The 115,449-nt window shown below is 35.7% G+C and overlaps 3 protein-coding genes across 5 annotated transcripts in view; 2 read left to right on the forward strand and 1 right to left on the reverse strand.

Annotated features, from left to right (window-relative positions):
• The window catches only part of LOC113236836 (UPF0691 protein C9orf116), a 7,002-nt gene extending 5,642 nt beyond the window's left edge, over positions 1–1,360 (forward strand). The window contains exon 4 of one of the 2 annotated variants that reach the window (XR_003310982.1): positions 1–159. This exon is cut by the window's left edge and continues 102 nt beyond it. Coding sequence is in view for 1 of the 2 variants with exons in the window: in XM_026473034.1 (XP_026328819.1) it covers positions 1,164–1,300 (137 nt within the window). In the remaining variant the exon portion in view is untranslated. Of the gene's footprint in view, positions 160–1,163 lie in introns of those variants that run through there. The other variant, XM_026473034.1, reaches the window with a different exon arrangement.
• Positions 1,361–8,059: 6,699 nt separating this feature from the next.
• On the reverse strand, positions 8,060–111,412 carry LOC113236768 (synapsin). The gene is made up of 13 exons (XM_026472936.1): positions 111,279–111,412; positions 109,371–109,486; positions 108,425–108,628; positions 105,176–105,336; positions 94,896–94,981; positions 94,349–94,475; positions 94,026–94,130; positions 13,098–13,190; positions 12,570–12,682; positions 12,037–12,133; positions 10,690–10,857; positions 10,069–10,297; positions 8,060–8,783 (listed from the first exon to the last, which is right to left on the reverse strand). The coding sequence occupies exons 1-13, from the start codon at positions 111,410–111,412 to the stop codon at positions 8,578–8,580; spliced, it is 1,839 nt and encodes a 612-aa protein (XP_026328721.1). The 3' UTR covers positions 8,060–8,577.
• Positions 22,945–92,436, forward strand: LOC113236444 (tissue inhibitor of metalloproteinase). Of its 2 annotated transcripts, none has more exons than XM_026472510.1 (7): positions 22,945–23,175; positions 84,602–84,727; positions 84,904–84,986; positions 85,181–85,289; positions 86,147–86,268; positions 88,548–88,666; positions 92,216–92,436. In XM_026472510.1, exons 2-7 carry the CDS (start codon positions 84,616–84,618, stop codon positions 92,280–92,282), a joined length of 612 nt encoding a protein of 203 aa, XP_026328295.1. In that variant the 5' UTR covers positions 22,945–23,175; positions 84,602–84,615; the 3' UTR covers positions 92,283–92,436. The 2 variants fall into 2 exon arrangements, with proteins under 2 accessions (XP_026328295.1, XP_026328296.1); XM_026472511.1 differs by lacking the exon at positions 22,945–23,175 and adding an exon at positions 83,444–83,460.
• Positions 111,413–115,449: the final 4,037 nt, after the last annotated feature.

Below are 115,449 nucleotides of genomic sequence, written 5' to 3' on the forward strand. Positions count from 1 at the left end.
TCATGATAAGTTATAGTGTTATTTGTTGGTTTTTTAAATTTTTGTATCTATTTGGTTACTGCAATTAAGAGTTTATGTGTTTTATTAGGTTGCCAAGTCATCTGGCGTTAACGACCGTTTGATGGTAATTTGTTATTTCTTTTGAATAAAGACGAGCTTATTGTTGCTAACTGTTTTCTTTTATTATGTACGTAGGTATATATTATGTACGTAGAAATAAAACGTTTCGTAGCATCGATCGGTTAGGAAATTATTTGCAGTTGAACTAACAGGATGAATTTCGTCCAATAATTTCAACTTTTTGAAAAGTTGTACCTAGTTGAACTAATTGGAATATTTGTGTCCGATTATTTCAACTGACTGAACTTATAGTTGAAGTTAGTGGAATAGACGAATATAATGACCTTCTATAAATTTATTCTTATATAAATTGGCCCTTTTACGTAGAGGACCACACGTTTAGAATCTATGCATACGGCGTATTTTATACGCGCCGACGACACACGCGCGTTACCTATGCCTATACGAGCCGCAGACGCGCTGTAGTCGCGCGTATGTATTGCGCATTTTGATAAGAGGTAGTTTTAATTTTAGTTTTGTTTGTTAATTTCGATTTGTTTTTGAAGTGAAGCAACTACTTGTAATTGTAAGTGTAAACTCGAGTGGAGTAAATAAGCTTCTTGGTTGCAACGCAGTGTTTGCGAGCGTTTGAATCGATTCGCTAAAAATTCGTTTATCATATGATCATATGTGTGGCTGTCTACTCACACACATAAAACCTGTTTAATAGTTGTATGACCAAAAGTCTGCTATTTTGTACACAACGATATTTTAAAAAATCATTAGGGAAAAAAATCCCATTGGCCAGACCAGTCTGACCATCAATCTGGCCAACGGGAAACACTGGCTTTATAAACGAATATACTACAGTTTTACTTTTTCACGGCAAATTGTTTTCGTACCAATTAGTACTAAAAATTATCTAGGCGTATGGCAAAACTCTCCTAAAGTTAAAAAAACCACACTGTACCTTTTGATACAATTTTCTCCTAATAAAATTGGCCAAAATTACAGTGAGAAGGAAAAGCTATGCTAAGTGCACCCTTTACCCACGCGTGTATTCGTGAGTAACATGTAGTAATAATGCTTGAATATCCTTGCAGGTATCCACTCTGTGTGTTCTGTGTTCTACCCCGCGGGTCAGAGGTTCACCAATGCCTTGGCAGCAGCTGGCATGTATCGTAACTACAGCCTGAACACCGGCATGGATCTCTCACTAGGACGTGCTCCGCATTGCTGAACGACTTTGTACTTTAAATAATTATGTTTTTGTTTATTATATTTATAAATAGTTTGTATACGGCAGGATATTTAAAATAACCAAGACCAGCATGCGAAGTTGGAGTGCTCATTTGTGGCCAGGTAAATTAATAGAAATATTTAAATCAACAATATTATAGTGTTATTTAATGTAACGGTGTTATATTGTCGTTGATTTTAGTAATCATATATTTAATAATAAAAGTTTAAATTCGATGACTGCCTTAGAAAATAAAACAAGCACAAAATGTTAGGTATTTACCAAAAGAGGTATTTATTATTTTATAATATATTATAGATTAACATGCATTCAAATTCCATTAAAATGTTACGGTCGATCAAAGACATGGTCGTCGTGTGGGAATTAGTAGATTAATAAGCATGTGATTTAAAAATCCAAAGCAACTGACCATTAAAGCTATAGTCCATTTCTCGTGTTCCGCTTTAAAAACATTTTTTTTGTATTGTTTAATTTAAAAACTAAATTTCCTCGCGTATGGATATATTAACAACATCAAAATTAAGGCTTCATTTTGGAAAATTCGTAGCTCTATAATAAGCAAATTTGCTTGCTTATAAGTAACGTATATTAACGTAAGGTCACATTCAACGAAACTTAAATTTATGAGTATATGACAGACCATGCCTCTTCATCTGTACAGATTGTCACTATATAAACTACTGGCTCTTGACACTGGCCAAGTCTTCCCTAGCACCACTCCCACAGGAGTGCAAAGGTTGCCTTTAGGGTGTCACCACACTTAGACACGGAATAATCATTAAAAATGACGTGTGTTTCGCATCGGCGCGGTGCTAGCGGAAGCGAAACGCCGCCTTCTTGCTCGTATTGCATATATAAAGTTTTTTCTTACGGCTCAAGCCGATTCCACGTTGATAAGTCTGGTGACTCCTATAAAAGTAGCTTTTATCGCAACATACTTTGGAAAAGTCTATCCATCATTTCCATATGAGTACATTGTATAACTTGTTAGCAACAACAACAACAGCGTTTATATTAATTATGTTATATTCTTATTCTAATAAGTAAACGCAGAACAATCTTCAAACATTTAAAAAATTCAATTAAAACCATTTCATTCTCTATAAAAACAGTATGTACCTAAGTAAATTCTTCATTGACTATCATAATTGTATAAAAAATTGAACTGAATAGAAAGTTATGGTATTAAATATTGTTAATACTTATCTAATTGCGCATTTTATAGACATATAGGTTGAAGACACGTACACGGTGTTCGAATTCTACAAGTTTTTGTGTCAAAACTAGCTACTGGTGCATTTGTATACAAAGTTAATCTACGATTACTTGATTTACAGTTCCTTCAGTAGTTAGCAAGTAGACACTTACATCCCGATTAAGTAAAAGAGAAAAGGTTCTACGATGAGTGGCAAAATGGGCACCAAGTCTGCTAATTTTAAATCATGGCAGGATTTTGTACTATTATTATTCTGCTAAAAGTTAAGAGAACTAGCTTTTTGTAATAATTTTTGGTATTCTGGTCTTCAATGGCGAGACGATGGTGTACCTATATAGTATACTAATATTATATGTATTTAATTTGAAGACTAAATTGCTGATAAAACAAGATAAAATATAATAGATTAAGATATGCATAGTAATTTTCGTGGTAGTTTTAGTAAGGCAACATCGATATCGTTAGTAATTGAACGAATGAAAGCCATCACTACCATTTCACTTACTCTATTGAGACGCAGCCGCCATTGCAACTAGATGTTAACAGAACTACAATTATCATAATTACAATATAATCAACAATACAGTGAAATTACAATGACAAGTGGTTTGAAGGTATTATAATAACTTTTTTTATAAAAAAAACGACCTCACATGTTTGTTTATTCGCTTTCGCTGTGTTCGTTGCATGCATTTACCAAGTTTTATTGACATCGGGTAATGGAAAATTTGTGAAATCCAATAAACCGGATTCATACCCTAATTTGCTTATCTTTAGAAGTGGAATATTGTCTTCAAATGGGACCACTATTGAGATACCACCATTCCATAAAAAAAATTATCGAAATCAATACACAAATAACAATGGAAGTAAATTAATTTGCTACTCCGCGACGCGTGTTGCTATTGTTGAAACCCACGTGGTTTCAACAATAGCAACACTGGGGTTAGCGGGGTGTAAATACACCAACCGTTCTGAACGAGCTCATTCTTCGGCCGAGCGTCGAGCATTCAGCAGCTCAAAAGGATGCCTCTTGGAGAGGCGAAACACGTGGCGGGTATATTTTTGGTGGTGCTTTGTGACTGTAGTTGCGCTTGTGTTATTAATTTTATGCGGAGGGAAGGTGGGATAATTAACTGCATGAAAAAATATTCAACACAAGTGCAGCTATTTTGCACCGAAGTATCCAGTTTGTATAGAAAACAAACATATTTAGGGAGCGTTCTCTTTTTGTCGTGACGACAGATGGTCGTGCAGTTTAAAGTATCGTGGCTGTGATTTAAATGAAGTTGTTCACATACATGTAGTACAACAAACTTAGCTGTCGTTTACGACTTTTGTGACGTTACGACGACAGACTGTCGTGTCAATGGGATGAGCTATACGACGATAAACAAAAGGTCACGACAAAAATGTGACTACGGATAATCGCAGCTTCAAGCGATTCTGCCGTGCAAACGACAAGGCGGCTGTCGTGAACCGATAAATTGTGGTCAAGATCTAGTGGAAACAGATAGACATGACAGTCGTTCAACGATAAAATAAAGGACCACGACACAGTCACAACAGATAGTCGCGTCTAACCTGTTTCCATCAACAGGCTAGACGCGACAGTCGTTGAACGATAAATAAAACGTTACGACATAATTTGATAAGTGTGATAATCGTATAACATACACATAAAAATACAGCTGAATTGAGAACCTCCTCCTTTTGCGAAGTCGGTTAAAAATTAACAGACTTGGTGCCTAGTCATTGCTCAGATAACATTGTTTACAGAGACAGTAACCAGGAGCGCGCTCAATCACCGCCGCTTATTATGGTCACGGGCTTACTGATATACACGTATAGCTATTTTCGTTGTAAAATCTACTATAACAAGTGTGTTACGATTACGTTACTTAAATACGAATGAATAACAAAATTACTTGATTAAATTTTCAACTACATAGGTATATATTTTTAAATACATATCTACTTTGTTTCGCACAGCTAAAGAATATGTCTTTATAGATTAGAAATTTATTTTGGAGAAAGCTAATGCGTTTGCGCAAAGGATAACATCGACCTTCTTGATATGACGTCTCATCAGACTTCATTCTTTCGCCCCTAACTCTTACGTAAACTAACTTTTTACTACATAAGATGTAAGTAATCGGTTTAAAATGCTGTTGATGTTTACAACTTGTATTCGGCCAAACTTTTTAAGGCATAATTATGTGAAAATATTATATATATAATTCACATAACATGAATTATAATTATATCTCGTAAATATAAGTCATAATTATATTACGTGATTTTTTTAAATACATTTAAGATGTCTTTTAACTAAATAGATATCACGTTGTAAAAAAGTTGAAAGCACAAATAACATAAATACATTTCAAGTACACAAGTAACAAGATATTCTTAAAACTATGAGATACAACTAGTAATAGGGTTATATAAAATGTGGATTAAAACTTGCTTTTAACAATATTGTCTTCAATAGCATTGCTCACATCCCAACCAACAATTAGGTCTAAAACTGTAGGACCACACACAGTGAAATGGAAAAAACTTACAGTGGAAATTAACATTCTGTTAACATAATACACTAATATATTCACCAATAAACGCATCTCACTCTTTCAGAGGACGTTAAAAATAATAGACACATTTATTCTTACAACATTTCGATACTAGTTATTGCCACACTTCCTTATTTGTCACCAATGATATCTACAATTTAGAAATTTTCGAGTGTTTAGACATTAATTGCAAGTCGTTGTCGCCAAGACTGCCATCCACTAACTAAAACGCGGCTATGTGACAAATGGTGAAATATCCGTTTTAAATAGCAAAAGATAGAGCACAACATTGTCGTTTAAAAATAGTTAAAATTAGTTGGCGTGTTCGACTTATCAGAACTAATCCTAACGATGCATAGCTGATATATCATTAAACAATTGCATATTCTAAAACTGGGTTATGCCTTTTTATGATATCTGAAAAAAATATTTTGTCACTTAACTGCGTTTTAAGACTGCAAAATAGCGGGCATTACACAGACACTCTATCGCGCTTGATACAGCAATCGTGCGCAATTGAAGCGCTGTAAAGACGTTGGAAGAAAAAAGGGAAAGACGCGTGATTGCGCTCTTAAGTCACGTGCGCAATCGCGCACTCCAACACGCGCCAGTTTCACGCGGTCTATCCTGCGCTATTGGCCTTTACACGGACGCTCTTTCCGTTGTAACAAAAACGAACACGAACAATTGCGTGCGAAAGAACGTTAGCTTAAAAAAATTGAAACAGGTAATCGCGCACGATTGCGCGTGCAGGCTTTCCCGCGCGCGATCCTATACGCTCCTGATCACGAGCGATAGAGTGACTGTGTAAAATAAAATAGCCCCCATTTTATATATTTTAGTGGTCTCTACGTAACTACATTATTTTTAACTTTTGGAAGTCTACATCGAGTTCTTAGGTTTTCGCGATTGTTACACATAGGAAATGAAACTATTTTTCCGGATTTAAATCGGGTATATTTGTTTTTCAAACTAACCAACGTTTCGGGCTCTTTACAGGCGGGACCTGTAAAAGTCACGGTGGAACCACGGTTCACAGTCAACCGTGACCAATGGAACTGTAAAGGGCCCGAAGGGTTTATTTGTTTAAAATCCGGAAAAATAGTTTAATTGCCTTTTGGAAGTTTATTTATATTGGAAATGAGAAATCACTTTTAACTAAAAACATTGTTTTCGAATCTAAATCGCATATAAATTGTTGTTACAAACAAACCAACTCGTTTCGTTGGAATAAACAGACATACGGGAAGTAGATCCGAAAAAAAAAATAGTTTTTTTATTACGTTTATTAGTTTTTTTTATTATACCGAGTGATGACGTGTCGAACAAGTCTGATAGTAAGCGACAAGCCTATCCATGACAAGTCCCATGTGAACTTTAATTTCAAACGTGGCAATTGCAAAAGCCTATAAACTCCATTTAATCGATATAAATCCGAAGAGAATTCCAATAGGATGGGCCTGGACCCATCTGGGCCGGGATGGGATACAGTCTCGTAACAAAGTTGAATTTGTCAGCCAAATTCTTAAACCTCCTAACCTCTGAACTTTTGAGTAGGCACAAAAACAGATTACTAGAAATAATTATTATATATAAAATCATAGACTGTGATTTTTTATTTTTTAAACTCACGCTGATAGCCCCGCACTAATCACGGGTGCTATTGACACACACATAGACAACCACAAATTACACCCAAACTCGTGAGAGAAATAAACGTAGGCCATACAAATATTTCTCCTAGCCCGGGAGTCGAACCCGGGACCTTAAGATTCCACTATTATTACATAACTAAAAAAGGGTCTATAAATTATATTTTAAGCTTTAATCACCCGATATAGCGTTTGAGGAGTTAAAATGGGATTTCGTCCAAAAACGTTACGAGGTTCCCAAATTCAGCCGACGAATTGTTTTTAAAGGATATTTCTAAGTATCTTACAGGGCTTTGTGTTCTTTAAAATGCGCATAACTTGAAGGTTATAGTTACTGAGACCACTAGTGGCGACTTGAAGAATAAGAAGGTGCAACGAGTGGAAAGGACTCCGAGACAGTGATAGAGATTCTACATGCACCGCAAGGGCGTACGGGTAGTCAATTCCAATTCCAATCAGTTCTATATTACCACCCAAATCATCATACCCGATTCTTCAACCGAGAGTTGTTGATTCAAGTTGTTCTTATGATCACCTAAGAAGAAGATTAAAACGGAATATCCCCGTACGGCGCGGTACCAAACGGACTCGATCACAATGCAGCTCAGTTGATTCGTATTTCATATTTATAATAAACTTATTGTAAAAAATCTATCGTTATTTTACATTAAAACTATGCTTAATATTCTGTTAACACGGATGCGCTTTACACTTGGTTCGAGGGGGTGGTCCCTTCAAAACAGGTGCAGCTGGGATCATAGTACTGAACTGAGTATTATAAACTTTAAAACAAGAACAGTTCTGTAGACTGATTCCATATAATACTTTCACAATATAAGTAAACTGACATGGTACGTGGATATATAACGAAATCAACAATATCAACATGGTGTTTGCACCAGTTGCTTCGAACAACAACCTTGTAGACAGGTAATTAATCTCGTTGCTATCAAAACCTCATTTATTATGTAAATTTTTTTTTGTGTAAGAATATCTAATTTTAGCTTGGCTTCCTGTTTTCTAAACTCCCAGTTTACTAATAATGGTTGTTTTTCTTGTGAAATCATAATACGATTCATATATTTTTAGCCCTGTCATTAGTAACGCAGACAGAATTAGCCCATAGTTTAAAGTAATCCGTGTTTATAGTTCAATTCAAACTCGTGCAATTGCAACACGATAAATCCTTGTCATAACTAACGCATTTCGTCACAAAATTCTTAAATCTCGCGTAACCTCTATTAATGTGAACTTTCGATTAAGCACAAAAAATGAAATTACTAATAGTTTATGAGTATGCCTCTATTTTATAACTAAAAAAGATCTAGAAATTATATTTTAAGCAATAATTGCCCGATTTTGCGCTTGAAGAGTACAAAAAGGGATTTCGTCCAAAAAACTTAGTTACGAGATTTTTAAATTTAGCTGACGATTTGCTTTTTGGTAACTTCCGAGATAATGGCATCCAAAGCCTTTTGAAACTGATATTAAATAAGATATAAAAAACCGCTTAAAGGGGTTTACAGATATCGTTTCGCTGATTTCAGATAGTTAATAACCCAATTTCGCTCAATACGTCGATTGCGTTAATTGTGATAAGGACCTTTGGTCCAATAAGTAAACTGTCTTTCATATGTAGCTATGAAAAAGGAATAAGTCTAGTAGGGCTAGCACGACCACATAATTACGGAAACCGTTGTAGACTTGTTCTTTTCATAAGTACGAAGAGCAGAAAATTTCACCGATCCTTGAGCTAATTCTGAGCGATGGTTGTATTTACAGGGCTGTTGTTCGAAGTACCACGTGCTGGTGACATTACATGTCGCCGAAGATGCCGGCGAAGGTCTTGCGGAGGTTCTTCATGGTGTCCTCGGCGTCCTCGGTGAGCGCGGCGCTGAGAGAGCCCTGGCGCGCGAAGCCCCCGCGCCCGCCGGCGGACGACGCCGGTGCCGCGCCGGGGGCAGCGCCGCTGGCGGCGCTCGGCGCTGCCGACGCCGACGACACCGTCGATGATTGAGATGCTGCACGATATAAGACATCGATGCCTTACTTTCTCAAACTCGTATCTTATATTCATGAGATGGGAAAACTTTCCATTTATTTTAAATTTCTTATCAAGGGTGTTAATTTGAACATTAAAAATACACTGCATCTCTATGCGAGCGCGGATTCGAAACCATGACCCTCTGCTTAAGAGTCAGTAGGTCGAACCATTAGGGTACCACGGCTTATATACATATACATATAAGATTTAATACATAATAATCTCAGTACAGAGTACTAAAAAAGCCGACCTCAAAATTCATTCCCCTAGTTTGCCACCCTTACAAGTGGAATTTTTTCTTCAAATTTAAATGGGACTACTACTAAGGTACCCTCTTTCCAACAAAAACCGAATCCTCAAAATCGGTGGACAGATCGGAGTTATCGCGTAACATATGTACATACAATTGAAAAACAAACATGTGCGATTTACACGAACCGAAAAATAGTTTCATTGCCTATGCGTAAAAATCGCGAAAACCTAAGAACTCTATAAACACAGTATTACAATATGTTTCCTAAAGCTGTGATTATTTTACATATTTTATAAATATGTTTATTTTATTATAAAATTCCTTTGGCCTAAGTGGACTCAACTTTGGTTTTACCAAAATCTATTCTCACCGTGGCTACCGCTCTTACCAACTGCGCTACGGATCAGATCTGTAAGATATATATTTAATGAGTGTTACCGGTCTTCTAAGTGAAGTTGCATTGACTCTCTCTACCCTTTGACCCTGGTGAAAATACCAATTTTTTGTAATAATGACGAGACGAATAAGTTGTGCGTCTGGTTGTAAGCGATTACGCCTATCCACAATAGTTAAAGCGCCACTTAGAGCTTTGAACCGCAAAGATCAGCGTCCTGATTTTAATTCAAATCGGAATTTAGTAGTCTCGAAATCAGATGTATTTCTGAGCGAGAATATGAACTTGATTCCTACTATATCTTTTTCGTTTGTGAGTTAAATCAACTATTGTTCGGATTAGCAATGTCAAAAGTTGTGAATCTCGGAATAGACGCAGTTTCCGATCGGGAGAGGCAATCAAAATCAAGCTGCTGAGTGGCACTGCCACTGCGTCTGTCACTAGACGTAAATTGATAAGTCGAAAGTGTCCGTAATTTCACCAGCACCCTTACCCTTCAATACCGGAATAGGCAAGGTGGCAGTACTTCCCAGGACGAACTCTTTTAATCCAGGTTTAATTGCTCGCAGTCTAGAACTCTTTATATTTAAATTTCACCGTAATGCAATGCCGTACCTTGAGAATCACGCCTAGCCAATGGCGGCGGTGGCGGCTGCGAAGGCTCTGCCGGGATGGGCGGCAGCGGGCGGTCGATGCTGGCGCCGGCGGTGAGGGGCGCGGGCGGGGGTGCGCTCGGGGGCCCCGACCCAGGCAGGGGTGGATTGCGTTCTTCGGGAGACGTTGCTGAGCTCCCAGACACCGAGCTCCGCGATGTGGTCTTAGTTATCCCTGGCCGGCACACCGCCTGGAAACAACAGTTCATTCAAATTATTACACATCGTACGTAGATGTAGGCATGCCATGTTTACCTTGTCATGATGTGAATAAGTAATCTAAAAATACATTTGTTCGGATTTACGCAGTAAATCGTTTGCATTGTATTAACGGGAATATACGCGCAGATTGATAAATAAAGTTACGTGGTCCACTCATGACGCATTATAACATGCGTAAACTAAAAATATCTCCCTATGGACTTACCCAGCAAATCTATTTATTGTAGGATTAACGGGAATTATGAGGAGAATGATAAGTAAAATAAAGTTATGTGGTTAGTAACAATTCAATTGATAATTTTTTTTTTAAACATTGAAATGGGTTTTAACGTCAATGACGTAGGAAAATTCTTTGAGATACCTGCATACGTTGCAGCACGAGCTCTGCAAGATGGCGGCGGTCTTCCTCCTGAGAATCACCCATAAAGGTGGTAGCAGAATCGTTCAGCTCAATAATGTGCTCGCGTCCATCTTTGCCAACCACCAACTCCAAAGCGCATACCTCCAAGCCTCCGAAGATCTCGCTTACCTGACAAACATAAGACATTTGGCAGCTTATTAGATGTACTATATTGTAATTTTTAAATTTTTGATTAAATTTCACGATGTTTGACCACCACGATATTTAATTATTTTTGTGAAATTACTCTACTAGTTTGTTAAAATTATTAATACAAAGGTCGAACACTTAGAAAAACTCCTTCGATCCGGTTGGATTCGAACCAACGTCTTCCAGCAAACCGTGGAAGACGCTATGCCAACTAAGCCACGTAACGAACTAGCGAACCTTACGAATTTTACTCTGTGCTTTGTTGCAGATCTCTGTTTTTGGGCTTAATGACTTTTTGCCATAGCGCCATCTGTGAGAAATCTATTTTCTTTACTCAGCCTGTACTATACATATTTTTTATTTTTAGGTTTTGTTTATAATACGTGTGGCGCACTATAAGTTTCCGGAATGAATAAGAAAAAAATACTATTCATGGTCAGAAATTAATTTATTGTTTCTCCAAATATTCTCCATTAGCGTTATTGCACTTTTTCATACGAATGAACCAATTTTGAAAACATTTATGCCACTCTTCCGTGACAATATCTGAAACATATTTTTCAGACTCTTCGACAGCCTCTACAGGTGATTAAAATCGTTGATCGCGTAACTGATTCTTAATTTTTGGAAATAAATAAAACTCATAAGGTAACAACATAAGGCGGGATGGCTCATAAGGTCAACGTTGTTCACCTCAAACGTGTCCAGTTTTATTTTTTAAAAAAAGAAGCAATCATCCGCTTAAAGGCACTTTGCACGTGCACCATTTTGGTTGGTTTCGGCTCATCTCGAAAGACCCATACGCTCCATTGTTTTGGGATTGTAACTATAAATCCATATTTCGTCACCTATTACTATGTCCCACACCAAATTTGACGCCCATTCGTTGAATCTGGTAAGTATGTCATTGCACCAAGTGACGCGATCCGTTTTTTGAGCCTCAGTCAAATTGTGTGGGATCCACCAAGAGCACAGCTTTTTCACATCCAAATGTTTGTGTAGTATTGATTGTATTTGACTCATGCCTATGCCTAAAGATGCCCGAATTTGGATGTCCCAACATGGTAAATTTACCCAAGAAAGCCTGGGGAATTCGAGCCCGCTCTTCTTGAACATAGCGAGATTGCATACAAAAGAAATTACTCAGAAAGCACCTACCTCATCGATCCACATTTTATATCTGTCGTTCATTCCGATCGCTTCGAGCATGGCCGATCCCTGATTAGTCTTCCAATTTCCCGATATGGATTTGCGCCTGAAAATAATTAATTTATGGTAAAGCAAAAAGCAATGGTGTTGAGAAATTTGTTATGTGGTTTTCAATTACGAAACGTTTGGGGAGTCGTCCTTTGTTTCATAAGCGCCTGCGGCCTTTTGTTTTGTAACAAGAGAATTAAGGTGAAGTTGTGTTTAATCATTGTGGTAGGCGTTCAACCCATGAACTTTCTTATAAAAGTTCCAATGAATTTGACGTTACGTTTGATTTTGGAAAATTTTGGATAGTTTGCATGCTGAGATACAGGTTTAATCCTAGTTCGGCTGCAGAGGCTTACATAATTTGAAATGTACAATTTTCTTAGCCTTATTTTATAATTTATAATTAATTATTTTGTATGTCTGTACATTATTGTTTAAAGTAAATAAACATTATTATTATTATTATAGTTGTATGATGTTGTACGGTTGCTTACATGAAAGCTTTGTAGTTGGTGCCGATCTTTTGTATGTGAATGTCGTATTTGGCGTCGATGTACGGTTCCACGGTGCAGTAGGTGCCCAACATTGCTACTACTCCAGCAATGTCCTAAAATGTACAGGAAAATTATTAAACCTATTGATTTACATATTATCAACGTTATATATGTTACTCCGTAAAAAGAAAGTGCTTATGTTCTAACGAACATAATAAGTAGTTATGACCTACATACATATCAGTAACTAATTCGGAATTTTGTTATTCGTGTGTTACTTACGTGGAATTTTATAAAAAATTGTTAACTTAGTTCGATTTATTACTTTCTTAAGTTTTAAGTGAAGTTTAACATTTTTAAGTTTAAAATAGTTTTTTTGCCTTCTACATTACCTAGACTTACCTATCAATAGTTCTGACATTTCATGCAACATCGTTACTTCGCATGCTGCTTTTAGTTCTGATGTAGGTAAAGCATTCCCCAAATAACTAACTTTTAGATAATAAAGTCATAAATGACGTCATTTACCTGGAAGTCGGCCAAGGTATCCACTTTCACCTTGGCGACACCACTGTGCGCGTGCCCTATCTTGATTACGACAGGGAATTTGGGCGCTGTGACCTGTAACAATAAATAGACAATGTCACCACATTGATACGTGCGATACGAGCACAACCTGTCGAAGAGCCTTTAGATTACTAGAAATAATTATTTCGTGGTAAATATGAACAGCCTGAAATTATATCACAGGTCTGATCTAAACCGAAGCATGAAAAATATTGGTACCTATCTCACCGCCTCGGTAGGCTCTTCTGGAGAGGGATCTTGTACAAAAGGGAAAGAATAAAAATTTGTAATCAATTGACATAAAAACCAACTGACACTGAATCGTAAATAGATTGGAACAAAACTCAATATAGAACAATACGATTGATTTATTACACTATATTATATTTATTACTCTATATTGTATTTTCTGCAGGTTATTAATGTCATTCAAGATGATATACCGTCATACTAAATAAATTAACCCCATTATTCTTTCAATTGTTCAATACAATTGTGTATTCATTAAATTTAGCATAATAACATTCTACTCCGTAGTAAAGCGTAATAGCAAGTGAATAATTAATTCACTTACGTCAAATTATAACATAATTCGAGTAGGTGCGCAAACAAGAATCTATTTCTAATAGACGACAGTGTGAATCACAAAATATACATATAAATTATTACATTTTTTTCTTTTTATAATATCAAGCGACCGGACGAACAAGTGCACCTGATGGTAAGCTATACGCCTGTCCATAATAGTTGCAGTGCCACCCAGAGCTTTAAATTGCAAAGATCTGAGGGGCACTCCCACTGCGACTGTCACCCTGAGACATAAGTTGACAAGTCTCATGTGCCTGTGATTTCACCAGCACGCCTAACCTTCTTTACCGGAACGAAGTAATGCTAACATTACTGCTTGGCGGTAGAAATAGTAAGTAAGGTGGCAGTATTTTCCTGGACGAACTTTTTCACAAGGAGCTCAACTGCTGCTAAAAATTTAATATTTTGAGGTGCTTCATCATCATCATCATCACCAAGCCATTTATACGTCTCACTGCTGGGCTCGGGTCTTCTTACCTGAGTGAGGGTTTAGAGCATATACGTAGGGCGCACTATAAGTTTCCGAAACTAGCCACTTACATAAATAATATTTAAAAAATAATTACAATATTTGAAAATGGAACTCTTTGGCTGTAGAATACAGTTTGTTTCATCTGACTGTCACTTGTTTTTACATTGTGGCTTCATTTTAGAAATTGGTTGCCTACATGACCATGGATTTAACTCGTGAAAATTTTCGTAGTCTGATTTTCTACGACTTTAAGTGTAATTTAACAGTTCAGCGGAGCTTCGCTCGGTTTCAAACTGCTTTTGGCGATGAAGCACCATGCAAGACGACTATTTATAGCTGGTTTGTAGAATTCAAACGCGGTCGTATGAATCTCATTGACGAATTTCGTAGTGGTCGCCCGTCCACTGCTGTAAACAACAAAAACATCGATGCTATGCGCCGTATGACCACTACAGACAGGCATGTAACATACCATGAGATTCAGGCATCTTTAGGCATAATCATAAGTCAAATTCAATCAATACTACACAAACATTTGGGTGTGAAAAAGCTGTGCTCTTGGTGGATCCCACACAATTTGACTGAGGCTCAAACAACGGATCGCGTCACTTGGTGCAATGCCATGCTTACCAGATTCAACGAATGGGCGTCAAATTTGGTGTGGGGCATGGCAACAGGTGACGAAACATGAATTTAAAGTTACGATCCCAAAACAAAGCAGCAATCGAGCGTATGGGTCTTTCGAGATGATCCGAAACCAACCAAAGTGGCGCGCGCGCAAAGTGCCTCTAGGATGATTGCTTCTTCGTTTCATAAAACTGGACACGGATTGGTACACGACCATTTGTTTGCCGGAAGTTTTTGACAAACTCCGTAAAAATAACTGTAAACACCGTATCATCTTGCAGCACGATAACGCCAGTTCTCACACGCCCAAACAGACAAATTATTTTTTGAAGGTGAACTACGTTGACCTTATGAGCCATCCCGCGTACAGTCCCAACCTGGCACCTTGTGACTTTTATTTATTTCCAAAAATTAAGAACCAGTTACGCGGTCAACGATTTTCATCACTTGAAGAGGCTGTCGAAGAGTATGAAAAATATGTTTCAGAGATTGTAACGGAGGAGTGGCATAAATGTTTTCAAAATTTGTTCATTCGTATGAAAAAGTGCATTAACGCTAATGGAGAATATTTTGAGAAACAATAAATTAATTTCTGACCATGAATAGTATTTTTTTCTTATTCATTCCGGAAACTTATAGTGCGCCCCATGTACTCCGCCACACTGACCCAATACGGGTTGGGGACTTCACACATTTTCCAAGGAGCTCCACAACATCGACGTGCAGGTTTCGAGGCACTTAGTTCACTTTAATAGAGAGAACCATATCTCAACATAAATACCTAAGGGCATTCTAGAAAGCGAGTAAGGACGACTACGTTCTAGAGATGAATTATTATTATTTACATGTGTTATCATCTGGTATGAGTGGCGAGTTTCCCAACAGCATTTAAATTCAATTCCAATGTAGCTTTTTAAATCTTTAGTAAATTCTAGCATATGGCTACTAGTGGTTAAAATATATTACAGGCTAAATTATTTAAATTAATTAGTTAAATGGTGCTGTAAATCAAGAACGTAAATTATAAGCTTGCACGCCGTTGTAAATCATTACGCATAATATTTAGAAGCATTTATTAAACTTTGATATCAATCTAAGTTTTCAAAGTATGTTTATATAAATAATTAATAAGCCGTCCCTATATATCGACGATTACGATGAGTGAATTGTAAGGTTTCGTTATTGAGTTTCTTTGAAAGTTTGCACAACCCTATTAAATCAATCGGGACGAAGTGGAGAATTCCCTCGAGGTACATGACAAGCAATATTAACTGCCTCTGAGGCCGAACGGTTACCATGCCGGACTGCCACGCAGAGGTCCCAGGTTCTATTCCCGGGCCCCGGCCGGGAGAAATATTTGTATGACCTACATTTCTTTCTCTCGTGAGTTTGGGTGTAAATTGTGGTTGTCTATATGTGTGTCCATGGCACCCGCGACACAGGGTTTCCCTAGTGCGCGGCTATGTTGAGTGTGTGTGTGTTATTATATTTATATTATATAATATGTAATAACTGTTGAAATTAGACGTTTTAGCTTTGCTGCTTTAAATCGCAAAGATCATATGGGCACAGCCACTGCGCCAATCACCCTGAGACATAAGTTGACAAGCCTCATGTGCCTGTAATTTGTTTGTTACTTTTCGTGTGAATAACTTACGCGATTGCACTGTTTCATTAACTCCTGTCTTTAATGACATGTCTAAGATTTGGCTTCAGATCTAATTAACTTTCATAATACTAACTATCATGAGACTAATGAGAGAAGTGTTTTCATTAACAGGTTAATTGTTTAAAGTAAAACAAATCTCAAAATTCATGGTTTTGTTTTTTACACATTTGAAGGTTAGTAACTATTTAACACAGAAGATCTAGGTACGCGATCTTATACAACATTATTTTTATTTGAACTTCTGAAAATTTGTTTTCAATTTTGTGTATACATTACAAATCCAGTTTTAGTTTAAGAATTTTGTTAGGTATGCTTATTATCAATGTCGAAATTTTGCTTATGTAAAGTTTTCTGTTTTCCACGAAACAATTTTCCAGGTGTTTACTTCTTCATATAGACGTACACATAGTTGTTGCCGGCTCTTCAAGGTGCGCAGTAAATCTGGATACGATTCATTCATAAGTTTAGCTATGACTAATCGGTTATAAAACTGCCATAATAATCACCCACAGTTTCTCGAGAACTGTATTTATATTCCCTCAGTCAGCAGGTCCAATGATATTGGCAATATGTCAATAAATATAGCTTGAAATAAAGGTAACCTTTTCATTAAATAAATTTATTTGTAAGTCAATGAATAAAGCAAATATTATGATAAAACAAAAGACAGAACGTGTTTTTTTTTTACCTGAGACAAGATGCTTAACATTTCTCATCTTGTTTTGAAAACAATGGATTGAAATCTATATTCAATATCACTTCGATCTTACTAATAAATAATATTGAAGAGGTATGATTATACAATTGACATAACTCCTGCGAAACGAATTTGGTGAATACCCCAATTACTTACATAAAGGTTGTCGTTGTTACCAGATTGAACCCAACCTTCAATTATTTAGGTAAGTTGCAGTTACACGAGCTGAACGTTGCAGCAAATCTCTTGTAATAAGTATCCATTGTTGCCCTGACAACAACCCTGACACCTGACAACAAAGTCAATGTTTATTACCTATTGCTAAGACCATGATGGGCGTTCAAACGATTTATTCGTGAACACGGGTTGTAAAATTTCATTGTTACAAAAACTGATCGATATAAGTGTCAATCAAATTATGACGTCACGGGGCGTTAGAGACGCTGGAATCCAAAGCATCGGCAGCGGAGGCGTCTTCGTGGGCGGCTCCACGTCAAGTGTTTGGTGCTACAAGGTACACTTCAACCGCTTGTGCAGATGACGCACACTGACCTCAGCAAACAAAATGGATTTTTGCTGCATATTCAAATGACTATTTAAGGTTTGACACCAACCATTGTACCAATACAATCCTGTTTTTATTATACCTAAATCCTTTCTTCTTTCCTGGTATCAATGTAGTAATTTCGAAATGATGTCAGGGTGCATCCTACAATGGTATGTACTAAGGGAGCATTTTCCTGTCATAGCCACCAATGTTGGCGCCACAGTATCGAATAACAGTCATTTAGACCACACAGATTTCACTTTAACCAGAACTTGTCTACTGATCAATCTACATGATAAAACCGTAACGATTGCGGGAGCATTCAATTCAAATATCGATATAGTTGCTGACAATAGCTTTTAATGACTATAAACAGGCGAGAAATAATATATCACCCGTCTCGATGGAGTATTTATTGTTCAGTGAGGACAAGACAATTGTCGTTTATCACTATAATGACCGCCTTTGATGTTATCTTTCCGCCTTGTACGAACGCACGATAATGGATCGGATTTACTTAAACACAAATACTTAAATATAGTCCCATGCAAATTTTATATCATAGTACAACACAGTAGGTTTATTTATATTCTTTACGTAAATTAAGAATTGTTACAACGTTTTCCGACTTTTTTTATGATATCAATTAACGGGACGAACAAGCCGCGCACCTGGTGTTAAGCGACACGCCTGTCCATAGCGGTTGCAATGCCCTTCAAAGCTTTAAATCGCAACGATCTGAACGGGCATTGCCACTGCGCCCGTCACTCTGAGACATAAGTTCGCAAGACCGACGTGCCTGTAATTTCATCCGCACCCTTACCCTTCAAAACCGAAACGCAGTAATGCTCTCGTTACTGCTTGGCATTAGAAATAGATAAGGTTTTATTACTTTATCCAATGGAACGATCGGTGTAATTCTAAATTTAGCACATTCTGAATACAGCTATGTAAAAAAATTAACTATTTAGTTTTGGATCATGTCCTATAATAATAATAAAGCTGCGAATTTTATAAAGATATATTCTAGTGACGGGATGAAGAACTCATGCGCCTGGTCGTGAGTCTATCATCAGAGTTGCCGTGCCACTCAGAGTTTTAAATCGCAAAGATCTGAAGGACACTGCCACTACGCCTCATCACCCTGAGACCAAGTTGACAAGTCCCAGTGCCTGTGATTTCATCCGCATCCTTACCCTTCAAAATCGAAACGCAGTAATTCTCACATTATTGCTTGTCGGCAGAAATTAAATCGACTTTATGAACTCTTTCACAAGGAGCTCTACGGCTACGAAAAGTATAGAGGTAGTAATAGCCACTTATAACATTTAAACTGAGTACTAACACATGCTAAGGATTGCTAGCATAATTAACGCTTTGAAAATAAAGCCAACGCAAAACGTTTGAGAAAGACGTAGTATTATAATAGAAACTGATTTGCATTTAAGCGGCCACTACTATAAGGATTCCCGGTATAAAGCGTACAATAATACATGTGAAGGAGGGAACATTGCAACAACTCGACCTACTTTGATAACAGATACAAACAAGCCATACATGTGTGCACTCAGATGTCTTTAATGCGCTTTATATCCAAGAAATTGGATTTATAATTACATTAACATACGAATTAATTACATTTATTGAAACTAAAATTAGGTCGGAATTTATATAGATACCTACGCGTGATTAAATTCTTGGAGTTTCTCGAACCTACGTTATAAACTATCCTAATTATATGTATAATTTCATATTAAATTAAACTATGACGTTTTTAAACGCGCCATTAACTCCATTGTCGAACACCGAAACTCAATTTCAAAAACCATAGTTCGTAAAGGTAATGAAATTGAATGACCGCCAGGAACTGATATAAATCTTTATTAGGGATGAGTAAGACGAGGCTGAGAAGCTACCTGTGTTACCTTGTAAGGCCATAGAGCCAGTTACGCTACAAGGATATTGTTCAACTCCAGTCAAATAAATCGCTGTTTGCGAAGCACATTCCTCTGAACGTGCTACATGAACATGACGGATGGTGAAATTTGAGTAAACTTACGCAACGTATTCACACTGAACTCTCCCTCGACTTTAGTCTCTGACTGCTTCAATTTCAAATGTCGTATGAAAAAACATTGCACTAGAAAGAATACCTCTAATGTCCACTTGCACTAAACTTAAGTATGTCTTAAACCAATGCTTAAATTGATAAGACACTCTTAACACAATGTATTAAGAGTGTCTTTTGCATTGCAATTATTGGTTTAAGACGTACCTAGGTTTAGTGCAAGTGGACATTAATCTAACAAAATAAAATCTTCTTAATCTAAAAAAAGGAGGAGGTTCTCAATTCGACTGTATGGTTTTTTTTGTATGTATGTTACGCGATAACTCCGATATATGTGAACCGATTTTGATGATTCCTTTTTTGTTGGAAAGATTTGAAGAGAAGAGGTTGGTACCTCAGATGTTGTTCCACTTAAATTTAAAGAAAATTTTCCTCTAAGGGTGGCAAGCTAGGGGATGAAAGACTTTTGACGTCGGTTTTTTACGTAAAAATGTATAAATTTTCGATGCCAAAGTTGATAAGTTAATGTTCTTTACGCCATGTAGCTAAAGTCCATCATGACACTGTTTAAGGATACTCACGCCTTTGGATTAAAATTGTGCTTTAAAAATATTTTTAGAAGATGCATGAAACTTTCACAAAGTTAATTAACAGCTAATCAAGCTCGCGGTATTTAGTTTGTCTAATATTTACTACAAAATGTTTTTGACCGTATCCATGTGTAAACTTTATTAAAAACAAAATTACGTTATAACGCAAAATTGTGAGGCTTACAATGTAGACAACTGCGCTTAGTTTAAATTTTTATAGCTTGCCATTTCACAACACTCGGAGTTGCGCCGTTTAATATATTTCTTGATCACATAAAACAATCTTGATTTCATTCGCTATCATAGGTTGCTGTCACTTTATAAGTCAAAATTAGAGTCAAGTCAAAAAGTGAAATCTAATCATGAAACAAAGGAGTCCGTGCATGAATACTAAGATATTGATCACCTGGATTGTGAGTACAAGGCATAAATCCTATAATTTGTAACTGTTAATACAATCAATGCCGAAGAAGGGTATTCGAGAAGATTCTGCCAACTATAGGCCGATCCATATATTGTTTCCACACTGTATATGTTACTACGTGTAACTGAATAGCAAACTACTGCTCTAATCAGATGAAAACATTCTTCTAGTGACTATCAATTTATTCGCCACACACACAAAAAAAAACATAAAACATACAAATGAAAACCTAACATTTAAATATTAACTAAAAACACAAAACCATATCTATTAATTGCCTCCGTGGCCGAACGGTTACCATGCCGGACTACCACGCAGAGGTCCCAGATTCGATCCCGAGCCAGGAGAAATATTTGTATGGCCTACATTTATTTCTCTTGTGAATTTGGGTGTAATTTGTGATTGTCTATGTGTGTATCCATGGCACCCGCGACCTAGGGTTTCCCTAGTGCGGGGCTATGTTGAGTGTTTGAGATATTATTATATCTATTTTACACTTTATTATTATTATTATGGTCACAGATGTGTGTCGAGGATTCTGAGCTCAGTATAGTGTAGGACGCCCTCTGGCCAGGCGGAGTGACGATCTACGAAGGGCTGCTTGCAGCGGATGGGTAGGTACGTCAAGCTGAGGACAGGGCGTAATAGACCACATTGGTAGAGGCCTATGTGCAGCAGTGGAATGTGATATGATGGGCGCAGAGGTAGTGCCGCGCAGATCTTTACGATTTAAAGCTCTTAATGGCACTGCAACTGTCATGAACAGCTTACCACCGGGCGCACTACTCGTGTGTCCCGTTGATTGATATAAAAAAAATTACATCATATAATATGATATAAAGTTCAAGTAAATAAAAAAATCTTTAATATGATTCTGTTTATTATTTACACTTAGATTGCCGTCCATACATGAATATGAGTCTTTATTCAGCAACTCGTCAGAATTTCCAGTACATAATCTCATTTAATATCACAACTATTTATTCCAATGTTATTGAATTGTTATATTTCTTCGGTTGAATACATAAAGGTAAAAATGTCTAAAGAATTAGAATCGAATACAATAATAGCAGTATTTATAATTATGAGAATAATTAACACTGCTAATTTTAGCATGAAAAAATTAGCAAGTATTTTCAATGAATCAAAAATGTACAGTAATATTATAATAATAATATAACTATTTATACTATTTTATGTTACTACATTTTTTATTTAAAATGAAATATGATCGAATTCTTAGGTTTTTGCTATTGAGATTAGGAAAAGTCATGAAAGTTAATTTGAAAAAATACGCGATTTTAAATCCGAAAAAATATTTTCATTTCGAATAAAACATGATGATTATTTATTTTTTGTTGTAAGAGACACATAATTTTGTTGAGCATACAGCATCATAACCGTTATAAATTAAAGAGTGGGCTAGCGGCGTCTGCTTTGATTTTAGTGAAATCTGGAAAAGACTTTTGATATATGCAACGTAAAATTTTACATAGAAGTATATTTTTATATATTTTGTGAGCTTTTCTTTTGTTTTCGAAATATATTGAAGTTTTAAATGCGTGGATTAATACAGCAGAATATTTTGCGATGATAGTGTATTACGTGTACTTTCGAGAAAAAGTCATTACATCAAATCAAATCAAATCAAATCATTTGAAATGCAACAGTCGACACTTCATAGATTATGTGGCGTACGAATGAGGTTGATTCAAATAAAAACCATACTCTTTGCCTTGTTTGACTTCTCTTGTATCTAAGTATGAGTAATGACCCATATGGGAATTTTTCCAACATTTCTTTGGAATACTTGCGACGATTAATGCAAAAAGAATTTCAATTAAAAATTACTAACCATACAACAAACGACAAGTTCCTGAATAAGTTACAGCTTATAGCACGTAACTGACAAGTGCAATGTTCTGTGAGGCATCTTGTTTGCCTACATTATCTTAACGGTGTGATGTTACATGTGAAATCTACATTATGATGAATCAAGAGTTTTTACTGGCTATGCACCGATAAGCGGCACCCTGCATATACTTGCAGACGGTATACGTAGAGTCACAGACCCACGTGGTAAAGTTATTGATGGCATCAGTGGGCGCATAATAACTGGTCCGGCCCGGCGAAACGTTCAGTTTCTGATTGTCGGCTACGGGGAGCGCGTGTCGTCGTCTACTTTAAGCCGGTATTGCGCGAGAGCACACTCGATAACATACACTTTAATTGACACTAAACACTTCGTGTCGTGATAGAGAAGTGGAGTAGTGCATCAATTGCAGATTGCAGTGAATGAGATTCCTGTGCTTCCTTGGATAATCAATTCTTCACTGTTTACAAGTCTTCGATATCAGGTGCATTTGTTTACTTTGTTAGATTAAGTTTATGATCGTTTCTTATAAGTACGTAAATGTTTTGCGTTTTTATGTAACTTCTAATTAAATCGTTTACATGTATGTTTATTATGAAATTCATACATTATTTAACAAGAAACTTCATATAAATATTTTTAATTCATATCTTAGTGAATTATTTTGTTCAATTCTGCACCTGAACAGGTATTATGATAATTATTTTATGTTAGATCTATATCAGACCTAATTAACGTATATAAAAATGATATTAACATGACGTTGTATAATCTTTAAAGCGATGACCTAGCCATCTAACTCATGTTTATATTTTATGTATGAGTACACCTCGCATAATTTTGAGCAAATGTTTATTTTTAGTAGTTTAATAAGCGTTTGGACAAATGTCCGTTTTTTTACTAAACGTGGTAGTAATTACTTCGGTTTAAATAATATAAATTTTTAGTTTCATATTCCTTTGAAAAACAAAACTAGTGTTCTTCAAAACAATTATCCTTCAGGATTTAAAAGTTCTCATTTTACAATTCCTTTTTAATAATTACACACAAAAAAATAGATACATACCTCTATATAAAAGGTATTTCATTGATGTCACTCTAAGAATAGATTGTATTGCACTGTTTTTCTATTTACCAGAAATTCGTTGCATACGATGAACATATTTGTTCAGTTGCGGCAGTAAACTATTGCCGGTGCAGCAAACGTGACACAATTTGTAAACATCGTTAGTGCTGTTAGCGGTCTAGTATAGGTTTAACACTGTAGTGTTACCTAGAAGCATTTCAGTTCACTTTTACTCATACATATCTTGAACTACCGTATTCACGTAGTTTAATTATTAATATTATCTTACGAATATTTTTGCTGTTTTCGCCACTTATTTGTAGTTTCACGACTATAGCAGGAATTAAGAAGTCACGTTGATCATGGTAATTGTTTAACTTAGCCATTTTGATTTTTGTTTTTTTTTCATATTTGCGTATTCAAATCCATCACTTGCTCCACATAAAGCCTAAACTAGTTCTTAGAAAACTTTAGACAGTGGACTTAGTTGTAACGTCATTCTAATTGAGGACGTTCGTATCTAATAAAGAAATCAAGTCACAGCAGATTTGTAAACAACAAATCCATCTACCCGGTCACATACAGAGGTCACATATGTTGATCCCTATTGATGGATCAAATTACACGTCAATCACATATTTGACGCCTTAGCGATTTCTGTCATGTGGTATAGAAAAACTTCGGGCTGTTATTGACAATCATTCTACCGCGTGGCTGCAATAAAAAATAAAGACATCCATATTGTGCCTCATGATTTCCAGTTACTATTAAGTTAACTGTTGACGATTTGAAAATTCGAACAAGTTAGAAAAGATACTATTTATATCCCTCGGCATTTGTTAGGGTGCAAAATCAAGGATGCTGTAGTGACAGCAGAGGAGGATGTTCATCGTTAGCACCAGGGCAGTACCCGCTCCTCTCTATTGATTAATCAAATAAATTTATGGCATAATAGACTTACAGTGAACTGGTTGACTATGTGGCAGTGCATTGTACTTCTCACCACGTCGTAACTTGTTTATTTAAAAGGCGTTAAAAGTCAAAAGAGATTACGTAGGCTGCTTCCATTAAAATCCTCGTGGCGTTAACCTTAATGCTACATCCAGTGTGGTAAGTGCCGTGAAAATGGAATGGGAAGATTAGAAAGAACATTTTTGGCACATCTAGAAATTAAATGAGTAATGCAAAAAAAAATCGTTAATAAAACATTTGTATAAATATTACAGTTATAATTGCAAAGTACAAATTATGTAGTGCGTAATTATATTTACAAATATTGTAATGCAAAGATATAATTTGAACGTTCATTACTAGTATATTCCCTCTATGCTTATTACCTTCAAATCATCGTAAAATCTTAATAATACAAAGCAATTTGAGAAAGCCATTCGTAAACCTAGGCGGGTGTCAACCCATGACCCCTTCCAGTTGACCCTGCTCACGGAAGGAGTTAATCACGGACCCTACTCAATACAACTATGCTCCCCGCCTATGAATTATGGCGACAGAAATAATATGTTTTATTGACGCTATAAAGTACCTGTATCTACTTTAAAACCCATTCGTTATTTAGATTCATAATATAATTTGTTATACAGATTTTACAACTAATAAAATCTGCTCAAACGTTTGAGTTGCCAAATGTTTTTTGTAAAATATGTCTCATAAGGTCATAAATTACTTCAGAGTAGCTAGTTAATTTATAGTCGCCCAATTTGCTTTGCATCTAAGTCGTTGTTCTGGTTATCTGCGATTGCTACTGATTGATTAATACATTGCAATTTCGCGGAGGTGTCGTCATGGTTATGAGTTCCGAAGTTAACAGACGCGGCAGTTGTAACATGATTATTGCGCTCTATTGTTAATTGCATCGTTGAGATAGGAATGTCGTCGCATAAATACAGACTTTTCGTACTCGTATCTCGCTGACCCAGACGTAGAGTCTGACCCAGGCCAAGTTCACACACAACAGGATTGAATATAAGCTTAGAATTTTGACTGTGCAATGTTGCAACCAAACGTGAACGCCGCTCCGCATTTGAGTACCTTTATAAGTGGAAATGATAAGGGAATCGAGCTAGACGAATTGAATTATAAGGTAATAAAACTGTTATCTTAATTCAAAGCTGCGGGCCGGAGCGTGGTCGATGGAGTGGCGAATCGATCATGTTCGAGTTCGTATGAACTTTGATTTATGTCAGAGAAAATACTTACCCAATTAAAACAGCATTTTTTTAACATAGTACCTATTAAGTTAAAATACCTAGATGTAACGTTCGTGTGGTAGGTTTGTAGAGGAAATACGGTCGGGGTACAAACTGTATTCTTACGTAGATCGAAGCCGCAAGTGTACCACAGAGCTCACGTTTCTGAAATGAAACTCTGCACTTGAGCGCAGGTGATGGAAGAAGGTAGAACTCTTATTTAATTTAGTAAGACATTTACATCTATCCTAATATACATGTTTAAGCAAATAGTAGACAGCTTTGGTTTAGAATTTAGTTTAATTCAAACATTAAGCAAATTGAACTTTATAAAATCAAAAATTTACTTGGAAAGGTGTTTGTTTTATACTATTAAGATAATATGACTTTCAGTAAGTTCAAATTTACTTTATGATAATATTCTGAAATATGAATTTTTGCAGATACATTCTATGTAAAATCTAAATAGAGATAATGTACTCCAAAGGAAACATAAAAGAGCACTTAACAGCCTGTACAGCCACGTAATGATCGATGAATGAAATAACAGCGACGAAGAGTGTCGGAATTACAATCAAGATAACAAAATACAAATGATCAATAAAAAACAGCCTAGGTAGCTCTGGCTGATATTTTTTTTCGAGCAACAGATGAAAAGAAGGTTCAGATAAATAGACAAGAGACATAGTATAGATTAGATATACGTACAAGACACTGTATAATTTTTTAAAACGGGCAGACATTTTCTTGAAAAATACAACCGACCTCAAAAGTCATTCATCCCCTAGTTTGCGACCCTTAGAGGTGGAATATTTTCTTCAAATTTAAATGGGACCACTGCAAAGGTACCCTCTTTCCAAAAAAAGATTCATCAAAATCAGAGTTATCGCGTAACACACATACAAAAAAACATACAGTCGAATTGAGTACCTTCTCCTTTTTTGAAGTCGGTTAAAAAAGTACGGGAGAATAAAATACTTTAAAAGAAAGCTAACTTCAAAGTCCTTGCCGTTAGATGAGATGAGAACACATTTTATCGTTGTATCGGAGCATCTTTCTCACGATAACACATCCCCGGAGGGCCCGGGTCATCCAGCGTTTATCAGAAGGAGCCGCCGATGTGTCCGCCCACATAAACCTGCGATTTATACCGGGACCCGACGCCGACGTGAGGCGCCGGCAAATACCTTTCAGTCTGCAATGCTAAGCCACTTTCATGGTGACTTATCCTTTTAAATATTCAGCATAATGCTGCACACGCTAGACGTGGAAGCGACAGTGACAGTTTATACCACCGGTAATTCTAGTAGATACGCTATGACTTGGCGTCTAGCCTATAAGCCTAAGCCACTATCTAAGATTTGTGACGACTACGTCTGTGGCGGATGCATCTCATAAGCGTAGATTAAAAAATCAACAAATTAAAAATGTCCTCTGTGTCAGCTAATAATTAACTTAAACTTATTAAGCCAAGGCTAATTGCTATTAATTTCAGTTAAATTTGTTAAGGTATTGAAAGGTTTTTTTCTCTACTATAACTTGCGTTATATTAGTCATTTAAGGGCGAAAATTGGAAATGACGGACTCAATCCTCGACGTTGTCGATTTATATTTCACGTATGAGAATGAATCTTGGAAATAAAAGAATAGTGATATCGATAACCTATCAAACAGTAATCGTAATATAAATACGTGTTCATGCAAAGTTGTAGGTTGGCGCCGCGTCGCCGCTAACGGTAAGACGAGATGCCTGACTTTAAGCTTTTTCCAGACCATAGCTGCTCCTACCCTTCTTATTGGGATCACTTCATGTTTACATTCGATATATTACGTAGGATAAATAATTAAATTTGCTAACCACGTCATCGATCGTTCAAGGCAACCGACGAAAGCACCGTGTAAATAATGTGATTTAAAATGTATACTTTAAAAGGAGCGTTGACAGGTTTTCAACGAAAGTGAGTAGCAGTTGATTCATGTAGGGAGCGCTCGGCATTTCGGCGCCCAGCCCGCATCGCCGCCGGCGCCGCATCGTGTAGTAACAATGCTCACTTTGTCTGTTCTACACCTACTTACCATTGTTTTAAACTTACCACACTCGCAAATAAAACTACTGGTTTTGTCTACTTTCAACGCGTGGCAATTACATTCCCATAAGAAATCGGAGAGCGTATAAAAGAAAATATGTAATACAAAGGCGCTAATGAAACCGTCACGGGAATCCGCGTTAATAATAAAGCGTCAGTCGGCTCCCGATGTCGTAACAACAACAAATTCGGGGCAATGAAACGCACGGCTCCAAAACAACAGTAGTTATAATAACAAACGTAAGCTTTTATTACCTCCGACATAATTCACTGTTCGAACGCTACGATATAACTATATACATACTACAGTTGCAATTTTGCAAATATAAACTGCATGTTTATTGCGTTGCTTACTTAAAAATTGCGCAATTTTTTTAAAATTAACCTATTGTAAAATGGAAAGTAATCCTTTTCGACGAGATTTTATTATACAATCTGATATCAAAGCCTTTCCTTGACATAATTCTGAAACCGGATTTCAATTAAAAGTGTTCATGTAAAACTACTTGCTTCATTAAAAATGAATTATAATATAATAATCTCAGTACAGAGTACTAAAAAAAACAAACCTCCAAAGTTCGTGGAATTACGTCTTTTTGCTAAGTTTTATTGAAATCGGTTAGCAGAAAGTGTGCGAAGCCGTATTCATCCCCTAGTTTGCCACCCTTAGAGGTGGAATATTTTCTTCAAATTTAAATGGCACCTATACTGAGGCACCCTATTTCCAACAAAAAAATATCGTCAAAATCGGTTCACAAATGTGCCGAGTTATCGTGTAACATACATACAAAATACAGTCGAAATGAGAACCTCTTCCTTTTTTTGAAGTAGGTTAAAAAAAGGAAACGATATACTATATTGATTTCACTAAAACCTACGTTTCTCACTTATAATGAAAGGTTGTGAAAAATCTCTGCGACGTGACCTCAGAAAAAACAGCACATAAAGGGGAAATTAAAATCGACGAATAAATGGATTGTCAACTAGAACCTGTTTCGATATTCCACATATTTCGTGAATACGAATTTTTCTTCTCTGTTTTTCGATACAATTTCAGTCATAATTGATGTTTTTCTGGGTTATAATGTCTGTATTACTCCATATGTTGTGATTATGTTATGATGTCATAATTCGTCGACAGTTCATTGTAACAGTATATTCTAGTCGGTCCCATGCGGTCCCGGTTCTATTCATTCGAGTCGAGAAGACGTGATGATGCATTACGTACTGAGCAAATACGGCAAATAATTAGGACAATGGACTTTTAGTGCTTCACTTGCTATTTTAGTAGAAGTGTTTGTTTTGCTGCGGAGTTTGGGTCAGTTCCTATTAAACGAAACTATTGAAATTACAGCATTGAACTAAAGTGTTTGTTTTGATGAGTTTAGTGAAGAATGCGATTTACTTACATCATCGAAAACCAAATCCATATCTCCCATATTTTATCCTAGCAGTCTGTTCGTACACCAAAAAATTGGACATGTTAAAGATTCATGAAGTGTCAAAAATGCTATTAAAGGGGGCAGAACAAAACCTCTACATTCAGCGTGCACACAAAATGCATGCAATGCAATATAGTCCCTAGCAACAATGTCGGAATCGGATGCGAAAATGTGAACAATCCATAGCGTGCATCGGTCACGGTGCCGGTGGGCAACTCGCGCCCGAAATAAACGTGACCGACGAGCATTTCGAGAAACCGTCTCACGCCCACCGGTAATGTGGATGCAACACAATAAACAGTACCCGGATTACACGGCCAATATTTTTCTTTTAACCCCAATTAAGCCATTTTTAAATTTGTTTGTCAAGGAACTGTTCAGAGACTCAAACCACCTACGCTCACGCCCAAATGTTGTTAACAGTTCGTAGCAATTAGAGGTGCTAATTTTTCATTTTGTAATAATAAACTTGTTAACGTGTAACTTGCTGTTTCAAACTATCTTATAGCTTTATACTTACTGTGATTGTTATGAGTCTTGTATTGATAAAGTACGGAATACATGAAGGGCGCTGAAGTAACACTAGATCTTGAAATAGTCTCAGATGGCAATGATATGAGCGTCTTTCATTGATGATGTAATCGCTATAACAAGATGATTACGAAGTTTTTACCTTATAAAGGTCATTGCTGTTATTGCCAAGGTCAATATGACCATAACTTTTGTTTACTTTAGTTTGCATGTTTTAAACTATGCCAATTTTTAAATTCCTATTTAAAAAGTAACACCTTTCATCTATCACTTTTCGCCCCATGTTTCATGACGAGATCATGTAAACATCCGTTAGTTAGTTTGCGAATAACAAGATCCAGGTTCGAGTCGGCCAAGGTCGTGCAGAGTTTACTGATGTGATGATACATTTGAATACATCTAAGAGAGATAGTTCTATACTCTATATAATTATCAAAAAGCTAATTACTTTAAAAGTAAACAGGTACAATTCCACTTGCTGTGTTTACATTGGCGTAGTTGAAAATGTTGACATTTCATTAACGTTTTCAAGAATGCTGCCTTGCCAAATATTATTATTTGTTTTATTCAAAACATTCTTGGAAACGCGTGAATTAACGCCGACTATTGTTTTACTTACACGAATAATTTAATATGAGAATTATTGTAATACTATTGTATTGTACGGGAATATGAATAGTATATTACGTATACCTCCTCATATACTGTAAAAATGATGAATCGCATCTCTATAGGTAGACATTGACTAAGTTTGTTGGCTAATTTTGGTTGGCCACAGCAATGCAAAATCAAGAATGCAATTCGCAGCAGTAATTTTTTTATGGCACCAAGTGACGGGACGAACAAATAGTGCGCTTGGTGGTAAACGACACGCCTCTCCATAACAGTTGCAGTGCCGCCTGTAATTTCACCAAGCACCCTTAACCCTTCAAAACCGAAATGCAATAATGTCCGCATTATTGCATGGCGGCGGAAATAGGCAAGGCAGTTCTTCCCTGGACGAACTCTTTCACGAGGAGCTCCATTGCTACTAAAGAAGATGTGGTTATCGCTTAAAATTTCTTGCTACTAGGAGCTCTACTGCTACTACGAATAACTTACGAATTAAGTGTTATGTCAATTTCTATATGTATATAATAGATACATAAATTTGACACTGAAATGTTTATTTAACCTCTCGATAGCAACTGTAGCATTCGTCATATCAAATTAAAGAAAATCACGTTTTCAAGATGCCAGTGGTATTGTAAAAAGGCAACGACAGAAAATTCAATTTAACCAACATTGTTGAGACAAAAGCGTCGTCTAAATCAGAAATGGGACAGGAAATTGTATGGAACAAATCCAATGTAAAATGAAGTTTGCATTCGTGCATTGAATGAATGAATGAAGGTGAACACAAAAAGACCTGTTATGGCCATTGGCATTTTGCATCACATAAGCTTAGAGAAATACTAATTTGTTTCGTCGCCGTCGACACAAAAGGCACGACAACAATGTACATTTTATTTTTAACTAAACTAGAACATTAACCATTCGAGTATCCATAACCTTGACCCCTTACTTGAACGAAAAATCTTTACAAGTACATATTATGATGAACTACAGCTGTTGGCATGCGCCCAATACTTTCTAAAAACAGGTTACCTGCTGTAAAGTTTCAATTAAACTGAAGTTCTGCTGTTCAGTTGTTCGATGAGGACTTGCAATAATTTAAAAAGCCCTTTTACTAGAGTTGCAACGAATATTCGGTTATTATTCGGTATTCGGCCTATTTTTTGCTATTCGGCCGAACACCGAATATGAAATCACTATTCGGCCGAATACCTAAAAACAGAAGGAAGAAATAAGAAAATATAGTAAATTATTTAAATAATAACTTCTATAAGATAAAAAAAAAGGTAATAAATCAAATGAACACCACCTACTTACTTTGTAATTTTGTCCATGAAATCATGGTTAAATAAATACTTATTATTTGCAAATAAAAATAAAATTAAGTTTTTGAAAGTTAATCAAACTGAAGTCAAATAAACAATTACTTTCTTCGGTAAGATGTTTTAAATTTAAATTATAAACTTGAAAACAAAATTTCCTTTTTTATTTCTTTTTACAAAATCATGCATCATTACTGGTTTAATTTAATTTAACTTAATTTAACTTAAATTAAGTTAAGCTATCTTTGCTATAATGCAGTTTGCGCGCCAGTTTTCGTAAGATAGTTAATCAGGCCGAATAGTTTGGTATTCGGCTATTCGGCCTCGCTACGGGCCGAATATGCGGTATTCGGCCTGAAGGCGAAATACTATTCGTTGCAACACTACTTTTTAGTATACTATTTCATAAACTATACTTTTGCATCTGTGTGTTACACTTGAAAATACTTATGGCCTCGTTCTTTCCGATTGTCATTAAGTGGCGGATCTGACAGTCCGTTAGTTTTAAGAAGGAGGAGATTCTCAATTCGACTCTAGTTTTTGTGTGTACATTATGTTACATGATTACTTCGACACTAGCGAACTGATTTCGATTATTCTTTTTTTGTTAGAAAGAGGGTACCGTAGTAGTAATCCCATTCAAATTTGAAGAAAATATTCCACCTCTAAGAGTGGCAAAATTAGATCCGGTTTTATTAAAATCCACCCATTTTCCGTTAACCGGTTTCAATAAAACTTGCCAAATAGATGTAATTCCACAAACTTTTTTCCACATTTTTATAAAAAATTATGATTATTCTCTTTTTATTTTTGTATTTACATGTTATAAATAGCTACTGGATTAACTTGTAATGGCACCCGCCTAATCACGATGATCGATGGTTTTGTTACGTATAAAAATTATTTCAAGAGCACAAATTATAAGGAGGTACTTATCAATGAAATTTGTAAACGTAAATTATGTATAATAATGTATTTATTAAATTCGATTTTATCTGCTTTTAATTGTCATGTTATGCACCGCCTGTTAGTTATTCTGAACCCGGCTCTCCGGTTGACCGGTAGAGAATGCATTAAGTCCGCCATTTGTACTGTTTTGTGTGCAATAGAGTTCAAATAGTCATAATTGTAACTTTTTCATTGAAAAGAAAAGCCGACCTCAAAAGTTTGCTTATCCGCTTTTTTCGATTTCTATGGGATCCTCTCATCAGATTCTGACTCCTTGGTGACAATGGACTGTTACGGACTCCTTTGTATATTTTGAACTTTTTTTCTGGTTGTCATGGTGACGGTGATTTGTTGGTTACATGTGTCAAGTCAAAACTCGACTTTTATGTGCGGAAAATATTTTTTAATTTGTGATTGCCAAAACGAATCCGAAACAGCATCGTGGGCATCAGAGACCACCTCGAGAGTTTCCACCCTTCACAAATAAAAAAGAATTTTCTAAATCGGTCCACAGTTCGGAGAAATCGATAAGTACACTGACATGCCTATAAAATTTTAGGGTTTTACTCGATGTTCATGGATCCCATCACCAGATTCTGATTATATATAGTAGGATATAAACTCGCTTATAACAATAGTTTAAAACGTTCCGTGTAACGCTAAAATAAATCAATACAAACATTGAAAGTGATTTTGTGCGTGGCATTACGTCAATGTAAACATACTATTCAAAGAAACGAGTTCCTTGACACAAGTAAACATCACAAGTAAGAATTATGCAATACTTTATTACGAATTGAAAATGCCCTCAACGCGCAGTAAAATTTTCTCGCGATACCCACGAGGGTACTGTGAGAGCCGAAGGAATTCTATAATATACATATCAAAACTGTCTAGGGATCAAGGTATTTTTTTTTTAATATTTCATTACCCTAGTAAAGTTAAATAAAAATATGTTTAGAAATGTATTAAATGGTTTATTTTGTTATTTATTTTTTCAATTATGAAATTGACCAAAAAACCATTGATGTTAAATAAAATTTAATAAAAACCTTACTTTTTAGGATTTTGGCAAAAACTTGCTCGATCTCTAGATACTTTTGATGTAGATATATTTAATGGCGATGAACTTTATCGAAGCATACTGTAACGTAAAAAATATTTAAACACGTGTAGTTGCAGTCAAATAATAGGTATCTAATTTATAATATTAAACTTACTTTATTAAATAATATTTTATAAAACAAGTTCAATAGACACCATTAACAACTTTAGTTACCATGGGGCTCTTGACTTATATAAATTATCACCTGATTCTTTACAATGCCGTCTGATTATCTTACTAAGTGTTTATCTAAATAAACTAAAATTTTATGTTAGGCAGAAGAACTTTCCAGAAATAGGTATGTTTGCCTTTAAACATAACCGAAGCTCGGTATTTCTAAGAGCCTCTTAAAGTCCTCTCCTAGACGATGTTGTCTAAGTACAGTAAAACTAAAGGATCATTAACTATCTAAAGCTGCGTTTTTACATCAAAGTGCAGTATTAAAGAGTTTATCTAGGTGGATAAGATAGAATAAATTATAATTATATTAGGTCTGGCTTCAGGTAACACTAGTTCTACCTCCTGCGCGCTATAATTAGAACGTGGCTCAAATTGCTTCTGCGCATCGGAGCGAATTCTTGGCCCATTTACAGCAATATTATGCACATTATCGAAATTTAGCAAACATGCTTAGATCTCGGTAGTGTATGTTAAATTTATAGTCAAACACAACGTGCAATACGATATGAAACATAAGACTAATCTGGTTTTGATTACTCTTAATGAAAATGACCTATATCCTCATTAAGATTCCACGCATTTTGATTAAGTATTCTTAGCTTTTTTAACTTAAAAATCAACAAATATTTAGTCAAGAAATGTTACATTATGATGCATTGATTTGTAACAGATAAAGAGACTGAAAGTTCCACAGGTAATAGAAACATTTCGAACTCGCATAGTCATTCAGTTGTGGAACACATAAACGTACGTACGTACGACGTACTTTCGATTTCGCTATTTATGGCTTTATGATAATCAGCTTGTGAAGTGCTTCTAACACCTTCAGTCCCAGGTATCGAAATGCGCATAAAAGATAAGAGACTTACTTGTATGTCTACTGTCCGTCGCGACACGAAGTCTTGGAAACGTCGCGACAAAGGGGCTTTATGACTTATTCTTGTGAGCAAATCTATGTACAAACTTACATAATGTCAAGATTTACAGCATTCCACGATTTATTGCCATAGCACATGTTGTAAGTATAAAAGAAGGTACTCCTTGGTCACATCTTGTACAGCAAAATTCTCATGTACTTAGTAATATATTTTTTAAGAAAATTGCGAATAATTTCTTCTTTTACAATTTATCTTTTTGTACAAAATTAAATCTGCCTATGTCTTATAGAATTGGATCGAAATTCCGAATTTATTTAGACTTCACGATTAAGGTGCCTTATCTATTTCTGCAGCCTACCAGTAATGTGATCATTGCTTTCTGACGTCTGGTTTTGCATGGATGATGAAAGGGTGCTGGTGAAATTACAGGTACATGGACTCGTCAACTTTTTTTGGTTGACTGGTGCAGTGGCAGTGCTCCTTAAATCTTTGCGATTTAAAGCTCTGAGCGGAACTGCAACTGTTACGGACAGGTGTGTGTCGCTTACCACCAGGCGCACGACTTGTTTGTCCCGTCACATGGTATCACAAAACATAGGCGGAAGTGACCACTTCAATCAAAGTTAATCATAGTGATTATGATGTAGGCCACCGAGATTGCCACGGGCATACTAATAACAATAATCATCTTCTTGGTGTGAAATTAGAAAGCTTTCCACCGGTTATACCAGTACTAGTAATGGAAATTGGAAACTGTTCGCTAAGAGAACTAATTCATTTGATAAACCCTTATCGGTTAAGGTCATATTCACACACGAGTTAGTTGAATTGTCAGTGTTATAGACAAAGTTACTACGTCTTTACATTTTTTTAAACAGGTTCACTAAATGTGGGTGAAATCCAATAAACTGAATTCATCCCCTAATCTGCTACCCTTACAGGTAGAATATTTTCTTAGAATTTTAATGGGAGTACTACTGGGGTACACCCTTTCTAACAAAAAAAAAATAAACACCCAAATCTAGAAGTGGGCGTTTAAACGAAAAGCACTTTAAAAAGTTTGCTTATTACAATAATCACATAAGCACGCTTTCCAATTTAAGCGTAAGCGTTAACAACGTGCTTATGTTTCAAGTCCATCTATGTTTCCTAAACAAATTAATTCATCAATGTGAATAATAATTTTATACATAAAAATAAAACTCGTGTTTTACAAACAAAGTAACTTATTTTAAAGCCTTTAGTGGTCTGCTCTTGCGTTTCGCTATCAACACAACGTTGCAAGCTTTTATTAACATAAGAGTCTATGCGCTTAAACGTTTTTCTATACGCTTTTGTGAGTTTCAAATTAAAAAGCGTTTAAAAAGCACGCTTTTAAAAAAAACACGTTTTCACGTTTAAAAAACAAAGCAGTTTTTCCCATCTCTATTCAAATCTGTTCACAGACGTCGGAGAAATCATGCAAAATACACACAAAAAAATTACCGTCGAATTGAGAAACTCCTCCTTTTTTCTGACGTCAGTTAAAAATGGGCGAGAATTTCTTGTACATCATGTTGTAATTGTTTATATTTGCTTATTACTCTGGAAGTAACTTTGTTTTTAAATAAATCGCTCATTTGGTGCTACATCGACGTAATTGGAATTTTGGCAAAAATGAATTAAGTATATTAACACTGTAACATAAAAAATGTTTACATATCGAGTTCTTAGGTTTTCGCGATTGTTACACATAGGATATAAAACTATTTTTCCGGATTTAAATCGCGTATATTTGTTTTTTCAAACAAACCGACGTGGTACTGTCTTCAACCTGTTAATATATAACTGTTATATAACATATATAGAAATAGTTATATATAGAAATATAAAGTATATGTATATTCAAATTCAAATTCAAATTCAAAATAATCTTTATTTCATAGGTAAGCATTATTACACTTGAAATCGTCACAATAGTTAAACTCTACCGCTCATTCGTAAGGCAGATTCCCCTGAGAAGAATGAGCAAGAAACTCTAGGGGTTGCTCTTTGTAAATAACATTTACAATATTTTTTTTATTTGAAACATCAGAGATCGAGACTACCTCCATGAGCTAAACGGCTTACTACCACGGATTTTTGTCATCCAAGTACGCAGAAGTTGTATAATAACCTTTAGCATAAAGTTTTTGTTTCACTATAGTTTTAAACCTCGTGAAAGGTAAATTTTGTATATCAACCGGAATCTTGTTATAGAAGCGTATATATTGCCCCTTAAATGATTTTTTGACTTTGTGAAAACGACTATCAAGAAAAGCTAGGTTATTTCTATTCCTCGTATTAATGTTATGTCTGTCACTATTTTTCATAAATAAATTACTATTCCTTTTAGCATAAATTACATTTTCATAAATGTGAGGCTAGTGTAAGAATATTAATTTCCTTAAACTTATCTCTCAAAGATACTTTGGGGCCCAGATTGTAAATTGTCCTAACTGCACGTTTCTGCAGGACAAAGATTCTATTGATATCGGCGGCATTACCCCAAAGCAAAATGCCGTATGTCATTAGACTGTGAAAGTTGCTGAAGTAAACCAAACTAGCGGTTTCGACGTCTGAAAGTTTCCTTATTTTTTTAATCGCGTACATTGCAGAGCCGAGCCGTTTTGATATCTTACTTATATGGGGACCCCATTGCAATTTAGCATCTAACGTTATACCTAGAAATACAACTGTATCCACAAGATTCAATTTTTCGTTTCTAATTACAATGTTTGTAACCGTCTCTCTAACATTGGGTAATGTAAATTTCACACAATTTGTTTTTTTCTCATTAAGAAGTAGGTTATTAACAGCAAACCAATCAACTACTTTAGATATAGCGTTGTTCACATCGTCGTAGGAACATTGGTGCCTTTTAACTTTAAATAATAAGGAAGTATCATCAGCAAACAATACTATCTCATGTTTTATACCCTCCAAAAATATAAACTAAACTAAACTAAACTAAAACTAACTAAATAACTGGTTGAAGACTGTACCACCTCAGTCAACCGTGACCATAGGACCTGTAAAGGGCCGGAAACGTCGGTTTGTTTGAAAAAACAAATATACGCGATTTAAATCCGGAAAAATAGTTTCATTTCCTAAATGTTTACGTTTTAAGAAAAATGGGCAGCAATCTTAAATTGATATACATTGTAATGCAATACAAAAAGTTTTTTTACTCGTCATGTACTTCAAATAAAATTCAAAATCAATTAAAATCCTGTAACGTTACAAGAAGTACAATTGCGTCAGTGTAGCATTGAATGAGCAAAATTACGCATTAAGAGAATTCTGAATTTACCTGCGATTGTTAATCCAAGTAGCAAAATACTTTTGGAATTGCATATTTTGTGATCAATTTCCTAAGGCTATGTAAAGTACGTGCACTTTTATTTCAACGTCCTACAGTGACCTTGTCGCAATCTCGAAGATAAGAGTGTCGCCGGTGCATAGATGCTAGAGATAACGTCGACGCCAGGTTGTGCTAAATCTCATTGTCGCTATTCTATAGGTACATCAACAAAACACCTCATTTCTACAAGCGCATTCCTTAAGATGTTTACGAAATGAATGCGAGTAAAATTATCGTACTTTGACTCGACCATTTGTCGGATGTTGGTTTTAAACTAGTCCAGAGGCCGTAGCATTGCAGTACATGTGTGATAAACCTCCCCGTGAAAATATTTATTTCAGTTAATAAAGCTGAGTTTGTTTATTTGGTAATGAAGTATTCGTGTTATTCTTACGCAATACATAGTTTAAAGTGTTAGGCAGGCTTTAGTAATATGCATATAAAAAGAAAGTGTGACTTTCTTATAGTATATTGCGTGTTTCAGCCTCCATGCGTAAATCGTGCACACTTATTATTATTATTATTATAAATACGATTTGAAGATTTTGTATAAAATTCTATAGAAAATCTCAGTAATTTATCTAAAATGGCGTAATTGCTGCAATTTGTAAAAACATGCTTCAGTCTTGGTGCATAAGGTAATTCAGATTAAAATCTAAAGTTCGTGCCACAGTTTTAATGGCTGTGTTTGTATAAGTATAATAACTTTTCAATTATAAGTCGGCGTATGAAAAAGCCCTTATCGGGATACGTCATCAATTAATCGGAGTACCTAGTTTGAATAACTTGCTCCTATAGCTGATACCTAGAACAGAGAGTTTATATGCAGATAAAGGATCTGGGCTAATGATTGGTCAGTCCTACTCCCAAGGCGCTCAATGAGGCAATAAATTGAAATCCATTATCTAATCGTTAATCGTGAAATAAATGGCATTATTGTACGACGTGATGATGTGATCTATGCGCAGCGGGTGGTGTTCATACTATATTGCTCGTAATGGAATTAACATACGACGTTATACGAGTACTTGATTTTTAGATGATACACATAAGCAGTGGGTAAGGAACATTTTGCAGCAGTAACGCAAATACAATACTTCTAAATAGAACACAAATCGCACCCTCTGTGTAATAAGGTCATATCTGCAAAATGACTACTTTACAGGAGAGAGAAAGTGTGTAGCAGTAGAGCTCGTACAGGAAAGTGTTGCCACCTTATCTATTTCTGCAGCCAAATATGTAAGTATTACTATGTTTCGGTTTCGAAGGGTAGGGGAGCTGATGAAATAATAGGCACTTGGGACTTGTCAAGTTATATCTCAGAGTGACAGGTGCAGTGGCAGTGTCCCTCAGATTTTTATGATTTAAAGCTCTGAATGGCACTGCAACTGCTATGGACAGGCGTCTCGCTTAACACAAGCAGACGCACGACTTGTTCGTCACGTCATAAAAAAGAGAGGTTTAAATGTTCTACGAATGAAATTAGTCGATAACTTATTTAGTTCAAATCTCGTGATACATGAACAGTCAATAGCACGTCAAGCTTGACATTTTATACTTCGAACCGTTCTTATTGTAAGCGGCATAAAGTTGGATTTAAAAATCTTAAGTGTCAAGCTTGACGTGTTCTTGACTCTGTACTTATAAACGACGACCTCCGCCGAAAGGATTAGTCGCCGATTTTCATGGTGTCACCATCTCTGAGTTCCAGGTTTCGATCCCCGGCCACTTCAATGTACAAAAACTAATTAATAGGTATCGTCGTAATTTCCGATTTCCATAACACATGTTCTTTAGTTAGTTACTTTGTGTTGAGAGCAACGTGATTATATTATGTTATATTTAAATTTCACATATACATAGTTTTGTTTATTATAGACATTGACTTTTGTAAGTCAATAATTATAGATCCTATTATTTTATTACTTTTATATGATAAAAGCACTTTTGTCGTATGATCACATGTGGCTTTAATGTTATTTTTTCCATTATATCCGTAAAGGAAAAGGCATAGGTTTGACACCGTACAGTCAAGTCTTGGTGAATGTATCTGTTTCTCTAAAGATAAAATAGACATACGCCAAGTCTTCAGTGTACTGAGGATATAAAATATACTGGGTCTGGTCCATAATTCGAGCCACCATGCATTTTGAGTATTAAATGCACTAAGCTTAAAAAATGTTTAATTGATCAAAAACTATTATGCAACTTTGAAACTGATAGACTAAACGTCATATCTATAAATGTATTTGTTGAAAATTTAAATTTGTAAAATCGAGTAAAATTTTGTTTGTAATTTAGTAGCACTGGAGCTCCTTGTGAAAGAGTTCGTGAAGGGAAGTACTGCCACCGTCCTATTTCTGCCGCCAAGCAGTAATGGGAGCATTACTGCGTTCCGGTTTGAAGGGTAATGGTGCTGGTAAAATTACTGGCACATGGGACTTATCAACTGCCTTGCCCCTCAGATCTTTGCGATTTAATGTTCAGAGTGCACTGCAACTGTTATGGACAGGCATGTAGCTTACCATCAAGCGCACGACTAGCCCGTGCCGTCACTTGATATTACAAAAAAAATTCAAGCATTTAAAAATAAAAATTCACGGTGGCTTGAATTGTGTGTCCGCGAGTGTATATTCGTTTCATTATCAAACAACGTGCTCGTGTAAAAAGACTAATGCGAATGAAGGAGTTAAATTAGGTATGTAACGAGCTTTACAGTTGGACGTTCATAGTGCCTGTCTAGCGCAGTGGGAGACAAGCGTAATGGTATTTATGAAAGTATCTACACAACTGCCACTCAACCTGAAGTACTTACTAGTAAATAATTTACTAGGGGACTATCCGGTCGCAGCCTTCTCGCTGCATGTGCCTAGTAGCAACATGCATTGTTGATGATGAATGTCGACTCATCTCTGTATGACCAGTTCATAAAACTACGCTACATTTTGTTTACGAAAAGGTCGCTAGTTACGCAATAGACAGCAGGTTTTGAATTATTAATACTACGTCCAAAGCACATATGCCATCTATTTGCAGATAAGTTGGCACACATTCTTCATTGACAGCAATTGACGTCGACTGGTCAAAGCTGTCGCAAATGTTTCTTGCTTTTTGTCGAACATGTGTAATGCTCGGTATATATTTACTTGAAGCGAATACTCAATCTTGGTTTTAAAACTCATACTTTTTGTCATTTTGCCGCACAAATTATCTGGTCTTGACTAGAGATTTAAAACGGTGTGTTAAGCTCTTATTTACTGTAAACCTGGCACTATTAGAACCAAAATAGTGAATATTATTAATTAAATATTAATTGAAGTGCTAAGATGTATTTTTTTACTTAATACCGCTTATCACGCAAATTTGATCCTTATGTCAGATAAAGATGTGGAACGATGATATGACTCTAGACTCCACACATATTTAATTCAAAGTGAATAGAATTTGAGTTTATTTAAAAAGAGCAACCACTAAAGTAAAGAAGAGAACGTTATTCAAAAACCTCTCACTAGATATCATGGCGACGTATGCCGAAAATCAGACAAAGATCTATAACAAAAACCCAATGGAGAATTTCAACGACCTGGTAACTTACATGGTTAGAGCAATGCTACGGTGCAGTATGGTCGTGGTTTCAAGTCCCACCGGGTCGACGAAATTTTTCTACGTGTTCTGCGTATTCGTAATTATAACAAAACTAGTGGAGTTAATGCACAAAAAATCTCAATAAATAAACCACTAATGTAGCTTAAAATATATGTTTTAAATTGTAAATTTATTTTACCCAGCAAATAAACGATTATTTGACTTTGACTTTGACTTTAATAAATAAATGAATAAAATAAACCGAGCACCAGAGCATTTAAAAAAAACACTGTGAAATATCTGAGTACGTATCTAAGTATATCTAAGTACGTCAATGTTATCTGAATCACGTTCAGGCTGTTTGGCAAACGCACCCTCGACAAATATAAATGAGGCAGGTAGGCACGACACGGTGGTGCCTATTTATGGTGTCCTTTACGTCAGCTTTTAACATCAGGTGGCGTAGAAAAATGAACTGGCTTGTTATAATTACAGACATAAAATAAGTACAACCAAATATACAGAAGAATTAATAATAGCCGCGAGTATTTCATCGATCATGAGGGATTTACGATCAGATGAAGCATGAATAAAATATTGTAAATTTTTCTCGCTCGCCAGCATCAATATTATCATATTATTGGATCACAAATTTATTATTTGCACAAACATATAGGTCTAAAGTCGATGTTGCTGATCGTGAATGAGCGGATTGCTTTTTAAAGATCAACCCAGAGATGGGCAGTGTGTTAAAACCCAATCAACCTACATGGGTTGTAACCGAGTTTTTACCAATAGCGCCGTGTTTTAACCCATTTCGGCCCAAAATCGTGGTCAGTATAATTCCATACTTATTACAAATTTCAATGTAAAAAACCCTGTGAATTATCACTATTAAGATTTTACACTACGATTTGATTGTTATGAAAATTGATTCAAGTTTATACGTTCCTACGATTTTTTGTACAGATTTATTTCAATACAATTTACAAACGAAATAGAAAGTCAAATCGAAGCGTCTAAATCAGAAAGCAATTTAAACTTTGCCAATAATATCATTAAATTGTTCAAAAATTGTTTGTTCAAAAAGAAAACTCGACTTCCAACACATTTAGATGTACATAGTTATTGCCCTCTGTTTTGGGCGGTAATGGGTTTTAACCCGATGTAATTTTTTTAATTTCTAGATGAGTAATTATAATCCTTTATCCTCGTACGAAATTTGACATTTGACTTTGCCTTTCTAAAACATGCCCAAGAAATAGTTCCGAGAAACAGTAAACATGTTTATTGTATTGTTAAGATGATAGGGTCTACTGTAGACCAAACTAACAGTAACTGAAGGTTACATGATTCATTACAAAGACATTTTGAAGAGTTCGTCGGTCTTTAATACCTGTTGTACGATATAAATCAAAACAGCAAGAGAAGGAGGTTTTTTTTTTAAATAGGATATTAATAACAAATGTGCCAGACAATCGCACCAATTACCTGATCTCAAAATATAAAGAATTCCCTGTACTTATTACCAGGCAACTGCATCAAAAAAATAACTCCAGAAGCAATACTCAGAATTGCAAGGTCAGACTTCCAGCAATCGAATCCTGGGCTTCATAGATCAAGCGTTTATGTCTATGCCACTAGTTGGTCATCAAAGTCGTCAAACTGTTCTAAAAAATATTAATCCCGTTCAATTTCCGCCCTCCGAGAAACAAGAAGAATAAAATAAAAATAAAATTAAAAATTAGACATAACTGGTTGAAGACTGTACCACCTCAGTCAACCGTAACCATGGGACCTGTAAAGGGCCCGAAACGTCGGTTTGTTTGAAAAAACAAATATACGCGATATAAATTCGGAAAAATAGTTTCATTTCCTATGTGTAACAATCGCGAAAACCTAAGAACTCGATAAGAAGAATAAAATCTCATGAATTACTAACAGTAGCAAAAGCGTTATGTAATTTATTGAGTATTTGATGTCATTTATTAGTGTTCTGCAACAATAACATGACTTTAATATATTAGAAATACAGGAAGGCTTAGAGTACAGAAAATTGCCCGTGAAAAATGCGACATTTCGCTATAAACATTCCTCTCTGATGCCATGAGAATCAAGAAAAGCCTCATGACCTGTCTTGTAATTACGGAAATGTTTACTGGGTACAATCAAAGACACTCATAGTCTACACTGCAATATCAATTCATTTCAATTGTTATTTTATTTTACAGAATTGTCAACGTTGTCGTCGTAATGTTTACATTAGGATTTCTTGTTGGTCTTATTTATTCGTGTGATCACAAAAATGTGTTATATCGGTATTATTAGAGTTGTGATTTGTATTCAGTTACTATTCGACATTCGGCCTTTTTTTTACTTTTTTTTTTCTATTCCGCCGAATACCGAAAACTTAAAAACAGGAGGAATAAAGAAGAAAAAACATACAGTGCTCTATCTTCTTTATTCCTCCTGTTTTTTATCTTATAATCCGCCTTTTTATTATAATATCATGTAACTTTTATGAATGCTGAACATATATTATAAGTTCGTAAAAGTTTTAATTTCTTTATGTATGAGATCAAACAAAATGAAACTTACTATATTTTTCTAAGAGATCACAACAGTTAACATAGCGAGTTCTTAGGTTTTCGCGGTTATCACACATTGGAAACTATTTTCTAATATTTTTGTGTTAAAAAGCACAAAAGCCTTTGGAAATTTTAATGGTATTTTGAAGTGATTTATTTTCTCGTCATATTATAGATATCAACAATGATACATCTAAAATGACTACTAAGCCATACAAATTAAAACTAAATAGCTAAATCTAAAATAACTAACTGAATTAGAAATTTGCATACTCGAAAACTTTATCACTTAACAGTAATTGATGGTAATGCTGAGGTGAATATATTCTCTAGAGATTTATCTCTGTTTACATAATATACATATAGCTTACTATACATAATATATTAATATCGAAGGTGAAATGTCGAAATGTAATTTTTTTACTTAATACCGCTTAACATGCAAATTTGATCCTTACAGCAGCGGTTACACGCACACACACTTTTAGCACCGATACAAACGCGCGTTTGCAATTTTGCAATTTGTAGACGGTTGCATCGATGCAGTCGCCTATGTTGAATCATCAAAAACATGCATCGCGTTTGCGTGGCGATTGTATCGCTGATTAAGTTGCCCGTGTGTGTGAAGGTAGACGATTAGTATATGCATCGCGACTGAATCGCTGCAGACGCGCTGCTAAAGGTCGCCGTGTGTGACCGCTCTTATACAGATTGATAAGAGTACCTCCTTGTATAAAAAAAACAGTTCAACATTATTTGTTCGCTAACCATCATACAGTGCTTGCAGACGTGTAGATAGTTCTTGTTGTCACTTCGTCATAATATGTAAATACGTTTTACGCAAGTTGTACTTGCTTTGCAATACTATGCGCTAAAGGTTTAAAGATAAAACTGTTTTGGAATAGTTCCGTAGCTATGTGAAAGTTATTTTAAGCGTTCACTAATTCCATATGTATTGTTTCAGATAAAAATTCACAGAAAAAGCACAGCAATGACATCTAATGTCTCTGAATCCATTAAAATTACATGAAAGCTATAATTTATATATCAATATTTCGGGATGAAAAAACGTAAAAGCATATCTTTTTATTAATAATTATAAGAATCTACTGGAGTAATTTCACAAAAAAATTATTGAATATCATTGCAGAAAAACATTATGATATTTTCGATAACATTTATAAAGAAATAACTTTTTTGGCGAAAAGGAATTCTTTGGCAATTTACCCCAACCATATCCATAGCTCATTTTTAGTTAAATTGGTTTTCACAATCTTTCTCCTCCAAAGTATCAATATGTGACATTTGCTAATTTATTATTAGGAATAGACACAGAACCATAAGCGCAGGTTGTAGTATTGTTTAAAGATAGTTCGATGATCACACATCTTTCTCTCATCACATTCACAAGTGCATGTGTCCCCATTGAGAGTGTAAAATATCAGTTGTACCCAATGGCTAAATTAGATGTCTCAAAACAGGTCGAGGCCGGCTCTATTAGCCGACCTAGGTATGACACCGAATAGAATATTGTATCCTAACAGATATTAATAATGGAAGGCATCCAAAAAAAATACTTCTAGGATGAAAAAATAAGTAACAGCGCGCTGCTTCGTATAATAATGTAAATATCTAACATAACTTTATCGACGAAGTTACGCGAAAGTTTGGAGTCGTTAAATATTTTATACTAGGTATTAGCTCAGATCCTAAGGACCGCAAATATATACGAGTACCTACAATGTAAATACAATTTTTGAGAAACTTTCACGCATTTAATATAAATCATATACAATGTGGAAGTTGTGAATTACTTTATTATGGTTTTGTATTAGAGCCCTCAGAGACAATGTAACCAGGAAAGAGACAAATAATACAAGTTGCCAATTATCTATATTAAACCTACACAATGACCTATACAATGATCGTCTTCATCTCTCACTTTACCTCATCATAACATATTTCTGTTATATTATTCAAAGATAAGTTCACAATCCTATCTAACTCGTAATGGGTTCTTTCAATGGAGAAATTTATCGGTGTCTAAAGGCTGAGTCACTTTTGTTACCGCGAAAAAGCAATTAAACAAGAATTGAGGATATTCCGTCTGTAAATCTTTGTAATGCAAAGCTTACAAATAGAGTCGTAGGCCCTCGCCGCGCTTTCGGCATTCCAATTCACCGGAAGCAAAACTAACTAGTGTATAACTCAATTTGGCGATTTTGTGTTTGAAGAGGAAGACAATGGAAATAATAGTATGAAGTGCCCAAATTTGTTGTTAGGTGTTAACTTAAGGTGAATAAAGCAAAGGTGCGTGCCATCTCTTTACGAAGAGCCTCAAGCTCCGTGTCAAAAGCCGGCACGTGTTTGTTTAGCATGCAACTGTGCACAGAAGTGTCGCGAATTTGTGAAACTATGCTAATCTTGTGAGCTGTTAGAGTAACGGAAAAGCGAATGGAAAGCTCGTAAACGTTGGAATCACAATGCCACGCGAGATTAGAGATACAATTTGGGCCTGGTCCCTCTATCAATATCTGTAGTAAAACAATACGAAACGTAAACTAGATTTATGGGGGTAATAAATCGTGCACATTATCTCACGTTTGTAGGTAGATCGAAAAAACAGAATTCAGATTGGCAGTACATTCGCAGACGTCACAGATGCTATAAAAGCGGTGGGTCATAGCTCACAAGCTGACGTGGGAACAAAGAACAATAATACATCTCGGAATTGGCTTTTTGAGAGCAGGTGAGGTCGCGTCGCGTCTGTGCAGTCCGCGGCCAGTCGCGTTCACTTTTCTTCCCAACCGCCATGCATAAATAAGTCGCGAAGGCCGAATGACTGTTTTTATTTCAAAGCCCACCTGGTTTTATGTGCAAACACATTTTAAAAAATTCTGCGTTCTTTCGTAACCTGAACTCTAGACAAAAACTGCTCAAGATCGTAAATCCCTGTTTATGTTAGCACATTTTGAGGCTCTTAATTTTAGAGACGAGACTATTCAGCGAATTAGTGCAAAGAGGAAAGTTAGTTGAAAATAAACCAAAATAAAAATTCATATCTGATAAAATGTATGAATAATTACTACTTATACATTACCGTGGTCCATGTCAAATAATGAAGGCAATTTCCATAAAAACAGCTACGAGAATGATAGTGAAATTTTATATTTTCTGGCTTGCTATTAAACACGACACATATCTATGTATATTCTTCATATTACCGAGTTAAAAGAACTACGATTTTATCACTTTTGAGACCCAGAAATCGTTTTTTGGCAACTTTGTTCATTTAACTACTGTATTCTTACGTTTTCTACACACTATTGGGTTATTACGCGAAACCATGATCAAACGCATCCAAGCGTAGCACCTCATCACCTCTAATTGAATTTGTGGCCGGGCGATAATTTGTCGATGATCTCTCTCGCCTGCTTTTTGTGCACATGTCGTTAACGGTCTCTCTACATAAATTATCACCATATTTGTCGATTACTCTATACACTTTAGATGTAAACAAAGATTTGGACGTGTAAAACAATTTATTTAATATTTATTTTATTGAATATCATGTTTTTATTTCTATGATATTCATATTTTCATAGGTTTCTCGCAGATGGCGCTACGGCAAAAAGCCGTTTAAATAAAAAATAAAGATCGGCCACAAGCACACACGCTCTGATCTAACCCCCACTTTTCTTTTATCTGTCTCTCTTACCGACAGCCTAGATCTCCTTGGCATAACATTGAGCGCAGCCCTCAACTTTGGCGCTTATATTGAATGTACAGAAGGCACAAATTGCAGCCAAAAAACTGGGTCCCTTTAATAAGGTTAAGCGATATTTCACGCCTGGCCAGCTCTTAACTTTATATAAAGCACAAATCCGATCTTGCATGAAGTACTGCAGTCACCTGTGGGATGGCTCAGCGAAGTATCAACTTGAGGCTCTGGATTCGATTGGACGCAGAGCCAGAACACTTATTGGCGATGATAAACTCGAATCTAAAGTTCATAGTTTAGCCCATCGGCGCAAAATTGCCCGTCTGTCTGTTTTTTACAAAATATATTTCGGTGAGTGTGCCCATGAGCTCCATCAGCTCATCCCGCCCGCCGCCTTTTACCGTCGGACATCCAGACGTACGGCGGGATATCATCCTTACTTGGTCGATATTTCCTTCAGGCGTACTAAGAGCTTTCCATCATCTTTTATTATGCGCACAGCCCAGGAATGGGATTCCCTGCCTGCGTCTGCATTTCCGAATTCATACAACCCAGGTATCTTTAAGGTGCGACTGAATAGGCATCTTCTGGGCGAGCTCGTTCCATCGTAGATCCTATCTTTGCTCCAGAGCGAGGTAGTGGGCAAGAGCAAGTCCATTTAATTAAAAAAAAACGCACACACAAGAAGTTCTTGAGGTCTGCCCCTGTTAGCCCCGGTCTGACAAACAGATGCTGATTCGAATCCAGCCTAATTAAAGGATTTTTTCTTTGTGTTTGTTCAATCTTTGTATCAATCATTTATTCAATTTTCTTGAAGAGAAACGTTGTACTTGGCGTTGTAATACTGCCGTAGTGGTCTATAAGCCTAAATAGAATTTTAAATATAGTTGTTTTTTTACTGTGCGTAGAACCCTAGGTGAATGAGCTTTGTACATTTTATTAGAGGAGTATTTGAAATGAGCTGTCCTATCTGGACATTCTCTTTTATAATTTGATGAATTTGATTTTATAAATTGCTATGGTTAATTTTAAACCGTAATGCATAAAAACGTTTGTGCAAATGTTATTCTTACTCCTAAAGGGAAACATCGGAATCGTAAAATGCGAGTGAGTATGAAACGCTCATTCATATAAGACATCTAACCTCATTTTCATGGGCAGGAAAATGTGAAGTTTCGTCAACATTAGCATTTCACTCTATATTTCCTTTTGAATTTTCTATCAATTGCTAATTTATAACGCTTAATAATACACATTTTATTTGAAAGTTTTTCGTATACAATTAATAATATAATATCTTTTAGGGCATGGGAGAGGCGAAAGTGTGGTATAGATATCCATTATAATAATGGAAGAAGATGAAGTAGGCTGTTATTACACAACCACCACATAGATACACACCATACTGCACCATACTTGAGCTCGGTCCGTAAGCGTGGTTAAAACCAGTCAACAAGGTAAGAAAAAGAAAGCATAATAATAACGCACACACTCACAGCCCGCACTAGGGAGACCCTGTATTGCGGATGATATGGACACACACTACACAACTACACACTACACTTAAACTTACGAGATAAATAAATATGGAAATTGAACCCGGGACCTCCGCGTAACAGACCAGCGTAGTAACGATTCAGCCACAGAGGTAGTTATTTAAATTTTTATAGTTAATTGACTGAATGGTTGTAAATTGTGCTGCTATTTGTCATTATAAAGATCTCATAGTTATACTAAGTGGCAATAAGGAAGAGATAAGATAAAACAGTCACACTAAGGGTCGTATTCCAGAACTCTACTCAATGCTCAGGTCGGGAGTTGAGCAGACTTGAGTATGATCTCAAGCACTGGAAATACGACCCTAATGGCAAGGACTTGAGTATGATTTCTAGTGCTTTGAATCATACTCAAGTCCTGACTTGAGCATTGAGTAGAGTTCTAGAATACGACCCTTTGACATTTACTATATTTACTGGTGCACATAATTGTTCGCTAGTGGTAATCCCGTACTCAACTGAACATAAGCGGTTAAAATTACATAACGCGTTTTCCCTCAAACGTATTTGAACGTTCTTAACACGGAGAGCCAATAATGGTTTATTGGCCTGACACTGCCAGTTTGTTAAATGTTTGATTTACGATCCAATGCAAACAGAAGTTCAAATTTTACGACTCTCGCGATGATACGACACAAGGCGACATACCTAAATCTTACATCGTATTATTTATAGATGAAGAAATACGACACGTCACTTTTCGTTTTAGAAGGGTGAATTATATTACAGGGAATTATATTATAATATAGAGTATGATTGTCAGTTTTCAATGCTTTAGCTTTGAAAACGCTAAAGCTAATTCAAGCTTGGTAATCTAGAACTAGGATTTTTCTGTGATACGAATTACAATCAGCAGGTCTAGAACAAACCCCTTTTTTCATAGAAAAAAACAGAGTTTTTTTATTGACACCAAGTGACGGTACGAACAAGTCGTGCGCCTGGTGGTAAGCGACAGTTGCATTGGCTCTCAGTGCTTTAAACCACAAAGATCTGAGGAGCACTACCACTGCGCCCGTTACCCTGAGACTTAAGTTGATAAGTCCTACGTGTCTGTAATTTCATCAGCACCCTTACCCTTCCAAACCGAAACGCAGTAATGCTCACATTAGTGCCTAGGCGGCAGAAATGGGTAAGGTGGCAGTACTTCTCTGGACGAAGTCTTTCACAATGAGCTCTACGGCTATTAAAAAGTTATGTTTGATTCGTGTCATGGTGAGTGTCTGAATCCATACATACACACATCAAAAAAAGTTTGCGATCACTTCGAAAAACTGAAATCTTTTTTGTTACTGTAGATTATGTTATGATTTTTTCTTCTTTTTAGATTCTTTATTTAAAAATAAATTAGAACATAAAACAATGACCCCGTTCAATTGTTTTTTCATATAAAAAGGCTTTCAGTCCTAGCTTACGCTCATTCAGAAATCTGATTTAGTCAATTATAAGCGATTCAAGATATTTTTCGCGGAAAGTTGTGATTGAAAAAATGCCAAGAGGATTATCAGAGGTTTTACGAGCTAGAATAGTAACTTTGAGGGAAGAAGGATACACCACGAGAGTAATAGCACGCAGACTTGCTATATCCCAATCCTGTGTCGTGGCTACGTTGCAGAGGTATCACGGAATGGGGAATTTAGCTGACCGACCCCGCAGCGGTCGCTTAACTGTTTTGACAGCTGCCCAAAAGCGCTATATTAGATTGCTGGCAGCCCGTGATCCAACAATCAACGCCACTAAAATAAAAGCAGAAGTCAGGGCCGCCTCTGGGCTTGAAGTTAGCACGCAGACCGTTTGCAATAGCTTGCACCAGGCTGAATTACGAGCACGGAGGTCTTGGCGAGCTCCGCTCAATTCCCGGCAACGTCAACAACGAAGATTGCAGTGGGCTAGACTTCGGCAAAATGAAGAAGGTGAGGACGAAAACATTTGGCAAAACTGTCTCTTCGTTGACGAATCCCGAATCAGCACTCATCCAGATAACCGACGTGTCCGTGTCTGGAGAAGACCAGGCGACCATGAAAGACAAAGAACTGCCACTGGAACAGTTCAGCAAGGCGGAAAATCGGTGTCCTTTTGGGGTGGCATTATGATTGGAGCTAGAACGCCTTTGATCCAGTATCGGGGCTTCATGACAGCAGACATGTACAAAGCAGTTGCTATTGATGATATCGTCAGACCATTCCGAGTAAACCATGGGCACCAATTTGTACTGGTCGATGATAATGCGCCCGCACATCGAGCTCAACGAGTCAATGCAGCTCTTCAAGAATACGATATCACACGATTAGACTGGCCTGCCGGCTCGCCCGACTTAAACCCAATAGAGCACGCGTGGGATGCTCTTAAACGAGCAGTATGGAACCGTGAGCCACATCCCCAGACAGTTCCAGAGCTCAGGGAAGCCGCTATTGAAGAATGGGATAGGTTACCCCAGGAAATGCTGGATAACTTGATCCTCAGCATGCCCAGGAGGATCTTCGCATGTATTCGAGCCAGGGGAGGAGTTATTTTATATTGAATTCACACCTTTTAATAATAAATTGTTGTTTAAGTTTAATTTAACAGTCTTTTTCTTTCTATGAAATTTCTATCACTATTACATTATGATTAATGGCTCAATTTTTTAAATAAATAATAAAAAATAGTTTTATATTTTAATTTCAAACAGGGTATTCCTATTTAAAGAAAGCATACAACATAGATTTTTTCTTGATAAAGTTAAATTTAAAGAATTATAGGAGATTATGCTATTGATCGCAAACTTTTTTTGATGTGTGTATGTTACGTTTTGTCTACAGTTAGTCTATAGTTTTTGCCCGATTTCTTCAGAACTATACCCTTAGGTATTTATCGATGCTGTTCTAATAACGGTCCTTTCTCTCGGTACTATCTCCTGCTAAAGGTTGGCGACCATTACAGCCTTACTTTGTCCGTTAACTGGTCTAAACATTTTTCTCGTGACACACAAAACAACTCTCTCAAATTATCAAGCCACGTACAGGTCATAAATTTACTTTAATCTCACGAACGAAGAAGTAGTGTTGATTGATGAATGTACCTAATTGCGATTATGGGCATAATTCAATTAAGGCATGATTGATTCGCTGAGGAATAACAAATGGCGATAAAATCTAAATAAACTACACATAAATGTCATTGTTTACTTCATCTAATACCTACTTAATAAAAATCTTTGCGATTCTGTACACACATTTACGTTTTGACGGCACCCTTTTTTAACTCTAGCAAGCCAAAATTGACGTTATAGTTAACAAAGTTTATTTTTACATCATTAAGCCTTTAAAATCTGTTATAATAATTAAGATCTCATAAATTGCCACCTAAGAGGGTAATCATGTTTCGACTTCATTATTTGACTTCCTAATTGACATCAATTAATGGACGAAAATAATTACTTATTTTGAACGTTCGAAATTTGTCTTGTTCAAGATTGTATTTTGGAATTCCAGCATAACTTTGTAATTATTTTTTCGAATGTTTGCCATCAAGTCGGCAGGCGGATCGATCAAAATTGATAGTGTTCTATAAATCAAGATCAGTCAAGTGAACAACCTTGTACAAGCGATGAATCACTTCTTGAGCCACCATTAATGCTAATCTGCCTGAAGCCATGCAAAAGCTTCATAATTGCAGACCTATAGACAATGCAGGAACAAGTGAGAATGGAACCCCATGAATAAAACATACGGAAACCGAGCGATACCTTCAACAGATAGTTACTAAATGCATACAAGATAGTTAAGCTTTATTTTATTCTCAACTGTTTCAGGGTGAGCCACTGCTCTCCTGCGAAGCATCATAAATAAAAATATTTTCATTGTTTATAGCTGTATGCTTATATTACTTACGTGGTCCGTCTTGACAATGATATATGGCCGAAGAAAAAGTAAACGTCTAGGGAGCAAAAAAAAAATAAATTGAAGGAAGAAAAAGTCAAACTGAAGGAATTGATTATGTCATCACATTACGGTATCAAAATCATTGTCTCGATTATGTCATTTTCGGAAATTGACCATCAGTGAATAAAGAAATACTATTCGTACTGTAAGAGCCATACCCGGGGTCTATTTAAAAATAAATAATAGATCCGGTGCTGGTCATGTACGTGCTTAAAATTATATAATACCTAATATTTGGCCGTTATTAAAATATACGTGATCGTCTAGTTATGATGAATTAAGATTGGACCCTCTACGTTGTGTAAATTTTTATACCGTAAGTAAACGAGTTTTAAAACACGTCGCAAAATTATTTAAGAGCACAGGACAGTAAATAACTGCCGTAAGGTAAATAGACCTTAATAGCAAAAAATAAAAGAAACCGTTGCCGTTTAAACCGTCCATGTCAATTAATATGCAAGCAGAAAATGTCACAAAATTTGTAACTTATTCATGCAGAAAATAAACAATTAAAGAGCACATAATACCCTATCAGAGGCATATCTAGAAGGCTAACTATATATACATATATATAGTTGTGAGATATAATAAAATATTAATTAAATTAGTATATATGTAAATACAATATAAATAAAATATGACCAGTTACTCCAGTGGTTCTCGGCAATCCTCTGAACAGCAGATGACCTATATAACTAGAGAAACCCGACTTCAAAGAGACCTTTAGGGTAAGACTTTTAAGTCTAGATGGGGCACCTATCTGATAAACGATACCTGGCCTCCCAGCACCCTTATAGCCAGTCCTGTATGAGGTTCGTTAGAAGGTCAACCTGAGACCCCGATCCTCACACCCAACAAAGCCTTCAGACAGCTAATCGACCTTGTATAATGCCTAAGTCTCGTTTACACCCTTACGCGCTCCATACAAACATTCGTTCTCATTCTATAAACAAAATAAACATGCAAGTTACGCTTCCTAACTAACGCTTTGCATTTACGGGCTGCTATTTAACTACGCTTCCCTACTTCGAAAGCAGCCGCGGATGTTTGTGTCAGGAACTAGAGGGTGATGATGAGTTGTGCAAGGTAGTCTGAATACCATTTAAGTGCGTCTAACAGTTACCATTCTGTGATCCCCTTGCATAGGTTACAGCTCTAACCAGACTTCACACAAGACGCAGAGGGTCAGGGGTTGTCTATAGCCGAGACGACGTACCTCAGAGACCACTGATTAAAGTTATAAACACCCAAATGACTCAGGCCTTGTTTGTGTACCTAGTGCATGTGAAGGATCCGAGTTAGGAGCGGACAACGTGCGCAACCTAAGTCGGGCCCTAGTACGTGATGTAATGCTGTCCAGTTTGTCCAGGAGCTAGTCTCAGCCAGAAAACCTTCCCGCGGTGTGTTAGCTAGTGGATGTGTAAAAGTTTAGAGTGAAAATGTGGTGTGTACCTAGTGCATGTAGTGGAATCGAACTTCTGAGATCATTCGGCTTCCGAGCCGTTTACCCAGGCCGACCCCACGTGTGCTGTTGTGTGGTGTAGAGTAATTGTGTGTGTGTGTGTGTGTGTGTAGAGTGCAAGTAGGACCTACTAATATCTCTTGGTTGACACAAACGAGAGTCACAAAAGCGAACGACTTGTGACACAGTGCTTGCAGTGAGACATTAGGCAGAGCGGAGGAGATTTAATTATGAGATAGAACCACTCTTCCTCTTATCACTGAAAACACAATGACACACTAGTTTGTAAAGCATTTAAAAGCAGGCAGATAGAGAAAATATTTATCAGATTATCACTAACTCTCAGTTCATTCGCACTGTAACTAATTAATGCAGCTTTGCACCATGAACAACTCCTTCGATAATGTTCTAAAATTACGAATAGATAAACAACAATGAAATCATGAACACCGTCGGAATTGTACAATTAAAAAATTAAGAATGATTTAGCCGCGTCCAAAAAAAAATAAAAAATGTGATAATAAAATAAGACAAAGTCAGCACTCCGCCCCTCGCCCCTAGGAAAGGAAAACCCCAGACATAGTTAGTTGAGCAAATATACATACTTAACAATACACATAAATATGGAATTGGTATAAAATACATTTAGGATAATTCCTACAGTACTTGTTAGCCTCATGACCGTCAGTTCCTATCTAAGTATGTAATTTAAACTTAGCTGCCGGTTTCGTTATCGTCGCGTCCCGCGTGCTGGCCAGCTCCCGCGTTCTCCGCCTGATGTGTAGTCTCCGCGCCCGCGACAAACGTTGCGAAATAGGAGGAAACCCAACTGACACATTGCGTTATAAACAGGATCTAACTAACTACTTAAATTCACGCACGACACGATAAGGAGCCTAACTTCGACCGTCCCCGAGCGGAGGCCGGACTCCGCATCCCGAAAGCTAGGTACCCAACTGACGTCTCCCTGATCCAAGGTTTTCGCCCCGGCTTCCGATTTCCCTCTCCATTAACTTCACCATCCCCGTTTTCGTGCATACGGTTCCTAACTTGACCAATAACCGAAATTCTCTTTGTTTCAAGGGTGTGGCTACATTAGAGTTCTATTTGTTAAACCTTCCTTAGCACCCGCTGTCTTGTCAGTTCGCATATTTTATTTTTTTGGCGTTCCCCTTTTTTTTTTCACAGTTTCACAAGAAATTATGCAATAAGAGTCCTTTCCAAAATTAAGCTCTTTGTTCTATGCAACAACCATTTCGATGCCACTAAAAAATTAACCCGTGTTCTCTGAATTCGTCCAGAGTGGCCTTACAGCGCACATATTGGATCGCTTTAAAGAGCTTGGCAATAAATCGTAGTTTCTTTAGTATGTTTCAAACTCCTAATATCTATTAACACATGCCAACTAATATTTAGTAAATACGTTGTACTATACATAACAAAATTATACTGTTAAGGAGTCCTACAGACGACGGTTACAGTACTTAATTGAAGATTTTTAATTTCTTTTACGGAGTCCATATATGCCACCGCAATAAGTACATTTCGTACTAATCATGTTACACCAGAGCCAAATTAGCTGTACATTAAAAAAAAAAGTGAAAATTTTACCTTTTTGGCATAACTTTGAATGATGAAATACGGAAAGAGTTTTTTTATGACACCAAGTGACGGGAAGAACGAGTCGTGCGGCTGCTGTTAAGCGACACGCCTGTCCATAGCAGTTGCAGTGAAGACCTACAGGACACTACCACGGCGCCCGTCACCCTGAGACATAAGTTGACAAGTCTCCCGTGCCTGTAATTTCACCAGCACTCTTACCTCTCAAAGCTGGAACACAGTAATGCTCACACTACTGCTTGGCGGTAAAAATAGATAAGCTGGCAGTACTTCCCTGGATGAACTCCTTCACAAGGAACTCTATTGCTACTAAGAATTAGGTTAGGTGTATCACAATTTCTGTCATAAGAGGTAAAACATCCGATCTCTCAGTTTCAAAATATCCATACCATCTAAAAGTATCAGTTCTGTCAAATTTAACGAAAAAACCTCTTCAAGTTTACATATATTTCTTCTTATTTACGTACATGAATCATTTATTGAGTTTGGAATATTATTGAGTAATTTTTACTGAACAATTTTGCTGTGAAATAATTTATGTGCGGACACGCCTTAGTATCAATTAACCCACGGATATTTATTGTGCATAATTGTTAAACTGTGGAGACTCTTGCTGAGAATTTATTATACCTATTATTATGATAATAACTAAATATTGTATGCTCTTAACTTACAGCTGACCCGTTGAAAATACTTTGGATTGAACAAGTAGGTAAAGTGCTTTAGTATATTTTTAAGTAGTAGTTAGTAGATAAATAATTGATTAGTATTGTATAATATATTTTTGTGTGTTAGATAATCTCAGTACAGAGTACTAAAAAACCGACCTCAAAAGGCATTCATGACCTACTTTGCCACCCTTAGAGGAGGAATATTTTCTTCATATTTAAATGGGACCACTACTGAGGTATCGTCTTTCCAACAAAAAACGAATCAACAAAATCGGATCGCAAGTCCCCGCGTAACACGCGTAAAAAAACCATACAGTCGAATTGAGAACGATATCCTTTTTTTGAAGTCTTAAATGTTTTATTAAGAATTATGTTTTATCGAAATAAGAAATTTAAAAGAAAAGGGAGTTAACGGAACACTAATGGGCAGCAGCCATTACAAAAAACATCTTAGACTTGAAAAGACGTGATTTTGTTTTGTTTGGATTTAGAGTGAAAATATATTAACTATAAATTGAAAATATAAACTGCCCATGTGGCCGAACGGTTACCATGCCAGACTGCCACGCAGAGATCCCAGGTTCGATTCCCGGGCCGGGAGAAATATTTATATAGCCTACATTTATTTGTCTCCTGAGTTTGAGTGTAATTTAGGCGGTTGTCTATACGTGTGTCCATGGCACCCGCGACTCAGGGTTTCCCTAGTGCGGGGCTATGTTGAGTATGTAAAAAAAATATTATACCTAATATAATTTATAACGTCGTTGGAGTCTCATTTCTGTGTCTATATGATAATCTCTCTATTACGTGGGTATAGCTATAACAAAAAGGTGACGAATTAACCAAAGCTTATAATTTCTCTATACCAACAGTTCAACAATGGAGCTGCGAGACGTCATCAGCGTAATTATAAATACATGTTCATAATATTATTCATTCGGTTCGTACTAAATCGTTGGGATGCCAGAACTGAGTGAATCATTGCCCATTCACTAATCTACTCTACATTACTAATCGGATGATTGTAAAAACGGAATTAAATTGGAATTAAATACAAATTGGTCTACCCTTCAGTTTCATTGAGGAAACGATGATTTATTACCATGATATTAAATTTTTTTTGTTGATCATGTTACTAAAGTACATAATTATTTTATATTTGGATAAAATAAAGTTAATAATTAAATATTTTTTATATATGAAACTAACATCGAAATATACAATAGCCTATGTAATTTATTATTATTGAAAGTAATATTGTAAAAAAAAAACTAAATGTGGGTTACATCACTTTTGTGCTGACAGCCTCAATTAGTTGAAGCAATTATTTATTTATGACGGGAAAAACTATTCAAAAAAACTTGCTCATGCTATTTTCAATAAACAATAACTAAATAATATATATAACTCAATGAATAATAGGTCAATTACGTATAAGTGAGTTAGAAAATACGAGTGAATAACTTTTTATAAGAATGATCATGTCTATTGGTCCATTTATTGGAACGTTTCCAACACAATTGAATAAACTGCCCTAACCCATTTAACTTTATGAGATACCGCACAATAACAGTACTTACGGTGAAAGGGAATATTTGTAGGACCCTTCCAATATCCACAAAGTGACACACCCTATGTAAACATCAAAGGGCTTTACAAAGACGAAATACAAACTATTCATTATATGTAATAAATAACAAGTCGTTTACTATTTTAGAAAACGCTGAGGAAGGCATCATAGTAAATGGCCACGCACTGAACAACATACGATATGCGGACGATATGATATTATTGGCGTCAAATTTTAATGATTTGCAGAACATGCTTCGGCGTGTTGATAGCATTAGTGCAAGTTACGGTGTCAGCATAAACTTAAAAAATACCAAGATCATGATAGTTGGCAGATCACAACATCTTAAAACAAAAGATCTGGTTGTAAGAAATTAGGTAGTCCAAAGAGTCCATTTTTACAAATACCTTGGCTGCATCGTAAACGACCAATGTGATCATAGTGGAGATCAAATGTCGGATTGAATAAGCACGTAACGCATTTTTAAATATGAGTCATCTACTCTGCAATCGATCCTTGAAGATCTCTACCAGGGTGCGTTTGGCACGTTGCTATGTGTTTTCGGTTCTTCTGTGTGACGTAGACTCCTGGACCTCAAAATATGATCAATCGCTTAGAAGCCTTTGAAATGTGGGTCTATCGAAGAATTTTAAAAATGTCGTGGACGGGTAGAGTCTCCGATGAAAGAGTATTGCAGATGGTGAATGATAAATTAGAGGTCTTGAGTACTGTCAAAAAACTCAAACTACAGTACTCTGGTTACATAATGCGTAATGATAAATACGACCTCCTCCGACTAATTATGAAAGGAACGATACAGGGAAAGCGACCACCTGGAAGAAGGCATATTTCGTGGCTTAAGAATCTCCGGACATGGTTCAACCTAAGCACAAGCTCCTTCTTCCGTACAGCTGTATCTAAAATACAGATAGCCATAATGATAGCCGACCTCCGGTAGGAGATGGCTCCTCAGGAAGAAGAAGAATCTATTTTAGTTGCGCGACTTCTTAAAGCGTATGTGCATATACGTAATTATTAATACAAAGATCGAACACAAAGAAAAATTCGTTCGACCGACAGGACTTAAGCCTGCGACCACACTGCGTGTATACATGTTATAATTAGGTAGAATCTCAATACAGTACAGCAAAAATACTGTTTGTTACAAGCAATAACAAAATACTGATATAAACAAATGACAAAAGGCAGGGTACAACAAGCCGTCTTATTACTAGGTTACAATATGTCCTGATAGTCTTGGTGTGACAGGATGCATTTAAAAATAAGGCAGAGCACCTGATATTTACAATACACCTATATAAATAAAAAATAAATAAGAAATGTAAGTATTTTTTCGGAATTGAACCGCGTATATTTGTTGTTTCAAACAAGCCAACGTTTCCGGCCCTTTACGGGTTCCATGGTCACGGCTTACTGAGATGGTAAAGTCATCAACCAGTTATGTCTAATATTAATGCAATCCACTATATATATTTTTTTAAAGTTGTTAATCAAAAATAATTTATTTTTATAATTTACCAAAGAACGCTCCAATTTACGCTACGTACGTTTTACAAAATGTATATTTTTTTTATTTTAACAACGTTATTTTTTATTAAACAATTTTGTTATTACTTACTCATAAAAAAGTTAAATTAAGCAATATTTTGTAAAACTTATATCGCGTCAATTGGTATGCTCTTTGGTAAATTTAAAAATAAGAAATTTCATCGATAAATTTTGTAACTACAGGGAAAATTTTTGCAACTTGCATTAATATTAGACAAACCATCTCAGTGAGCCATGATCGTGACTTTGTTTGAAAAAACAAATATAGGTACGTCATTTATTCATTTCTTATATATAACAATCGTGGAATCATAAAACCTAAATACTTGATATTCATATGTTCATATATGTATACTTTCTATATGTACAGATACACACATGTTAATACATACATACATTAAACCTTTTCATTAAGTATATTATAGCAAGAGTGTTTAAGAGTTCGACGTCAAAATAATAAACGTAAAGTTTTAAAGGATTATATACAGACTTCTATTTTTCCAAACAATTTACTGTGAAATTTTGTTACCAAACTAACAAAAACTTGACCTGATGAATACATTTAGGAACACTCTATATTTTAGTACTGTAGGTGTAGGTATCATTTTGGATGCGGTGTTCGCATAATGCGTAATTTGCATGGCATCGCCGATAGCCCCGGAGCGGTCTTCTTCACGGGACTACTTCGTTTGTTATTCATACGCTTATTCAATTTATATCTATTTGTGCTGAATATCGAGACATCGATCGTGAAATTTCTGTAAGGTAAAAATTTCATTCGCCCGAAATTGTATAAAATTGATTATGTCCGTAAAATGTCTTGTACGACACGCTTCGCTTATGAATAATATTTTTACGACAAAGAGAAAGATTTTTGATATTGATTAATTTATTCAGTAAAAAGACAGATTGAAATCAATTTATTTATAACATTTCTTAATTCGAACTCTTTGTCAAATTACGATTTGAGATAAAACATTTTGTGCTGCAGATATGAAAATAACATATTATTATCAGTTTGTATCTGAAGTATGTAATAGTCGTTGAAATAATATGTAGATTGGCTTAAATAACTACTTTGAGGTGTACTCAGTATGACCTCATTTTATTTTTACGTAGGTACTAATTTGCTGTTTAATCATCAACGTTTCGCGTGATACAATCTTATACAAATGTATGTCTAGCGTATTGTTTCCATACTTACAAATGATGTTTGAACCTATTTGCGGTATCGACCGATTGAACGTGGAAGCTAGGAACATCTTTTGTGCAACTAATATTTTGGATAAGTAATAAACTATAAGCACCTAGGCATCGAGTATAGAAAGCTGAAATAGTACAGCGCTAAGAACTGACCTGTGTGTACGTCTCCCTATATTTCAAAAATATTATATACATATTTATTGTAATAAAGATAACATTTCTAATGAGGGGCTGTTCCATTCGGTGGTGTGGGAAAAACAGCAAAACATCTAATTACAAAACAAACGGAATCACATTTCATCGGTAATTAAATATGTAATTTTTCAGTCTTCGTCCAATATTGCGAAGCCCAAGTTAAACTTGTCGATTTGAATTTTGAAAAGTCGTCAATTGTTTCGGATTAGGTCTGGCCAATCGGAACGCATTTGTCACCGTAATGATTTGGCAGAATAATTTTCAAACACATTAAATGACATTTCGTCTCTATTTCTGATTATATACTCTATGTATGTACCTAGTTTAAATTTCTACTTGAACAGTCAATAAGCGGGGAGTTAAAGCTGTACGTAAGTAGTTAAAGGAAAATGTGCAGACCAGTGGCGGGGAGTTATCGTCGCGAAAGTTAACCTTGAAGGTCTGGAGCAGCGAGATTAACGGCGGCGCCTGCGCCGACACAGCAGACGGCTTTCGCCCGCCAATATGCAGATAGGATAATTTTGTGCATAGTTATCCACTTTTCCTGTCCACATCTAATTTTCTTACTAATGTGAACGTATGGCGTTGATTGATTGGTAAATCGTATTAAAAATAAATATGGTCAAAATTCTCGGTACTATTTTTACATATAAAGTAGTTAAAATAAAAACAAAAGAAAGCAACACGCGTTACGTGATTTATTTTATATATTTATTTTACGTGATTTTAAATTAGTCACAATTTTAAGCTTAAATATTTGTATGTTCTGAAGAGTGCGGTATAGGCACATATATTTTTCACGCAGCTCTGAGAATTTCCTTGTTATTATGTTAATTAACTGACTCATAAGGAATACACATAGTAGTATAAAACAAAATAACATCAAAGTTGGGAAAAAAGTTCTTTTATTTTTTTTTACATTAATTAATTACCTACGTAGAAATAAAAATAAAAACAGTACTTATTTTAAAATTTTCTGCTTTCATGTAGACATGTGTCAAATCACAGCGCAGAATGCAATACACAATTGCGTGCTCACTGTGTGGTCTAGCGACCAAAGCCCGTAAAATTACTGCAAATGGACAAAATAGGTAACAACACACATATAATTGGACATTCTGTGGCAGGTATCGATTACAGAAGTGTCGATAAAAAGAAGAGTTTGGACGTTTACATCGTTTTTAGTTGTCCGCCTGACAACCAGGCTTGGTTTGTATCGAGCGAAATTGACGTCGAGATTTACGGTGTGCCGGCCTGGGATCTCATCACATAAATCGATATAATGGTCGGATCCAAGAACTGATAGAGCCTTATCGATGTCGAGAAACCGCTGTCGTATGCTTTACTGAACAATGGTTGTGAAAGTTGGTGTTACGTGAGACGTTATGGAACCTACAATGCCTAACAGATATTGATTGATTTTCATGCAAAACATACAATATTACTAAAACAGTGATACCTATTATAAACATGTACAGTTATGACGAGAATGATTGTCAACTTTTTATAGGTCCTACTGCTGGGCATGGAGACCAGTCGTAATGCAGGTATGAGAGGAGTTTAAAGACATTGGCCAATTTTGTTTTTTATTTATTCATTTATTTCAGACCACAGGACCCATATAATTTATGTCCTTAAGGACTAACATACCTACAATATAACAATATAAAAAACTAAATAACTAATCTACACGAAATGCAATTGTCGGGCGACGTGTGGCGCAATCTGGTAACCGGTCGCGGAATCGCCAGTATATGACACCCTTTGGCCAAAACTCTTCCTTCACGAAGGTCGGCAGATGTTCGATCGGCACTCTCACCACAAACGAATTCACTTTGTGGTGGGACTCCAACCGCTCGACTCTCAGGGTGTATTTGGCTTTTAGCCTGATGTACTCCACTACCTCCTCAGATTTCGTGGAGTAATGTAGTCGCGACAGTAGTGCTAATGTTGTGGACGGTTCCCAAGGGCTGTAAACCTTTTTCGACGTGCAGGTTCAATCACGAAGTTTTTCGTCATCGTTAACGACAGATATTGCTTCCGAACCTTCATAAATGTACGTAACTTTGAAATTAAACTCTTACAACTGAGAAGCAACCGTTATTCCACTAGGCTACCACTGCGTTATACTGCTTACATTAGCGATGATCCTAATCGATGGTGGAAATTTGAAATGTCGTAAGGGACATTATGTCGTAATGGAACATGTTCCTTACGACATGTCAAAATTCGATAAATCAGCATAATTATTACCCTTACATCGACAGTGGAACTTCGAAATGTCCTAAGAGATATTCATTCGTAGGCATTGTATTTTCAATGGTAATATTGTGACATTGATTATGTGACGTATATGATTGTATTCTATACTTTAAAAGTATTTTCTAGCTTTGTGGTCGCTCAAGTTCGAGTGACGTCATTATTTATAGCAAATTCCACCACTATGTGGGGTAAAATAAATCCAGAGATTCTAATGAGACGGAACACAGACGTGGCAAATTAGCAAATACATATTCGTAACTGTAATTTGTAATTTCGTATTATATCTACTTCATAAACATTGTATTTTATGTTACTGCACTCTTCAAATGCATTTAATATGTGTTTTATATTATATGGTCATATACAACGTGCATCACATGGTGCGAAAATAATAAATTTATGGATTTTTTACTACCCAGTGCTGCTGTTTGCGATCATGTAGTCGTAGATGCGACTATTAAAGGTGCCGCGCGGTTAGCGAAGTACCTACGCATTCACTTATCTGTATCCATGTAAACATGGAGCTATGAATTGCTTATCATGCTTTAAGCAGAGGATGGTATAGAGATGTGTATGAAAGCACGTGGGCGGTCAAGTTCGCTGTTGTTATCCGTCGTTAGGCCGGGGTCAGCAGTTCACTGACGCCTAGGAGAACAGAGGACCCGCGCCATGACTCACGAGGAAACTATATCCGTTTATAAGGCAACAGGTTGTTTATTTTAGACCATTTCGCGGTAATTTATAGAGGCACGCAGTCAGCTAGGCTGCTTTAGGTAAAACAGCATAAAATAAATTGTTTAATGAAATTCGTCGCAGAGTCGGAATTTTTCGAGCTCGAGTAGTGCAACATGATTAAAACTGTTTGCGCTTAACGTTTTCTAAGTAAATATGGTATCTAACCATACTTGGGAAATTAAAGTGGTATAAATAGTGCTACGTTTCTGACAATATTACACAAGTGATGTGAAATCATCACATTCGTGCCTACATATAGCGACTGGGTTTGTTTGTCAGCAACGAGGTGACGTCAGCCCACACGTGCGGCAATTCGGCTGTGCATCTCTCACTGCGCTTTGGACGGACGACCCACATTACTTCCAAACGTGAGTTGGCCACAAACCAAAAAACATCGCAATTTACCAACGACTCATTGCAGTTTCTGCCCAAAGTATTAGACTGCTGCATGCAGGTACATTTACATAATTCAGTAGATGACTTCAATTCAGAAAGAGTTCATTTTTACCGCAACACCGCCTCTGAATTGGGGAAATCACAATTGAAAATCAAATTTTGGAAACTCTCTGTGTGACAGTCATTAATAAACTCATAAGAAGCTTTTTATCTTCATAAGCAAGTGCAGGTAATCATTTCAATCTGTATTGTAAAAAATACCGAATTATAGCGGATGAACAACATATATATTGTAATTTGTCTCCATTTATGCCCCTTCTTGCCTTTAAGCTTCCTTTATATTTTAAAATATGGGTTAATAAAAATAAGATGAAGTAAAAAACCAAGATAATAAATGCGCTTTAATCTTGTCATAATGTCTGTCTTGTCGGCAAAGAAAGGCAAAAGGCAAATTTAATGGATCAACGGTTTGAGTTTTTAGGATCCTTGGCTACCAATTAAGGTTGTCGGTATCTGTATGACGTCACAGATAATCCTGTGTGAGTAGTTTGTTTTAGCTGGGCGTGCGTATTTGTAGACCGACCACGATGTGGCCGTAGCATGATTTTCTTTTTAGACATTAAGAGACTAGGTTATGCCGATGAGATGTCTAACTTTACGAATTTATAAGCCATAAGAATTTATTTATAATTTATTATGACGGGAAATAAACTTGAATAAATTGTCGATTGGATAAATAGCAAAAAGTTACCATAATCCAATTCATGTTTTTTGCTAAGATTTAAAAAATATCCGTCATATATGAACAAGGTCAAGATTCCAAGAACTCATAATTATCTCGATAAATATACATTGATAAGTATCTTTATACAATTAAATGGACCATAAAATGCTACGAAAATAAAAGTGTATAAAGAGACGTATCCAAATGTGCTAAATGCCTATCTCTGAAAGAGTCACAAACCAATACTTTTCCAGATAATTTTTCTCGTGTTTGTTTAGTTTTATCATTTTTGGGCAAAAATTAAAAAGATAAAACTATGAATCAGCAATCATCAATTTATATCGGATAATTATCGAAGACAATAAATGTGTTGTTAATTTCAAACCCTGTTGACAACCAATCTAAAATGGTCTTTATTTGAGATCTTTGTGTTTTATCGCTACCTCTTTCGATTTACGAGTTCCTTTACGATGTGCGAAATATGTTATATATGTAGATACTTATAGAATTTATAGCATATAAGGAATATACGAGGCACTTCAACCTAAGTAAACATAGTAGATAAAGATAAGAAAAGTACCTATTACTAGTAGCTGTTTATGAATCAATGTATATTTATGAACAGTTTAAAGTAATAAAATTTGATGAATTAATAAAAAAATACAAAAACGTTACAATTTATAAAAATGTGTAAATTAAAAAAAATGCAGTGCCAAAAACACTCATACTTATATCTGTTAAGTTTATTATTTTTAGATTTTTTCTGTCTTGCACAGTGTTGCCCACTTATGATCTTTGTTCTCACTGCTTTAGGTTGAAGCTGGAAGAGATCTATTTCAGATAAGTCCACCTTCACTCACCTATTCTATAATTAATTTTTCTGTTACATTTTTTTGATGCAATAAAAAGTATTTACAGGGTGTAATCGTTAAGTGTGCCCATGCCATTATTCCATAAATATAAGAGATACCAGAAAGCTTTAAACTGATATCGAAAGTACGTTACCCAATGAGTAATTGACATCAAAAAGCTTTTTATTTTATTTTATTCAATGAACAAAGTTTCAACAGCATTCTTAAACTTATTTGACAAATGTGTTTAAGCAGTACAAAAGCCAATTACAGAAACTCACTATGTATACAAAATATGTGATATTATTAATACAACATTGGGTGGAAAAATAAATTTAAATTGGTACAATAAAAACTGAGTTCGTAACTAACTGTAAATTACTGATATAAATTGTCGTGTATAGGTCTGTGTAAGTATATGTGTGTGTATGTGTGTATATGTGATGAAGCGTGAGTACCTAGTTCGCCTCCCCTTATTTTCTCAAAGAATGTGCTAGGCAGGTAAAAATAAAAAATAAAGAAACTGCTCGCATCGTTAGTGCCTACTAGAATAACTTCTACTACTGCCACTTGTTTAGACAACATTTATACTAACGCCGTACCTAGTAATAAATCTATTATAAATAAATTAACTTCTGATCACTGCGGTCAATTGGCCACTTTTAATATAACTGTTGACAAAATGCCAAAAAAGGATATCACATGTGTTCTGATAAATAGTGGTCGACTTAAAGCTTATAGAAATAACGTAATGCTTAAACTAACTGACATTACGTACGTTAACGATCCCAATAAATTGTATAATTAACTTTTCATCATAGTGAATAGTGAACGTGATAATGTTTTTAAGTCCAAAATCATAACTATTAATAATTTATTGAAATTTAGTGATTGGGCGACTGTGGGAATTCACAAAAGTAGACAAAGGCCATATGATCTTTACGATGAAAGGACTTATAACACTAGTAACAGTTTTAATGATTTTGTTAGGAAATATTCGAAAATGTTTAAACGTGTTTATGTTGCAGCCAAAGCAATGTTTATAAATAATAAAATAAAAAGCAGCGTGAATGTAGTGAAAATGACTTGGAATATTATAAACAGCGAAACTGGAAGGGTCAAATCTCGTAACTTAGTTTTTCAACTAAGATTTAACGACAAAATTGTGAACAGAGACGCAGAAGTTGCTAAAATATTTGAATTTTTTTTTTGCTGTTATTCCAATTTTGACTACTAAGTCATTAAATTCATCTCCCACCGCCGCTGAATCCTTACTAAAAGAAAATAATGCAGTTAGTATCACTAATTTAAGGTTCCGTCATGTATTTCCTAACCATATTGTTAAAGCGTCTAAGTCTATAGACATAAAAAATACTGCTGATCTTGATGGTCTTTCAGTCAGAGTAATTAGTTCTATAGTTGATTGTATTGCGCCTTACTTAGCCTGTGTCTTTAATAAATGTGTTGATGATGGTGTCTTTCCTGACCTCATGAAGCAAAGTAAAGTTATTCGACTTTCCAAATCTGGTAGTATTTCTGACCCCACCAATTTCAGACCTATATCAATACTACCAACTCTCAGTAAAATATTTGAAAAAAATATTCTAATGTGTGCAAATTTTTATAGTAATAACTTAATGTCTCCTCAACAGTTTGGTCGGTCACTCGATAATCGGTAACCGATGCTGGTGTTGAGTTGATTAATCTTTTTTTTTTTTTTTTTTTTTTTATTGTGACTCGGCAAAATGACTGCACCGCGCCTGATGGAAAGTGCGAATACAGTCCAGAGATGAGAGTAACGGATGGAAAACACAAATATCTTCACTCCGTCACTATCATTTTGCCGGTCTGGCCAAATGCTTCTTCACACTACGTTTGAAGGACCCGATCTTATAGAGGGGAGGGAATACATGCGCCGGGAGTTGGTTCCACAATTTGATGGTTCGGCATAAGAACGAATTGCCAAACTTTTTTTTTAATCATATATTTGATGCATGGGAAGTCTCCCATGATGCCATTGGTGTATTCTGTGACCTTTCCAAGGCTTTTGACTGTGTGCACCATGATACACTGGTCAGGAAACCTCGCCATTATGGTGTGGCGGGACGTGATCTCGACCTTCTTAAATCGTATTTGCGTGGTAGGGTACAGAGGGTCGATGTTAACGGTGCGAGATCATCAGGGTCTGCAATTAGCATGGGTGTCCCTCAAGGTTCAATTCCAGGCCAATTTTTGTTTTTAGTTTATATTAATGACTTACCTAGCCTTATGGAGGGTATAAAACATGAGATAGTATTGTTTGCTGATGATACTTCCTTATTATTTAAGGTTAAAAGGCACCAATGTTCCTACGACGATGTGAATAATGCTATATCGAAAGTAGTTGATTGGTTTGCTGTTAATAACCTACTTCTTAATGAGAAAAAACAAATTGTGTGAAATTTACATTACCCAACGTTGGAGAGACGGTTACAAACATTGTAGTTAGAAACGAAAATTTTAATCTTGTGGATACAGTTGTATTTCTAGGTATAACGTTAGATGCTAAATTGCAATGGGGTCCCCATATAAGTAAGTTATCAAAACGGCTCGGCTCTGCAGTGTACGCGATAAAAAAAATCAGGAAACTTTCAGACGTCGAAACCGCTACATTGGTTTACTTCAGCTACTTTCACAGTCTAATGACATACGGCATTTTGCTTTGGGGTAATGCCGCCGATATCAATAGAATCTTTGTCCTGCAGAAACGTACAGTTAGGGTAATTTACAATCTAGGCCCCAATGTATCTTTCAGAGATAAATTTAAGGAAATTAACATTCTTACACTAGCCTCACAGTACATTTATGAAAATATAATTTATGTTAAAAGGAATAGTGATTTCTTTATGAAAAATAGTGACAGACATAACATTAATACGAGGAATAAAAATAAACTAGCTTTTCTTGATAGTCATCTTCACAAAGTCAAAAAATCATTTAAGGGCAATGTATACGCTTTTAAAACAAGATTCCGGTTGATACACAAAATTTACCTTTCATGAGGTTTAAAACTATAGTGAAATAAAAACTTTACACTAAAGGTTATTATACAACTTCTGCGTACTTGGATGACAAAAATCCGTGGTAGTAACCCGTTTAGCTCATGGAGGTAGCCTCGATCTCTGATGTTTCAAATAAAAAAAATAAATATTGTAAATGTTGAATGTTTACAAATGTTATTTACAAAGAGCAACCCCTAGAGATTCTTGCTCATTCTTCTCAGGGGAATCTGCCTTCCGAATGAGCGGTAGAGTTTAACCATTGTGACGATTTCAAGTGTAATAATGCTTACCTATGAAATAAAGATTATTTTGAATTTGAATTTGAAGTTGAAAGAGCTTGCAACTCGGCTTACATGGCGCGCGAAATCAGCACAAATAAAACTGTTTAAGAAAATAAGTTAAACTAAAATGGTGGTTCAATTATAATAATTGAGTTAAATTCAAATAAATTATATTAACTTTATAACGTTGATTAATTAACAAAACTAGAAATATCCAAAATTTTAACGTTAATCGCTCCCATACATGACATTCGTAGAGAAGCTTTAGTTTTTCCTACGTAAGACGTAACAATAAGTTAACAGACGACAAAATTGATACAAATAAAGTAATAAAACTAATCTTTTAATATCTTAAAATATAACGGCATAGTCAATTATTTGGTCAAGAGCGAGTTGTCCATAAAAATGAATAAAATTGACCAAATTTTTTTCAGTGCGGATCGACTCAGTTTCGTATAAGGGTCATTCATTGTACGGGACGAAAAAATCGGGACAGCAGAAGTGGATCACACTTAACGATTACACCCTGTATAATATTAGATGACTGCTCTCTATAGAAAATTGTAAGCACTTTTAACTCCCAGAAACTTTCATAAATTCTGTACATTGTAGAAAATATATTAACACCTACTGCCCTACTGCCGCTGCAATACAGAACTTTTGTAAAGTTTCTATAAGTTATAGAGTTCTTAGGATTTCGCGATTGATAGATTCGAAATGAAATTTCGGATCAGTCGTAGGCATGAGACGTGAGCACTCGAAACTTTGGTTTGTTTAAAAAAAATTGGTATACGCTATTTAGATCCATCCTCCAATCCCAATTCTTAGAAGTTGATGAAATTTGTATTTGAAAACGAAGAATTTTGTACAAAATATAACACATCGTACATAACTTAAAATTTTTACAGCTGAATTATCTTTACATTTTATGCAGATGATGACCTGATACCGATGTTTAAATATTAAGCTACACGTTGTCAGCATATCTGACTACAATTTGCTGTGTTTTTATTATTATACAATTAGAAATCTATAAAGTCAGATTTCTTGTATCACAAATTTATGAGAGGCGACTGAAAAGTAATGATTCTGGTCACTGCCGTGATATATTTGCTGTTAAAAATGGAATAAATAATCTCAGTACAGAGTACTAAAAAATCCGACCACAAAAGTACATGGAATTACGTCTATTTGGTGTTTTATTGAAATAGTTCGCCACTATACAGGACTTGACACTGGAGATAATAAAAATTAGTTTTCACTACTCAAAGTACATTGAGAGAAAAACGCCTTGAATTGGAGAAATAGCAAAATCAACCATTAAAATAATTGCTCCTTAAGTAAAATTTAGGCGCTATTTATAAAATGAATCTTCATGCGTGAACAGTCACAACAGACGATTGTGATTGACAGATGGTTTGTGAACAGATGATTTTCTTCAAAATGAAATGGGACCACTATGGAAGTACCCCCTTTCCAACAAAAAAAGAATCGTGAAAATCGGTTCACAAATACCGGAGCTATCGCGTAACATACATACAAAAAAAACATACAGTTCAATTGAGAACCTCCTCCTTTTTTGAAGTCGGTTAAAAAATTATTATTCATTTTTCAAAATTAGTGACATTTTTTTGTTTTTTACGTTTTACATTACATGGTCAATACATGTCTTTAAGAAAAAAGCAAAATGTTTAAAAATGTGAAACTATTTTTTTAAACTTTCTTAATTTATGAAATAAGTGTATTTTGAATGCAGGGATGTTGAAAAAAAACCATGATAATTTTTTTTTTCATATTTAGGTAGATTAATTTCAGCCGCACCTCGAGTAAGTTTATCATCATCAACTCATTATATATTCCTATGCTATGCGGTCCCGCTAAGTGGATTGGGGACAAGCCACACGTTTTGTAAGGGTTGTGAACCTCCTTTAACGTGCAGATCTCATCACGTATCTTCTTCATCGTTAGATAAATTAGAAATTAGCAGCTGTAGAGCTCCTTATGAAAGAGTTTGTCCAGGGAAGTACTGCCACCTTACCTATTTCTGCAGCCAAGCAGTAATATTAGCATTACTGCGTTCCGGTTTTGAAGGGTAAGGGTGCTGGTGAAATTACAGACACATGGGACTTGTCAACTTATGTCTCAAGGTGATGGGCGTAGTAGCAGTACCCCCCAAATCTTTGCGATTTAAAACTCTGAGTGGTACAGCAACTGTTATGGACAGGCGTGTAGTCCCGTTACTTCATATTATAAAAAAAATCCTAGTCATAGGCAGTTGTCGTTATGGGGATTCGAACCGCCGACCTTTCAATTGGTTCCACTGAGCTACCATGGCTATTACGTTTAAATTATAATGACTTAATAGACTTTATACATTCCATAACTTTCAATGCTAGCCTACACGGTGCAAATGCGAACAGTCACACGTTACGAATAGCACTTTCATTACCATGATCCAATTCAAATCGCTTTCATCGCCTCGCTGCGCTGGCGCAGGTTGCAGGACTTTCATTTAATCTGTGTCGAAAGCCGTTGTTTGTTATTCATTACTTATTCATAACCTTGTATAGTTTTACACTCAATAAAAAATAACGGATTACCGATAGGAAAGAAAACTTCGCTTGTTTGTTTTATAGTACTAAGTGACGGGAAAAACAAGTCGTGTCAATGGTATCAAGCGACACACTTATCCATAAAAGCTGCAGTGCCACTTAGAACTTTAAATATCAAAAAATATCTGAGAGACACTGTCAGCGCCCGTCACCTTTGGAAATAAGTTGACAAGTCCCATATGCCTGTAAATTCACCAGCACCTTACGCTTTAAAACTGAAACGCAGTAATGCTCTCATTACTGCTTGGTAGCAGAAAGAGATATGGTTAGGCTACGTTAGATGAACACTCTCACAAGCAGTACATATTTTCCCGGAGAACCTTTGTTAGCTTTAGTACACGATAGGATGATTTCCAAGAAGACCAACCCTTTATCGTATTTTCCTAATATTAAAATTGAACACCCAGTTAATACCTACTCTAGAGAAAGAAACCTATATTATTTTCATTTCAATTACCCGTTGTATAAACAACGGCAAAAACTCTTGTTTTTGCCATTTTATAAATTGTAACTTTCGTATTAATAAAACAAAGCCGCCGAATTTTATTGCTTCACAAACTTATAACACAAGTCTTAAATAATATAACGTCGAAGAGAATAATAACATTCGAGAATAAACATTTAAATCAGAATTATTTATACTTAAAACATTTTCGACTAAGTTAGTTTTCAACTTAACAGAAATCCGATATTTATGTATCTTATGAACCTTAACAACTCTTCAAGTCTCTTTCGCGGTCGTTTACATTTCTTCGAGATTTAATTTTACTTCATGTTCATCACTTTCGACTAAAATGTATAGGTTGATACTCAAGTTTTCGTTCATTGCATTAACAACGACGCCGTCAGCGTATGCGCTCAACAAACACTTAAAAATATGGAGTTACACTTCGCAAAATATGCTCTCGTATGCATGAGATCGCTTATTATTTCTGCGATACTGAATGTCGGTCCCACATGTTTCAAATACCTTACGTCATCAGTAATTTAGTAACACGTACTTAGTATAGTGCAAGCGTTCATTCGTGCAATGGTTGGACATAAAGCAAATTGGAACATGATTAAATATGTATCAAGTTTCTTTCTTCAATGTTATCGGAATCAGGTATTCGTACCATAATAGTCACCAACACACAGTGTAAATTTAATTTCATTCTTCTTTTAAACGACGGTTTTATCTTGGAGCATCAAAATTGGTTGACATTACGACGCTATTCAGAAAATAATTGAGAACTGTATTAACTTCATCTAACTTCAGAATTAAATCCATTTGTCTAATTAATCGACCGTCAAAATTTACCCTGAATTGATAACAGGAGCTTTGAAAACCATGTACATACCTAAATATTATGTTCTAGATATAGAACAAAATACAGTCTGCGTGCTCAGCTCGAATTCAATTTTTTCCCGTACTAATACAGTTCATTTTGCTTGAGTCGAACGGCAGAGACACTGGCTTTATTTCAGAATTTATTTTTTATAAACTAAATTAATGCTATTTGAAAAGTGTATATAGTATACTATATGTGTTCTATTTAGTTCAGTTGATATAAAAAATAATCACAGTACAGAGTACTAAAAAAACCGACCTCAAAAGTACGTGGAATTACATCTATTCATTATTATTTATATTATATTCATCACAGGTGATAATAAAAATAGGTTCTCACTACTCAAAGTATATTGAGAGAAAAACGTCTTAAATTGGAGAATAGCAAAATCAACCATTAAAATTATTGCTCCTTATAATAAAATTTAGGCGCTATTTATAAAAATGAATCTTCATGCGTGGATGATTTTCTTCAAAATTAAATGAGACCGCTATGGAGGTACTCTCTTTCCAACAAAAAAAGAATCATCAAAATCGGTTCACAAATACCGGAGTTATCGCGTAACATACATACAAAAAAAAAACATACAGTCAAATTGAGAACCTCCTCCTGTTTTTGAAGTCGGTAAAAATCATTGTAATATGCAAAGTACCTATTGAATACAGCTGTTTTCTTGTAAAATTTCGAGGTTACTTTGTTTTTCTTTGTATCGTGTTCATGTGTATCAGTGTAAGTGTATCCTCAATTTTACTGTATATTTTTCCAAAGTGATTGTTTCAATACTTTGATTGTTATGCGGAATCAACCAAAGCAAGCCTCAAGCTTCAAGTTCGCTGCGCCCTGATGTAAGTTTTTTTTAGACATTACCTCAACTACCTACCACTATCCGCTATAAATTAAGAATTAGCAAAATAATTGCATTTGTTAGGGCAAAAGTACGAAATAACGTAAAAAAAAGTTATTGCGGATTCCTACACGTCCGAAACTAATGAATGGACGTAACTCGACGCAGAAACACCTTTTTGTTGGAGAAAATATGCTACTTTTTGCGCGTTCGGATTGCATTTTCATGTCGATAATTGAGTTATGAAGCAGAATAGAAGAGACGCCACAACTAGTTAGACGGGCTTCTGGCGCTACTATAAGAAGATAAACGTACACAATTTGTTTTTATCGTTCTTAGTAGGACCTGGAGGGTGGTACTCTAATAATGAAGTAGTTATAATAGTAACTTATGAAGTTGAGACACAATTCTTAGAAAGCACGGTTGTTCTAAACTTATTATTTCAGTCAACAGTTTTTGAAATAAAAAAGTAATTGGAGCATAAAGTCATGTATTACTTATGCTTTATTTTATTTCATACAAACAGAAATGAAATATAACACAATTTCGCACCGAACTGTGAAAGCAGATTGTTGGCGAGGTTACACTCACATTCACAAAACTATAGTACACCTAGTACGAGTACATTTATCAATACCAGTACAGAATTTAAATAAATTTACAAGCTTTCAATTTTAACTTTTTCTTCAAAGTGAATTTACTTAATAATAATAATTCTTTATTTCGGAACATGAAATATCCATAGTATTTAGTAAAAGAACTTATATCAAGGTTAGTAATAATCATTGCAACTTAATTATATTTCGAACTGGGCTACGCCCTTAACTTGCACTATCCAATGAATTTTTGAGTATGATGGCCTGGAAGCTGTCCGTGTGAGCCACCGCCAACATACCCGATGCACTACACCACGTTGGCAGTCCCATCAGCATTCTAAATGCGTTATTATATTGCACATCGAGCAAACCTGCGGGCAAGCATATTACTCCTAACCGCCAACGCCCTGCGCTCCCTTTCAACATCCAGATCATCGTTTAGATCACTTGTTAAAATATGACCAAGATACTTTACTTTATCTGAGACCTTCAACGGTTACGGTTTAATTTTACCCGCCTTAAACACCATGACCTCGCTTTTCTTCGGGTTGTATTCTAACCCATGTGCCATGGCATACTCCTCACAAGTCTCAAGCATCTGTATCAACGCACTGACGGGCTAAGCAGCACCATGTCATCAGCATAGCTTAAGTTATTTGTACAAGTGCTTCCCACGCAACATTCTGCATGCATGCTGCTGAGCCCACCTATCAGCTCGTTAACGTACAGGTTAAATAGCTTTGGTGAAGTAATCCCCCCCTGCCTTACTCCACACTCCAGTTTGTACTCAGCAGATAACATATTATCCCACCTGATAAACCTAACCTAACCTGATTTTTCTGATTGCTGTACCAGTGCCTAAATAATGCCACACATTCTCCCGGTATGCCTGTCTCACTTAATTTTTGCCATAGCAGATCATAGTTGACTCGATCAAATGCTTTTGACAAGTCGAGGAAGCAAGCATACACGGGGGTTTTCCTATCTGTATAATACCTGACCTATACTTCAGACATAGAATCGCACTATCTGTGGATAGCTTCGCTCTGAAACCAAATTGAACGTCATGAAACTTTAAGGGTCGTATTCCAGAACTCTACTCAATGCTCAAGTCAGGATTTGAGTATGGTTTAAAGCACTCGAAATCATACTTAAGTCCCTGCCATTAGGGTCGTATTTCCAGTGCTTGTGTTTCCAGTGCAATCCCGACTTGAGCATTGAGTAGAGTTCTAGAATACGACCCTAAGTGCCGTTCCAGTACAGTGTCCAGCATACAATTCTCTGCCTCTCAAAAAATCTAATTTATTGAATATAATTGGTAAGAAATGCCTATTTGTTCTTTTACCATAATATTTGTTTACTTTTGGACATACGTATTTATTTTCAAGGGCTCGCCTAGTGTTATACTTGTTCGTTACATTAATTTAAATTCAGTTTTACAATAGTTTTCAATAGCGGCCAAGTATTGCACTTATTTAATTACTACAATAAGGAGTAATAAATAAAATTCCCAGTTTAACTGTACTTGTCGGAATAGTCGGAACAAATAATTTATAACGACATTTGTTAGGCAATTCCGAATTCAGAGGTAAAGGTTGGAGTAAAGGTTCCCTAACTTCGAGCTTGACATGGTGGATAGGGTAATAGCATTTTTTATTATTTATAGTAAATTATTTTAATTTAAGGGTTATACGTTTTTCCAGTATTCAACCGGTTATTTCTATTTTTAACCGACTTCAACAAAGGAAGATGTTCTCAATTCGACTATATGTTTTTTTTGTATGTAAGTTACGCGATAACTCCGGTATTTGTGAATCGATTTTCCTGATTCTTTTTTGTTGGAAAGATCTCCATAGTGGTCCCATTTAATTTTGAAGAAAATGATCCACCTCTAAGGATAGCTGTTCACACATGAAGATTCATTTTTATAAATAGCGCCTAAATTTTATTATAAGGAGCAATTACTCTTGCAATTCTCCAATTCAAGGCGTTTTTCTCTCAAAATACTTTGAGTAGTGAGAGCCGATTTTTATTGTCTCCTGTGTCAAGTCTTGTATAGTGGCGAACTAGGGGATGAAACCGGGTTTGCGCACTTTTCGGTAACCGGTTTCAATAAAACTTGGTAATTATATGTAATTCCACGTACTTTTAAGGTCGGTTTTTTTAGTACTCTGTACTGAGATTATAGAGAACACAATTGAACGGCATTTGTCTTGATAAAGTGAAACCTTGAAATCGCCTTTGATTTACTTGAATCATTTCAACATTTTTACAAAGTTTGACTCAGAATACATATTATACGAGCCCTATACCCCACATACTGTGGGTCGGGCTCGGCCTGGGGCGCGTGATCGGTTTCAGATTACGGGGTGTGCTTATGCTTTTCGGTGGCACAGTGATTAGTACTATAGGCGCTTGATGAGGAGGTTCCGGATTCGATCCCTGATTTCATCCCTGATTTGAGCCAATTTATAAAAAAAACGAGATTCAAGATAAATTAATTCGTATCAAAGCGCGATTGAAGTGTCACGAATCAATAGGGAGTGATCGGTGACATCCATTGTACTACATATACGTATACAGTCGACCACATAGCAGTGATTCCACATTGATTCTCACATTAACGATAACTTGCTTTAATGGTGTTGTAAAACATCATATCAGATTCCATACATTCCAATCAAAGCGGTAATAAAATCTTCGACAACAATAAAGAGCGAAATTATTTCTAATTTACACAAGCAACAATTGATACTTCTTCCATTACCGCGAACAACTAATGGAAGTTCTGATGGTCACTGTAAACTGACGACGCCGCTTTGTGAGTTTTAAATAAATATGTTGACCACATCCTCAGCGAGTCCACGGCTTAGAGTCTTATTTACCCCATTTAACTGCTCTAGACCACAATACTGACCCTTTCGGCCGACTAACCACATAATAACAATTAACACAAATGAATAGCAAGACAAGAATTCTCCAAAGTATACTATTTACAATTCATGGAACTCATGGAATATTTCTACGCTACCCCTACATTGTCAGTTGCCTTTATACTATATAATATATTATGTACAATTTTTTTTTGCAGTAAATCAGTAGTTTAAAAGAGGCTTTCTACGATGGTGTTATAAAGCTGTTTATGAAAAAAGGCTCCGTGACTTGTATAATACAGTACAGTTAGCTACTTATTCATATAGAGCAGCCGGGCAGTATCCGTCTATGAACGTGTTTCAATTAACTGAACAAAGTAACCGCTCTGGCACTAAGGCAATACCTGCGCATACCAATGGATATCCACTGTGTTGGATATAAAAAACGTTGGAAAAACGCTAAGAGGATCTTGCAAAGTGATGGCTGACATCGTGTATACAATCCGGGTGACATAAGGATAAAACGAATCCATTTCGTACATTGTGGCGCAGTAAAACTTTAACACTGGTAGTTACCACGTAGTTTTATTTCGACATAAATATCTTTCCGAAAATTGTGTGTGTCATTTGTGAAATAACGAATCTGAAAGTATATACATTACTGCCTCTGTGGCCGAACGGTTACCATGCCGGACTGCCACGCAGAGGTCCCGGGTTCGATTCCCGGGTCGGGAGAAGTATTTGTATGGCCTACATTTATTTATCTAGTGAATTTAGGTGTAATTTGTGGTTGTCTATGTGTGTGTCCATGGCACCCGCGACGCAGGGTTAGTGCGGGGCTATGTTGAGTGTGTTCGTTATTATTAGTATGACTGATTTTAGTGAACTCAAGTATCTGTCAAAGTCTGTGAAACATTCGTCGAGAAAGTAAATACTAATTTTTACAAACAATTCCTATATGATATAATAATGTCTAATCGAGTCAGACTTATGTAGAACATGGAAGAACGAACTGTAGTTTTACGTATTGTAACAATAGTTCACTGTAGGAAACGGATCAACCAATTATGTTAGACAACATTAATATTGTTCCATTGAACAAGCTAATGTTTGAATACATTTTTATAACTACATTGGAAGTTATTTTACTCATAAAAGGTTTTACTAACATACGTGTCAATAAACAGAAATAAAAAAGAGATATAATAGAGCAACGTCGGGATAGTAGGTAGGTGTGCAGTATCTATCAAAATTGTTCAATAGCAGTACATTGCAACGCGAAAGTTTAGCGATATAGTGAGAAGAGAGAAGAGAGAGAGAGAGAAAGAGAGAGAGAGAGAGAGTCAGGAAAGGAGAGAGAGATTTGTCAATCGGTAGATATTATTGTATGTCACTTGGGATAGAATCATAAACAACGTGCTGCTTAGGAGATTGAGCGAAAAAAAAAATACCGTGGAAACAAATGTAAGGTCGATAAAAATACGTCTCAGTGAAATCACAAGCACGTTCGTAAGAATGCACTCGTAAAGTGTCCATTCAATGATGTTATTTCGAAACGCACAATAACTTCGGAACTATACAACGGAACGGACGGAAAACTATACAATGATACAAAAGATGTATTCCATATAAACGTTGATGTACAGGCGGTACGAAAAGCTTTTTGATACTTTTATAACTCTACTATAATACTTAATATGAAAAAAGATGTTTTAGTCAAGTGAAAGGATAGGTGTTAGTAGATTGATGGCAGAAATTTACAAAGCGTGTGTGGATGGAAACATGGAGAGAATAGCCGCTTAGGTAAAGAGGGTATCACATTACCATATATTCCTTGCCTTCACTTTAGTTCATTTTCGAATGGCACTTACTACAGACTTTAGGCCCACGACACAATTGTACCTGTACATAATTGTGATGATGAAAAGCTTCCGTGGTGACTTACTGTACACCTATTCTCAGATTTCATATTAAAATTTAAAATTAAAATACTGCTGATATAAAACGACGCAACAACATTTAAATTCGTCTGAATAATAGACCAAATTCAAGCCAGACTCATTTAAGTTAAAACTTAAAAGCTAAGTAAATAGAGCGTATTTTGCCATGACAGTTAAGACGCGCGCGGTCACTGCGCGTCGGCAACGCGGATTCCGCTTCATCGTTTTCGATCAGTCTGAAACGGATTGTGAAGACAAATCGTCCCGTATATGGGAGCCTTATTACGCGACGCGACGAACGCCCTACGCTAAGCAAAGCGGTGAACCATAGAGGTTACGTGTTAGTTGCCGGCGCTCTGTTTAGCGTTGCAGCCTTTTGTTATAAATACTACAACACAATATCTTTCCGTGATAGATAGGCTACTCTACGTTAAGTTACCATTCGTTAACGAAGTTTATTGTAAATTATATGACTTATAGGGTCGCATTCTAGACCTCTACTCAATGCTCAAGTCAGGATTTGAGAATGGTTTAAAGCACTCGAAATCATACTCAAGTCCCTTCCATTAGGGTCTTATTTCCAGTGCTTGAAATCATACTCAAGTCTGCTCAAATCCTGACTTGAGCATTGAGTACAGTTCTGGAATACGACCCTTACTGCCCTAGCAACGAAAAAAGGCACAACTATGCGTACTTTATACAGCAGTTGTGCCTTTTTTCGTTCTGAGGGCAGTATAAATGTTCTATAGTTACACTAATTCTATTCGTTTTAATGTAGCAACTCGTTAAATATTTTATTATTATAAAATTTCCAACCAATTCTTAATCTGATTAATTTTGATTTTAAAAGTGTTGTATTTTCCTTTGAAGACGAAATTACCTCTTTTGCATAATAATTAACTTGTCATTTAATCATACTTAACGCTAAATATTGCGACAGGAAGCCATAATTCGTTGTTCTTTATAATGTTAAAAAAAAATAAGCATCACATTAATTTGTAACATGTATGGTATTTTATGATCACGTACCACAAAAGCTTTTTTATGACACAACACTGATGTTGTTAGTTTTTCATATATTAATAGATTCCATTAAATAATTACAATAAAAATTGATTGAAAATAGATACAATAGAAATAGACTACCTTTTCGAAACAATGTTTGTTTAGTGTTGTGGAGCTCCGCAGTCATGACTGCAAATCTCACAGCCTGGATTCGCCCACGGGCACCCGCCCTAATAGCAGGTTTATTGTTTTCCTACTTGGGGCTTGTACCTATTACACCTATTGAACACTGGGAAGCATTAAATATCTATGTCAGAACGTAATGGGTTTAAGGATATAATATATTAATGTATTGCTTTAAGCCCAAACAATAGATAATTAAACCTACATATGAAATTAAATACTCCAGAGTCTTTAAGATAAATAAACGTCTTATTATGTTCTATTGAATTTTGTAAGAAAAATACGTAGTAAACCCTGAAACAATAATTATCGTTGAAAAATAACCTTATACTTCTTTCTGCTTATGCATTTACCACTTCAGTTTGGGTCGTTGATTACTTTCGCTTGTTTCTCGCCATACGTATTTCCTCACGGTATTTTACACAGATTTTCATTCAACAACATAGAGAAAGCTAATGTTTTTACTTCTAAAACATGTTTTTTTCCCTTTTCGGACACTTTATGCTTATATGTATTCTTATTATCGTCTCGACGACGAGGTTTCCAATGATTGAATAAACAAAATACGCAACAAAAAGTTGTTACAAAGGGACCGGTTGCTTGTCCCTATTCTAGTGAATATGTTACGTGAGATAATACCAGTAAATCGGATTAGTGTCAACACGCGCAAGAGGTATCCATTTACCGGTTCAAGATTATGTTGACAGGATATTTAAAACCTTTTTGTAAATATTTTTGTGTGGTGCACGGTTGGGGTCAGGTTTATGGCTTTTGTTCGTAATGAATGATATTAGTTTAAAAGTAGTAAAAAGTTAAATCCTTCGTGAAACAGAGAGAATTTTTCAAAGCATTTGCTTGAGGTGAAATGGGAGAGGATCAATCTTAGCACGTTGGTAATATTACATATATTTGTAAAAGCGCTCGTTCTAGACGTTTCCATGAGAAAGTATGATTTATTTCTAAGTTACAGGCAGTCAGTTAATAAAGCCGTTGTAAAGCATTGGCGATTGTATAAGGTCGTGGTCTGTGATTTAAGCTGACGCGAGCTAGACAACAAGATTGCCTTATTTAGGCTGGCATCATCGTGCGGCTACCCAGTAGCTGACCGACACCTAAGGCTTGAGGTTAAGCCAATAAAATGACGCAACAAGCGTATGCCCCGCGCCACTAGCCGAGTGTACAATTGATGGGTTCGCCAGCAAACTCAATGAAACTAACTGCAACATAAGATATTAATGTATTATATAACCATGAACTTAATTTTTTATTAAATCATTTGTTACGTTCTTCACACAATCTTACGTTGAATTTAGGTTTAAAATATCTTAAAAAATCTATATATATATCTCGTTAAGTTTAAACGCAAACATGAACCTATAGTAGTTATCAGATTATTTGTTGGCAAATTATTGAAACGGTCTCTGGCAAATGTTTGAGATTACGAAAATTAAAGAAGGCGAGCATTTTGTAACAAAATTAGGTCTAATTATCGAATTACGGCCTTCAATTACGTTCATTAGAGCTTCAAGTTGTTTAAGTGTTTTGTTTTTGTTGCAGGATGCTTAAAGGTTTGATTGTGGTCCTGCAGGTTTTGAGTCATTACAGCTGTGCCAATATGTGAACGTAAAGGCGTACAACAGGAATAGATATAAGTGGAAATCAAACGATGACTTTTGTGAGTTAATTTTCGGATTAATGTTGAATAGGTCATTTAGAATGTAGATCATTGGATCATGTTTTCGGTTACATTGCATTCAACAAAAGTCAGAGCTTGTAATGAATAAGAAATTTATGATGTTGACCTAATTTATTTGTCCTTTCCTTTTAGTTTCATAGGACTGACATAAATAATTATTTATTTCACCGTAAATTTTGTATTTTCTGTGTCATGCATTTGTTTGCGATTTTAGGAGCGTAGCTTACAACATCTTCGAGCGTCACATACATTATGAATGAGACAAGCATTTGAAAATTTCTAAACTACATCACAAATAAAAGATGTTCAAACACAGAATGTAATAAATTCTTAGGACAAAATGCCTTCGTCTTCTACAACTTCTACTTCTACTAAATATACTTTAGAGGCCACTCAATACTTTCTCTTTGTACCTACTGCTTTGCATTTATTTGTATTGCATATTCTTAGAGGTTTTGTTAATTCTGTTGTAAAAAATACGTACAAACCTAGACATCTACTCGAAGTTAACAAAAAACCTACGTACCTTTGTAAAGAAATGTTAAACATTTGTCTTAGGGAAGAGCTGAGTTTCACTAATTCACCCAAGCTCATTGTGGTCACGATCCTCGCCACGTCATTAACGTGGGAGACACCAGAAGTATCTGATACTACCCTGAATGTTCACTTAAAGATTTCCCTGGTGAAAATACTGTTGACCCTAAAGAGAAAGCAACAGAAATTCTGCCACAAGCATAATGCGAAATCGTGACACTAAACAGAGGTGTTTTGCATCTCCTTATATTTCATAATCATACTATATAGTTGTTGAATCACACTATAAAGAACATCGTAAATATAAAATATTGACACACCCAAAAACTAAAACGACACGTAATTGATTTTAAAATTATTAAGTTGCACAGCTCTCGCCTTTCCACAAAATGGAAACTATTCTAACCTACCTACCACTAGTACATATCTACGACAGAAATTTATGAAGTAAACGTGAAAGGAAATGTGGAGAATATTTGTCTATATGTATGAAGAAACTGATATTGTTCAGGTTTGCTGTGAGCCTGTCGTCGAGGTCTATAGTCTCTGATGCAATTATTAATCAACACAAATAATTTTGTTACAGATAACCGAGAGAAAATGATGGCTTGTTGGTTAGTATTGGCGATAGTAGCGGCGAGCTGGCAAACCTTGGACGGCTGCTCGTGCCAGTGGGAACATCCACAGACCCTCTTCTGCAAGGCCGACTTTGGTAAATCTCATCTCTTTCTCATTTATTAGTAAACGGAGTAAATTGGAAAGAATAACATTCATACTAAGAAAATTTAAACAAAACAAGGTCCATCGATGTTAACGGATCGATGAAACTGATGAGTTCACTGAACTTTGTATTCCTTCTTATAGCAATCAAAACTTTTTACATTCCAGTGGTCGTTGGCAGAGTACAGAAAATGTTCAAAGGAAACGAATACTACAGGTCATACAAAATAAAGATCAGAAATATTTTCAAAGTAAGCATTTTTACTTTCGTTTATTACTTTCATCTGTTTTCGCATGTTTGGTTATTGTTAAAGGAAGTAGAAAATTTTCCGAACGCCTAATGATTATAAGTTAATTACGTAATTGCGTTCATCAATCATTTTCATTATTAGTTTTGCAATGTGTTGAAGACACTATAAATTATAACAATTTTATCGCGTTTCAGGCGACTCCAAAAGCCCGTGCAGTACTACAAAATGGTCGAATATTAACACCAATCTACGACAGTCAGTGCGGAATCCAACTTCAGCCCAAAGATACCTACGTCTTAACAGGTGACTGTTGTATTATTATTTAGACGCGAATAACGACTCCAATGCTATCATAGGCTATGACAGATCATTGGAAATCTTGATAATAGTGATCCTGAAGGAAATATAGGTATCTTATAAAGGTCAAGTTTAGTTTCCATTTGGGATATAAGTACTCTTAATTTGGTTTGAAATAATCTAGAAAAACTGTTATTACATTCTTATCTTATTAAACATTTTGATTAGCAAATTCATTGTGATAAAATGAAAATTATAAGCCAGCGAAATATTTATTTTGTGTAAATTAAAAAATAAAGTGTGATTTTGACCTTCATCTCACGTGATGGAAATTGAGGATGACTTCGACTATGGAGCAAGCACGCCTAAATAATGCCTATTCACTCTCACCTTGAAAACGCGTTCTGGGTACAAGTCTGCCGGTAGGGAATTCCATTCCATAGCCGTTCGCCCAATAAATATGGAAGCGAAAAGCCTCGTGCGAATCCTTGGAATATCCATAACATTGCAATTTCCTGCATAATTTGTAAATAAACAGGTCAAATTACGATTACATATTACGTAATTTGTCTATTAGCAAACAATAGAATAAGGCCAAACATTACTGATGCTTTACTTCGATGGTAATACCGTACAAGATCAAGTCTGTATATTTTAAAACTACGACAACGTAACAAATCATACGATTGCAATTATCTCAATGCTATAACTTCTTCATAGTTTGACCTAGTACCCTTATTATTTAACAAATAAACCACGACTGACTGAATAATTGAATATATGTACTCGAGACAGCATTCTAACAAGATTTTACTACCTTTGAGATCGAAGTGTCATAATTTGAGAATTGTACATAATTTTAGGTAGAATAATCCACGCGCAAGCGCAAGTCAACTTATGCGACTTCTACTCTAAATGGCGTGAAGTCACTCCCAGACAGAGAAAAGGATTCAGGCTGCTCTACCAACAAGGATGTACTTGCAAGGTAAGAAGTTAATTTTAACGAAAAATTTGGTGATATTTCAGTTGTGTCCTGATGTCACTGTTGTTTTTCCATTAGCATCAACTTGAATTTGGCACGCTTATAAAATTATTATGTGCTAGCGTATATTATGTGAAAAATGTTTTATTAAGATTGAAAATGTCGTCCAAAACCAAGGGACGAAATCTAAAAGGGACGCAGCTAGGTCAAATGAGGTCGATTGGATTTCCTTTGCACTTTCCGTCGTCGTGTTATTTAGTTTGTGACTTATGAAAAAATGTTCTTTTGCACCAAACAACCCAAAGACATCCGGCGACCGTTGAAGGGGGACATTCCCTCCGAAATTAATAAGCGGAAAAATCGATAACAACTCCGACTGAAAAACTGGAAAGAATAGGAACGAAGTTTCAAAAACATTTTTTAAATTTTGAGAACAAATGAAACTGATTATGAAAGCAATTGCGTGTCAGGTCTTGCGTACGATACCCTCGGGCACGCGAGCTCTACTGCCTGTACCTGGTGAGGTTTTTATGTGTTTATTTACAAACTGAAAACAATAGTTGAGATTGTTAAGGTAATAATAATATTACAGTGACAGACAATCACTTTAATCACCTTATTATTGATCAGTAGCAATAAAGCTCCTTGTGAAAGAGAAGTAGGTACAGGGAAGTAGGTACTGCCACCTTATCTACTTCTGCCACTAAGCAGCAATGTGAGCATTACTGCGTTCGGTTTTGAAGGGTAAGGGTGCTAGTGAAATTACTTGTCAACTTGTGTCTCAGGGTGACGTGCGCAGTGGAAGTGACCCTCAGATTTTTGTGATTTAAAGCTCACAAAAGCTCGTGGCACTGCAACTGTTATGGATAGACGTGTTGCTTACCACCAGGCGCACGACTTGTCCGTCCTGATCACGCCGCAAATCTCGAGAAAACAAAATTTAAAAATGCAAAGACCTTTTTAACGGATGTCTTATTTGATTTAAATTACGAACAACTTGTAAAATATGCAATAGTACATTCGTCCATTCACGGATTTCCACTTTCAGCCTCGTTTCTTTTCTTTCGGCTTAACGTTTGCGTTTTTATAACAACAACAGTTCAAATTTCAATACAAAAAAGCACAGGGGCCTTACCATGAACTCTTTTTACAGTTCAGTAAGGTTCGTAACGACAAAGAAGCGGGATGGTGATATACACTTCATGTAGCGTTGTCTGACAACGATTCATTTTAGATCCTAAACTGAATTGTATTAAGAGTTCATGGTAAGACCCCAGGACTTTTAAGGTCCTTTAAACGTGTGCACGAACATAAATATGCATGTAATGCAAATCAAAACTTTACTACCGGCAACGGAAATGTTTTTGGTAAAATTAATCATATGACAATTTCAACGGGTACAGTCACGCAATTCTGAAATTTGTTACCTACTCCTTTAACGTATTAACAAGCTCATAATACTACACGGTAATTAACTTTTGGCCGGTGTGACCGAAAACACGTGGGTCAGATACTCTATACATTATCGACGCTTTAGAGTTACACACGGCGACTTATAGCAGCGATGCAAACACGCGTTCGTGAAACGCGCGATTACAACACTACACTTGTGATTTATAGGCGGCTGCCTCGATGCAACCGCGCGACAGCATCGATACTAACGCGCGATTGCATCGATGCAGTCGTGCATTTGCATCGCTGCTGAAAATTACCGTGTGTTCCACTGTAGCCGTAGAGTGAAAACTTCACATTTTTACATAGTTTGCTTTTACAAATTTCAGTTGAAGCAAAACTCTTAAACCTCTTGCTAAAATGTATTATATGAATAGAATAGCGTCTGAAAGGGGTTGATTGACTAAGGAACAGGTAATTTAATTAATTAAAGCGCAACTATCAAAATTATTATGTTTACTATATTTTACACCATTTCGTAAATTTCTTCCTAAAACATTAGGTACATAGAAAAGTACTCTAATACGACTTGTACTACTTCAATTTGCATTATATACAAATTTTGATTAAGCGAGTCATCTATTTATTAATTGAAGATCATTGTTTAGCGCTTAATGTGGTTCGCGGAATAATCATTATGTCATCTTTATTTACGATGACATAATTTGAGTAAAAGTGTATACTTTACATCCGAGTTATAAAGGGCTTTTGTTTGAAAAGCCATTTATAACTCGGCATTACAAACTGTAAAGTTATATTAATTAGATGCATGACTTAATTATAACAGTTTTACCTAATAATTAAAGAATAATTATAATTCTTATTTGTAGGTGCACATGAACCGGTTTTCGTCAATTTCGCCCAATTCTTGCTTGGGCCAACGAAATATGTGCTACGAGAAACATGGCATCTGTCTGCATGGGGAGTACCGACGGTGCCGTTGGACTAGGTAATATTTACATTCGATCATTTTTAATTCGTTTTTTGCAATACATATTACTAACTTTATTCTCTTAATCAATAAAAGATCCAGAAAACTAAATATAGTATATTTTTCATATAAATATAATATGAAAAAGCGTTCAAAAGTGTATTTTTCTAGATACCCTTTGGTCATAACGAATACTATCTAACGGTAAATTTAAATGCGACATTTTCATTAATGTATATGCGTTTACGTGATCATGGGAATACGAGTATTGTCTGGGTTTAAAGCACTTCACTTATTATCAACATTTTGATGTACACGGGGTTTGAGAAGGTTAACTACCTGTAGGGCTAGCACGACAGGGCGCGACTTACGCGACTACTACTGCAGTCTATTCCGTAGTTTAATAAATATTATTTATTCTGTATATTAATTTATTTATTCTATCTGTACTATCTTCTCAAAATATATAGCCGTCCACTCGGATATTATATAAGCACATACACAGGCACTCCAAACCACATTAATGTTGCTGACGACCAACGAGATAATATGATGACATTGACCAAAGAACAAAGATCGATAATATTACGATAATAATACCTGTACCTATTACAGTTAGAACCTTGACGATTAGAAAAAAACACACAATTGTATTTATTTGTTCTGGATTAACATGCCATTGTGTAAATTAACGTATGCATTTACGTGTCAATCAAGTGTTAAATCGCTGAACGGGCGTTTAACATTGCGAATTTACGTAATTTAAAACAATGTGCCTCCTTGGTCAGAAACATGAGAACAATACATTTAGTTCCAGTAGCTACATTCCGCATTAATATTTCAAGCAAGTATAATTTTTTCTATTCCACTTAAACTTGAGCTGAATATTTAAAATCATATCATCTCGCATTTGAATTTAGAATTGTGCCTCGATTTTGCCGGGAAAGCTATTTTAGTAAAGCTGGTCGCCATACCGTCGTCTAAAAGATAATCCGAATATTCAACTTGAAGATGAGACTTCTCGCCCAGAATTAGAAGATCATAGGATAAAAAATAAAAATAATTTGACTCAAAAATAAAACAATAAATTGTGTTTAGCAAACGTGCCAATTCAACGCCTTACAGTTATTTATTGCTGAGATTTAATATGGGTCGACATCGTGAACGTAAAACATTTTGATGTGTGCTCATTTCCGGGGTTCTTGTCGATCAATTCTGACACCGTTTTGTACGTTACAAGTATATAACATAAATATATTATTTACTACTTACTAACTAGAATAAAGGTGGTAAGGTCATTGTAAAACTTGTCTGGGTAGGTACCCCCGCGCTATCCATTTGAATCGCAAAACAGTAGTGCTATATCTCATTGAAAGGTAGGAAGAGCTAACGCACTTATTGGCACAGAAGGGTAATGCGTTTCCGTTATTATGAATTTATTTTGATAACTTCCTTCTATCACGTCGAACCTCTATCGGTTTGAATGCCACAAAGAAGAGTTATTTTGAAGCGGAATATCATGTAGAGAAGACCGCCCATACACAAAGACGAATTAAAAAAAATACAGTGGTGGTCATAGAATTAAGAATGATTAATGACACAAAGCCATTATTATTTTGCTATAACCATAAAGTGTAGAAATAATTTAAAATTATGCTCGTTAAACAATATTATCTGGATTGACCTATTTTATTTAGGTAATAATCTGGTTTAAATAATGGTACCTATATATATATTTATTTATTAAATCACAATCACTCAGTTACTTACTTACCCGGAACACTGGCTGGACAAATAATTAAGAACTAAAATATAATACAAGAGCTACAAGAGAAGTTATAATAAAGCTGCGTAGTTGTAAGGGGTCATATCAGAAAATTGCAGATCATTTGCATTGCTCAAAAACCAAAAAAGTGTATCGGGCCGTGAAACGTTTTAAAACACACAAGACAACTATGAATATACCTGTAAACCTAAAGAAAGAAAAACGTCTCCACGAGAAAATTCAAGAATAGTTAATCTCGCTAAGCAGGACCCTTTCAAAGGCTCAAATCAAATAAAAAACGAAGTTTTTAGTGAAAACAATCCTCGAGCAGTGTCTGCACGCACCGTTCAAAGACGCTTGGTGGAGGCACACTTATTTGGGAGAGTAACAAGGAACGTGCTCATGTTGCCACCACGACACAAGACAGGCCCGACTTGCGTTTGCAAGGAAATATGAACAAATATGAACAATGGAACTCTATTTCACTTAAACTGCAAAAAGTTAACAGACTCGATGCCACGCCGCTGCCATGCCGTTATCCACTGTCGAGGACAGGGTACTAAATATTAAATTCCTTTTTTTATTTATCATTATATTATTAAGAAAACGTAGTTAAATTAATTAATATATACCACTTCTCAAATTATTGAAATATTGTGAATACTACAGTCAAGTCCCTACCTCGTTCTTAATCGTTGTCCAGCCTGGAGGCGAAAATACTGTTAAAATTAGAATCATTTTAATTTTATTGATCCATCTATATAGGATCCATCCTATTTCAGTTTGAATAAAATTACTATGATTCTAATTTTAACAGTATTTTTAAATATCATATTTTTATTTAATTTTATATTTTGTTAGCCCCTAATGTGTACTAGCTAAATAGTATTTTTTTCTGCTAGCACTATTGTGAATAATTTCCAGTAGGGTTATTATGTTTATTATGAACATTTGTATATCAAAATGGTGCCGTACTATGAAGCGTATATATACACTTACAACGATTTTTCGTACCTTAAAAATTTCTATTTTGGCACTATTCTGTGAAAGGGTTGCGATACTACCACTCTCTATATTACTACTCTCTACATCCACAAATATACATTTGTAAATTTTTATATACATTTGTATACATGGTACAGTGTGACGGGCTTATTTCCGCAACTCGGCGTCAAGGCGTCTATTTCGCGTGTATACATTTATAAACATCGAGTTCTTAGGTTTTCGCGATTGTTACACATTGAAAATGAAATTTTCTTTTAACTACAGTCAAAAGAAAATTTACATGACCATGTAACGGAAAGGGCCCGGGTCAAGTGCTTTATTTGAAAGAATTAGATATACACAATTTGCAAAAAAAATGTTTCATTTCCTTTCTGTACGTTTGTAAATTTATATAAGAAAATGAAACTATCTAATATAAACAAGTATATGATATATGTGATGATTTTTTTTATTGAATTGATATTCAATTATTATTTTATGTGAAATTACTCCACTAGTTTGTTATAATTATTAATACAAAGATCGAACACTCAGAAAAAATTCCTTCGATCCGGCCAAAAAAACCAAATACAAAGACAGAACAACAAGCACATAGAAAAATTCGTGAGGTCCGCTGGTTCGTTACGTGGCTTAGTTGGTATAGCGTCTGGCACGGTATGTTAGAAGACGTCGGTTCGAATCCGGCCGGATCGAAGGAATTTTCTCTAAGTGTTCGATCTTTGTATTAATAATTAACTACAATGTGAGTTTCGCCTTTCCAAATAATACCTAGTTTAATGTTATATTTTCATTTTCAGGGCCCCAGTTCTCAAGAGATGCCTACAACAAGCAGCGGCCAACAAAACGATGACGACGACTACTTGATCTTCCCTTCGAACCCGAACTATATTTACTTATCACCATTGCATATTTCGATGTGTCCATAGAAATCGACGTTCTTAGTTTATTAATAAGAGTATCTATATGACCGTCGATACGAAACCACGCCAAAAGTAATTCTAACAGTCTTAAAGGTCACTATCTCACGTACATACGCTTAAGGAGAATTTACATACTATACGCAAATAACTGAAATTGGTTTCACTTCGCCATTTTATTGTTAAACTGTTGAACTTTCAACTTCGGTCTATACTAAATTGTTGTGTTGTAATGTCTTCGTAGACAGTGCTAAGTTTAACGTTATTTTTATATTATTTATTTGTAAGTAAAAAAAAGTAAATTGTAAATTAACAATTATAGTGCTATTACAACATATTAGTTGCTATACAATGTTAGGTTAATAAAAACATACAAAATTACTTGCGATATTTTTCATTAACGCCTGTTTCATTATGCTAGCAAATATTCATGACGTCAATTCTTCTCTCACACGTTTAGGTCTCAAAAATTAATAGAGGTTAAACATTCTGCGTCTGTGGAAGTACGAGCTCAAATGAAAACAATTATACGAGTAATAATATTAGCATATTATATTGTAGGCGCAGTGGCGTAGCATTTACGGTCCCGGGGCAGGCGGCAGATTTCAAGAGACAGCATTCAATCAACAAATGTGTTAAAAATGTGGATGAATGAATGTAGTATTTTTTATGGTAAGTAACAATAAGTATATACATATTGTTACACTTACACATCTTCTTATAGACTCACTATAATGACTATCTGATTTTGCCAGAGAGTGAATAAAAAAGAACGCTTTGGTAATTGCTGAACGTAAGCAAGAGGACGTGAGTGATTATATGAAGCTTTTTCCCGATTCAAGTATCAGGAGCTGTAAGACAAAATTCTAAACGCGAAGTTAGTCGATTGTTGCGCCACTGCTAAATCACCTCTTATAACGCACTTGCGCAGCAGCGGGTCGGGTCTTAAACACTTGATCGCTCCGCTGAAGGTGGTCGGTGAGTTTCTTGTCAAAGACTCAAAAATTTCGCCAATTTTTTATAGGTATGTATGCATTTTTGTAAACCTCCTGGGAAACGTATTAAATTCCTTGTATCAAAAAAGTTTATCGATAAATCTACCACATAACTGGAATGAGCATCAAACAATGAAATTTAAAACGAACGTGTTCCCACCCACACACCCATGCTCGCGTCACTGTCGATAAAGACAGAAACAATATTTTCAAATTACCCACTCCAACCCGCTCGGTTGGATAAAACAACCCTTCTAAGATCTTCAATGTCTATGTCGAGATTATCAAATCAGCATTTTAGCCATCATCCAAGATTTATAGCGAGAACGCCCGAAAAATATCATTTCTATTTAAGAAGGAATTTCACTGATATTTTACCGATTCCTTTGTCGCGGCGCATAAAAAATACGGAGGCAGCGAAATTAGGTTCTGTCCCGAGCGACAAGAATTCACTCTATATTGAGTAGACGTTATTGCGATAGATAGATTATGCGGTATAGAACTCCGGTATAGTAACTATTAGTTTCAAACCATATGTCCTTAACCTATTAACCTAACATTCGCATCAAAAATTTACAACTTCACAAGCCGCCGATTATAATAACATAATGCAATCTATAAAAATAGAACGTTAGTACAAAATTATCGTCGTTTATAGGATATAGATTAAGTTAGAAGAAAGTAAGAAGACTTACCATGTCCGTATGGTTGTGGTAATAGGTCTGCTCGATGAGAGGGAAGTTCTCCCGGCCCAGACGCCTTTGTAGCTGCAGTAGATGGCCGAATACCCACGGCCGATCCTTAACACAATAAAACATAATGTAAAAACTGCAGAACAAACAAGGCTTTCTATACTTCGGGAAATCTTTCTGAAAGGCATTTTGTCCCTATGGATTTCCAAAGCTGTGAGAAAGTAGAAATAAAACGGAACCGTGATTTGCAAAATAGAAAGATATTTCTAATGTTTATTAAATTCTATTTTGTACTAAGTAATTTCAAATTTGAAAATATGAAATACTTGGAAGTGATAGATGGAGTTCAAGCTGTTGATGGAAGGCACACCGCCAAACTTCAGTCCAAGGAGCAGCGCGCGATAGTCTGCGCCCGCGTCGCGCACATTCTGCCGCACCAGCACAAACTCAGGCCTAATATTAGAACAGACTCTGTCAGAAATAAGTTATAATATTATAAACCTTTCGTAATAAAAATATGATCATATACACTTTCTTATTTCAGTGATAAAATCTGCACACGTATGTACTGAATCAGAAATAACAGCAGAATATGAAAATGAAAGTTAATAAGAATTATTCACAGAAATTTAGGTATGAAACACATCACGTCACGGTAGTTAAATTTTATTAAAAAAATCGGACAATACCTATCAAGACAGTATTAAGATTCTACATTTTTCAATAACATTTTGTACATGGTATTATTAAGAAAATCGAACAAAATATTTCGATTAAAAATTACTTCTTAGTTCGTTAAAAAAAAAACAAAAAGGTATATAGTTAAATGTTTTAGAAATAAGAAAGTACAAATTGCAAAATTACTTTACTTACTTAAAGCACCGGGTGACTTTGGTGCCACCGCGATATACGGCCATCGAAACATTTGCGCCATCAGAATTCGCTGTCACCGAGAGTTCCTACAGAAAAAAACATTATATTTTCAATGACTTACTACTTACTCTGTTATTATGTAGTCAGAACACTCTCTGGGTTATTAATCCAGTAATTTTCAGATAAGTTTTTTGTACTCAATTTTGGTGACAATTTTTATTATTTAATTACTCGAATATATCATCGTGAAATATTTAAGAATATTTCAGGTTACCACACTCGAATATTAAATAAAACTTCATGATGATATTTTATAAATATTTAAAGAAACTCACCAAAATTGAGTACAAAAAACTTACCCGAAAATTACCCAATCTATGATTTATTTTTTGCCTTGTTTTAACACGCGTCATTACTTGCTTGCGAAAGGAGACAGATAGTGTGAAATTTTGTATACTATTTCGCAATTATCATATATTATAATGCACAAATTAATCAAAATCCACAACATTATTTACCGAGTCAATGTCAATAATTTAAATTTTTAAATTCATAAATTCACACATAATTAGTCAAATAGTGAAATGTGAGCAACACACCGATGTAAATTAATTTTCAAAGAGTGTTTCACCCCCTTTGCGTCCGCCATCTTGAATGTTTGACAACCAAATAAATGATGTGCAGCGTCTTCACCGCACATCAGTGACACACTGCGTGTGTCTGGAACGCCGCATCTAGTACGCTAGTACTAAGATATTGTACGTTGTATATTTTCGACAATTTAAATAAAGACACAAAAAACTTCGTAAACATATTCTCGACGTTTGTGAACTGACACCATAGCACGTTATATCTTTTCGGAATATAAGGCTTACCCGCTGCCGTAAATAAAAGCGCCGTAATAAAGGGATTCGTTATTTAAAATTGACCTTTTAAAAAGACAATGTTAAAAGAGATGGTATAATTTTTGCGTAGCTACACAAAAGAGATTGATTAAAAGGGTTTATTTAATTCAAAACGTTTAAACAGGAGGCGCAACGTAAAGTTGGCCTTTTCTAATACTTCTTCAGGGAATCGTTTTTATTTCCCTTTTATTACAAAAGTGGTCTACAATAGTACAAAAAAAGATTTATAGTGTTAAATAGCTATTAGACTACCACCTTCTTGGATAATCGAATGTGTAGTAATTGACCTTAACCAGTGTAACAATGAAAAGACGCACTGCGGATTTTCATTTTTTTTATTTATTATTATTACACTTTTCAATTTACAATGAACAAAACAAAAACAATGTGCATAAACCTATACAGATTTTTCGCACATTGTGCAGTTGTCATCTACACAATATAAAAAATTGAAAACATTGAATATTATAGTAGGTAATGTAACAATATGTCCGTAGCAATTTTATCACAGACAACACACCAAAAGTATTTTAGAAAAACAGACACATACACATACATTACGTATTAATGGTTAGGCGTAAACCAGCACCACTAGCCTGACAAACAACGTATTGCTACTCTTTGACAGCCGACGAACGCTGTGTCACTGCGCATTGGCCCCGTTCATTGAATATTCGACACAAAAAGCGATATAAACCAATAATAAATACACAAACAACTTTTATACAGGCTGGTAAGATATTTCTTTTGTTAGTGTTAGGAGTGAATTTATTTGAATTATATGTTTTTATATAAAAATTAAAAAATCTTATTGATACGATAAATGCATACCAATTTGAACATTAGTATAACTATCCACAATTGACATTGTTCCTATTTTTATGACGAACGAAGTCAATTAATTAATGGATAGTTTGTTCATTACTGTGGAAGAGAAAACTTGTAAAGTACCTGTATATACCCACATATAAGATCTAACACGAGGTCATTAAACGTACCCTTAATCCTGTTGTAGAGGTCTCGGAAGGAACGAAAGTGCTCTCAGGGACATAAACACTGGCCAAGTTGAATATACTCTAGAAAGGTGAAATACGGAGTAAAAACTGAGCAGACCATCACGGAAGAAGGGTTTCATCGGAATGTAAGTTGAGGGATTTATATACCACTATGTATTTAATATTTTTCATTCGTTCTTTGTAAATACATTGCGTTCTTAGATTTTAAAATATCCCTTATTTTTTTCGTTATACTTGATATTTTTTTTGTATTTTTAGAAATCTATTTCTTCTTTTTACGATACCAAGAACCGAAACGAACAAGTCGTGCACTGGTTAAGCGACACGCCTATTGACAATTCTTTCAATTACTTACTTACTGACCTATAAATCTCACAAAATTGAAAAGTTTATGCTCAAAGTTATTGGAATATAAAACCTACAATGTCGATGCGGTAACAATAAAATCCACGATGTTCGCATAACGACTCCTAAAACGTGTTTATACGTTATTGCCTCCCCTTATTATTACCTAGACTCAGACGAATGACAGAATGTGGTATACTTAAATCATTATGCGTGCAACACAAAGATTTGATGTCACAGAGTTTTAAGAATATAAATTAATAATATTACGTATAGCGAGACGCTCGGTAATACAATAAGAACATTTGCAAAACAAACTATAACATTTTGTTATACTCTAGGGATATCTCCCCGCAATTATAACACTCTGGAGAAACTCCCAGGGAAAGAAGGTTACAGTCAACACAAATCGTCTATACCTATAAATGGTTCTGTAGGTACGAGGAAAGCTGTGCGAATAATTGTATTTAGTTATAACTTCGCTTATTGTGAAGGTTCTACAAGAGATGTGTTATTTCCTTTTATTATTAGATTTTCATATTCAATGTAGGTAAGTCAATCAGGATAATTGCAAAAGCAAAAAAAAAAACAAAAAGAGCTATTGCTTCTTTTCAAAACCAAAAAATATTGTCCTTAGATAAACACTTACTCACAGTACACTCGCCAAGAAATAGCAATGCCATAAAAGCAGTTACATTTATTTGGTATGTGGCAGTTACCTACTTAATCACAACGCAAACAGCATATTCTGCTACAAAGTTCCATATAAAATATTTACAACTTGACTGCAAACAAATCTCCTTGGTAATAAGTAGGCGAATAGGGATTTAACGTTTACTTAAACACCAGCAGGTTAATGTTAGAATAGTTTGCTTTGCATAACGGCGACTCTCGGTCGGTATAATCTGCATAAATGATTGGATTGTTTACGCGCGCACTTTATTACTGTAGAAGGAACAATTAAGTATATAATATAGTGATACTAGCTGGTGCCCGCAACTTCATCTGCGTAGAATAAGGACTTCGAATAAGGTGCTGCACTATATTGATTTTCATAGTTTTATTGGTTCTCCTTACAAACTTTCATCTCCTTTTTCACCCTCTTTAAGAGTCGCTCGAGTTAAAATGTTGTCCGTACTAATATGGTTCATTTTGCTTGGGTCGAGCTCCAGGAACACTGGATTTATTTCGAAATTTATTTTTTTACAAACGAGTTTAAAACCATTTGAATAATGGATATTGTATACTATACGTGTTCTATTTAGTTCAGTTGATATTAAATAAATAATTGGTATACAAAAAGTACTTATTGAATACAGTGGTTTTCTTAAGATATGTTTGCGTATTTTTTTTCAACCTTGAACATTTTTAGGAATCGTGTTTTCACACCGTATAGTAATCAGTGTATATCTCCAATTTTACAATATATTTTTTCCAAAGCGATTTATTCAACACTATGAATGGATCAACCCAAGCCATTTGACGTAGTACTAACTCTAAGTTTTATATTTGTGACAAAAAGTAGCCTATGTCCTTCCCTAGATCCCATCTATCTCTACGCCAAAATTCATCAATGTTCGTTCAACGGTTTAAGCGTGAATATCTAATAGACAGAGTTACTTTTGCATTTATAATATTAGTATGCATGTAAAGGTTTGAATATATTCTAATTAGATTGGCGTATCTAAAATCCCTTTTAGTAGCAGCAAGTATCTATTTGTGAAAGAGCTCGACCAATCTTATCTACATACATCAAAAGTGTCTAGGGATCAAGTACGTTTAAGAGTATTGCTGCAATTAGGGTTAATTATATTAACTTTTTTGTATCGCTATTGATACTTTTTAGTGAGTTTTAACATTTAAATAAGGAATATTGTTTAAAATTCGATAATAAGAAGAAAATCGATTGTCAATGTGGTTTTGTATAAAAATGAGTTATAGCGTTTTGACAAAATCATTACAATATCTGCATCGGAACCGAAACAATTTACATTATTATGGAGAGACGACATCATTTAACCCGAGAAGTGATGATGCGAGCCGTCGGAATGTTGGAAGCTGGTTCCAGGCAACGTGCTGTGGCTTTCACTCTTAACACTACACAGAGCGTCATAAGTCGCCTCTGGACGCGCTATCGCATGACGGGCAGCGTGGCCGAGCGACATGGAGGACGATCTCGCATCACGACTCGCAGACAGGACCGGTATATCCAAAATACTGCTCGACGGAATCGTACCATGACCGCCATGATGTTGGTTACGAGGCTCCACAGCTCCTCAGACTTGCTAATAAGCGATCAAACAATCCGAAATCGTTTACGTGAAGTGGGTCTGCGATCCCGAAGGCCGCTCAGAGTTCCACCTATTGCACCCTGCAATCGCAGGACCCGTTTACGATGGGCTCGCGAACACAGAAACTGGGAGGAAGAAGACTGGCGCTATGTGTGCTTTTCGGATGAATCCCGCTTCGGTATGAGACCGGATACAAGACGTACTCGAGTTTGGAGAACATCTAGACGTCATGAACGTTTGAGATATTGTCAGGAAGTTCATCCATATGGTGGGGGAACAATAATGATATGGGTCGGTATTTGGATCGGCGGAAGAACCGATCTCATTTGGATCAGGGGTAACCTCAATGCTCAAGTTTACGCAGAGAGGATTGTTTCAGATGTTATCATCCCTTTGCGAGGCCAGTTGGGTGATTCATTTCAACTAATGCATGACAACGCACGTCCACACACGGCTAGAGTCGTAACACGCATTCTTGCCGAAGCTCGTATCAACGTTCTGCCGTGGCCTGCTCAATCGCCAGACCTCAATCCAATTGAGCACGCATGGGATATGCTTCAAAGAAGAGCTGTGCCGAGTATGCATACCGTACATACTCTACAACAATATTTTGACTTGTTACAAAACACATGGGCGGCCATTCCTCAAAGTGATTTTGATGAACTCATCTTAAGCATGCCAAATCGCTGTAATTGTGTGATTCGTGTTAATGGTGGAAATACAGATTATGAATTTTCTTATCTTTACAATAAAAATGAGCAAAATCATCATTTTCGCCATTTTTTGTCATTTAATTGACGCCGTTAATTTGAGTTTTTTCCCACAATTTGCAAAAACATCAATTTTAGTTTATTTTAATTAAATATAGGGGTAAGCGGTTAAATAAAACATAAGCATTAAAGTAAGAAGTCGTCCTGGAAGACTGGATTTGGTAAATATTGCTTAAATAATTTTTATTTCAAAAATATTCACTTGATCCCTAGACACTTTTGATGTGTGTATTTCTGCCGCCAAGCAGTAACATTAGCGTTACTGCGTTCCGGTTTTGAAGGGTAAAGGTGCTGGTGAAATTACAGGTACATGGGACTTGTCAACTTATGTCTCAGGGTGACGCGCGCATTGCCTCTCAGATCTTTGCAATTGAAAACTCTGAGTGGCACTGCAATTGCTATGCACAGGTGTGTCGCTGACCACCAGGCCCATGGCTTGTTCGCCCCGTCACTTGGTATTATTAAAAAAAAAATGCTACAATAGCGCAGTCTTGCTAAAAATTTTTTGCGTAACTGTGGTTTCTATGAGAAGTTTACTACCTTAAAGATATACAAAACACGAAATTATACTGAATTAAGTATATTACTTGCGCGTAAAGTGAGATTTGTCCAGTAGTGTCCAATGACGATCTTTGTTGCTTACTATCAGGGCGCACGACTAGTCAGTTCCGTCACTTGGTATAATACAAAAAAAATATTTTCCATTAAAAATAATAAATAATAATTATAAAAGAAATAATTATAATATTCGGTAAATCAATTTAATTGGTTATGTAATGTAATGTAACGTAATGTAATTAATAATGTTAAATTTATTAATGGGTGTATACCTAAATAAAGATATATAAAATAAAAGCAAGCCCGGCCGCATATTGCTTAATCAATAGCCTTAACCTTCAACATTTCATACCCTTTCCTCACCGGTACAGGCAGACACCACTTCTTCCACGTAACAAACGATCCCAACACAATATCTTTCGCTTTATCGACACTCATCAATACTTTCATACACGCTCTTCAGTTAAAGCGTGAAATACACAGAGAACGCCCCGCATAATAAAAAGCACCCGCTCTCTGTGTGTTTCACGCTTAAGGGTATTTTGACCCAGCCTTTCTTTAGGATGTTCTTAATCTGATTGTACTAAATTCGCCTTCAAAGGCCTTTTCAATAAAGTTCGTCGTTGTCTAATTCCGCTACGTGGTCTATATATGTACAAGTATACGCGACTGTACTCTCTTAACAAATTACGAGAAGCAATTCCAGCGCCGTTTATGAGCTTGAAATTTCTTTAATGAAGTAGGTTTTATGCGAACCACGATTGAGACTTCAATTTTACTACAATTGCCTTCGGAGATCGTTATTTGTTCGGGGTTAATAGTTTTGTTTTATGTTCAGAAACTTTTAGTAAACGGATTCTTAGAGTTACTCATTGGACGCTACTGGATAAATGTCACGTTAGACGCAAATAATATAATTCAGTACAATTTAGTATACTAGTACGTAGAAGGTGCCATTAAAGCAGTAAACTTCTAATAGATATCTATGATCATGGTTACGCAAAAAAGCGAGACTCCGCCATCGTAGCACTTTTTTTAAGATACCCAGTAACGGGATGAGTGTGGTGGTAAGCAACATGCCTGTCCATAACAATTTCATTGCCACTCATAGCTTTAAATCGCAATAATCTGTGGGGCACTGCCACTGCGCCCGTCACCCTGAAACATAAGCTGACAAGTCCCATGTGTTTGTAATTTCACCAACACCCCTACCCTTCAAAACCGGAACGCAGTAATGCTCATATTAGTGCTTGGCGGCAGAAATAGGTAAGGTGTACTTCAGTACTTCCCTGGACGAACTCTTTCACAAGGAGCTCTATGGCTAAAGCACGCCGAAATTTAAAAGAAATTGCGTGTAAAGTGTTTGTTGTTTGTTATTGAAACAGAACCAAACCTGTAATTTGACGCTGTCTATATTACATACGAGCCCTGCACCCCACTTACGGGTACGGGCACTTACGGGTCGGGCTCGGCCTGCGGCGCGTGGTCGGTTTCAGTTTACGGGGTGTGCTCATGCTCTTCGGTGGCACAGCAGTTAATACTGTGGGCGCTTGATGAGGAGGTCGATTCCAGATTTATGCCAATTTAAGAAACGAACATTTCTAAGTTTGTTTTGGTTTGAGTATTCTGGGTTATCGTTGATTTGGTATTCATAGTACCTACATAGTACAGGAAATTCGGAAGTAGTTTGGCATTTTTTCGCCCTAAATACTTCTCTTTGGCATAGCTTTCAAGAAAATGAAATCTAACTTAGAGACAGTTGAAATACAATAACGCTATAATAAGTGTCTCATTTCCACTACATCGGGAAGCATGCTTTACATTTTTATAATTGTGAGATTTTGTACTCGTAATCTATTACGTCTCCGTATATTTTCTCCATTTGATGGCGTGCGGACGCTTCGGGCTTCGCCCTCCGCGAACCTCGGCCTCCGGCCTCGGCACTTATGGCTTTGTTTTAAAAAAATTTAAATAGCTCTTTAATGGCGGCCATATTTAAAAATTGCAAAAATAAATTTTGACCGCTAAATATTATTAAGCACTCACGGAGACCCCGACATGTCCACTTTCAATCGAATTAAAGCAAGTTTTTATCTGGCGCTAATAAAGTTTGTATGGCAGCCATATTGAAAAAAGGCGAAAAATAAATTTCGACCGCAAATTATTATCAAACACCTATAGAGATCCCCACATATCAATTTTCAGCCGAATCAGAGCAAGTCCGTTTTGGCAGCCACTATTGACGAAAAAAACGCTTATATGACAGCCATATTAAAAAATTGCGAAAAGAAACTTTTGACCTCAAATTATGGTTAAAGATTTCCAAAGACCCCCGCATACCAATTTTCAGCCAGATCGAAGCAAGTTTTTCTTCGGTCACCATTTTGAATTCGCCATCTTGTTTTTTTTAACCCAGGCAGTTGACCACTATTAATCTCTATGACATTCCTTCGAGCACCTCCTACCTATCTCTAATAGTTTCCGTGATAGGAGACTTTGAAATTTGTATGGCGGCCATCTTATTTATTTGAATTTCGAACATTTTTTACTTCCGGCGGAAATTGACCAGGGTACACCCGTACTATTGAAAATGTACCCTTTTGTCATAGATTAAGTGCCCATAATGTCGATTTTAATTATTACCACGCTTCTACGACTTTTGAAGCGAGTCGTTGAACGCTGACCGATAACTGTGACGTGTTTCTGCGCGTGAAACTCAATAACAAAAAAGCTATTAACTTAATAAGAGTTTTATCTGCAGAAATATGGTGAATTTCTTACAACTGATACATAATTTGGAGAATTTTTGTGGAAAATGTCACTTATGTGGTTTTACCTTTAAGCAGACGATATATTTGTGCTACGAATCTCCCATTTTGCTACAACACTGTGTGTACTTATTCATATGCTACATTCAATTGATGTAACTTACAATGTTGATGAAAAGTTTTCAATGGAACTATGAAATAATTGCAAGTCACGTCCATCGTAGATGTATTCGTAAAGATAAAGTTACGAGCTAAATATGTATACACGTAGTGAACTCTAGCCTTAAACAAATCTAAATTTCAGGTTTTGAGAAACGCAAATTCCGGCAGTGAGTTGTATTCCTTTGCTATACATATCAAGTAAGATTTTAATACGATTTTCGCAGTAAATATAAAGTCTACGTTATTACTCATTAAATTGGTCAAATATAGTATAATTTCTAATTTTAGTTTATAGTATTTAAGCTTTTAATGTACATTACCAGCATATTTTAACAAACATTTTTGTATATTATTTCATTGTAACTTCGCTACGTGTATATGTGTGTAGTTTACGCCACTTATTTTTTCTCATCCACTTATGACTCAGGGTGACGCGCGCAGTGGCAGTGCCCCTCAGATCTTTGCGATTTAAAGCACTGAGTGCACTGCAACTGTTATGGACAGGTGTGTCCCTTACCATCAGGCGCACCACTTGCTAGACTCGTCGCTTGGTATCATAAAAAACAGTTTGTTCCAACTCTTAAATTTCTATCCTAAGTTTGCTTGGAAGAAATTGCTATTTAGCAATAAGGCCACCTGTTGTACGTTGGCTTACTCTGTAATACTATTATTGTTTTGTGTTGTCATTGTAATTTTAACGTGGAATAAAGAATATTTCATACATTCATAAAAAAAAATTTGCTCTTGGTTTTTATTAAGTAACTTTTGATATCACAGTACCTACCTATCGAGTTCTTAGGTTTTCGCGATTGTTACACATAGGAAATGAAACAAGTCTGCAGTCTGCGAGCATGTCATGGATAAACCTACACATTCAATGAAGTTTGACAAACCCCAAGTCCTTTCAAAAGAAGTCCGTTATCTACCCAGGATTTCTGGGTAGATAACGTGGATAAGTAGATATCTGGTGGTTTCTCAGTACCACCAGTTTGGGATCCAGTATATCCTCTGATGAAAATCCCAACCAGACATAAGACTGCAGTACTAATTAATATGTTTTAGTTTATTCCAATTTCTATTATTAATTAATAATAAATTGAACTCAATAAAAATTCATTCAATAAAATGGATTTGGAAAACTTGATGTAGCGTAAATTGAACGTTTTCTTTGTAAAATTAAAAATAAGGTATTTAATTAATAACTATTGTAACTATATTGAAAAAATAGGGAGGTTTGCATTAATATTAGACATAACTGGTTGAAGACTGTACCACCTCAGGCAACCGTGACCATGGGACCTGTAAAGGGCCCGAAATCTCGGTTTGTTTGAAAAAACAAATATACGCGATTTAAATCCGGGATTTAAAAAAATAGTTTCATTTCCTACAGTACCTACCTTTTAAAACATTTTTGTTTTTGCTATTGCAATGGTCTAAAAGGAATGAAAAGTGAATATGTACTTACCCTAAACTCGGCCTGTTCCACACGTATGTCCCACTCTCCAGGGAGGCGGCGCCCACGGAAGTACTTGGACCAATCGGTGTTTTGGTCGTCGATGACTAGCAGCGTTACGCAACGGTCGCGGTTATACCCACGACCAACGGATGCCACCGATGTTACACTCCCTATACGAAAATGAATTCACTTTACTATAATCATGCCAGTTTATACGTATCTACTGGTGGACATAAACCACCTCCTGAACACAGTAACTATAGACGAAAAGAAAATATGTATTAATATTTATTGCATCGAAGTCCACGCGCTTCGCCATCGTGTCTAGGAAGGCTGTCCACCACAATAGATTATACATGTATTAAAATCCTACATTCTTAGAAGCTGCCGACCCGCAACTTGAGTCCAGACTAGAGAAAACTCGTGTACAGCAGTGTGATGTACAAGGGTTAATGATGATTTCATTACTCTAGACCCAACTACACATTTAGAGTTCTTCTTTTAATAGGCAATTGTACAGTCTAATGGCGACGCAATAGCGATTGCTATGAAATGTTCAAATTTATTGGTAAATAAAGTCCCAAAACGCGGTAAGTGATAAACCCCCTATGACAATTAAACAGTCGAGGAAATTATGGAGAAAACCCAAAGTACAAACCGCCACAAATTACTTAATTGCTTGCGCCTTTATTATAAGCATTTATAACCTCCGCTCGCCGAGATACGCTGTCAGAATTCAAACAGAAAATTCCGGAAATTCAAACCTTTTTCCGATATTACAAATGCTAATGCAGATAAGATCCTTTTATCTTGAACCTTTGGAGATATATCGGCTTTATATAAAGTAAATTAAGTCAAATACCGAGTTGGGAAATATCAAGTTATTCTACATTTAGAAATTATTATTTAAGGCGAAACACGTGAAGAGAAAGGGGAAAACTTTGCTAGGTTAAATGTTTTGATATTTAACATTATATAACGGTCGTATACAAAAATATACGATGCACCCTAGGATATTGTCTAAAGAATGTGCTAATTGTTACACGACAGGATGCACTTTATCAGATCATATAAAATCTTGAAATCAGGCTAAAATAAAAGTTTAAAACGAATTATTTAAGGATAAACTATCTAACTTTATACATAATTTTTATATGAAGACATTTTTCTTTAAGTACTACAGAGAACCTACAAAATTTATACTTATTAATTTCACATTTATCTCAAAATTTGCAAATTGCCCTGCGGCAGCGGATTAACGATACGCCGTGCCACCCGCTGACCCGTCAGTCGCCACCGCGCGCTTATCGACGTTGGATATGAGTCAAATGTTCTGCGCTTGCTCTTATTTTTAACGGACTTCAAAAAAGAAGGAGGTTCTCAATTCAATTGTGTTATTTTTTTTTTGTATGTATGTTATGCGATAACTCAGGCATTTGTGAACCGATTTTGAGGATTTTTTTTTTGTTGGAAAGAGTATTAGTCCCATTAAAATTTAAAGAAAATATTCCACCTCTAAGTTTGGTACACTAGGGGATGAATCCGGTTTTGCGCACTTTCCAGCAACCGATTTCAATAAAATTTGGCAAATAGAAGTAATTCCATTACACGAACTTTTGAGGTCTGTTTATTTTATAAATTCATATTAAGTATCTCAGTACTGAGTACTAAAAAAACCGACCTCAAAAGTACGTGGAATTACGTCTATTTGCTAAGTTCTATTGAAATATCTTTAAATTCGCCACTATACAGGACTTGACACTGGAGATAATAAAAATCGGTTCTCACCACTCAAACAATATTGAGACAAAAACGCCTTGAATTGGAGAAATAGCAAAATCAATCATTAAAATAATTGCTCCTCAAGAAAATTTAGGCGCTATTTATAAAAATGAATCTTCATGCGTCAACAGTCACCCTTAGAGGTGGATGATTTCCTTCAAAATGAGATGGAACCACTATGGAAGTAACCTCTTTCCAACAAAAATAGAATCATGGAAATCAGTTCGCAAATACCGGAGTTATCGAGTAACATACATACAAAAAAAAAACAAAAATAAACATACAGTCGAATTGAGAACCTCCTCCTTTTTTGAAGTCGGTTAAAAAACAAGAAATCTCCTAAAATCTATCTATATTTCGCGTTGTATATTTCGCCTTAAGACAACCTGGAAGAACGTTTTATACAAACGAAGTTTAATCATACTTTGGAAACTTCCTAATCAATCACTGTAATTGACCCTGAAGGCCACCGGCGAAAGTCCTCGCTAAGAAGCTTTCTGTTACCAGAAAGCCTCTGGTGAATAAAAGTTTGGCAGTTACTTCCACCAAAGAACAAGCTTAGCTATCCAAAGGGAAAACATGAACAGCCTCTTAGTCGCGATGCTCTACGGCGTGACCCTCGACGAAATACTTATTTTTCTTCTCGTTTATATTAAGCATATTATTTTGTATACTTTTTTCTTATTTTTATGTGCACTTATGTGATTCAAATTCAAAATATCTGGCTTTGTTCTTTACATTTAAGTATTACTAACGATCAACAAAAACGTGTTGTAAATACGAGTTAGACACTAATATTTAAGACGGTAATAGTCCAGTTTCCTGTTAAATAATATAGTTTTAACAAAGCCTCAAAATCTCGTAATTTACAACTTTAGAAAGCTAACTAAATGCAATATTAGAAATCTAAATAAATAGACATATATAATTAGATTTCTGTGTTCATAACAATAAAAGTCTATATCGCCAAGAAGAGTAATGTTTTTCTATTATGAAAAAGTTATTTACCCGTCTACCATTTTATATTTTTATTAAACACCGGAAGGCGAAATACTAACTTTACAAACGGAAATGTTTTAAAACGAGATTTATCTCGCCCATGCACCCGTGTTTGCGTCACGGCATATAGAAACGACAATAAAATTATTATGACATATTGCGCCCTCGTGGTATGCGAGCAACTATCCTATTCAAAGTCAGTTAAGAATTGCCATATCTTTAATTTTAAATACACAGCATCAATATGTTTCAAAAACGTCGACAAAGAAGATTTAATTTCCTTCATAAGTTGTGATTCGCGTACAGCATCAGTAGTTTCCCTTGTCAGACCCTTGTGGACCCTTGAAGAAGAAATATCTATCGAGTTGCTATCATAGAGGAAAGAAATTACAGACTACGCCACGGCAATACTTATAACTGTATAAGCCCATTATCTGAAGAATTTATAGCATTAAGCCATTACCTTAAAATACTTACCTAATAAATTAGACCCTTGTTCCCTTGCGGCTCCAGTTAGAGATTGCACACGTTGGAGTAAGGATTCTCGGGATTTGGCAGGTGATGACGGAGCAGATGTTCCTCGAGAGCCCCCTCGGAGATTCAGCGATAGGTCCCCACCAGCTGCGCCGGAAGACGGCGCCGGCGGTGCACCTGACGCGCTGCCAATGCTACCACCAGTGACTACAGAAAATATATAGGCTCGTTACAGTGTCACTTTTACAGCCTCCGTAGTTTATAACACTCTATACGATAACGGTCAGTTACGAACCGCAAGAACTTCGACATACCCATAACAAATCTGTCAAACCGTTACCTGTTAAGGCAAACATCTTGAATGAAACTGACGAAACTGGAAGACTTTATATATTCCTAAAAGCACCCAAGAAATCATTGTAAATGAACAAATTGATCGGTTTAGCAATCATTTATAAAATTACTCAACGTCTATTAGTAATTAATTGGACGGTGGCATTAAGTAAGCCTTAATAAAAGCTAATAAATAGCAGCTGTTCGCGAATTTAATTATAAACCTTCCAAAATAAGTATATATAAGTATATAAATATACTTGAAAAACCCTGAAAGTGTGTTTTTAGAACTGGTTCTCCCCAAATAATAATATCAATCAGCGCACAATTGCTGGTGCGGTCACAACGAAGAGTTGGTATGGTTCTAGATTAGAACGGTTTACCGATTTTTCTTCACTCGAATACTTTCGGTTGAGATTAACTTCCTTTCAGACTGTACAAGACTGTATTGACACCTTCTCATCCAAGCGTTCATAAGGATAAATAAAAATAAAAACAGAAATAACAACAATGGCCAAAATACTAAATCTCGAAAAAATTAAGGTGATATTAGTATTAAACTGTGTAGGATAAAGATAATTTTTAAATAAAGCCGCATGTGGCAATTAATACTTACCCTGTGATACAGGCCTCTGGGTGCCAGGCTTCGGCTGGCTGGTGGTAGCCGTACGGCCGGTGTATGGGTCCACTTCGCCTTCATCTGCATCCGACTGCAGGTCTCCCGAGCTGAATCTGCGCAACGCCTCCGCTGAGCTACGCGCATCGCGCCAGCCGCGCACCACCGCACCAACAGGGACACGCACAGGAAGGACACACCGTCACACACATGTAGCCACTCATCTGTTACCTAACTTGTGCTCTGCTTTGTACTAAACTAACTGCATAATATACTTGTATCAATCCAACTATTGTAATTCGTGCTAAGCGTTTGGTGAATATTTCTTCCTACAGGCATCTATCATTAATTCGCGGCCTATTGTATTAATAATTACATAGAGTAGATTCGTTTAGAATGTAATGAAGAACGATCTCTCTGCTGAATGGAATCCAAATTTAACTAAACGTTATTTATTCATTCTTTGTAACAATGGTGTCAAAAGCTTGCTCAGTAAACTAACGAAATTAGCAGACGTGGAATAAGTAAGGAAAAAGTGGACCGTTTCCAATGATGCCTATTTAAAACCCAAGAAAATGGGTTAACAGAGACAAGGGAACCAATTTGCTTTTATTCGCTGAGTTTCTTCTAGATCTTAATGCATTTTTTATTTGCTTTCCTATAGCAACAACAATGATGTGATTACGACAACCAAACACCAAAATTGACAAGCATCATGCACTGCCGACGAGTTCGTTCATTTCATTCTCAAGCAACATTGATGAGGAACGAAAACTGACATTGAACAGCGCGTGGACACAAAATATATTTGAGATGATGAGTGGTGCTACACTGTATGTGAACAAGGGTTAGGACGGGCGAGTGCGGAGGGGAAGCAAGGGGAAGCGCGGTGAAGCGGATTGGCCCTTTCACGTTATTTCGTATAATGTTATTTTTTAGCAAAGATCGTGGATTACCATTATTTATTTTGCATTACATATTCAAGGGTCGTGTTATAATATACATATGTCAAAACAGTAAGGAAAAACATTATTTAACCAAAATATGACGAAATTTTTTTAATTTGTAAGATTAAGAATGTATTTATATGATGTCATAAATAAATAATTTCACTATATCTACAGAGAATCGCATTAAGTGGAGCAAAAATAGTTCAAAGTCGAAAAAGCAATTATTAAGTAGGATAAACTTTTACGTGAGAATTGATTAAAAGTAAGAATCAAACGCTTTTCATAAACATAGGTACATAGAGGACACTTGTTAAAGCAAGCTCAGAAATAAGATACAACATATACCTACAAAAAAAAAGCTAAATAGAAGAAAAATACACACAAGCCACGGTAACGTAATAAAAAAAATGGAAGGGGCGTAAATACATAGTGACTATTTATTCATGGAAGAAGAATTGTATATTTCAATATACTATAAGTGTAACAAAAATATTTCACGAATTTTACGACGGAAGTTGCTTTTTCCTTTATACACATAAGTAGTAGTCTTTATATGAAATACATGGTACTTTGTCAAACCTTACGAAATTGTTTTGTTCCTTGTATTTTTAGGAACGCTCGAGGGACACCATTCCCTCACGTGAATTACCAAGCCTCAAAGTACCGATTTTCCTATTGAAGCCATGATCACATGACTTCCAGAGTGAAAATTAACGGGACGCTATCTAGACTATCTAGACCGGAACCTATTTGTAAATGTGCCTTTCCTAAATTAGTTCCACCGGGACATTTCAGTCCTGCAGTTTGTTTCACGACTCCTCAGCGCCCACAGTGCTGGACGTTTTGCCATCATATACATTACGTTACAATACTTCGCTGAATAAACAGTCACACTGTATACACGCGAACATCAATATTGGTCGGGTTTCTCAACCTTTCCATGACGAAGATCGCTTACCTTCTTTTCAGGTAATTGACATTGCTGGTAAAGGAAGTGCGGAAGCTTGAGAAAGACAGGGTTGATGTGGTCGCGGCCTGCGGGCCACAGATGCCTGGACACCCCGCACGCTCTATTTTGACGTCCCCTGCCATACAAGTTCCACAATGTTGACTTTTTGAACGGTTACGTTGGAACAAAAGCTGGATATCAGATTTAACAACGAGTTTTTTAAAGCAGAAATCTAAGCTGACGAAACAAACGTTTGAAGCCACACCGGTACTGTAATCTCTTATAAGATCGCTCCAGTATAATTAAAGAACTTTTTTCTACACAATCTTGTTTTCTTTATAGCCTTTTTTTTTCTTTCCAAAATGTTATATGCTACCGTTGGGGTAGCCATCAAATATGAGAATAAACAGATTCCACAATCTGTTCTCTGATCAAGCTACGTATAAGACAAAGCTAGTGTTGACAGCTGACAAATCTAGCAGAAGGTTTTGTGGACGTTTACATTATATTAATGCTTGAAATCACGGCACATGTTCATTGTTATAATTGTAATATTTTAGTTTCATATTGACGTACGTATTTTACATAGTATGTTTTTAGGCGTTGTACACATTATAAGGGGATCGAATTTCAATTAACTACCTTTAACAAGGTTGGGATATCACAGTTTTGTTATCAACAAACAATTTAACTTCGCAAATGTCCCAAAATAGAACTGAGATATCATTAACAAGTATTGGCAAACAGTATTGATGGCTCAAATAATAAGCCCAGCGATGGACCCATTTTGATTAGGGAGATTACGACTATTTCTATATTCCATCATTCCGTCAAGGGTCTCTTGAGTGTCATCAGTATTTATACAAAATCCTTGTAGATTCAACAATCTTTTCTGCATAAATTAATCTGTTAAATTTATGTCCGCAATTATAAGGAAAAGTTTTATTTTTACAAGGTTTTTTAAACAGAAACAACCAGTTTTCCTGTGGAAATTCTAGTACAAAATCTCGCATCATTTGTAGTTGTAATAATTCCATATTTGCAAAATTACAACTTTCTAGAAAGAGGTTTGAAGATTCTACGAACGCAATTCCACGCATACCTGGAGTCGCAATGACATTACTTCAAAGTATATTTTGGTTGGACTTGTAGATCAAAATTATGGATTTTTTTAAACTTGTGAATTGAGTTGCTTTTTTTTATTTATAATATTTTTTTTTTTATACATGACAGGCAAATGACTCCACTCCACCTGATGTTAAGTGGAAAGTGGTATCCAAACGCGAAGGAACCTAGTGCAGCGATGAAACCCTCACTGCACTAGCACTGCACCTCCACCCTGCCTGCCTACACTATGCCTCTTCACGCCTCGTTTGAAGGAAATAATGAGAGTGAAAGGAAAAGTCAATACTATTTCATACAAATTCAAATGGACTTACGGGATTCATTTTGGCATTTATATAGAGACTGTCAACCTGTTAACCGATAACTTTTTTATACTTCATTAAGGTTCCTGTAATAAAAACCCTTTTGATGTATGTTCACATGTGGCTTTATTTAAACAAAGGGTACGATATTTTTATTAAATTTAATATATATAGCACAGACTACATCTCGGGTGATAAAGTACTTACCGCGGGAAATCTACTGGCAAGTGTTGTAACAGCTGGACTGAATATTCAGATACGATGCGGACTCACGGTGGCAGCGGGCGTCAAAGGGGGGAAGTATCTAGTGACAAGCAAACGCAATTTTAAGAGAAGACACGGCATTTTGTATCTGAGCATTCTTATATATCTTATATTTAGTAGCAGTATAGCTCCTTGTGAAAGAGTTCGTCCAGGCTAGTACTGCCACGTTACTTATTTCTGCTGCCAAGCAGTAATTTGACCATTATCTGCGTTCCGGTTTTGAAGGGAAAGGGTGCAGATGATTTTATAGGTGCATGGGACTTGTCAACTTATGTCTCAGGGTGACAGACGCAGTGGCAGTACCCCTCAGATCTTTACGATTTAAAGCTCTGAGTGGCACTGCAACTGCTGTGGACAGGCGTGTAGCTTACCATCAGGCACACGACTTGTTGGTCCCGTCACTTGAAATTATTAAAAAATAGTAATAATAATAATTCATACTTATGCTTGTATACTATATAAATAGTGTAAATATTACATATATTAATATTATATTTCCGTTTTCAATTTTCCATATTTTCTGTACCAATTGATCACTAACTTTAATTGGATAAAGATTATTGTTATCCATGGGATAAAGCGCTGTATCGCGAGTTCGGCTACAGAGGCTTACATAAATTACAATGTACTTTTTTCTGTTCTGTGGTACATCTGTGTTAAAAACTAAATAAACATTACTATGCTACACAATATGATGGATTTATCTCAGCTTGTTCAATCAGTGCTTAAAATAGCCATTTATTGTGAAATTAATATAAACAGAAACTCTGGATTTAAAAATCAAGTGTCTCTTGATGATGTTCATTAATTTGGCTGCACCATTATGAAAGTTAAGATTTAATATTGTTATGCACGCCTGGTGAATGGTAAAAATCCCTATAAAATTCAAATGCCGTACAACTTGAAGCACCTCAATTTAATTTTATTCTAAAAATGATATACACGTCATTTCGTTTTGCAGAAAAGGTGGCAGAATTTAAACTACGAGAAAGTCTTATTACGGCACGTATAACCATTCGTTTTGCTAATCATTTTGCTGACTTCGTGTCCCGTTGGCCCAGGAAATCACTCTATTCTTTCATCAAAAATCCGAATAGACATGACCATAATAAATTCGATTTAAACTATTTGAAATAAAAAATAATATTGAAGTTTTTCCTCACTCACACTTTACGAGGAAAGTTACAACACTAACTTCGGTCAAAAAGAATTCGAACCAAATCACGTTCCTCTAATACAGTCAGCATTTTTAAAAAACCTAATAAGGATCTTTAGCCAATTTTAACCATTTTCGTTCTTAAAAAAAGGTTAATTCTATGCTTGTAAATTATTTCGTGTGAATATAATGACTAATATTTTTTATTATATAAATAAATATTTAGTAGCAGCCGAGCTCCGTGTGAAAGTATTCGTCCAGGAAAGTACTTCCACTTTACTTATTTCTGCCGCCAAGCAGCAGTGTGAGCGTTAAGGGTGCTGGTGAAATTACAGGCACATAGCACACTGTCAACTTATGTCTCAGAGTGACGGGCTAAGTGACAGTGAGCCCCACAGATCTTTGCAATTTGACACTCTGAGTGACACTACAACTACTATGGACCAGACTTACGACTTGTGCGTCCCGTCACTTGGTGCATAAGTAAATGGGTTATGAACAAAAATTATACCAATCACACCAGCAAGTTAATTATACAATACCTGTACATTTTATTAACACCTATAAAACTTTGAAACGATGTAGATACTGTTATCGAGAAATGACGTGCTTTTTGTTCATTCCCTAACATTGTAAAATACAAATGTTAGTATTTTACTACAAAGCAGCACTGCCGAATCATGAATACTAGACAAATGTTATTAAACATTTCCACGTTTTTGTCGCGAATGTATATTTCCATAATAAAATAAAAAATAAAGTTTGCTTGTTTCAAGTGTGCACGTGAGTGAGATCATCAAACAGAGATAAATATTACTCTCAAAAAAAGGACTTCATAAATAAAAAATCATGTAAATCAATTAAATAAAACAAATAAATAATAAGATTGATTATTTTAAATTGCGTGCGAAAATGTGGTTCCATTAAGTAACAAGTACAATTTGCAGTATACTTTTAGCGCTTTCCACGTAGTTACAAGAAAGTCAACTCGGTAATTATACAAATATCAGTAATTAGTTAGCAGCCCATGTTTCCGCCCCAATGTCGACCGCCTGCCAGTCACGCTCTGGTTTAATTCACATGTAGGAAACGCTTTACATCCAGTCATGATGCCACCCGCCTTATCTTACCAAAGTTGTGTTTACTAGTAACGTCAGCTGTGATTTTTTTTATTTCAAACTAACTTCAAAAAAAGGAGGAGGTTGTACGTTCGCCTGTGTGTATGTTTTCAAATTACTCCGTCAATTGTGGACCGAAATTGAAAATTCTTTTTTGTTTAGAAGGGTGCACTCTCATGGTGGTCCCAATGTCACAAAGGCAGAATCTGATGAAG

The sequence above is a fragment of the Hyposmocoma kahamanoa genome, unplaced genomic scaffold (genome assembly GCF_003589595.1).
Source record: "Hyposmocoma kahamanoa isolate Upper Pololo Valley unplaced genomic scaffold, ASM358959v1 92, whole genome shotgun sequence".
Classification (NCBI taxonomy): Eukaryota; Metazoa; Arthropoda; class Insecta; order Lepidoptera; family Cosmopterigidae; genus Hyposmocoma; species Hyposmocoma kahamanoa.

Coding starts and splice junctions, on each gene's coding strand:
- LOC113236444 (XM_026472510.1), top strand. CDS start 84,616: ATGATGGCTTGTTGGTTAGTATTGGCGATAGTAGCGGCGAGCTGGCAA. Junction 86,269..88,547: donor AACAAGGATGTACTTGCAAG/GTAAGAAGTTAA, acceptor TCTTATTTGTAG/GTGCACATGAACCGGTTTTC. Junction 88,667..92,215: donor CGACGGTGCCGTTGGACTAG/GTAATATTTACA, acceptor TTTCATTTTCAG/GGCCCCAGTTCTCAAGAGAT.
- LOC113236768 (XM_026472936.1), bottom strand. CDS start 111,412: ATGGCAGGGGACGTCAAAATAGAGCGTGCGGGGTGTCCAGGCATCTGT. Junction 94,131..94,348: donor ACTCCATCTATCACTTCCAA/GTATTTCATATT, acceptor TATTGTGTTAAG/GATCGGCCGTGGGTATTCGG. Junction 13,191..94,025: donor ACCACAACCATACGGACATG/GTAAGTCTTCTT, acceptor TTATTGTTACAG/GTCACAGCGCCCAAATTCCC.